Genomic DNA, 141,154 nt, shown 5'->3' on the forward strand with positions numbered 1-141,154 from the left:
TAAAAAAAATATATATGTGCATATATGTTTATATTAATACATTTAATGAATACATTTATATGTATGTAAAAAAAAAATATATATATGTGCATATATGTTTATATTAATACATTTAATGAATACATTTATATGTATGTAAAAAAAAAAAAATATATATATATATATATATATATATATATATATATATATATATATATATGTGTGCATATATGTTTATATTAATACATTTATATGTATGTAAAAAAAAAAAAATATATATATATATATATATATATATATATATATATATATGCATATATGTTTATATTAATACATTTAATGAATACATTTATATGTATGTAAAAAAAAAAAAAAATATATATATATATATATATATATATATATATATATATATATTATATATATATATATATATATATATATATATATATATATATATATATATATATATATATATATATATATATATATATATATGTATGTATGTATGTATGTATAAAACTAACTCACTTTAGTTCTAAACTCCACATTCTCCATTTTGGACACATGAAGTGAAGGATAGCCTCGTTTTCTCCCGTTCTGATTGTTTGATAGCATTCTTGTTCCAATCCATGCGTCCAAGGCAACGCATTTAGTTTGTCAAGCCGGTTTGGTAGCAAGCAGGCGTAGCCGCCATCTCCTCGCTCATTCAGCTCGGCCACCCACCACTCCAATGAAGATACGCAGCACCAAAAAAAAAAAAAACCAACAAAAAAAAAACAGGACGGCTGGATAGGGATAGTAAAATCCCCCAACAAACAAATAGTCTTTTAATAGACTTGGGTAATTGTCTGCGTAAATGTAAAAAGTCCTTTTAACGAGCGTGGCGTAAAGGTTCATTGCATCCTCCGCGCTAAACTAGAGAGCACTCTCAGGTTATTTCAAGCTATAAAACAGCGCTCGTTTCACCTTAACGTTGTCCCGTTAATCGGCTCTTGTCTGAATCTCCGGAATGGCCGAGCGCTAGAAATTAGCTTAACGGCCGGCTACGATCGTAAAAGCGCCGATTGTTTGCGTACTCTCTCCTTGTTTGGGAACAATGAAGCGCAAGCATCAACAATCCCGTCCTCCCCCGTTTCAGCTTGTTAAACGCACGGAACGCCGCCGCCGAGCTCTCTGCCACAAGCCCCCAATTAGGGCCCCGCCCACCGCGTCATAAAACAGTTAGCCCATTCATTCAGAGGCCGTTACATTCGACACTATTAAGAGTTCATTAGTCGCCGCGTTCGCAAGTGCCGCCGCTGCCCCGACAAGATCATTAACAAAGAGCCATTAAACGGGCGCCATTTTATTCAGGTGAATTACGGAGCCTTTGGCTAGCACCTGGAAAAGCGCGATGGGGATTGTTTTGTTTTACGCGCGCACATTTTAGCGCTAACGTGTGGTATTTGATGGACGATTAACACAGGTTTTAACTTTAACAGCGGTTCATATAAAAAGAGATTAAAAGTCTTAGACCAAGGGCTCTGTTTTCTTTCGCGACTGTGGCACAAAGATTCCGAAGCGGGCGGGAAATGTCGCCGATTTGCCCTATTTGCTGTACTTGCCGGACTTTTTTCTTTTTCTTCTTTTTTTTTCTTTTTTAATAAATCAAAACCGAAAGTCTCAAAAACTCCGGCCAAAATGGAGATTCGGCAAATCTTCCGGATCCGCGTTTGCCTGCAACTACTGCCGCCTAGTGGCTTGGCATGCATGTAAACGAACAAAACCGCACTGTGCAGATTTCTGTATCGTTTTCATTCATTTTTTCTCAATAATCACGCAAACGCAGATCCGTAAAATTTGGTAAATCTCCACGTTGGTTTTTGAGACGTTTGGTTTTAATTGAAAAAAAAAAAAAATCGACAACATGAATATAGCAAGCCTCCTCTTTGGTCTGAGTTTTTGAGACTTTATTTTTTTTTTTTTAAAAAGCTTTGATTCAGTCCAATCATAAAGAATTTTTGTCTCTTACCCTCACCCGCATTTGGGTCTTTGTCGGGAAATAGAATCGGTAAATCCTATCCTATCCTATCCTAATCCTAGAGTCGCTATATTAAAACATAAATCTTCAGTTTAAGATCGCTACACGCAAACGCGAATCCTGAGGATTTGGAAAATCTCCGCTTTGGTGGGAGCGTTTGAGACAAAAAAAGTTTCGACAAATTCTGTCCAATCAGAAAGAAGGTCCGCCTCTTAACGTCACCAGCGTTTGCGTCTTTTGCAGTAAATAAAGTAGAGTTGGTCAATCATATCCTAGATCCTATCCTGTCCTAATCCAAAAGTCGGTAAATAAAAACGTAATTCTCCGTTTTATTATTGCCACACGCAAACGCGGATCTGGAAAATTTAGCAAATCTCCACTTAGGCCGGAGTTGTTGAGACCTTCAGTTCGAATTAAAAAAAACAAAAAACGGCACATATAACAGAGAGGGAAAACCAGAGACATTTACCACTTGTTTGGAAGAATCCTGGCCACATGCCGCCCGAAAGAATAAAACATTAACAACAATAAAACACACGTCCACCAGAGTGGACAGAAATGAATATGCTCGATCTCAGTCTCCCTTCATCTTTCTTTTCTAACCAAAAAAAAACCAACAGTTAAAATCGCCTCTCTTTCCCCTGACCTTTGTTCAACTTTTTCTGTGTAATGGAGCGACCACAGGAAAGTATTTTCAGCCGTTTAGTCACGATCTCATTTTTACGCTTAATTTTCACTCAATTTCGCGCCGGTTGCCTCCGGGCGACCTACTTTCTCACCAACACGCCAAGATCTATAAGTTGTGTGGCGGAACAACAGCAACAGAGGGACATCTGAGGCTGAAAACAATCCGTTCCGGGCCCCCTTTAGATTTGTTCGGATTTTCCAAAACAATTTTCCCATAGAAAACTGTCCATGCACTTTGAATGTGGAACAAAGTAAATCTATTACCGCACTTTGTTTCCTGGGAACGCAGTCTGTTTGCCATTTTTCTCTGTTGCAGAAGTATGAAAAATAAGTTAGCCGTTAGCGGTTAGATGAAACGTTAAGAAAAAAAAACTGAAATCTTGAAATAGTCCTACAATAAATGAGAAATTTTTACTGTTTAAATATCAATATGTTGTTCATATAAATATTTTTTAGCAGATTAATGAGGGTGAAATGGCTGAAAAATCACAGATAATCAAAACTTCAGTTTGGGTGTGGCCAAAAATGTGGACGGAGAGGGACAACCATGTGGCTCCGCCCCTGGTTAAAAAAAATGTGTTCCAAAGAATTTTAATGGGTTTAAAGCATGAGCAAGGGACAAAATTATATATTTAAAAAATAGTGACCTAGTCTCTCCAAGTGTAAGCTTTAATGTGGGCATTGATCACTTCAAAACCATTTTGGGAAAATATAACACAAACGAGGTTAAAAGAGACAGACTCCCTATTTGGATCAATTAGCCACAACTATCTCAAATAAATTGTGTCAAAAAGACACAATTAAAGTAGAATATGGACCAATCCTCAAAAATTGGTTAATTTAAATAAAATGTTGGGTTATTTTGCTCAAGCTAGTTCAAAAAACTCAAAAAAATGAACCATTTTATAAAAAGCAACTCTGAAAATTTGGATGCTATTAACAAAAAATGTTTTTAGAGTTCCCACAACAACCTGAAATTGTACAAATAGAAAAAAAACGTGTTGTTTCTGGTTGTTTATTTTACCCAGCTTTTCAGGTTAAATAAACAACCAGAAAAAGCGTTTGGGGTTAAATAAATAACTGAGAAATTGAGTCCGGCTTTTTTTTTTTTTTTCTGGACCCAATTTGTGTTTATTTTTTTTAACTGTTTTTAGAGCGAATGACTGAATATTCCCCGAGCCAAACTAATGCATTTTAATAGACACACAGGCGGACTGTCTGTTTGCCTTGGCAAGAGGGGTCAAGAGGTCGTGACAGGGTGAAGGTTGGGGTTATGTTTGGAAAGACCCTCTAGGTCTTCTGCAAACAAGAGCAGCAGATCAAACAGCGCTAGGGTGCTGTGTTATATCCAGGCTTGGGGTTGGGGGTGGTGGGGGCAGGTCTGGTCCACAGATAAAAAAATGACCCCCCTCCCCACACGCTTCTTCTCTTCTGGTGTCGCGGCCCGAGATTAGCTTTGTGTGGCGGCGCTTAAGACCTAACCTCCGCGACACCGCGTTGTTCCTCGGACATGTTTGCCATCTGACCCCTCTCCGGTCACATGCTGCACTTTTCTATCTCGCCGTAATCCTCTCAGTCAAGTGACAATGGGTCAGCTGAGTCTCGAGAACCACTGAATGGACTTTCACAGTACAATTGTACTTTTTTATTCACTCAAATCAAGATTTTTTTAAAAATAAGTGTTGTTTGCCCATTCTATTCAAATACGCTAGCATACAGGCATCAGGGAAGAAATGCTAGTTTAGGTTTAAGCTAGCTAACGAGCATTATTTTAAAATGGTAAGAATTAGTCAATGAAGGCCATCGAGGCAGCGTATCAAGGTTTTTGCCGTTTGCTGGTCACGTCTTACGCAATACTAGCACGAGGGTGTTTGCAAACTTGGACTCTGAACCGAGGAAAACTTCCTGTGTTAGCTTAGCGCTGTTTAGCAAAGCACTACATGAGCATAGATTGGAAAGTTTACTAAAAACGAAAAACCAGCCTAGGTAAGTTATTTGAAATAAATAATAAAACCTTTGTAAAGGTTGATATGGCTACGTTAGCGCTCTGACCGGTGTTGCTACACTACGACTTTTTTATTTATTTATTTTTTGAATAGCCAGTTAGGCAGTGTATCAATGCCTTTGATGTTCGCTGTTGGCCTCTTACATACAGTACATCATGCTTGCACAAAGGGTTAACAAATTTAAACGCTGGACCAAAAAACCCATCGTTTATTAGAGCTAGCTAGCTAGCTAACGCTACATGAAACAAAGAACTAAAAAAACAAAAGATGGCTAGTGTGCAGCAAGTGGACCTGTAGGATTGAAGTTAGGAATTTAGCGCTTGTTTTTTGCAAATCCATGTTCATAAAATTGAAACTAATTGGCATAACATACCTCACCGTGCCTGAAATGTTGCGCTTGTTACATTCTAGACAACATTTCCCATGATTGTTTGACAGGAAATAGTTCTAGTTCCGACGAGCATAAATTCCTTTTTGGATTGTTTTTGTATGAATTGCTGACAACTGTGTGATTGACTTATAGTATACATAGCCCAAACAATTGGCTCTCTTAAACTAAAAATAAAAGAAAACAAAACGGCGTGTCGGCTTGCAATCGATGTAAAATTGAGAGAAAACTGGTGCTGGTGAAGTCCATCGGGACTTGGGACACAATGCTCTAAAAGGACGTCTGTTCACTTAAGTTTTGAGTGCTGCATTTGTGGAAAAAGCGTTATCACAAGCGGAAGACCATATTCTAAATTTGTATCCATTGTTTAATAGTATCGCTTGCTTCCTTGTAGAATAAAGTGAAATTCTCCTTATAGTTTTACTTCAAAACGTGCAGCCGTGGTGTAAAATATATAATTGACTAATATTGAACTGTGGTTTGTTTATTATAAACAAAATACATCATTAAGATGAGTTGATCCAACATTAATTGACCTTTGGTATTTTGTTAGTTTGTTGGCCATTGGAGAGAACGGAGCTGCTTTGTTTATTAGGTTCTAGCGCCTCTCACAGGAAATTTAAGTTACTACAACACGGCCTTTATAGAGCACAATAATATAAGGTTTTGGCCAAACTATATTGTAAATTGAAGTCACAATCACTGACCAAATGTTGAATTTAGTGTTCAGCGCAGGGAATTTGTATCTTTCATTATTTTTAAACGGTGCAAGCGAAATCGTAAAAGGCCTGTCATATCGAAAGGAAACAGTATCCCAAGGGAGGGGCTGTTGGTTACACATTTACTGGCCAATGGCGTAGAATTTGATATTTGATTGACATGTCTTTAGGCCACTGATGATACTGCGCAGGGAGCCAAGAGAGAAAGGAAGGGAGAGAGAGGAGTAAGGGGGTGAAGTATAGTTAGAAACTTATACCAGAGTGTGGGACACACAGTGTCATAGTTGAGAGGAGATATTAAAAGTTAAAGGCCACAGCAGTGACTGGCCGGTTTGCAGCCATGTCTGACTGTGAGGGGCTTCCATTGGGTAAGTTCTGGAAGTGTGTGACATGAAATGTTTAGACTTGTGCAAATGTGTGTTTTCAACTATTGTGGGTGTATGTTTGAAGGGGAGAAGGGAGGGAGGGGCTCGTCTGTTTTAGGCACACCGAAACATCGCACCCAGTAAGTATTCAGATGCTTTGGTTTGGGCCCTTATATGGACACTTGGAAGCATTTCTCCAATGGAGATGGGCTTTCTGGAAATGTTCATTACACGCTGTCAGTCTCGCTAAAATATGAGGGAGACTTGTGCATGTGACTTGGCAAGTATGCTATCTGATTAAGAGAGATGTGAGAAGAGATGACTTGCACTTGCAAGCCACTGTTTATGTATGAGCGAAAGGAAGCTTAAAGCAGCCAAGTTGAAAAGGAGAACAAAATCTCTTTGTGCCCTGCCTGACAGATTTACAGCGGCAATCATTTGGGAATAGAAATGTTCCCTTTTGCCTTATGCTTTCTTTCAGCCTCTCGCGCAGATTTTGACTCATGTTTCCCACTGTTATCGCAACTATCTATCTATCTATCTATCTATCTATCTATCTATCTATCTATCTATCTATCTATCTATCTATCTATCTATCTATCTATCTATCTATCTATCTATCTATCTATCTATCTATCTATCTATCTATCTATCTATCTATCGCAATGACGCAATTTGATTTAATTATTTTATTTACTCAAATGTAAAGCATGGATTCGAGTAGAGGTCCTTATTTGTAAACTAATTCGTATAATGTACCCGCAATCTATTTTGTGTTTGGGTTAAGTTTGAACCATTAAGGCGTTTGTTTGTTTTAAAGGTCTGTCTAAAATGTAAATGACCCCGTTGTTGGTTTTATTTCTTTGATGCAGATGTATGACATGGTGGTAACGCTTGAAAAAACGCGCTTCAAAGTGCTTGAAATGTTGTGTAAAAGTGAATAATAGATTTTAAAAAAACGTTTCGTGTGATCGGAATTATTTTGTCGAAAAAATACCGAATGTGGGTTTAATGTTGTTTTCTTGTTATCTAAAAATATTGGAAAATGATACAGGTAATCACGCCATGCAGCGGACGACACGCGTGTTTAAAATAAATGCGTTTGACGTCATTAAAAGCGCAGGTTACGTTACCCATTTTTGATGACATTTCAGCAGCAGTTCACAAGTTTACCTGCAGATGGCAGTGTAGGCCTGTCTTGAGTGTGATTGTGCGAGGAAGGCTTTATTATGTTTGCGACGGCATCCAGGTGAAAGAAACTTGACGCAAGACTTTGAGACAAGTCCTCCTAAATTGTTTGACGGGAAAAATAGATCGACTTGGCAGAAGGTAAGAAAAAAGACAAGATCCGGATAACAATCTGACGAATGCGCTTGTTTAATATGGAATAAATGGAGGCAGGCATATACGTGCGAGTTAAGGCTTATGGCAAGTGGATTTTAAAGTTTTCTTACCAATTATATGTTCTTTGCTGCTCTAAGTCCAAAACATGGCATTATGATAAATATTGTTGTGTTTATGAATTAATGAATTAAGCAACAAAATCTGTTTGCATCCATCTGAAGGGGCGGCAATTAGTGTCGCGTGAAAATGACATCACGGCTCACCTGTTTAATACATTTGGTCATGTGACATGTAAACTGAGCCGTGATTGGTTACTGCTTACGCTGAACAAATCCGATGTGTGAAAATAAATGCCTAAAAGTTTGACAAACTGAGCGTGCCGAATGTCACGTGACGCAAACAAAGGACGTTTGAAAGTGATGTCATGCGTACACAGGCCGCAGAGAAGATGAATGTTTTCCACAGTCGTTTATTTTAGCCTTTATTGATTTATTGTTCGACTTTCTCTGACTTCCAAAGGATCAAGGGGATGAGAAACAGGGCAGGGTGCATAAAATCAAACAAAAGCTTCCTATTTATAACATGAAAAGAAGTCATTGGAAAGCAATAAACAGCTAGCGCTGTGAGAGGACAGATTTGTCTCTGCTGTTGCAGAGGAGAAAAAAAAAAAAAAAAAGGTTGTTCAGGAAATAGGGGGAGGGTGAACATGGATGTTTCAGCAGCCAAGTCAGATGTGATTAATGTTGTCACTGCTTGAGAGAACACAGTCTTGTACTCGCCAACAGATATTGGGTTTGTGGGTCCGCACAGTAAAACACTACAGATCAAAATCTAGTTTCGCTATCAAACACTTCTGCATTGATTTATTTGCTTAGATGTCAACCAGAATCGTACCGATTTCCAGTGTTCACTTCTTTCGCTTTCTATGTCCTCCTGAAAGTGAGACAATTCATTTGCGTCCATCTGCTGTGTTCATTTTGTCTGGGCAAGACAGTAAAGTGAAATTGACGCGTAAGATATGATTGGAAACACCGGGATGTCCTCTACCGAGCACACGAGGACTTAGTAGGTACTTGGACGTGTCAAACCATGTAGACCCCAAAAAATGTCCACTTCAGTGGACACAAATGAATCGGCTGAGTTTCAGGAGGAAAGCAGCAGGGATGGTCCAAGTACGAATACCAAAGTTGAAATTTAGTGTTCGTATGAAGTTGGATTAATTCATGGTGCAAACCAGCCCAATAACCAGGACAGCACACAGATGGTGGCTGGATCATCCAGAGGATTGACCTTGTTCCCTCCTTCCTTTTGGATTTGGTTATATTTAATCCCAGCCCATTGGCAGACTGACTGATCATCTGCGGAATTGGGAAAAAAAAACGTCAGCAGTTTTCTATCAACTCGTTCACTGCCATTGACGGCTATAGACGTCCAGGATCCGTTTTTACTGGGCTGGCAGTAAATGAGTGAATTGAACTTGTCACTATACATCAGAGAATATTCATGGTTGAATACAAATCTAAAAAATACTGTCCCTCCGTGGTTTACCTTTTCTAATAACGCTTGGCACTGAAAGAGTTAAGTATGAAATGTGGGAGCGTCGTGGAGAAAAATGTTGTTACTAGTTTAGTTGCATATTTGTGTATGCACAAAATCAGCACGTAAACAAAAAATAAAATCATTACTAGTAGATTTTATTTTGAGGATGTAAATAGACGTAGGGCCGCAAAAAGGCCCACGGGCCATAGTTTGGACACCTCAGATTTAACGAGATCCACTTTTCTCCGCTTTAACTCACCATTGTTGTTCGTAGACATAACACAAAGTTGATGGGGGTTGTTCTGAGTCACGCGCAAGCGGCGATACAATATTTGATAACCCAAAAGTGTCCGCAAAAGTCCCCAATGGATCTTGTGTTGTATAATTAAAGATAAACGGATTGGTCGCTCTTGTTCTCATGCGTTTGTTACACGTGTGTGTGAGGCCCTTATTTGTTTCTAGAGGCGGGGTATCATTACACACATTGTTTATTTTCTGATCGTGGTGTATGTGTGTGAGGGAGATTGCCCGAGGGGAACCAGAAGGGGAGGGGGGGGGGGGGCTTTGGAGTGGAGGGCCAGGAGCAGCCGCGGTCCCGCCACCTGCCGCCCACCGTGTGTGTGCGTGTTGGGGGACAAGCAGGCTGGGGGGGGGCGGATCAGATGTTTATCCTGATCCCAAATGTGCACCAGAAAGAGATTTACAATAATCTGAGCCCCTTTAAACATAACAACAAAAGCCAATGGCATGTTTGCACCGTTTGACGCATTAAGTTCAGCCATTCAAATGCTTGAGGTTATTATCGGCGGAGACTGGAAATCATACTTTATCCCAGAGCGTTTTTGATAGTTTATGGAGAGGCTGCTTTTGTCTGCTGATGCACAAAAGTAACGGTCAAAGTTTAATCCCGTTCCTACCTGAATTCCCATAACGGAATCACAAAGGATACTTTGTTTTCCACCCATAATCCTCTCTGCCGCATAGCAGACTAGATCTGGATGACATTGTGTAATAAGAACATAATGAACCAGCGAGCTTTAGGACCATTTGTTCAAAAAAACTCAATACAAAAGTTGCACCAATTCTTGATTGGTACAATTTTATCGGTTATATTATACAGGCAACTTTGGTTTGTGTCCAACTTCTATGTAAAAAAGCCAAACTATTAAAAAACAAACATTGCAGTTTCAAGCGTATTGACCAGTTGGTATATGTTCTCGAAAAGATGTTTCGTTTTATTACCAATTTACCAGCACCCTCCGCAATAAGGCGTAATGAGGAATATATAGGCCACAGACGCCATCTCCTGGATTATTTTTCCAAGCAAGCTTGAATTCTAAATAATGCAGCGCCCCCCTCTTGTGTGCGCATTGAAAGCAAGCCCCAGTCAGAATTAGGAAGCACTCAGTTCAAACCCTTTTCCCCTCGATAAACTCCCTCCCTGCTCACTTTTTAATTTGCTCCTGCTCCCCCCAAGCCAGCCCTCTTTCTTCTATTTCTGCTCTCTGCCCCCCCCCCCCCTTCCCGTTCCGTTTATTCCTCTTTGGTCTATCCCTCGCTCTCCCTTTCACTCTTCCCTCCCACCACTCGTCCTTGTGTTAGATTCCTCAGTATTTGCGACGTCTGCAACAGCCGATAAGACGCGACGGCAGACAAGAGGATGGTAATCCGGTTGAGGCCGGGCGACGACCCCGGAAATGTAGCGCTTCAACGTTTGGCCGCTGAGCGTGACCGTGACGTGGAGGTTTGCGCTTATGTCCCCGTGTGACTCCGCATTGCTTCAGTGCGGACGATGCTACGCCTATGCGCGTCCGCTCGTGTTAAACACAACAGAAAAAAGACGTTGTACATATTTGTCAGCTCTCCGCCGCTTTAGCCAATCAGGAAACAGACTAGTTGCACATCCCGCCATTTGTTTAATCAGCGCTCCTCTGTTTATGTCCACTGCAGTGGACATTTGTTTTTGATCTATATTTTTTGACTCATTCAAACTACCTTTTGGCGTCCTATTGTGGTCACTAGAGGACATCCTGGCCTTTCCGATGACGTCCCAGGTGTTTGACACCTTGAGTGACATATTTTCATATTTTTCACTTTCATTGGAACAAAATAGCTCCGTAATCAAGGAAACACAAAATAAACACTATATCCTGATGAGACGCGGCCTAATTATTTGTGTCCCCTGTTGTGTTTATGTTGTCTCAGCAAGACAGCAATGAGAATTGTAACCCATTCAGCACATGAGACATCACCGGAAAAGCCAAGATGTTCTCTACTGAGTACACTTGGACTTAGTTGGGTTGCTCGAATGAGTCAAAAGATAAGAGACCAAAAACAAATGTCCACTGCAGTGGACGCAAATGAATGGGGTGGATCTTGGGAAGATGCGACTCAGACTATGTAGATTTATCATAAGCAAAATAATCTTTTGGGAAAAGTACAAAATCAATACAAACCAGAAGAGTGGTCAGCAAATTTACTGGGGTGGCCTTGCCCAGCCTTGGCCACCCCCTAGTGGCTCCCCTGAGATTGAAAAAGGCCCCACCCCTTTTACATTTTTTTTTAACCAACAGTATTTCATCCTCCCTCCACCATCCCTTCCTGCAGCATCAATTTCCGATTTCTAATCCAATTTCATTCCCCCCTCGGCCTCATCTGCTCTACCTTAGAAGAGCACGAGCCATCCCGTAAGCCCCGCCCACCCGAGCTCTGACTCGCCCGTGCTGTGACAGTGGGAAAGGCTGGGCTCTCCCAAGCATTATCTAAACACACACATAAGTGCGCAGCCACGAAGCAAACGCCTCTGCCCACTCCGACGCTCCGAAAGCTGTTATTTTTTCTGCTGGAGATCCACGAGAGGGAACAGCTGCTGAGGACAGACGAGAGGAACAGGAGGAGGAGGAGGAGGAAAAAAACAACAACCTCTTGAACTTCTAGTTTTCAGAGTGCCTTCTTGGAGGAATTTTCGCTCTTGTTTTTCTTTCTTTTATTCTTTTTTTCTGGTGGAGAAACAAGAAGAGGGAAGTGGAGTTCACGCAAGTGAAGGGGTTGCCATGGTTACTCACCCAGGGAGCCTGACCCGCGCAGAATGAATGGAGGGAGAGAAGAGTGAAAAGATAAACTAGGCGAAGGGAGTCCGCGGAGAAAAAGAGAGTGACGAGAGGAGACGAGAGGCGTCGGAAAAGCGGAGGGGAACGGAGCCCGGTCTGAGAATGGAGGACGGCTTTTCCAGTTACGGCAGCTTGTACGACACCTCGTCGCTGCTGCAGTTCTGCAATGGTAAACAATCGCACATTTTACGCATGATCTCCACACGTCAGAGCTGGGATTATTTTGAGGAAAAACAAAAACAAAAGGAAGTTTCTCCTGGGTTGAGCTAAACTGTAATCGACAAAAAAAAAGTGCGTGCGGGACAGCAATGGTGCGTCCACTGGGTGGAGGTCAGCATGACGCATCAATATGACATCATTTTAGGAAAAAAAAATAAAAAGATTGATTCCAGAGCGAGCTGCGAGTTGTGAAAAGTTGAGCCGACAGACGCAGTCAAGGATGTGCTGGTGCAGCACATGCACAAAGGGGATTATCCCCAACAAACTGAGGGACTTTTGCGACAGATGGAAGCAAATCTGCTGATGCGTCGTCGACTCACTTCCATCTTCATTTGTATTTCAAGGGGAACCCTTGCTCCGTTCCTTCAACACGGCTCATTTTATGTTTGCTCATTAGTTCCACTTACTACAAAATGTCAGCGCCCCCCTCCCATGGAATTAGATGAATGTTATGGATGGGTTGTTGCTATGGTAACGTGATGTTGTTGTGACTAATGGGAGAAATCAGTGTGGATAAGATTTTAACTGGGTTTCTCCGCTGTGTCAGAAAATCTAAGGCCGTGACAGGAACGACATGCTTTTCAAATTAAGAGCAAATTGACTAGAACATTAATGTTAAAAGTTTTTATTTTGTTTCATGCGGACGGCCGCTATCATAAGTGATGCAATTCTCCAGCAGATGGACCAGGGATGAAAACTTAATTTTCCTGATGCATTTTAAAGCAACACTACGTATGCTAGTGTTCGAGCGCCTCAGTCATTCGATATGTTTTTCTGACGCTCACTTGATATTTTTGCGCGTAATGGCTGACTGAAGAACAGTTTCAAGTGGAGCAACTTAAGCGCGTCGATTGACCAGAAAAACAGGTGGAGCTTCCAGGTTTAAGTCAACGACCGACTGAACTTTCCCGCACATGACACGGCGGGGACAGGAAGTACTTTGTTTGTAGCGACATAATTGGCTTAGAGACTTAGTGGTTTGGTGACAGGTGAAAAGTTTTTGGTGCCACTCTTGGGATGTTGTCTGAGGCCTTTTACGCAGTTTTTGCAGTAGTAACTTAGGAGAGTCGCCATTTGATATTGATATCGATATCGGTCTGATATCAGAGAAAAAAAAATCAAAAAGCAGTTTTGGATTATATCAATCTATATTCATAATCTCCCTTGTTAGGACTTTCATGTATTTTGCATTTATTTTATTCAAATGCATTAAATAAAAGCATATTTTACTCGGCAGCAATTAGAAGATGTCGCGTAACATGTTTTATTCCTCACTCATTTGCTGAAAAATTGTGTCCTTAATGGCAATGCATAAACAACTTTAAACAAAGAAAAGCATATACGGTTTGCGTATAACGTAACTGCAATTTAGCTAAAAGATACCACATGTTCCAATTCATTTGCTTTTAATTCGAAAAGAAAAAAAATGTGTTCCCGTCACGACATTAAAGTCATAAAATTAGATGCACTGATAACCCCTGTTAAAATATAAAATATAAAATATAAAATACACCCTTGAAGTCGTTCACGTACTGTATTTTGCGCACTATAAGGCAACGGTGCAAAAAAAAAAAAAAAACGCACGTTTTTGTGAAAGAAAGCGCAATTTTCTTAATTAAATCCAGAAATTGTTTTTGTTGACATTCCCTTTACCGCAGCTCCATCTAGTGGATGCGTAATGCAACGCCACCCACTACTGTAGCTTCTATTCTATGCGCCTTATAATGCAGTGCCCCCTATACATGAAAACAGTTTTAACGTAGGCCAATCATTGAAGGTGCGCCTCAGTGCACCTTATAGTGCGGAAAATACGGTACCCTCATTTGAGAACTGCAATATTGGCATCGTAAGTAAAAAAAGTTGCGTGGGGACACTTCGCTTTGTGAGTATGCATGAATTACAACATCTTAATTGCGCAATATTATTAAGTGACGGACAGATGAAGCTTCATGAAGCACTTGTGATATTTTTGGAATCCTCTAAATGGCAATCTTGAAGATTGGTGAAATTTTTTACATTTCCACTGCGCAATCATTTATTTTTCAACCAAAAGCACCATGTAGAGGAGATAAATAAAAAAACACAAAAACTGGCGCTTCACGAAGCTTCATTTTCCCATCACCGCCGAATTCCCCATTTTCAACTTGAGCACAAAGAGGAATAGCTCCTTATTCTGACTCGTTAATAAATTACAGGTCTGTCTGAGTAAGCCCGCGTGTCAGTGTTGGGCCTCCGGGCCAGAATGACATCATCGCCGAGCAAAATGCAACGATGTCATCCGCTCGCCTCTCTGCAGCGAGCGCCATGTGTTGAGGAGCATCCAACCACACTAATGTCGAGAGACTAGGTCAGCTAAACTGCAGGAACGCACGCAGGCGGCACGTTTTGTCCTCAGGAGGTCAGAGCTAGCTCGCTAGCGTACGCCTGGGCAAAATTAGCCTCGTTTTACATTCAGGCACACGTGGAATATTTTGCTCATTTAGCTATTTTCTTTCTACTTTTTTAACGTGTTCCGCTCGAGTGAGGATATTTGTTGTCGTTTTGCGGAAAGCGGTGTGTGTTCAATTCCGAGTTTACCGAGTACGATTCTTGTTTTTTATCATGGTATCCGTTACTGTTATCAGCTCTCTTGAGGCCGTTTTCATGAAGTTGAAATTACAAACTAGAGAAGAAGAAATTGTCACTAGTTTCATGAAATTTAAAGGAAAATTATTTCTTAGAATATGTAGATCTTTCTTGAAAATTCGTCTGGTTTTTGAGGGAAATTTTGCGTATCAAAAATATTCGAGGTATCAGTTATCTTGGTATTGGTATCGGTGACGGCTCGAGAATTGTGTGCTTAGACTGTTTTCGGTTTAGATAAAGGTGTCGAAAATTCTTAGGATGTGCAGCATTTGATTTGATTTCTGATCCGTCTCACTAAAAATTTTCCAAACACTGAACTCCCTTTTCAAAAATTATTAGATTTTTTTTTTTTTTTTTAATCAGGTGAAAGGGATACTTATTTAGCCATTTTTAGCCATATACTACTAATGATAATAATTATAACAGCTAAAATATGAAAATTATTGTATATATGAAGGTAAATATTATAATGAAGTAATAAATATTTTATTCATAATATATACAATACATTTAATGGCTAAATAATTTTTCACACACCATTAATAACTTTTAAAACCACATTTTCGTACTTTCTGTTCACGAAAAATGACCACATTTACTCAGGTCTCAGATTTTTGTATTTATAACTTTTTTTTATATCGGTGTGCCTTATTTACTGTTGTGATTGGTTTATTCCCAGATGATGGTCTTTACTTTGTTTTGCGTCGTATAAAGTGATGTCTGCCAGTATTTAAAATTGAAGTTTTTCTCAATGCCACCTTGTCAGAACTCTCGAGTCATCATGTCAAGCTGTTTGACTCGTTTCATGTAGTTTTCCAAGTTTAAAGTTTTCTCAGTATAGTTTCCGAGTCTAGTTGCCAAGGCTTCCCGTGGTTACGTCTGATTTTTCTCTCTAACTTTTCAATTTCTGTTGTTGTCTGCTTCTGAATCCAAATCCTCCATATCTAATTGGAACCCAAGTGCCGTTGGTAATACAATGCAGCATTTAAAGCAGCAAATCATCAGCGGTTTTCATGTTTACTCTCTGCACCTCCATTAGCCCTCACTTATCTCATTCAGGTTTTCGGCTCTTAATGTGCTCCTAAATGCGGATCAGACACTCCTTTATCTCCTCCTCGCTCCATGCAGTTCACCCGCAGGCACTTTTGCAACATGGCGATGGTTTGACACACTCCATCTTGCAACCTTCTTCGGCCTGAGTCCAAAAAGCATGTCTGATGATGGCACGTGTACATGGATTAGGATTAAATCCACCCCCGATTTACTCTTCTAAAGGCAGAAGCCAATTGAGCTCCGCAGGGAGGAGGAGGAGGCGGCGGAGGATTGAATATTATGCCAACAAAACACCCAGAGGTGATCAAGAGCCAAGTTTAGCATCCATTGTCTGATTTTTGCAATTTGGATCCAAAAGACACTCCCGAGTTGCAGTCGTCCTTTGTTGTTCATTATTGAGGTTGTTATATTATATCCATATTTTGAGTGCTTTTGATATGAACCCGTTTGCAGTATTGCGATCGCTTTTTGCGTCGTTTTGCTACACACCATTCTCGCGGTGTTTTAGCCAAGGGATGGCACACTCCTGGTTGTGTGATAACTAAGAGGTTGAGCCATATTGAATTTTGATATGTTGTCAGCATCTGGGAGAAATTTCAGCTTCCTAGTGTCTTCTTTCAGTGGTTTCCCTTTGATGCAAATTGGCTTTCATGTAAAGATAAAAATATATTTAAAAATATATATATGTTATGTAATTTTCACAAAACCAGGCTTATGTCACAAAGATTAGTTGCGAGTACCGTATTTTCCGCACTATAAGGCGCACCTAAAAGCCTTAATTTTTTTAAAAAGCTGACGGTGCGCCTTATAATCCGGTGCGCCTTATTTATGGATCAATATTGAGATTGGGATTTGTAGATGGGGAATGAAGCGGTAAAGTAAGCTTTACCTCTTTCTTTTGTGTGTTTACAGTTGAACAAGGTTGCTCATATTGATATTGAGTTATTAGAGTTATTGTTATTACTTTGAATATTCCTATATTGTGATTGAAAAAGTTTTGAAATGTCATTAATTGAGGGTGCGCCTTATAATTCGGTGCACCTTATATATGGAAAAGTTGTAAAATATGTCATTAATTGAGGGTGCGCCTTATAATCCAGTGCGCCTTATAGTGTGGAAAATACGGTAATTGCCGAAAATACAAATTTCCATGGTGTTAATTTTTGGATTTGTTCAAAAACAACCTCCTTATTGAAGCCCAACGGTTAAGATTGTCATGAACACTTATGCAAATAATCGGTTAGGCGAAGATTCGCACAAACGAAAGATAAACGTGCCAAAACTTTAAATGTGTTTTTGAAGATTTAGACTATATCAATGTCTCAATTTTCATTTTTGGATACATAAGCCTAATTTTGGGGAAAGCGCATCTCATATAATGAAAAAAAATAACCTAATTTGGGGTACATTCAGACATACTTTTAAAGAAAATAAAGTGTAGATGAAGAATATATAATAAAATAAGCAAATTTTTGGACCTGCGGCAGAAACTTCAACTGTTTCACAATAAGTAGTCTTTTTAATATTTTTTCAACGTACTTTACAACAGTGAATGTTATAGTCGTAGAGGTTTCACTTTGCATGAATGTTGCGCAAGCTCCGCTCTGACCAGCTGCACTTATGTTCTCAAGTATCCGCACAAATATACGGACAAATGAGATTTCTGCTTGTGCCTCTCCGCCGTGATTCATCTGTAAGATGCAGCGCAGCCTGATAAATCTTGACTTGATTCGGCGTATCTCCTCCTCAGCCGCTGCTGATTCATTCAATGTCCGACATGGATTTCCTGTAGTCCGGCGTCTGAGTGCTCACGCCGCTCTCCGTTTATTTTTAACCTCCCGCAGCTACACTCACAAATTTCCCAGGATTCCATCAAATGTTCATATTTCTTTCTTCGTTTGCTTTAGCTCCCAGGCATTTTTCTCCTCCTGATTTTTTTTTTTATGCTCATTCTTGCTTTCTTATGCGCTGTGTTTGATCTTGGAAAAATGCTCTAGTTTTTTTTTTTTTTTTTTAAACGTATGCACTTCCAGCCCTGTTAAATTATTGTTTGATTTCTTAACTTGTCAGTGAAGCCCAGTAAAAATAAGTCTTCAATGTCTATAGTTATTAATGGCGTCGTATGAGTTTCGACCCATTATTGGGTTATTTTCGAGCCACCTTTTTTGTTTTGCGGACAAATAGGCAGAAATAAATAAATGATGGGTCAAAAACGTTGACTCTGTATTTGGGTCGACTTGACCCAATTTTCCTTTTAATTTTTGATATTGTCTTGCATAAAATGATCAATCTTTGAGTTTTATTCAAGTTAACCCAGAAAGGTGGGTCAAGCGGACAGAAATATCGCGTCGGTCCTTTTTTGGCCCTCAGGCCCCACTTTGGTGACCCTCGCCTTAAGGCATTCAACTTGGAAAGATCTACTGTAGCTGTGCTGCAACTCCACCCACTTTCCTCTTATCTTGCTCGCTCCGTTTTTGCTCCTGATAAGAGTTCACTGTGCACTTTTACTTTCGTGCCAGATAGCCAAGATGTTAACACTTACACAGAGTGACAACGTGTGCTCGTTACGGGTGCACACTTTGCAGCGTGGGCTTAAAAATACAAAATGGAGCCGCCCTGTGTAACTGTCACATTGTTTGGTTCCGTACTGTAGCTCGGTGCTTCTCAATTCTGTTTAAAACTGAGAAAACAAGTGCATTTAATTACCTGAAATAAAACAAATAAATAAATAAAAGAATTGAGAAGGACTGCTGTAGATCTAAGGCACAGGTGTCAAACTCAAGGCCCGGGGGCCACAACCGGCCCGCTGCATCATTTTATGTGGCCCGCCAAATGCTGATTTGATTTCAAGCTTCTAGCTAAACTTGCAGATTGTCTTCAAAAATAACCATTTTCTGTTCCCCATCTATCTTTTGAACAGTTTTTAGAGAAATTAAAAGGGTACATTAAAATTGAAACTTTTTTAGACTATTTTTTGATTGATTCACTAAAGGTACAATGTGGCCCACGATAAAAATCAGTTTGACACCCTCGATCTAAGGCCCGGTCCACATACCCGCTTGAAATCCAGCTTTGTGTCCACTGCAGAGGACATTTGTTTTTGTTCGATATTTCTTAGTCATTAGCGCTACTCTACTACAGTCCGAAATACTGATGCTACTAAGTCTATCTTAGGCATTGTCATTAAAAGCAAAGATGTCAAAAACTCCGACCAAAGTAGAGATTTGCCCAATTCTCCGGATCTGTATTTGCATGTCGCAATCGTAAACAAGAGTTTTACATCATGATTCGACCCAATTTTCCACCGGTGATGTTAAGAGACAGAAGTTCTTTCTGATTGGACACAATTTGGCGACGCTACTGCCACCTAGTGGCTTGGCATGCTTGTAAATGTGTAAAACCACACTATGCGGATTTGTGTAGCAGCCATTTTCTTTTCCATAAACAAAGCCATGTGGATAGGATTTGTTTTTATTTTTACACACAAAAAGGCGTTGGGATTTGCGGGTTTACATAGACCTGGTTACGTGTAGACAAGGTCTTAGTGTAGCTCAAAATGGTGGCACTTGGTGTAAGAGGTTTGATGACTGATTTAAGGTAGTAATATTCATCTTCACTTCTGCCTCTTGCAAATTCTTCGGGTTTTCTATTGAAAGATTCTTGTTGAGGAGGTGCTTTGAGGTGGAAGCCATTTTTTTTCCTCCTCTGCTTTCATGGTTCTTTCCCTCTCACGCCGGCTTTTTCCCGCACTGACACACATTCATGCAGCCTCAACGTCTGACCCACTAAAACAATCATGCATGCAAAGTAGCTCCTGCGTTCAAATATAGCGACTGCGCCATTGTTTCTATGTACGCGTGCGAGACTCCTTTTAAGTCCGATGTGTGTTTGTAGGGCAACAATCTCCGGAATCCTTGAGCGCCATATCACGCATGCATATAAATATCAGAAAAGAAGCATGAAAAGAAAACAATCTGCATGGTAACACTTAGAAGTGTCATGTTGTACCTGCCGTGGGGGGAGGAGGCTGCGAGTAATAAATCACAAAGTTGACAGAAAGCCACAGATTCCCAAAGGAATTCACGTTAGCCACTGATTGCATCCAATTTTTCACTGCTCGAAAAGTCGACAAAGCAATTTTCCACCTTTGTAGTTGTAACGGAGGCAGCATGGAGATTGTGTGAAAGGTAGAAGAACGTGGTGTTGAATGGTCTGTTTTTTTTGTCTTGAGCTAGGTTAAATCGAGTAATTAAACTAACTTGGTTGAAATGTTTTTTGATCCTAAAATCAATTTTAGTTGCTAAATATGCTAACTGCACCTTATACGATTTATTGCCGGGGATTAGCGGTGGCTACAGTGCTAGTATCGCTAGCTGCAGCGAGCGGCACTGGGTGCTAGCGGTGTTAGCGGCTAGCAGCGCTCAACTTTCCCATAAAGGCTTGGAAAATTGCCTGATAAATTTTGGAAGGCAGTTTAAATGACATCTTACAGTTTGTGTTCTACTGATCACATTTAACAAAACAGGCCTACTCAAATTTGCTGTTTTAGCCAGCAATAAACCGCTACTGTGGTTTGATAACACTTTTTTGATTCTAAAAACAATTTTAGTTGCTAAATATGCTAACTGCACCTTATACGATTTATTGCTAGGGATTAGCGGTGGCTACAGTGCTAGTATCGCTAGCTGCGGCGAACGGCACTGGGTGCTAGCGGTGTTAGCAGTTAGCAGCGCTCAACTTTCCCATAAAGGCTTGCAAAATTGCCTGATAAATTTTGGAAGGCAGTTTAGATGACATCTTACAGTTTGTGTTCCTACTTTTCGACAAAACAGGCCTACTCAAATTTGCTGTTTTAGCCAGCAATAAACCGCAACTGTGGTCTGACATCACTTTTTTTTTTAATCGTATCATGAATATTCAAGAGTTGAGTATTTGTACTGGTATTGTTCTGAAAAAAACTAGTATTGAATATTCCTGGTAAATGGTTTGTTGATGACAAAAAATAATTATGGATTAATTTAATCAAGTATTTGTCAAATATTTGTTTATTTGCTGCACCTTTCTGTTATGTTCATATGTGGTTCATATATACTGTATAATTTAGCAGTTTTTTTATTCAAAATGTGTACAAGTCTGATTTGCTCTCTGCACCTTTTCAGGGTCTAGCATGAAGATCTTATCGGATACAAACAAGTGCAATTAACCCCCGTGCTCTCAGTCTTGCACCCCAATTACTCCTCCCCCGCCATAATTGCTCTCTTACATCAGGAAACTGGGAAACTGACCCAAGTGCGTGTCTTCAGCCTGTTTTTAACATATGGAGAGGGGGGAAGGGGTCGGTCCCATTTAGAAAGTCCATTAAAAATAGATGAATCAAGAACACAGGTGCGGAGATGCCAAGTGAAGAAGATATGCCTCATTGGGTCAAGATGTATCATCAAATTCTCAGTGAACAGTTGCAATGTTGCTCAGTTGGCTGGTTTTATTTCCATGCTGGACATCCAAGGGCTAAATTATGCAAAAGAGACTTTTCTTTTATTATGTAAATCATGCTAGTTGCCAACAATTGAAACTCCTAACCCTAACCCCAAACATCATCGCTATATGTTTGTCGTAGATCGACAACATCTGTAGCTTTTTATGTTTATGAGTTTTTTTTGGAACTGGAAAACCCTTATTTCTCATGGTTGCTTTTTTTGTTCTTTCAAATGAGTCAGCCTGTTTCTGGTAATTAAGTCCAGCTGAAAACAAGTGAATCATGAGTTTTGGGGATCAGCACACTGGGACACTCAATAGAAATTGCTCTAACTTGGATTCATTTTGTTCTAAGTATTGCTGTCTGGAGATTAAACAAATTGAGATGAATTATCTGTGATTAATCTCTTAATCTCATTTAAAAAGCATCAAAACTCTGCTACAGTTTTTTAAAAGATAAATTGTGTTTTCTAGATTCAAAAGTGGCTTCAGTCATTTATTTTCTTTAACAGATGCAATTGTAAACTAATACTTTACTTTCCGCTGTATGAAACTAGTTCATGTGCAAATACTACATTTAATCTTGACTATCACGAGGAATGGCGCTGTTTTGTTATTTGACCAATAATTATATAGTAATTCGATTTTTCTTAAAAAGTACAGCTTCTGTGTGCTTCGTATTGATGTGGTGAGCTAAAGTTGGGCTGCTTCTATTTCTTACAAAGAATGTATTCAACTCCGGCTTTATCAAAAGTGCATTCGGCATTTTCTTCGTTAAATTTCTCTCACATGGGTTTCCATTTTCACGTCTTCCTTTTGGGTGTGATTGATAGATAAAAAAAACATCTAATCAGTTTACCTTTAGAGACTAAAAATGAGATTAAAGACATTAAAAACCAGAACGATTTGATTTGCAATTAATCAGCTCAGCTAATCTCTTATTTTGATAGTTAAAACAAATACAATATACAGTTTATGTAGTACTTTTGCACAATATATTGGAATCGGATAAATTCCTAAACTCTCAGCTTTCAGTATGTTTGTAGGAAACTTCTTGATTTTGGACTAAGCTGGCAGTTTTACATGCCGTTGTGTAACAAGCGTGTCCTCGCTCAGCAGCACCACTGGATGTTCTGAACTCTCCAGATGGTGGAAGTACTGCTGGCCGATGTTCAGCTCGCTGACAGCGTCTGGCACCGAAAGCGTTTCCCATAACGACAGTTTAAGTGGACAGAACAAACACCGGTTCTGCACAAACGCTGGATGGAACAAATGTCTCGGATCCCGTTTTGGGTGTTTGTTACTCGGGGACAAAGGCTCGTTTCACGTCGGCGAAAGGGTGCGTTTGACAGAGGCGTTTGTGTCCGTGCTTGGAGCCGCCGCCGAGCTTGACTTCTGTGCTCTGAATCTTCTCTAAAATATTACTAAAGTACTAAAAGATTCATTTACTTTTGGAAATAAAGTAATCTCAGTAATTAAATACTTCAAGTACTAAAGTAATGAGTTACTTTTACTTTACTCCCTAAAGAATTATTTACTTTCGTACTTAATTCAGTCAGACATTTTTACACGTTTTTCATTTGTGCCCACTTTAGTCTCAGACAGACAGCAATGTTAACTCATTTAATCCCAGGCGTATTTTTTTTTCAAGAATCCAGACAATCAATCTGATGTACGTACTGATCATATCAATTCAGGGTACAGGGACACTCTGAATTTATATGATGAATTACTTTAAGTAGTTTAATACTAAATGAATCAATACTTAAGTTCTAAAAAATTCGATTACTTTGTAATCAATCCATTATTTTGGTAATCAATTACTTTAGTCCTAAAGTAGCATATCACTAAAGTACTAAAAGATTCATTTACTTTTGGAAATAAAGTAATCTCAGTAATTAAATACTTCAAGTACTAAAGTAATGAGTTACTTTTACTTTATTCCCTAAAGAATTATTTACTTTCGTACTTAATTCAGTCAGATATTTTTAAGCAGACGAGCCAAACACTTAACAATTTGGAAAGAATATAAAGTACCTGCGATTTAATATCTACACTCTTGAAACACGTAAAAATACTTTTTTTGGATTGAATGAGTTAATTGCATCCCAGCCAAACCTGAGACATCATTGAAAAGCCTAAGATGTTGAGTTAACTGTACATGAAAATAAATACGATTTAAAATTCTGTATGGATGTTATTTTTTGCTGAAAATTGGTTAGTAAGATTTGAAAGGAGGAATTTATTGATCATGTTTGCCATTCACGTGACATTATAAACATTCAGTCACTGTAATGCATCACGTATGTATCATCTTACACCAGCTAACAAACAGTTGACATAACCGCAATATTTCTCCGTCGCTACGGTATTTCTTTTCCACAGTTCCAACCTTGGTGGAGGTCTGCACTACTAAGTGGCATTCTAGTTATGAAAATGCAAAGATAAGCTTCGGTTTCACGCCGACGAGATGGTAGCCTTAGCTCATGGTCTGGAGATCGAAATTATGCGCGGCCTCCCAGTAGACAGGAAGCATTAATACTGGCCTGTCTTGTTCTCACACTCCTGTCAGTTTTTTTTTTTCTTGTACAACACACTTGAATATCAATTTCAAAGAACCAAGGACAAAGAACAAATAACCCCAACACTAAATATTTGAAACGTTTTTGTCTCTTTTATGAGGTAGCTTTTGCACTTAATCTCCTGATGAGTTGTTTTTACAAGAACGCACTGCGCATGTGTGACGGCCATATTGTTTTCGAACAAATATTCCAGCAGTAAAATCGATGTACTTTTACCAGCTAAAAGTAGTGGACATACTCAATGTTCATTAAAAATATGTTTAATAGACATATTGTGGAAAATATTCAAGTGTACTCGATGGCCCGATTACAGGATCAAAAACTGAGCCCAACTGCAGATTTTCAGATGATTTGAATTGAGGGTCGGGGGGACTTTTTTTCCCTCCATTTTTAAGGTCCAGAAAAGAACACGTATATTTCCAAAAGGAAAGAAAAAGTATGCAAATGTTTTAGCCTACAGTACTATGTCTACTGCTTTATTACCCATTTCCTGTACTTATTGCACAATAGTTTTAAATAATGAAAAAATACTTTTTAAAAATGAAAAGAGACAATTTGGGTAAAAGTCTTTTGCACTATGGTGCAAAATAATGTGCCCGTGATATCCCTACTTACTATCGCCATTGACTTCATGGACAAACGGCAAAAGCGTCGAAATCCGGATCCTGTTCCGTTGTCTCTGTCGGTTCTGTCTCTGACGTTTCTGCTAGTTTACCCTTTGTCTGACCCCAGGAAGGATGCAGTCGGTGGAAGGACCGGAGGCTTTAACAAGCTCATAGAAAGTCACGTGGGACTTATTTGGCCTCCCTTCATTTTTTACTCTCCTTATGACCTCTCCGTCCACTTGTCTGGGTCTGACATGAAAACAAGCTTCAGACGCCGGCATCTCCGTCGCTTGGCTCTTGGGGTCGCCACTCGAGGCTTTGCTTCCTGTTGGCCACCTCTTGTCTATAAATAGCTTCTAAGCCTCTGTCCAGCACAGTTAGCCCAGAAAAACACGCTTGATTTGGCTGATACGCCTCCATTGGGTCATCCTCACAGTGGAAAAAAATATCTTGATGAAAGCCTTCTATCTATCTATCTATCTATCTATCTATCTATCTATCTATCTATCTATCTATCTATCTAGATCGAGTATTAACAAGCTGTTAGATCTATGTCTGTCTGTCTGTCTGTCTATCTATCTATCTATCTAGATCGAGTATTAACAAGCTGTTAGATCTATCTATCTATCTATCTATCTATCTATCTATCTATCTATCTATCTATCTATCTATCTATCTATCTATCTATCTATCTATCTATCTATCTAGATCGAGTATTAACAAGCTGTTAGATCTATGTCTGTCTGTCTGTCTGTCTGTCTGTCTGTCTATCTATCTAGATCGAGTATTAACAAGCTGTTAGATCTATCTATCTATCTATATCGAGTATTAACAAGCTATATCTGTCTATCTATCTATCTATCTATCTATCTATCTATCTATCTATCTATCTATCTATCTATCTATCTATCTATCTATCTAGATCGAGTATTAACAAGCTGTTAGATCTGTCTATCTATCTATCTACATATCTATCTATCTATCTATCTAGATCGAGTATTAACAAGCTGTTAGATCTATCTATCTATCTATATCGAGTATTAACAAGCTATATCTGTCTATCTATCTATCTATCTATCTATCTATCTATCTATCTATCTATCTATCTATCTATCTATCTATCTATCTATCTATCTATATCGAGTATTAACAAGCTGTTAGATCTATCTATCTATCTATCTATCTATCTATCTATCTATCTATCTATCTATCTATCTATCTATCTATCTATCTATCTATCTATCTATCTATCTATCTATCTATCTATCTAGATCGAGTATTAACAAGCTGTTAGATCTATCTCTCTGTCTGTCTATCTGTCTCTCTCTCTCTCTCTCTCTATCTAGCGAAACGGCAAATGCTATTTTGGAATCACTGATCTTTTGTAATCAAATTTCAAACCTCCTGCAATGATACGGAAAAGGATTTCAGCGCCTTCCTTTTCCTCTAAAACAGGAAAGTCTGTCTTCACCTTGTCACAGGCTGTTTCCCATCGCCTCACTTTCCATTTGTCTTCCGAACGTTGTCGAAAGTTTTCCCAGGAGAGCTCAAGCCCGTGACAGCACGAGCGCCGACCAAAACGTAAAAGCGCCTCCTGGCGCCTTACCACATCACTTAGCTTTGAACACATCGTATTCCTTTGTTGTTGATACCGAGAGCGCCGAAAGGGGAAGTGGATCGGAACACATGTGCGCACACCGCAATTCAATTATTGATGAGAGTGAGGTCAGCGCCATGACTCAGGAAAGCGCCTCTTTTGTTTCTTTACCGACGGGAAGACGGACGTGCCGAGCGCATCGCATTTTCCTCCGCGGTTTTATCCAAAGGGATGATGCAAAGTATTACCACGTCTGCCGTACCAAATAACGATGCAAATAAAAGTCCGGGATGTGCGCCCTGTCCTCTCTTTGACCTGCAAAATGAGGCAAGAAAAAAATCGGGGGAGAGAAACGATGTCATTGAAGAAGCGCCGCCTGCGGTGAGCTTGGTTTAATAACGCGACTTCATCGGATTGAAAGAGAGATACCGGCTGTGATTGCTGATGGATTTTTTGTCGAATTGAGAGTGACACATCACCGATGGCGACTGGCCTGAACCAGTGGCGCCCCCAGAATGTTTTATTTGAGGTGGGGGGGTGTGGAGGTAGAGAACGATAGTCATACGGCTTTGATGTTCTTCCGATTTTTTTTTTTAAGATTGGCAGGTGTCGGGCGCCGATGCTCAGGGAACGAACGGCTTGCGTGACAATCCATCTTTGTTCCCCCACACACACACACACACACACACCACCACTGTAATGTTGTGTGTCTGCTGGGAGCGGATGGGGGCAAGAGAGTTGCCGCTTTTTCTAAGGATAAATATTCACAAATGAACATGAAGAAGCGCTGCTTCAAAGAAGGCGTCTCAGGTGAGCTTAGGTTATTTTTAGACAACATGGAGATCGAATTTCTGCAAGTCCTTTTGATTGAAAATTCTTCCTGGAATATGAGTTGATAGAGTGGCAGTGGGCTGTAATCTAGAATCACTTTTGGGTCTTTGGAAATCTGATATTTTGAGCGTTTTGTACTGTAAAATTTGCTATGCGGAAATGGATGGATAGATGGTATTGAATTGTCAAAAGCTAGCTTAATTCAACACGCTTTAACCCCTGCGTGTCAAAGGTCATATGGTCAATTGAATTTCATTTGCAAGCATTTAGGGAGCAACACATGGTGCTGTTTTGAAACTCTACCTGTTTTGGCAATCTATAGTCATTTTTAATTTTTTATTTCGATGTTTTTAGATCACTGGCCCGAATCGGGTCAAAATTGACACCGAGGGGTTAAAAAAAATCAATTTGTTGTTTTAGCGCATTGTGAAAATGATCAATAAATGTATTTAGTTGAATAAAATTGAGCGATTGAGGAGTCCCTGTCCAGGCTAAACTCAAAGATGTAAATTCAGTTGATTCATTTGGAAATAATTTATTGAGCTTTTCATATTCATGAAATTGATTATTCCTCTTCTAACTGCTGTAGTTTTTGGGCTATAGGCCACACGCCGTAATATTTTCTGGGATTTTTTATTGCCTGTTTACATCAACATCCTATCTTCAGCAGACTGAACATGCTTAGCACCAACATAATTAATTTCAAAACTGTTTTTTGAGCACAGCCATTGTTTCACATCTTTTCAGTTCTATTTCATCGTCGTTTCATGTTTTGACTCTTTACAGTTATACATATTTGGTTTGCCAGTGAATTGTCTCTTGGTGGCTCCCAAAAAAACAAACAAAAAAAAAACCCTACAAAGAAGCCACAGAGATCTATCAGCCGCAGGGCTCAAATCATGAGAAAAAAGTTGCAACTTATAGTCGGAAAAAGACATCCGAGCGCAATAACGTCTCATCCGCATAGTGTTTTTTTTTTTCGTACGTAAAGCAATCTTTTCTCGAAGTGTTTGACGACATTATTTACTTAAGTCGAGCGCTCCTTGGCGTTTCCATCATGTGAGCAGGAGGTCCGCTTAAAAGGCAAATCCTCAGAGAACGCACATGCCGCAGATGTCCAATGGATCCCATGCATTATTCATCGTATTCTTATTGCGAGTCTGCTGGGAAAACACGCCAGTGATTTACATGTATATTTGATCAAAGTCATCATCTCTGCATGTGTGTGTGTGTGTGTGTGTGTGTTGAGGAAGTGGGCTGTTTCTTACCACCGGCAATTTTGTGTAGTGTTAAACTATAATATAAACATCCTTTTTTTTTTTTTTCATTTTTTCATTTTTTTTTTTTTAAATTATCATGAGTGAAAAATACAAAAATGAACAGGTTAGGACCAGTCAAGTCCGTTTGCAAAACTCCTCCGAAAACTAGTGAGCCGTGATTGGTTACTTCATAATCAGTGGACAGCATCCAGGAAATGACCGGAACTGGAAGGTTTTCCTGGTTATTATATTCCACATATGCACTATTTCTCAATGACATGCTTAGACCACAGGGGGCGCAATGAGCATATTTTTGTAAGAAAAGAAAAACAGAAAAAAATGTGGTTGGCTCATATATATACAGTAATATATATATATATATATTTCCAACTGTTGTACTCTCAATGCGATTTGTTTCACTTGGTTTCAATGTTTAAATTATGTGGGTAAAACTAAAGAAAAAAAATAGTTGTTCCATAAATTGACACCTTGAACAGATATACACATTTGCTTGGTTTTCAAAATGCGGGGTGTGATCTCTAGGTGACCCCGCCTTCATGCCGGAAGGTCACACATTTTTCTTTTTTATTGCTAATTTCACTGACTGCAGTGTTTATTGTTGATTTGTTTTTGTTGATTCTCAATGAATTATGTTTACAATCCATATTAAAAGCATATTTAAAAAAAAAAAGTACTGCCCTATATTAGGATTTTCTCTAATCGCTTAAGGCATAGGTGTCGGACTCTAGTCCTCGAGGGCCGGTATCTTGCTTGTTTTCCGGTTTTCTCTGCCCGACACACCCGATTCAAATGATTAGCTTGTCGTTAGCTCTGCGGGAACTTGAAAAGTATTCTTCATCCGAATCTGGTGTGTTTGAAAGAGAAGCTTCAAAAACATGCGGGATACCGGCCCTCGAGGACTGGAGTTCCACACCTGTGGCTTAAGGAAGCCCCGCTACGAATACAGAGACTATATACTGTCGTGATAGCAGCTCAAATTTCTTTTCCCAGATGACAGCGCGTCAGCATCCAGCAGCATGGAGGTCACGGACCGCATCGCCTCCTTGGAGCAGAGGGTCCAAATGCAAGAAGACGAGATCCAGCTGCTCAAGTCGGCTCTGGCCGACGTGGTCCGCCGGCTCAACGTGTCCGAGGAGCAGCAGGCCATGAGCTCACGTCGGGGGCCCACCAAAGGTCGGCAATATTTTTTTGAAGGTCATATCGCCCAGCGCTGTCTTCCGGAGACGCGTTTGTGTCCACTGTGGTGGACAAAAGTCTCTGTCTTTTGACTGGAGCTAGCCTACTAAGTCCTAGCGTGCCCGTGAGAGGACATCCGATTTCCTATGAAGCGTTTGGCTCTGCGGAAATTCACGCGGCTGTCCCGCTGGGACAAAATGGACGCGACAGTGGACACAAATGAATAAACTGGGTTCTCGGTTTCTCACTTCCCTTCTACTGGACTGAGTCGTGTCGTATGTATTGTGCGTAGAACCCGCTTTGATGAGAAAGTCTCCCTCGGGGGACAGCCATGTTGGAAAGTCAGGTAGGCCGAGCCGGCCTTGGCGAGCACATTGCCTGCTAGAACAGCCCGAGTTCAAACCCACTTCCTGTCGTGTCACACTGTCTGATGCACCCTGACTTGAAGCGTCACGCTTTTATGCAATCCATAGACAAATTTCGTATTTTCGGCATTTCCAAGTGTCAGCATGTGTAGGATAGGCGACTGATGAGGAAAACAAAATATCCGGTCATCAGGACAGTTATGTACATTTGGATTCCAAGATATATTTAAAACGTCGATTCCATGCGAAAATTCTTGATTATGTTTCGTGAAAAAAAATCGTCAAGGTCACCAAATCCACAAGGTTAATTTTATCGGCAAATTATTCATCAAAAGGACGAGTTACTGTACTAAAATATGCATCCATTTTCTTAAGTGGATAATCAGCAATCCTTGTTGAATTGCCTTTACGACAATATCTCATTTGTGAAGATTGACAAAAATGTTCCAAGTTCATTGGGCCGTTGCTCCGTTTTTATTTTATATTTTTTGTGGGGGGGTTTGGCATAACATAGAATGAAAATGGCTAAATAACTCTAGACTACTGAAATATGTCCATCTAGTTAATTTCATTCAAATGTCAGAATAGAATATTATTTTTTGCAAAAACCCTCCTAGGAGTGAGAAAACCTTTCGCTACCCCACCCCCCCACCACCCCCCACCCCCACCATCACCACCACCACCCCCCACCCACTATTTGAAAAGGGCTGCATTAGCTACAGATAAGCTATTACAGGGAAAAAAAAAAAAAAAAGATACATGATCATTGATGACAAAAGCTGGATTTTCATTTTGGGCTCATTTTGGCCTAGAAGCTTACTGATGTCTGGATTTAGATCTGGTGGTGACTAAGGCCTTTTTTTTTCTTCTTCACACACATATCACCAGAAAGACTGCCTAAACACAAACAGAAGCTCACTTTTTGTAATGGAGCACAAAATCACATCTCCCTGTTTATCCCTTCTGCGTAATTACCGCATGAAGGATGGTAGCGGTTCAAGTGCAAATGTTGATTAAATATTCATCACTGCAGAAAAAAAAGCAGCTTGGCTTTGAATTTCTGGCCTTGAATTCTGGCACGTGTGTGTGTGTGTGTGTGTGTGTGTGTTTATGTGTGCATGGGCCTTTTCCTGTTGTTATTGCCATGGAAAAATTGTTTGTTTTGGCTGTCAAGTTTTTTTTTTTTTTTTTTCATGTTTTTGAAGCGAGAAGTCTGGACTGTCAACTTTGCAAGTTGGATCCTTTTTAATTTAGAGAGTGCTTTATTTTAAAAACACAGTAAAACAGTCAAAAGTTCATTTATTTATCTTTATATTTTGTCTTGACTATTTTTACATATTAGGGATTTTCGATACCATTGTTTTCTGACCGATACCAGCAAAAGTGGCAGAATGCTAAAAAAGACATGTTTACAATAGTTTCTAAGTACTTTAAATTGGTAATTGTGACACTTTTTGTGGCAATTTATGCACAAGCTATGAGGTTTTTGTCGGCCTCTGTTTTAAATTTACGATAGATTAACTTTGTCTAAATTTCCTCAGGATTTATTTCATTAAACGCAAGTTGGAATAAGTTTGATTCATTACTTCAGTTAAAATGAAATAACATTGTCATGTCCAGAATGGATGGCGAAAATCGAGATTTCGAAAAATATGTCTTAGGTCCATATTGCACCGCCCTAGTACCAATACCTTGAAATAAGGCCAGATATCGGCCCAGTTCCAATATTTGCTGTATTGGAACTCGCACCCTATTTAATTTCATAGCTAAATATTTTTTCATGTAGAAATAATACCTTTAAAAACATTTTTACACTTGCTGTTGACTGAAAATGACATCACGTGAATTCAGGGCTCAGGTAGCAACCAATCATGGCTCAGTTTGTTAATGTCACATGACCAAACCAGACAATCGGTGAGGCGTGATTGGCCTTGTCTGTCAACAGCAATTGGGAAGATGTCTTTTTTTTTTTTTTATTTAACTGTACAGGAAAAACAATTTAACAGAAGTGTGTGTGTGTTTTTTTAAAAAATATTCTTTCATTCTGATTTTTTCGCCAGCCCGGCCAATGATCGCCACTTTGCCGATAAGACCTTCGGTGAACAACGGAACCATCCTACCAAAGAAAAGCGGCGGCACTCTGCCCTCCCCGTCCGGATCGGGATCCCGGAAGGACACCGGCGCGGCATCCACCAGGAGGTGAGCGCTTGAAAAAAATACCGCAAAATTTGATTGGTCGTCCAAGGTCCGTTTTACCAGCTCGTAGGATGGCGTTTTACTTTTACTGGACATTTAAAGGTCTCGTCATGTCTGATAATTGCTACCATCAATTTTCCCATCTTCCGCGCTGACATTTAACACGGCCCGTAAACCTAGAGAGAAGAAATGTGTGTCGGGATGTGTGTGTTCGTGCATAATGGCGGTGCAAATGTTATCAGGGGAACAATAAGTGTCTCGCATCCCTGGCAGTCATTAGCATAATAAGATGAACCTGTGCACGCGGCGGTGTCCACTCCCAAAAGAGCCAAACCTTTCTATATTTATTCTCTTATTCAAATAGAGAATTTTTCAAACGTATTACCGCAATTCCCCAGATAAGACGGACTTTTTCTGTGTCCGTGTTATCTGAGATTGTTTATTTTCAAGAAAAGAAGTGAGCAGAACGAACCAACGTCCGAGTCCATCCTAGGAATAATACGCAAGTAAAAGTTATAATGTCGCTAGCTGGTTGAATTGAGGGTACACCCAAAAGTAATCCATTTCATTGGCTTATTAATTGTGGTGTTTTGGAAATACACACAATCATAAACTTAATGGAACATTTTCGGGCATTTATGTAAAAAGGAACTTGAGCTAAAAAAAAAAACAACTGCTTGGAACGCGCTCAAAGTGACACCGGTGAGGCGTTTACTGATATCAATTTTTCACGTGATTATTTTTTTTTGTTTATTTCAAGATTTTACTCAAAAATGCAGTTCATTGTGATCTTTTTTGAAAACCTTGTTGCTGAGGTTGTTACGGCATTATTTTCAATAAAAGAAGTGAGCAGAACGAACCAACGTCCGAGTCCATCCTAGGAATACTACTAAAACAAGTACTCAAAAAATGCAGTTCATTTGTGATCTTTTTAGAAAACCTTGTTGTTGATTTGCTTAAATATTTTAACCATTGGACAGCGCTGTCATTTCGCTCAACAGTAAAGGCAAAATGGCCGCCCCAGAGATGTATTTTAAAAAAAAAGGGGGGAATTTGATGCGTATTTTGTATTCCTTAAAAGCGGTACTAATCAGAATGCCCGCTTTATACTAGTGAGGTTGCATAGAACGTATTATCGTAAATAAATTATTTGGTTGGACTTCCCCTTTAAGACGCCGGTGCGAGTTTTTATTTCACCCGCCAATGGTGAACTGGGTGATGCTTAATTCAAATTTTCTTGTTCCAGCTCCACTCTCGGTTGTCCCTTGAGGGAAAAGGACTTACCAGACAAGATCATTAATTATAACAAATTCGTGGAATCTTAGGTTTAATTCTCAATGGTTTACTTGTCCTTTCCTGCCATTCGTCTTTGCAATTATTCCCTTCCAAATGCCATGCGGCCAATTTAGGCCTTATAATAAGTCGCGCAGTTTGTCTCCTTTGTCTGTGCCGTCTAGAATTCTTTCACCGCTGCTCAGGTGAGCGTCTCAACATGTTACCCCTCTCAGTCTAATATGAATTAACCCCTTTGATGACCAACCTCCAGTCGTGACAATAACGTACTTTTAACACTTTATTTTTTATTCACAATGCATGAATCTGACTTCTCCTGCAGTGTTTTACCATGTGGTCCAATTAGTGTGACTCCCAGCTTTTCTACATCTTTGTGTGTGTGTGTGTGTGTTCCATAGCAAACAAATGGCTCCTAAAAGGAATGACTGTTTTTGAATGTCAATAGTGTGGATTAGTTGAGCGACTGGACCGACTGGCGAGCGGACTGCTGATGAAGTCTTTTTTATTGTGTTGGACAGCCCGGCTGTCAAGCGGCCCGATTGATCGGGTTTAGCCGGTGCGAGGCCATCCGCACAAGAGCCAAAAGAGCAACTAACTAACATCTTTCACAGTCTGGCTTTTACTTCTTTCATGTTGGTTTACGCTTCATGTTGGTTTACTTGTTTAACCCAAAAATGCTTCGCACTGGTAATGGGGACTTGAGGGTCTATCACTGAAAAGGTTGAGAACCTTGAGGTCTAGATCAATGGACCGATTTGGTCAAAATGGACACCAAGGGGTTAATTCAAATGACGTATTCTGCCCTCGCTGACGTTTCAGCTAGCTAGGCAGATAGTCAACTCCTGTTGGTGATTCTTCCCCTTTTTAATCACTTTGGATGCTTTAAGTAGGTGTAAAACTGAAACAAGAAAAACACAAAAACTATTTACATGCTGCGGCAAATAAAATACAACAAAGTAACCAGCCCAGTTGAATGTCGCATGACATAGCACGAGGTTAGACAAGCATGCTAACAGTCGCGAGCTAATGTGCTATCCGCTAGCTCGATGCTAATCGCCAACTCGATGCTAATCCCCATAAGCGAACTGATTTCCCCCGTCTTTGTGACACAAACATTCAAACAATAACCCCAACAACGTGTACAACTCTAAATATAACAAACATATAAACATACAGGCTGTGCTTGGCTCAAGACTTGAGGACTAGTGAGTTGTCGCCATTCACGCATTCCCTTCTTGCTCGATGGGAAAACAGGAAGTGCACAATGCAACAGGATCCGGTCGTCCTTTCACATTCACGCAAACTTTTAAATGAATGAAACGAACAGTTTTGTAACAACAGAAACGGTACAATGGCTAATAAGGAGCCAGAACATGACGTGTTATTTTTTCTGGTCGGAGATTTTGTGTACGTCTGAAAAAAAACTCCCTAATAATCACCGAATAAAATCTAAGACGTCCATCCGTCCGTCCCCCTCCCGCCAGCTCGGTGAGGAGAGCCAATTCCAACGAGCACGTCGGGTCTCTCACTCGGAAAGATTCGGGCGACTCCAAGGGCAACCGAACACGCGCCGGGTCCACGGGCAGCAACTCCAGCGGCAAAAGAAGTGACAGGTAACAAACGTGTCTGACACCTGAGCCGTTTACTAAGACCTTCATCCCAATCAACAAGATGTCCATGCCGAACATGTGCAGGAACGACGCCGATTGACAGTTTGCTCGTTTACTTTGCAGCAAGCAGAGGGACCCGGTCTTCAATGCAGGTGAGAGATGGAGCCCCGTCGCTTTTGCTAGTTCATGTATACATTACGGAACAATCTGATGATAGCGTTACACACATTCCGTCATATATTTATGTTTATCCTCTCCCAATGCACACGTTCTGTTATTTAGCATATTTTTCAAATTATAAGCCGCACCGGCAAAACAAACAAATAAACAAACAAATTACAATTGTCATAGGTGAGCTGCACCATACTATAAGCCACGGGGCTCAAATCATGAGAAATAAGTCGCGGCTTACAGTCTGAAAAATATGATTGTCATTTCTCCTGATCATCCTTATATTTCATTTACATTTGCTCTGCTTTTCATTTGAAAGGATTTGCCATAGTTATCTACTGATATATTTAAGTTAAAAAAAAAAAAAAAAAAAACAATCACAAATACCGTATTTTCCGCACCATAAGGCACACCGGATTATAAGGCGCACCCTCAATTAATGACATATTTTAAAACCCATTCCATATATAAGGCGCACCGGATTATAAGGCGCACCCTCAATCAATGACATATTTTAAAACTTTTTCACTAGCGATATAGTAATACTCAAAGTAATAACAATAATAACTCTAAACTCGATATGAGCAACCTTGTTCAAGTGTAAACACACAAAAAAACAGGTAAAGCTTACTTTATCAGTTCACTCCCAATCGACGAATCCCAATCTCAATATTGATCCATATATAAGGCGCACCTGATTATAAGGCGCACCATCAGATTTTTTTTAAAAAAACAAGGCTTTTAGGTGCGCCTTATAGTGCGGAAAATACGGTAAGTGTATCGATCACACCTTGCAACTCCAATATGCTGGAAATGAACCACCCAACTAAGCACGTAGACCAAAAAAAACAATTTGCGTTTTTTTCCGCTAAATTTGTTTAATAAACACGAACCTATCTCAGTTAATAAAATCCGATAAGCGGTCCCAGTGCGCGTCGGTACCGACCGAGTGGGACTTCACCGCACTGAATTGCGAAGATGCACTCAGCCGTTATAACAGACCAGGAAGTGAGGCAGCCATGACACCCCTCACCTGGTGCTTGTGTCTCTCTCTGTGACCTTTACAAGGGATGCGACGTGTGACGCACTGCAAAGGTACGATCCTCCCCCTCTAATGGCCCCTCCCCCTCACCTCCCCTCGCTCCCCGCTTCACAGCTCTCCGATGATCACGCCATTCAAAAATCCAAATTCCCTTTGATCGGAGAGTTGTCAAGACAGGAGCGGGAATGTTTTGCTAACTGTGAGCGTGTTAGCTTGATTGTTTTGAGAGCGTATTAACAAAAGACACCCTAGCTAACCTGCGGCGGCCGCGTGCCAACGCCACAACACGCCTCACTTAAAACCACGCTGGAGCATTTGTCCGCCTTGTGTTTGCGCGGTCGCTATGGTGACCGCGCAAACATTTTACGCACTCAAGCGCCCTCACTGAGATTTGAGTTCTGTGATCAGATCTTGTAGATCCGCCACTGCTCTCGTCACCGCACAAGAAATATTTGCATTGCAATATTTATCTTTTTGTTTGCTTCTGCTTAGAACTGTGTTGTTGTTGTTGTTTTTTTTTTCCCCGTTAGATTCTGTTATCAAATATATTTTGTCAAATATATCATTTTGTGTTATTTTGTGTTACGGCTTTATTTTAAGTATCTTTTCCAAACTAAGGCCCGACCGATTAATTGGCTGGATCATAACCCTTCAAACGTCAGCCAAAAATAATCAGCCAAATGTCCAAAATTCTTTGCCGATTATTTTAACTCTTTCAATGGCAAACGTTGTCAGAAAAGGCTAATGCTATAGTTAGCATTTTCACTCATTTTTTCAGAATATTGTGTGCTGTCTATGTAAACATAAGTGGTATAATATGAAAAATTGATCTCCATTCTTTAGTCAGAGTTACATGTAATGTATGTGTAGTGTTTATGACAACACTGCCATCCAATGGTCACAATTATCACTACAGTGCTCAATTGGCTTAATTATTTGGTAAGCACTAGTCAAAGGTGTCAGCTACCTTCCATAAAAAAAAACGTATTTGACAAGAATTTGATTATTTATTATTTTCTTACTATTTTAAAAGATGACAATTCTCATCCATGGCACTAAAAGAGTTAATAGTTTACCTTTGTGCTCTTAACAATTTACAGCAGTTGAATTCAAGCAACGCCGGTGCCATTATTATTAATCTTAAACATTGAGCTATATCATAATGTTGGATCCTTCAATATATTTCATGCAATTTATTGATGAAAGAATAACTTTCGAAAGATTTGTGTTAATTTAAAGAAATATGGACTCTTTTAAAGGGATAGTGTGTAATATTTAGGCCGTTTTTCATTACGGACAGCAGGGGGTGCTGCAGAAGCTGCATTTACCATTGTCCACAGCCATAACAAACATGGTTCCCTCCGGAGAAGTGCTACCCCCCCCCCATGTAATATAGTTTCATGATAACTAGACCTATGAGAATTTTTAAAACGTACTGTTGGTCTTTCAGAACACATTCATTTGCAAGTTTTTGAAGCTCACAGTCATTAAATGTATTCTTTTTTTTAATAAAAATCTTACACACTGCCCCTTTAACTCATTCACTACCAATGACTTCTATATACGTCGAAGATCAATTTTTACTAGGCCCCGGATGAATATGTGAACTCATTCGCTGCCATTGACAGTTTTAAAAGTCAAAAATGTATTTGTAACTATGCCGGTAGCGAATCAGTTTATTACATGGCGGCCACTCGCGAGGCCTCAAACCTCAGGTTGGAAACCGTCAAAAGCTTCCCCAATAGAACTTTGGATGTCTTATTCAACGTGTGACGTCGAATGGCGGTGATGAAAATCTCATTTCAAATAGAACTCCACCCCTTTGCCTTTTTTTTTTTCTGTATTCACTTAAGCTAGAACGAAGCACGCGCTGAGAGGAGCTTTCTAACGTATTTCACTTGACTTCCTCCAAACCCTTCCTCGGCACCCTCTTGCCCCCTCCCCGCATTAGTTACGGTCCAGATCGACCTCAGCCGCTCCCCCGCACCCACAGGGACCGGCGGCGGAGCCGTAACGGCGCTCTCGGCTCCGAGTTTGTGCCCACCCCCTCACGGTGGCGCGGCCAGAAAAAGAAGCGCCGCCAGGCTCGCGCCAGTCAGAAAGACTCCCAGTGTTTCTTTCCCCTCGAGGAAGACCGGGAATCAGTCGTCTCACTTTGGCCTCCAAACCAGTTACCGGAGCCCCGTAAAATCTCCCAGCCAGTATTTCCAGATTTGTTATTAACTGCCCCCCCCCCAAAGAGTAAGCGGAACTCAGCGATAACGACCAACAAACAACTGTCCTCTCATTGCACTGATCCTAAAAATGTTGTTTTCTCTCAAATTGGTTTGTTTTGGTATTTGTTGCATGGATGATCTTGCAGTTTTTCACCCTTTTTTTTTTTTTGTCTCCGTAACATTTCCATCTGCTTTTGTCTGTGTTTTTATGTCGCTTTAAAGCACAGGTGTCAAACTCAAGGCCCGGGGGCCAAAATCGGCCCGCCACATCATTTTATGTGGCCCGCCAAATGCTGATTTGATTTCAAGTTTCAAGCTAAACTTGCAGATTGTCTTAAAAAAGAAGCATTTTCTGTTCTATCTTTTGAACAGTTTTTATCGGCCTCTGTTTTCAAAACTAGGTCAAGACGTAAACCAGCAAAAACGGCGTTTTTTAAACACATGTTTTTTTTTATTTTATTTTAGGATTTTGGAGAAATTAAAAGGGTACGTTAAAATTGAAGCTTTTTTTAGACTATTTTTAGATTGATTCCGGCCCTCTAACAGACACGATAAGTACAATGCGGCCCGCGATAAAAATCAGTTTGACACCCTTGCTTTAAAGGGATGGGCCACTTATTCAGCCATTTTCAGCCGTGGAAATTTGAATTGCGATTCTTTATCACAAAAGCAGGCTTATGTCACGAATATTAGTTTTGAGTTATTGACAAAAATATGTGCATTTTGGGATTTCGACAAAAAAAAATAAAACGACCTCCATAAGGTCATTTCATTTCCAAGCTGTCAAAAGGTTCACGTCGTAATTGAAGTGTATGAAAATAAGATTAGTAGACGATGTGCAACACTGAAAGTTGAATGTGCCAAAACTTAAAAAAAAAAAAAAAAAAATGTGTTCAAACTATCTCAGTGTATTATATAACATTTTTAAAAAGAATAAAGCGCAGGATTATAATATATCAATATTAATTTTCATGGTCATAAGCCTGGTTTTGTGAAAACGCATCGCGCATATTTTCTGTGATGCATTTCGTAACTTAATTATTTTTCATGTACTATGAATATTTAAAAAAAAACAAAAACGTTTTGCCACTTGTCAATTGACAATGAAGTCGCCTGCGCGCAAAGCTGGAGTAACGACCAATCGCGGCTCAGTCGTGATTTTTCCAAGCTGAGCTGCGGTTGGTCGATTTGGTACGCGGCGATTTTCAACTATATTGCCCAATCACTTGCCGCTGATTGAAAATGACATCATATGTGCTGTACGGTCGGGGAACAACCAATCAAGGGTTCACCTGTTGGTCATGTGACATTCACAAGCTGTGATTGGCTACAGAGCCTTCAGCACGTGTGATGTCATTTTCAAGGGACAGCAAATGGCAAAAATGTGTTTTTAAATGTTAACCCTACATGAAAAATAATTTAGTGATGACACGATATCAATTTAATTAGCCAATCATTTTTACTGCTCAAAATGGCCAAGCGAACTTTCGATTTAACCTCTGCTGTGCGCCAAATATTACCGCATTACAACCATTTTTTTTTTCTGTGTTGCTTCAAGAATGTATTTCAAGTGGCAAATAAAGATGTTTTCAAAACATTTGTCTGTTTTGTAGCCTGTCATTCATCCTCTTAATTTTTTGACATCTAATAGGAGACAAATAAATCACATTTTTTTCCACCCCATCAACTATTTTCATACATCACTGCAACCAAACCAAACTGCAGTCACACAAAAACTATCAATCATGAGCCAATTTCCATTTTGCGTCTATCAAACTGATCCTCTGTCTTTTTTTTTTTTTCTAGAGGAAGGTTATGTGAAAATGTATTTAAAGGGCCGTCCCATCACCATGTTCATGCCCAAGGACCAAGTGGATGGCTACTGTCTGGAAGCCAGATCCGACCTTCCGGCCAGCAAGCTCAAACTGGAATGGGTGTATCCTTTAAAAAAGATCATTAAAAAAAAACAAAAAAAAAAAAATCAACCCTGAAATGAATTTGGCGGTGCCGTTAGTAGCTTTTCAACATTTGTGGAGTTTTTATTGATGGAGTACCGCAATTCCCCAAACATAAGACACGTTGTTACGGCATTGTTTTGAATAAAAGAAGCGTGCAGGCTGAACCTACGTCCGAGTCCATCCTGTTCACACGCAGGAAATTTTATCCCTGTTTCTTCTTCTCCATCTACTCCATAATATGTTCATAATGTGGGTCTATTCCTTTATCAGTGCTTCGTTGTTACTGCCCTTATTGTCCTATTACTATTTTTTTATTGCCTACTTTATGATTTGCTCGATTGTGTAGAACGTAAGTCCGCTCAGGGAAATGAACAGAATCAAAGTGTCTTTGTGTAGTGTTACTATGCAAATTCATCCAAACTCTTGGATCTTGAATCTGATTGTGTTTTGCTTTAGTTCTTACATTGTTGCCAAAGTCTCGGCGTGTCCTACACACGCTAACACTGAAATGACCAGAATTTGACACCTAAAATGAAGATTTTGTCCTATATTTGGGAATGACGTTGTCTATGTTTCTTGACCTTAATTATGACCAGATACGGTTACCGCGGTCGGGACTGCCGCTCCAATCTTTACCTGCTGCCCACTGGAGAAACGGTGTACTTCATTGCTTCCGTGGTCGTCCTCTTTAACGTGGACGAGCAGCTGCAGAGACACTACACCGGACACACGGACGACATCAAATGGTACGTGTGATGGAGCTGTCATTGACTCGTTCACAAAATGGCCTTTTTTTTTCTTCAACAGTTTTCAAGTCTTTTTTTTTCTCATTAGCTTGGCAGTCCACCCCGATAAAATTACCATAGCGACGGGGCAGGTGGCTGGCACCTCTTTAGAGGGAAAAGTAAGTGAATTCCAATGTCATCTGCTTCAAGTAATATGATTAATTTAAAGGTTGTAGAAGCATTATTTTATTCTTTACATCGTATATTTTAAATTGTATGATTATTGTGCTCTTGTTTTTGACGTGTATACAAAACAATAACACGAGGAGGCTAAAATTTGCATAGCTTGTCAAAACATTTTGACATTCAATATGCCATCCGGCCATCCCCTCGAAATGCTTGCAAACGGATACACACTGCATATGTCAAAGTCAGCCCATGTCGGGCTCATTTACTGCCAATAAAATTGAAAATATTATCAATTTTGAACATTAGAAAACCCAATGTTTTATCATGCATTTCCCACAATTTTTGCATGAATCTTTTCACCGGCGACTCGCGTGCAATAGAAACTTTTGTGTTTAGACCCCAAAACCGCCGGTGGGCACTAGCGGGCAATTTATGATGTTTGCAATTCTTTCAATGACTTCATTGAGTGGCTTAGCCTGACTCCCATCATGCAAAGTTCTTGCGATGCATTGTGGGATTTGTAGTTAACAAACGACTTCGATCCAAGAACTAAATTACTTCCGCGGCAAATTAATTTTATAGGTGGAGGTAGCATTGTAATTTTCACCACTCCTTGTGTGTTTTCATCTTGAAGTTAGCGCCACATATCCGCGTGTGGGACTCGGTCAGCCTCAACACCCTCCACGTTTTGGGAGCGGCTTACTTCGAGCGAGCCCTTGTCTGCTTGGCTTTCTCCAAGTCGGTGAGGAATTTTCGCAAGGACGTTTTAGCATTTAAAGGCAACGTTTGACATTCTGATCCAAATGTCATGTTATTTCTTTTTTTTTTTTTTAAAGAATGGAGGAAACACACTGTGCGTTGTTGATGACTCAAACGATCACGTGCTGTCAGTTTGGGACTGGCAGCGTGAAGACAGACTGGCTGAGGTTAAAGTAGGTTTTGTGTGTGTGTGTGTGTGTGTGTGTGTGTGTGTGTGTGTGTCCATCCATATGTGGTCAAAAATGGCTACCGGGCAGCATATGGCCTGTTTTTTACATTATCAAGCATCCTGTCATCTTTGCTCCATTTTTACTGAAAAAAAATGGCTCTTGTTGCACAGTGGATATTTTTGATAGTCTTATTTTTCATATATCTTGTTACTCTCTCCCATCTTTGGTTTTCAGACATCCAACGACACGGTGTTTGCCGCAGACTTTCACCCGACCGACAGTAACGTCCTGGTGACCTGCGGCAAGTCTCATCTCCATTTTTGGAGTTTGGAAAAAGGCATGCTAGTCAAAAAGCAAGGACTTTTTGAGGTATGAATGTCACAACAACATACGTGTTTCTAGACCATTTTTAGGGGTGCTCAAGCACCCGCCCATAAATTGAATCCTAGCAACTTCCTAGCAAGTTTTTTTTTAATGTATACCCATTTAAAACAAGCTAGAAAACAAAATTTATATATCTACTTTTTATATCCCTCCCTTCACCTAAAACATGGTTTGTTCCACCCAACCCCTCCCACTTTTCCCTGACCAATTTTCACAGATGGAATGATGCCCTCCAATGAAACTATAATGTAATCTAATTATTATTTCGGTCAATATTGAAATCACGGTTATTTGTCAATTTTTTTAAACAAGCAGTATATGAGAATGTCTTAAGGCTTGATACTTTCAAATAATAGTAATTGACTAAAATGAAGAAATTAAAGAATAATTTTTAAAAATTCACCCACGACATGGCAAAATTTGGCACACAGGGCAACACAGCTAACTTACTTACTGGGTGCAAACCAATGGAAAAAAATGAAGCCCACTGAGAACCAAGCACATTATTTACTTTTATGCAAATTGCAATGTCATTTTCGGTCTTTTCATTCCGAATTTATTCTAATTTGGGGTCTCAATTGACAGCTAGCACTGTATGTGTTAGGAATCAGGTGAGAAACCCAACGCCATTTCATACTAGCAAATCAAATTTTTGGGTGAGAAAAGCGGAGGCTTTTGTCATGCAAAAATGTCGGAAACACTGCCCCCTGGTGGTAGGAGGACAAAGTGCTTGATTTGAGATGTACGGTAGCCGGCCGTTTAAATGTTAATATTGCCGAGGATCATCTTAATTAATCGTGATCGCGATTAAAATTCGATGAATTGTGCAGCCCTAGCAGGGATTAGCGCGGCTCAACCTTTGACCCTAGAATGACCACTGCAAAACACCCTCATTTATTCTTCAACTTTAACTATTGATTTGCCGATCTGCGCTGTCGATTAATCGTTGCTGCGCCGCTCGTATGTTTGTGATTTACAGAAACAAGAGAAGCCCAAATTCGTATTATGCGTGACCTTCGCGGAAAACGGAGATACCGTCACCGGGGATTCAAGCGGAAACATCTTGGTGTGGGGAAAAGGTATCTCGATGTTTATAGATTGAAACGCTGCAGCGCGGATGACGAGGAACGACCAGCTCATCAATATGTTCCGAATTCGTCATTCGCGCAAAGCTGCCTATTTGTAACGGAACAAAACCCGAAGAGGCGCACTTGCCGCTCTCCGTCCAAAATAATCTCTCACTGATCCACTCCATCGATCCATCTGTCCGACGTTTACGAGCGAGCCGACTTTCTCTGGGCCGAAAGCTTCCCGTCCGTCTTAGCCCGTCCGCCTGTGTCACGCAGGCGCTAATCGTATCAGCCACGTCATCCACGGAGCTCACGAAGGCAGCATCTTTGCGCTCTGCACGCTGAGGAACGGCACGCTGGTGTCCGGAGGCAAAGACTGCCGACTCATCTCCTGGGACGGCGCCTACCAGCAGATCCAAACTGTCCAGGTGACAGTAAAACGAAATTCTTATGTGTTGCTGGAAATGTACATAGAAATACATTCAAATGCTTTCAACTTCCACTAGCTTAAAAATCACTCCATATATGTGTATATACTGTATGCATGTGTATATACTGTATGTATACTCAAGTTTATTTATAAAGCACATTTAGAAAGACTGTAGTAGTGCTGGACAATATCATAAAGTGCAAATAGAAACAGAAAAACACGTGATAAAACACACAGGCTTGGGGAGAACATGCAAACTCCGCACAGGAACGCTGGAGCGAGGTGGATTTGGATTGGTCCCTTTAACTGTGTGTGTGTGTGTGTGTGTGTGTGTGTGTGTGTGTATGTATATATATATATATATATATATATATATATATATATATATATATATATATATATATATATATATATATATATATCCACCTCGCTCCGGCGTTCCTGTGCGGAGTTTGCATGTTCTCCCCAAGCCTGTGTGTTTTATATATATATATATATATATATATATATATATATATATATATATATATATATATATATATATATATATATATATATATACACACAAGATTATGGATTTTGTGCAATAATTAGTGTCACCAGTAATACAACCACAATACTGTAAAATTTTAGAGCGCATGAAAGTAAAACGTTTAACTCTGCAAACGTGTGAGCAGGATAATATTTCCAAATAAATCGAGTGTTTATACGATTTGTTTTGAATGGCTTGGTTGCAGGTGCCGGATTTGTTTGGTCCCATCAGGACCGTAGCAGAGGGCAGAGGGGAGACGGTTCTCATCGGAACCACCAAGAACTTCGTTTTGCAAGGCAGCTTGGATGGAGAGTTTGTGCCCATTACTCAGGTTATTCGCTTTTCCAATCGAGCATTTCTGCACATCGATAAACACTGAATTTAAAATCCAATCTATTTCATTCGCTTTCAGGGTCACACTGATGAGTTGTGGGGTCTGGCTGCGCATCCCAACAGGCCCCACTTTCTAACGTGCGGCTATGATAGGCAAGTGTGTATGTGGGATTCGAGTTCTCATCAGCTCGTCTGGAGTAAAAACATGGAAGTGAGTCGGTCTGCACTGCCCTCTAGCGGCTTTTAGTAGAATCACATCTGTCCAAATTGCACGTTTGGCTAAATACGCTGAGTCATTTCTACGGCTATACAGTCATTTGTTTCTGTTTTTTGTTGTTGTTTGCAAGATATACCCGCCTAAACTTTTGACAATCCCATCAGGACACGGCCCAATCAGCAGACTTCCACCCATCGGGAGCCGTTGTTGCCGTAGGAACGCAAATTGGCAGGTAGGCGCTTGGAAAGACTTCTCAAAGAGAAACGTATACAGTATATCATTTATACAGTATATACATCCATTTTTTGAAGCCGCTTATCCTCGCAAGAGCTTAAAGCAGTCGGTGGGGGACAGCCCCAACTCGTTGCCAGCCACTCGCAGGGCGGACAGAGACAAACGCAGCCAATCCCACCTAAGGACAACTTAGTATGCCCAATACAACCTGAAATGCATGTTTTTAGAGTGCGAAAGGAAGAGAAGCCACGCGGGCTTGGGGAGAACATGCAAACTTCACACAGGAAGGCCGGAGCGAGCGCATATGTGTATACTGTACATCTACATATAAAGTACATATAAAGTATACCTAAATGTGGTAGTTAAAAAATATTTTCAACCATTATTTTGAATATGTTGAGCAACAAGTTTCTTTTTTTGTCTCCTTGTCCTGCAGGTGGCTGGTACTGGACACCGACTCAAAGGATTTAGTCGCGGTGCACACAGATGGAAACGAACAGCTTTCTGCGATGAGATTTGGCCCAGGTTTGCACTTTTTACATACAAAAGATGTGCAATTTATCTTCAATTTGTTATATGTTTTTCCTCACTAGAGTGTATTCCTTTTTTTTTTTTTTTTTTTTTAGTTGTTGTCGTATTTAGTTTTGGAAGACTTAGACAACTCCTGGACCTGTTGCTGTACACTGGGCGTTTAATCAACTTGCGTTGCCCATGTCATGCTAGCTGGCACTAAGCTAACAATCAAAGGTTTCCCAGGTCCAGCTTCCCAAATTTGCAAACTCCCGTTGCACTAATGTGTCAAAGTAACAACAAAGGCGTTGATTCACTGCCCGGATGGCCTTCATTGGACTGATTTCACTTAACAGCTCAATATCACGCTTCATTGGCTAGCTAAAACACGCAAAAACATTTCCTCCCTGACAACAATACTGTATGCTATGACGCATTTGAGTTGACTGGGAAAATTCAGATTTGGCTTTTGTTTCATGTTTCATATTTAATCAATGGAATGTTTTTTGTGCAACTCACTAGTAAATTTTTATGAGGACGTGTACCGTGATATTTTCCCAACGTTTACCTGTTAAAAAAAAATATAGATGGCAACTTCCTGGCCATCGGCTCCCATGACAGCTACATCTATATCTATGCCGTGGCGGAAAATGGCAGGAAGTACAGCAGAGTGGGCAAGTGTTCAGTGAGTGTCTCTAAGTTATTACTTTGTATTCAAACTCGAAGTCTCACATAGCGCTGGACCTCGTTTTTACAATTTTGATATTTTGTATCCACATTTTTGTCCAGGGTCACTCCAGTTTCATCACCCATCTGGACTGGTCAGTGGAATCGCAGTACTTGGTTTCCAACTCGGGAGACTATGAAATATTGTACTGTAAGTGTCGACACGTGTTTACTAAAAACATGCTGTTAAAATGCATTTGGTTTTCATTTTTGGGCGGGTCTTATGTTAGAAGAATTACGGTAAGTAGCAAATCCCGCCTGTTTTCAGCTAGCTCTTTTGTCACGAGCTGTTGACTGAAAATAACATCGCAAGTTGCTCAGGTGATGAACTCGGACATTGGTTCAGGCCGCTCGCTTATTTTATTGAGAATAATGCCGTCACGACCTCAGATAACAACAAGCGTTGTTAATAAACTAGCCCATTCCATTACCCTAATCGCTGCCGTCGAAAAAAATTATGATATTTAAGTTAGCGTTTATAAGACGCACCCATACTTTTGGCTTTCATTTTTGCGTGTTATATTAGGCGGTAATCGGCAAATCCTACCTGATTCTAGAGATCTCGCAGGGCGGCCATTTTGTCTCTAGCCGTTGACTGAAAATGACCTCACAATTTGCTCAAGTAACGACCAATCGCGGCTCAGCTGTTTTCTAGGTTTGCTCATACATAGAACAAATTTGCGTGTGTGTGTGTGTGTGTGTGTGTGTGCGCGCGTGTGTGTGTGTCCTCATAGGGATCCCCTCCGTGTGCAAGCAGGTGGTCAGCATGGAGACCATCAGAGATATCGAATGGGCAACACATACCTGCACGCTAGGCTTTCAGGTTTTTGGTACGTTTCATCTGCTCTTCCTCGTTTCTCGACGTTAGCACGTCATTCGGGGTTACTAATATACGCGTGTATCGGATCAGGCATGTGGTCCGACGGCTCGGACGGCACCGACATCAATGCTGGCAGCAGATCCAACGATAAGAGCCTCCTCGCCACCGGGGATGACTTCGGGAAGGTCCACCTTTTCTCCTTCCCGTGTTCTCAGTTCAGGGTAAATCTTCGTCTTTTTTAAAACGTTGAAGACACATTTTCCTGTTTTCCTGCCATGGACGATCATTTTCGTTATGTAAAATACTTAAGTTGCGTGCCAGTGAAATTTTCCATATAAAATGAAGGGCTTTGGATTAATGTTTACACCTAAAAAAAATGGTAAAATTGTGTCGTTGTGATTGAATAAGTTCAAGATGGGAGGTATGCAATACAGAATACATATTTTAAACATACCCCTGAAAGGTCATTATAATTTTGTTATTACGTATATTGAGGATAAAATAGTCAAGTTTATTTGTGTAGCCCTGAATCAGCGCGGTCTCAAAGGGCTTCACAGGTGAAAAAGTTGTCATACAGAACATCATAAATACGCGACAGCATACTCGGAACAAAGCTCCCAGAAGAGGAAGGAAAAACTCAAAAAGCTCATCTGGGGAAAATAAAAAGCCTTCAGAAGGGACCGCAGGTGGGAGGAGCCCCCTTTTAGCAGGCTTTCTCCTGGTATTAGCAAATCTAATTTCATATTTGCTTCAGCCGTGGCGGGAACAGTATGTTTTTCAAATTAAGGGAAAATTAATTGGAACATGAAGCGACTTACCGTGTCATCGGGATGCTTTTGCAAAACGTATGCCTTTATTTCGTTGAAATTGTTCAATCGCTGTTTGGCAGATGAGCCGGAAAATCCAAAATCTGGCGGGGCTGCTGTCTTTCTGAGACAAAACGGACACGACGGCGGACACAAATTGAACGTTTTGGAACACATTAACATGAAAGCGCGTCGGCTGCGTTTCAGGCTCCCAGCCACGTTTACGGCGGGCACAGCAGTCACGTGACCAACGTGACCTTCCTGTATAACGACAGTTGCCTGGTGTCCACCGGAGGCAAGGACATGAGCGTGATGCAATGGAGGATAGTCTGAGCCAACAAAGTCGCGACGTGGACTTCCCTCCGCCGCCGCTCGCCCCGAGCGGAAGCCAAACCCGACTGCGCTGCCGAGGAAGCGATTGAAACGGCCAATAACGCGGATGTGAAGTGAGGTGAATTAACACGGGCTTTTGTTTGCGGGGCTGCTTTCACGTCCGTGCCCAGATCGCTTGCTCAAGTGTGATGCGTTGCTTCCCATTTTAAGTTTTTTTTCGTCTTTTTTCGACAAACTGGCGTCCGGTTGTCCCGACCCTAAAGTGACAATGTGTGCAATTTAGTATATATATATATATATATATATATATATATATATATATATATTTTAGGGCTGCACAATTATTTAAGATGATCCTCCACAATATCAACATTTAAAAAGCCAGCCACCGTACATCTCCAATCAAGCACTATGTCATCCTACCACTAGGGGGCAATGTTTCCTTCCCGCTTGTTTGCGTGACAAAAGCCTCTGCTTTTCTCACCCGAATATATTATTTACCAGTGTGAAATGGCGTTCAGTTTATCCCCTGATTCCTAATATATACAGTGCTAGCTGTCAATTGAGACCCATTTTGAAAAATCCGATTAATAAATTCGGACCGTAAATGACATTGACTGCTAATTGACTAAAATTTGCTTAGAAGTAAATAATGTGTATGGTTCTAAGTCGGCTTCTTTTTTTTTTTTTTTTAAGTAAGTTAGCTGTGTTGCCCTTTGTGCCAAGTTTTTGCCACGTCATGGGTGAATTTGTTTGAATTATTACTTACTTTATTGATTTATTTTAGTTTATTATTATTATTTGTAATATCAAGCCTTGAACCCTTGTAAATGGACCAATATTGACCAAAGTAATGGTGATTATTATTTTGGACACAATCATGCAGCCCTAATACACACATATATGTATATCGGTAAATCTCACACATTGTCCCTTTAGCTAATTCAATCCCAACGGCATATTTTTACATTTCATTTACATATGTTTCTGTTTTGTTTTTTGTTTGTTTTTGAAGGGTCCACATGGTCAAGCGCAGGCAGTTGTTTACATTTTTTTCAAGTGTTTGGCCAAAAGACGGTTTAAAAACAGCAGGTACTTGATGAATTAAGAACTAAAGTAATTGATTTTAGATTGATTACTCTTAAGTACCAATATAACCGCTTACTTTAGCGGATTAAGTCCTAAAGTGATACATTCCTTTAGGTATTTAATCACTAAAGTAATCAGTACTTTATAGTTAAGTACTGACGTAATCTATTATTATTGGTACTTAATTGTTATTGATCTTTGGTCGATTAAAATTCAGCGACACTGTAACCGATTTCAGGGGGGAATTAAATGTTAAAGTAATCAATGGCTTGAAATACTGAAGTACTCAAATGATCAATAATTTGGGGCGATTAAGTACTGAAATATACATTAATTTCTGTACTAAAGTAATTAAGAACTTAAACACTACAGTAATGGACTACTTTATTACGTACAAGGCGTACCTGGGATTGAATGTCTGGACTCTTAAGATTGTAAAAATACGTATTTGGGATTGAATGGGTAAATTGTAGCGTGAAACGTACCTTACACCCCTCCGCCCAAAATAGTGTACACAGAGGATAACGCTGCCCTCTAGTGGAGAAGCATTTAACTGCATCGCATGTCACTGGCTCGACTCGAGGAACAAAAATACACTTTTTGTAGAAAATATTATCTGGACCAATTAAGTGAAATTGAAAACAAAAAGTACAGTGGAACCTTTATTTACGAACATCTCTCGTTAGGGAAAAACTCAGGTTACAAAACGGCCTCTTCTGAAAAATATTGTCTTGAATGAAAGCGCGGGATACGAAAGGCGAAAAAACGATTTGCCCCGATGTTTACCGTGGTTTTGAGCCTTTCGTCCGTACACACTACGCCCACCCTTTCCAACGATCGTTCGGAACTAACAAACATCAACTCTGACGTTAGCTACCGCTAACATTGTACAGAATCGCCTAAAAACACACACACACCACTGTAAACAAAGCGCTTTACGCTTCCTCTTGAATCGCTAGTTAACTAGCGCGCTGTTGCGTCTGATGTTAGCTCAGTTAGCACGTTAGCAAAAAGGCTGAACAACTGACAGCAAGTACTTTGCATGACCTTAAATCCAAACTGAATTTAGATGCTCCAAATTCTCGCTCCTTGGACGCCTAAAAACGTACAAATAAAACGGTGTAAACACGCACCACCAATACACCAGCGCCATCTTAAGGCAAAGAAATAAACCGCATTCTAATGATCAACCGCTAGAATCAATAATATGGATTTAAAAGGTTTAGGAGCATTTTCGGGGAGCTTGGAACAGATTAGGATATTTACATGAAAAAAAAGCCCTTCAACTTACCAAAATTTCATGTTATGAAATGACTTTTGGAACTAAATTTGACATTAGCTATGGCTAATAATGTACATATTCGCATTAAAACACATACTTAGTTAGCACTTTGGGCTGCTGTAAACAAAGCGCTGAACACTTCCTCTTGAATCGCTAGATAACTAGCGCGCTGTCATGCCTGACATTAGCGTCGTTAGCATGTTAGCGAGAAGGCTGAGCAACACAACACACATGAAGTACTCTGCACGACCTTGAACCTAAACTTAACGCTCGAAATTAAACAAACATTATTGCTCTTGTGGACTTGTAAATGATGCCTTAATGAATGAATATGTAAATAAAAATGTCCAAATAAAACGACCTATAGAAAGTTGTCTGCACGCGCCATCAATACAACAGTGCCATAAATTGCATTTATATTATTATCTGCTACAATTAATATTATACATTTAAAGGGTTTAGGGGCGTTTTTTTTGGACTATTTACATGTAAAACGCACATCTACTAACGAAAAATTCCCATTGCGAGACATCTGGAATGAATTAATTTCGGAAGTAGAGGTACCGCTGTACTTTTTCTTCCTTTTTTTTTTTTTTAAACCAGAATAAAGGAAACTTTTTGTTGGATTGGAATCCATAATAGATAGAAGGATGGACTTATTTATTGCTCCTCGTAGACTAGTTCATTTTCACCGAAAGCTAAAATGCTCAGTTTTGTTGAGTTCAACTCTTTCTACCGTCGACTGCAGCCATGGAGTGAAATGAAATGACCGTAACACTGTAACTTGTCATCCAACTTTGTTTTTTTGTTTTTTTATGTATAATCGATGAAAAGACACATTCAAAGACATCAAGTAATATTCTTTTCCAACCCTCTGATTTGAGAATATTCTACTGCGCATTTACATTTCACGCTCAGAATATTGCTTCGATTTGGAGTCCAAAGAATGCGGCTAACCGCTGTGAACTGTTTTCCCATGATGCACCTGGATCCGCAATTAACACTGAACAATTAACATGTCTGACAGATAAAACCAAATAAAACTCATTGGATTATGTCCAAAAAACATGCTTGTGGCTCACATTTTTTTTATTGTTCTTATTCATTTTGGCGTGTGATTGAAAGCTACACGCTCATTTTTTTTTATGTGATGAAGAAGCAAACAAACATCAATGGATGTTTTTTAAAACTGTAATCTAAACATTCCGAGTGGTTTGATAATCCACCTCATAAGAGAAAAAATCCGGCATATTTAGAAAACGTCCTTAAAATTCAAAAGAAAATCAACAAAGGGATTACAACAGCATTTTAACTATTCATTGTTGTTTAATCCCTGGGGGAATTTTTGACCCAACTCGGGCTTTTTGATGTGTGATATCATAGGAAAAGCATATAAAAAAAAAACACAAGGAGGCTAAAATATTGCATGGATTGTGAAAACATGACAACTTTCAACATGCCACACCCCCAATCCCTTCGAAATGCTTGCAAACGGGAGGTTGAGAGGGACACCCTTAAAGGTGTCAAATTTAGCCCATGTTGGGCTCATTTACTGCCAATACTTTCAAAATTGGAAATACAGTGATCCCCCTACTTCACAGTTAATGGGGGGTGTCAACCCCCCCACGAAACCCGCGAAGTAGGGTATCAGTTCCTAGATTTCTATGTACGCGCCAATATAGCCGCAGTAACCAGAAACAATCCTTTTTTTTTGCGAATTTTATTTCCTTTCTCCTATTATTTAACATTACATTATCCTTATTAACATTATTCTATATTCATTAAATAACTAATATTACTTAGTTGGTTGAGAATTTGATCTCAGTACCGGTTATCTGCCCCAAGACTCCGGTGAAAGAGTACGCATCACGTCATCACGTTGAACTTCACATTTATTTTGGCTCATGTATGGTGTATCATGTAGTATCTGTTGAATAATGAATCAACAACAATCTTAAAGTCAGTCAACTAACATATAAACACTTGCCTAACTTTAATCTATGAATTTACTGTATTTTTAGCCGACATTAGCGGGTTAGCAACAACTAACAACAACTACTTAGCGGGTTAGCAACAACTACTACTAACTATAAAGTGCAACCTCTACACAAACGAAAACAAACAGAATAAACACTCATCGCTTACTAGACATAGGCAGTAGCGCGCGCGTTATCAACATAAATGATAATAAACTATAAATATGAGCTTACGTTGTCGTTCTCTACGTCACCGTAACGAGCCGAATGACGCACAGAGAACGTAATACAGGAAACGGAAATGCAACGCGACCCGACAAATTAAAAGTACAATTTTCAAAATAAGATAACACGTCACGAACTCTAACGCTTAAAGAATTCTTAACATAGTTATTAACTAATATTACTTAGTTATTTGATGAATACAGTACTGCATAATGTACTTTTTTGCTTTTTTTCACACACGCACACACACGTCCAGAAATGTTATTTTGAGTCCACAGGTTTTGTCAGGTGTACCCAAATGTAGCAAACGAAGGAACACGTTGTCCAGGAAGTGTCTGAGTCATGGATATCCATGTGATTCAATGTATCATTATAAGTTTTGCAAAAACATTTCTCTTCAAAGAACGCAAGCTTTGAAACAACCTTATGAAACGTTTGCTTTCCGCCATGTTTGACTGTAGCAGTATGAGCTATGTGACCTTGACGGTGCCTGACTAAAATTCAAACACAAAAAAAGTGATTTAAAGAAAATTTGCAATACATATATTTTAATATATATGACAATATGTCAACAACAAGCCATATTATAATGTGTTTATTGTGCGTCTATATTGATGTGGAATTGTGACGCTTCTCTGTATTGATCTTAAAGCAGTTGTTGGTCTTTTAGGCGTAAACGTGTCGGCGTTATCGTAGTTTTTTTTTTTTTTCAACCTTAATATACGTCATCATGAAAGACGCCATCGTCCTTGAGGGCGTGTCGTTTGGGGTTTATTAAGCGTCAGCGCTTCCAGTCCGACGCCCATTGGTTCCAGGGGAGGTGCAGGTCTTCTTTTGGATTCTACCGCAAGTTCGCAAGTCAAGCGTCTGTCCCAACTGCCTGTCCGTAAGTCGAATAGCCGGAGGCTTCAAGATGATCCATCAAGCCAAAGGTTGTCTCCTTCTTGTCTTCACTGTCCTTCTGAGCCGCGGTGAGATTGACATTCATTTCATTAAGATGATTTTTTTTTCTTTAAATTTCAGCTAACTCTTTGATTCATCGCTGTGAATTGAATTCTTATTTTCGACCGTAAAACGTGACCTTTAATTCTGAATACTGCCCTTGTGTTTTTATTTACGTTTTTCCGCGTCATATTTGATTTTACGCGAATATGTGACGTTAAATCAGGGATCGTTTTTTTTTCGAATTTAGTGCTTAAAAACGCTTGAATTTGGCCTGGTGATGGGTTCAAGTAATTCAACAAGAAATCTTTTTTTTCCCCTCCTCGCAAAATGAATTTCTTTCATATGCAGTCCCGCAAGTGAAGTTTAAAAAACAGCGTTCCTGTCTCGCAAACGAGAGAAAAATAGCATGCCTGTGTGACAATACTGACCTCTCGTGGACAAGAATATAACAGCAATCCCCTGATACGTGCACACGAAAGCGGCAACGTTGTCGGAACCAGCTTAGATCTTTGATTTGACAAAAAAGTCCCAGTATTTATTTCAACATGTAATTCTTTCAACATTTATTACATTTTGTCCATCTTGTCCCGCATTGTTTCACAAAATACTCATGTCATTCCTCCTGACTTGATAATTATATTAAATGTTTATCAGACATCCAACCGGAGGTTTTTCATTAAAGGGACAGTGTGTACAATTTTGAGCGTTTTTCATTAAAAAGGATACATCAAATGATTGTAAATGTAAAAACTTGCAAAGAAATGTGTTTTTAATGATCAACAGTATGTTTTAAATATAATCGTAGGTCTAGTTATCATTAAATTAGATTACATGATGGTGGCACTTCTCGGGTGGCGGCCATGTTTATCATAGCTACCGACAATGGTAACTGCAGCACCATCAGCGCCTCCTGCTGTCCGTAATGTAAAATGGTCTAAATCTTACGCGCTGTCCCTTAAAAAAAAAAAAAAAGTATGTTTTAAAAGGCAAGCTTTAAAAATGTCTGGTAATATATTAAAGTAATAAGTTGCTTCAGGTGGTTTAGTCTAAAGTAATTAAGTAAGCAGGTAATAAGTAATGGATTACTTCTGTACTTCCTTGATTCAAGTCTGTTGTTGATTTTCTTTCCAGGGCATTGTGCGTGTCCCACAGGCTGGCTGGACCACCAGGACAATTGTTACTACATCTCCGGGGACACCAAGACGTGGAGGGAGGCCAACGCCCACTGCCTGTCACGTGACAGCAACCTGACCAGTATTCTGGACGACGACGAGAAGGTCGCGTGAGCTCGCTTCCACTTCATCTAAGTCATGAGTACCAGATCCATATTGCGTGATGGCTTGCAGGAATGGTTGAGGACAACATTGGGACGGGGCAAGGCCTGGCTGGGCCTGACGGACGAGGACGCCGAGGGAGTGTGGAGGTGGACCGACGGAAGTCCCTTCCGACAAGCCGTGGCGTAAGTGAAGATCCCTCCTGGTCGTTTGTTGCTAGGAAGATTCTATTTGGCAGGATCTCTGTGTGAAATGTTTTTTTTTTTGGGCAGGAACTGGGGGAAAGGTCAACCCAACACCAACCGCAAGCGGGGCGCACACTGCGCCGCGGCGGCGGCCAACGAAGGGGGTCGCTGGTACGACTACGACTGCGACAGCACCAGGGAGAACTACGTCTGCAAACGAGCCAAACTGGTGACAATCGTGAGTCGCCATCGGCGGGAAAACGGGAGCGACGCTAAGCTAACGGCGCCGCGGCTCGCTCTCAGGTGGTGCCGCACGCCCCTGGACCGCTGGACGCAAACTTAGAGCTGGCAGTGGAGGTGGTCACCGAGATGGCCGTCGCTGGAAAGGTCGTGACCGTGAGTGGTCGCCCGGCAAAATGGGCGTGAGCTCACCGCGACGCCAACCGTCTTGTTTCGTTTCCCCCAAAGGTCGAAAAGAAGCCGGAGCCCATCGTCATGGAAACTGCCGGGGTGTGTGTCATTTTTTGTCGATTTATGAGCTAGTTCAATTCCAGCGACGTGTCTATACGGCTTTGCAGTCCAGCATTCATTGTAATATATTACTAAAGGTAATGGATTATGTTTTCTCCTTTAGCACTAAAGTTATCAATTCAGTACTAAAAGTCCTAACATAATCACATAGGTACTTACAGTAAACAATCAATTACTTTAGTACTTAATTCCCCCTACTAAATGACCCAAAGTAATTTATTAATCCATAAAGTAATGGAATACTTTGGCACTTAAAATACCTAAAAAAGGAGCAGTTCACCACTTAGTGATTCATTATTTAACAACATAAAGTCGTCAATTACTTTGCTACCTGCCATTTTTAGACAGAAAAAATATATATATATATATATATATATGTGTGTTATCATTTATTATACTAAATTCATAAATACATTATTATAATATAGTATATAAATTATCTATAAAAATACTACTGTAATTTATAATAAACTTATAAAGTACATATATATTTAGTATAAATAAAAAAATATATAGTACAAATAAAAAATCTATAAAAAATGTATATATTACTCTAATTATATACATATATATCGTGTGTGTCAAAGTAGTTTTAGCTTGGGGGCCGCATAGAGGAAAATCTAATCCCAAGAGGGCTAGCCCATTAAAATCACATATATTCATATAACTTTAAAAGCAACAACTTCAGATTTATTATTCTTTTTGAATACTGTCCAAACTAGTACAAGCACATCTCTATTAATAAGAAAAATGTCAAAAGTTTATTGATTATAATAATAACTGGCCCGCGGGCCGTATGTTTGACACCCTGGTTTAATAAAAAAAATGGACCTTTTCCTGTTTGTTTGGGTTTTTTTGGGTTTTTTTTTTGTTGTAAAGACAGTTTTTTTTTTGGCACACCTGTAGTTGGTACATGCTCATTTCTTGAGAATCGCCCCAATTTCTCCTGTAGCCCAACGCTCGAATCGGGGAGCTGCTCGGAGGTCTCCGTGTGGGTAACATCCTCATCGTCAGAGGGCGGGTCAAAAAGAACCCAAGAGAGTAGGTCAAGCACATCGTCCACAAAGAAGGCTGTCACCATGGCAACGTGTTTGGGCTTTTGTGTTGCAGGTTTGCCGTTGACCTCTACTATGGAAATAGCTTAAGGGACCACAGTGACCTGAACTGGGTCACGTATGTGATCTACCAAGGTTCCGACTGCATCGCGCTGCACCTGAACCCTCGCTTCAGGGACAGACCGCTTGCCAAGAAATTTGTGAGGATCTCCCGTTTGTGTAGCCTGGGCTGGACTCCAATGGAGACAGCGCAGGACTTTTTCCCTTTTGTACCCGCCCAGTTTTTTGAGGTAACTTCAACTATTGTCATCGCAAAGTTGTTTGCTATGGAAAACGTTGGTTTCCTGCTTCAAAGTTCTCAAGTGGCGTTTTGCTCCCCCTTGTGGTTCAGATGCGCATCCGCTGCGACAGGGACTCTTTCCACGTGAGCGTCGGCGCCAACTTCCACGTGGACTACAAGTACCGAGTGGGCCTGGATCAGATCAGACGTGTGACGGTGAGAGGTGACGTCACGCTGGAAAGCGTCGCGTTGGTTTGACGTCACTACAGCTACAAAAGCCACATTTCCTGTTGTCGTCACATTATGTATATTCATCATTTTATCCACATATATTAAGATGTTATTTGATCCTGATTTTTTTTTCTGTACACACTGATCTTTGCTGCCACCTACTGTATGACTCTGACATTGACCGTGTTTATCGATGCTGCAAGAGATCACACCGAATGTTGTTTGTTAGATTCATTTCCTGTGATTTTTTTTTCTCCATTTTTGCGCCATTGTAATGTAAACTCGTTTCTTCATTTTAATCAAATAAAACAACATTAAAAGTTTGTTTTTCTCCTTTTGTATTCTAAATCAGGGCTGATGTTGCATGTAGGAAATTCTATCACCATACATGCGCGGTTCTTGAAAATTTGACACCTGTGACAATTTTTCTTGCTCAGATGGAAGTCTTGATTGACAGATGAAAAAAACGTAATATACTTCCATTGCACCAGCCTTTTATCTTTGAAAAAAAACGCAATATACTTCCATTGCACCAGCCTTTTATCTTTAATCCAAGAGCCACGGTCATTAAAATACATAAAATACTAATAAATTCTACTCATTGATTTTCATCTTAGTCACGCAAAGATGAGTAAACTACAACAACTTGTGCAATTGTGCTTATATAATATATATAGTATATTTTAAGATAATATACTGAACTACCGTTTATTCTTTGTTCATCAATTGCTGTTTTTGTTTTTCAATTCCTGGGTTTTATTTGTAGTTTTATTTTAGCCAAGTCAGGCTTTTTACAGTTGTAGGAGAGCAGAAAGACAAAAAAAAAACTCAAAAAGGTTTCCCTAAGGGCGTATAAGCGCGAATAAGCGGGGGCTCGCTGTCAAATCCCCACTGCATGGCTCGAGCCCTCTGGGGGCGGTCTCAGTGCCTCGGCTGCAGTTGCGCCTCTTGGCCAGCGGCGGGCAGCATCGAGCTGACTCCTCCGCACGCCGCATTGTAACCTTGCCCAATCTCTCCGCCTCGCTCCTCCGACCAACCACTCCGAATGGGAAGAAAATATGGCGTGAAGAAGGCGGCGGTCGCCGACGACCACTCTATCCCGCTTTCAGACGAATAGAAGAGAATAAAAAAGACAAAGAAACATGGATGTAAGGACACGCCGCGGCGCGTGTTTGCGGCCGGGACGCCGGAGCACAAAGCGGATGGAACACACAGCCTGAGCCGAAGCACGCCTCATTACAGAGCCCCTTCCAACGCCTTTTTCACACGTCCGCGAGGCTTCTTCGAACTGTGATACTGTTTTTTTCTTTGTAAACATATCGGTGAAAGCACGTCCATTGGCTTCGTCGTCGTCGTGGGAAGAAAAGACGGCGACATGAGGTAAGCTAATCCCACGCGACCTATTTGACGAGTCATGACAGATGCACGTTGGCTCTACATCCGCATTATCGCTACCAACATGTAATATAGTGCCAGAAGAAGCCAGTGGCAAGGATGACAACAACATTGACGAAGCACAGCATCTCATTTTGTGGGGAGTCAAGGAAGGGGGGGGGGGGGGGGGGGGGTCTCCTCCCCAATCTATTTTGGCTATTTCCTCTAATTTGGTAGCCTATTGTCACGGTTGGACCCCGCCCGAATTGTTACAGATGCAGCTTAAAAAAAAAAAAACTATAGTAGTCATGGCAACGACAGCATCACTGGCTCAGTCGCTGTAAGGGAGTGAGAATCACGCATGCAGTGAACAAGATGAAGAAGGATGAGGAGGAGGTGTTTATTCTAGTCGTTGCTAGGCAGGTTAGGCAGCCCCCTAGCCAAATCCCCCCTTTTCCCCTTCCCCGAGTCACACATTTACCTAAGCTCGTCTCGTCACGCGCCGCCATCATTCCGCCTGCTAAATTTGAGTGGATGACTAGTACTCGGCATGCAGAGTGAAGCAAGGGGCCCCAAAACCACCAGCCCAACTCCCTGGAACTTCTATTTACAGTATACGAGCCTCCTGTGATGTGGGTACATCAGAGATCATAAAATACTCCCACTGGATACAGTTTCACGATTCTGGTGAAAGTAGAAGTACCGTAATTCCCCAAATATGAGAAACTGTGGCGAGGCGATGAAACCACACGTTGCTGTGCTAGTGTAGAGCTTTACTCTTCGCGTGCCATCAAAAAACTGATACAACAAAGTCCAAAACAGTCAAGACAAAGCCAACAGGTTCAAAGCATCAAAGGTTCAAAGCGACACGCCTACTGGGTGAGAGACATGGTCCTAGTGCCCCCCCTCCCAAATTAAGGCGCATCCTAAAGTATGGACGGTTACTAAGCTGCACCATTATGGCCGAAATAATAATCACAATTATTTTGGTCAATATTGAATTCACGATTTTTCCTCACATTTGCTCAAACTGGTCTATTTATTGCCCTTTTTTTTAAACATGCAGTTATAAACAAGGCTTCAAGGCTTGATACTTAGAAATAGTCATAGTAAACTAAATTGAATAAGAAAATAATTATTATGGCAAAAACACACAGGGCAACAAAGCTAACTTACTTGCTGAGTTCAAACCAATAAAAAAATGAAGTCTACTTAGAAGCAAGCACATGATTTACTTTTAAGCAGATTTTAATCAATTAGCAGGCAAAATGTTATTTTCGGTCATTTCAAACTGATCGGATTTTTCAAAATGGCTCTCAATTGACAGCTAGCACTCTAAATACGAGGAGTCAGGTGAGAAACCCAACGCCATTTCACACTGGTAAATAATATATTAGGGTGAGAAAAGCAGAGGCTTTTGTCATGCAAACATGTGGGAAACATTGCCCCTTGGTGGTAGTGCTTGATTTGACTTGTAATCAAAAAAGTACTTGACTTCTTAAAATGTTAGTATTGTTGTGGATCATCTTAATTAATCGTGGGACCCAACATCGTGATCGTGATTAAAACTCATTTGGTGGTGCGCCGCCATATGAAAGATTGACTTCCATTCCTCACTTTGAATTGCATGTCGATAACAGCTGTATAATAATTGCGGAAACACTGCCATCCAATGGTCACAGTTAGCACTACAGTGATCATTTGTCTTAGGTAAGCATTAGTCAAGGGTGTCAGCTACCCTCCATAAAAGAACGTATTTGCTGAGAATTTCATCATTTATTATTTTTGTCGCTATTCTGAAATTCTCGTCCGTGGCGCCGAAAGTTTCAAAAACTTCAGCTCACAAACAAACTCTCTCGGTCTGCAGAGAAGCGTCGGTCACGGATGTAGGCTCAGTAGCGTTCCGTGTTTCTGGCGTAAATGATTCCCCGGAGGTAGAAAGTTCCTCTCGAGCAAACGCAACGAGATGAGTGGCCTTTGCCGGTCACATGTTCCCTCCGTCGTTCTCTTCTTTTCCTCCCTCCCTCCCTCCCTCCCTCCCTCCCACTCTCTCTCTCGCTCGCTCGCGCACCCTTTCCCTTGTCGCCAGCGTCCTCGTTGCGGCGTCTCAGACTCGGAAGATGTGAAAAAAGGAAGGCGGCAATATGCGCGTCGCTCTCTGCTCTCAGATTAACACCTCGGCCTCTCCGCCATAATCTCCTCCTTTACACCTCCCTCCATTATTGGCCAGAAGGACCGGAGCGCCGGCAGCATGTATTCCTTGGATGACTTCGGGTAGGACGACCTCATCTTTGTCGGAGACTGCTTCGGAATGTGGCCGTCGTCTTTCTCCTAACTTGCGTGACCGCAAAACGTTCCGCGTTTCTCTCGCAGCCTTCGGACGGGAAAAAAAAAAAAATCCCGCTTGTTTTCCCCCCTCGGAAAAAAATGTGTTTTCTGCAGCCAAGCTCCATTTTGTTTTATTGGCCGGGTTAGAGGGAGTGACTTAGCTCCGTCAGCTGTTTGGAGAGGCCTGGCGGGATTTCTCCCATCCGACTTGCATGCGAGTGTGAGAAAGTCGGAACAGGAAGCGCCGGGGATGGAGAGCGCTTAATCGCCCAGCAGCGGAATGAGTTGGGACTATGGAGCCAGATGACGGCGTGATAACGAGGGGGGGGGGGGGGGGGGGTGATCAAGCCATGTGATGGCTTGATGCTCAAAACGCAGATGCGCTATGACATTTAGTCCCACTTTGCGCTTGACTACGTGAACTCTAGTGATCGCATTTCAAGTCAAATGACTTTGAATTAGCATGTTAGCTTGATGGAAGTAGCGAAGAAGTCTTTTCTTCCAGGGAGAAAGCGCCTATCTCTTTAAGGATCAGGATTAGTATGCCGAGCAAGGTGGAGCGCAGGAGATGAGATGGGGGAGGGTTACTTGAGTCCAAACGTTGCGTGTTTCCGTAACAATCGTTTAACTGGGATCCAACCGTTTAGGGAAAAAGTTCTTTTTTTTTACACATTGCAGTTTTGATTTTCAGCGCGATGATCGAAAATACTATGAAATAGGGCCGCAGGATCATGTCCAAAATAATAAACTCGATTATATTGCTCAATATTGAAATCTCGATTAATCGTCATGTTTGGTTAAACGTGCATATTTGTTGCCCTTTATTTAAACAAGGAATATATAAACAAGGCTTCAAGGCGTGATACTATAAATAATAATAATAAACTAAAATAGATAAATAATGTAAATCATAATGGCAAAAACTGAGCGCACGGGGCAACACAGCTAACTAACTTGCTAATGTAATTCTAATATCTATTTGTTACAATCTTTGGTTCATTTTGATCAGTTATTAATATTATTCAATTAAACGGTTTTGAAGCAATTTTTTGCGCTTGTAACATATTTGGCTATTTACATGTAAAAAGTTGCTCTACTTATTAAAAATTCACGTATGAATTAATTTCCTAAATAAAGGTACAACTGTACTCGTATTAGGGCTGGGCGAATAAAAATAAATAAAATAATAATATAAATATATTATATATAATATAAAATAAAATCTCCATTTCTTTTTTTTTGTCAGCATGGATGATTACCATTCCAATCAAAGGAAAAAAAACAAAACAAAACATTTTTTCGAAAGAGGAATTGATGTATTAAAAAATAGTTTTTAAATTGTTTGCAAAATGTTCAGACATTTGCTGAAAATCAGCGTTAAGCTAAACATATTAATTGACTGATTTTTGTTCCCAACAGAGACGTAAACGTAAATTCCTCTACCCAACTGAATCAACCATTTTTTTTTTCTTTAATTGGTTAAATCAGAATTAGCGACCAACTTGATGCCATCTGGTGCATTTTCCCGATTTGCTAAATATAGCTAAACATTGGTTTGCCGTGACCCCAAAGATGTCGATCTTATTCGATATTGTGGACAGTATCATGTGAAAGACAAGATAATGAGTCATGAGTGTGTCAAGTTTTTCCATTAACTGGGCATATTTTCGTCCGATGTCTTGAGGGCACACAAAACAAACGGCTTCTATTCACAGTTCTTATTGTTTCAAATGTACATGACTTGTTTTATTTTTTATTTTTTTACCCCCTTGTGCTATATTTTGACCATTTTGGGTCATTTTCTTCAATATCATTCTGGCAGGATTTTTGCTGAGAAATGGCACATTCCATTCCATGTTGAACTGGGTGAAATTTCAGCTCCTTTTCTATAGTTTCCCTATGACTTGAAATGCCTTGGACAATGATTGGACAAAATATTGCACAAGGGTTAAAAAAAAGAATATCTGAAGTTGTTATTTTATATTTATATAAGTATACACCGTGATTTTATTGGTCCGACCCACTTAGGAATAGATTTTGCTCTCTGCCGGCCGCAAGCTAAAACGAGTTTGACACCCGTGCTCGAGGGGACGTGTCCGCCCCAAGGCAAGATTGGCCGTGATCATTTTCCGAAAGTTAGCATGCGCTACGTGCCCCTTCCTCAGGGCGCAACCTAGTTGTAAAAAGCTGGAGCGTGTTAGCATTTAGCCACTCTGTCACACAAACGTCGCGCAGGCCAGCTGGAGCAAAAGTGTACATTAGCCATTGTTAGCTTGTCGCTGAAAACCGCATTTTCAACGTTTCCCATGCGGCACATCAAAGCAGTCAAGTTCCAGCGGCTAAAGTTAGCTTAATCGTTCGAGAGAAAATAACAACACGCTACATTTGAACCAATAAAATAAATCAGCGGCAGATTGTCGTTGCAAGACCCGCCTCCAGGTTTCAACGGGCCAATCGTTGCGCTGCGGGTGTAAGACTGGAATTGAGTCTGAGAGCTAATCAATTAGCACTGCGTGTTAATGGACGCTTAGCGTGCCGCCGCGCTTTTGCTGTGACTGACCTCTGATGTCCAGGCCATGCTAGTCAATAGCAGCGCATTTGGAATGAGTTTAATTGGGGGTTGCTATGACAATACCGGTTATTGATTACATGTAATCGATTGATCGTTAATTATGTCTTAAAGCAAGTGAGTCATTGTAAGTAACTGATTGCTTTAGTATTTGAATATGAAAAATTATTGATTAGCAGTGCTCTGATACCAAAAGTAATCAATTACTTTAGAACTTTTAGTACCTCGAGTAATCAATTATTTGAGTACTGTTAATACCTAGAGTAATCAATTATTTTTGTATCATAAGTAATTATTTTAGTGCTTTTAGTACCTCAACTAATCAATTAACTGTACCTAAAGTAGCGGATTACTTCAATAATTTTGTACTTAAGGTAATTGATTACTTATTTAATTCATTAAGTACTTAAACACATTTAAACACTTGGGAGCTGAAATTTCCAGCAGATGATGAAAACGCAACATTTCAAAATGCACCGATTCTGACATTTCTATATGATTGCAGCTGGACGTGCGAGATTTTATGTACAAAAACAATCGTTGTCCAAATTTTGGACCATATAACCATTATAATTACACTTTTTGAGATGCATTTTAATAGGATTTATGACATTGAATTTCCTGTAATTCTTGCAACATTCCGTTGAGCGGCGGTCAATTTATGTCAGCAAACAGAAACTTCTTTGTTGACTTGTGTTTCACCCCAAGACACTAGGTGGGGGTAGAGACCAGTTAATGGATATGTCTTAAAGTGTCATCGTCACTTTACAGGCTACAAAGACAGACCATATCATTTTTCGATTTTTTGTGGGTGTTTATAAAGCTAACCTACATATGTATGGATATAACTGGGGTGTGTGAAAAGTTTTCTCTTTCCTGGGGGGGCAACAGTAGTAAAATAGAACCTGAATTGATTGCTTTAGTACTTATTTCATCAAGTACTTTTTTAATTCACCGGCTGTTTATAGAGCATCCTTTAGCGGAACACTTAAAAATTTGGAAAAAAAAAACCCATACAAACAAAAAACGTGTAACTACCTGGGATTGAATGTCTTTAGTTAAAAACAAAATTAGAAACGAGTTTTTGGGATTGAATGAGTTAAAAATAAAATAGTGTAAAGAAATGCCCATACCTCGTGCGGATGTGACGGGGGGGCATTAGGATGTATTTGAAATGGACATGAGGTAATCTCCCCTGGGTTAACGCAATGACAATAACACGAGTTTCAATGACACACACATAACACACATCACACATACACACGCGCTCATCTGTTTTTAGAGCGACATCAGGCCAGTCAATGACTTCATCCGCGCCGCCTGTCCATCTTTCGTCTCTTTGTCTCCGGACGGGCGTTCATCACTCTCATTGTGGACTTATTTTGTCCTGTTTTTAAATTGACGTAGCGGAGGATTAGCATGATTTAAATGAGATTTTTAGTGGTGTAGAAGAAGGTTATATGGCACACATCTGTTGAGGAAAATGGACATCCAGCCGGTGCGGGTGCAGCGTTATGGTTTCCCTCAAAGCCTCAGTGACTCGGGACTCTTTTACAACCACGTCTCCAGCAGGTTGGTCCCAGTATTTTGTTTTTTTTTTCTCTGCGATTGACGTCCAAGGCAGAAACATGGAAATGGGCTTTGTTGCCATTCAGATTATGTGCGGTTTTGAGCTCCCTAAAAAAAAAAAAGCAAAAAAAAAACTGTTGTGTGCGAAGAGAAGTATTGTGATGGACCAACAGCGCAGAAGGCAAATCTTTCCTTGTTGAATTTAATCAGATCTGAAATACTAATCTGTAATCTTAATCTGTCAAACTGTTGTTCAGACAAAGAATTGAGGTTGTTTCGGATTAGCTATTGTATTCCTGGATCATTTTCTTACAAAATTGTATTTTTGTCCTCTGGGGCATGCAATTTTGTTCTTTTTTGCTTAGTGCAGGTGTCTGACATTCAAAGAGCCATTTTGACCTGGTTTCCAAGGATAAACAACATTGAGAGCCACAAACACTTTATTACATCTGAAATTAAGAATATACTGTATATGCTATATATCCGCTGTGTATATATATATATATATATATATATATATATATATACTGTATGTGTTTATCTATGTATCTATCTATGTATCTATCTATCTAGCTATCTAGCTATCTAGCTATCTAGCTAGCTAGCTAGATAGATAGATAGATAGATAGAATGTCAAAGTAGTATCTAAATCGATTCCTGTAGAATTTAAGCAGTTTAGATCGCTAACTAGCTAGCTAGCTAGCTTAAATTCTACATTCTAGCTAGCTAGATAGATAGATAGATAGATAGATAGATAGATAGATAGATAGATAGACTGCTTAAATTCTACAGGAATCGATTTAGATACTACTTTGTTTACTTTAGATACAGATTGATTATTTAAGTTCTTACTTACCTAAAATAATGAAAATACATCTCTGGGATTGAATGAGTAAATGAGTTGCGTATTTGCCGCTTGAGTTAAACTGACATTCAGCGCTCGTAGATGATTTGTTGATACCTGTAGAAACCCTGTTAAAGTCTCAGGTGTCAATTAAGTGTCACGTCTCCCTATTTGAGAACCTTTGACCTAGTCTAGTCTACACTTTATACATTTCGAGGTTTATACTGTGTTTTCTATCCTGCCACCATCTCAATTGTATCCTTTTTGTAAAACGCAGCTTGGGAAATGGAACCACTCCACCGAGCATCTTCTTTATCCCAAACACTAGGCTGGAGCGTTTCTTAATGGCAAGGTTCTTCCTACATGTTTAATTTAAATGCGTATTGAACTGCATGGCTTCTGGCTATCGCGCAGTGTTGGACTGCTGCTTTTTTTTTCTCATTCATTGTAGTCACCATACGCCAAATGGGGGATGCAATTGTAATATATGCAAATCACCTAGACATGGAAAATGTTATGTAGGTCACACGTTGACTGTAACTGTGCAGTGTGTGTTTTGTTTTTTTGTTTTTTTCCTGACTTTAGCAAACCCATACCGCTGAGCTTTTCCGCATACAGCAACACAACGGGACATTTAGCTAAGAACATAAGCACATTAATATTGGCATTAATGCCATTAAGGCATCACTACTCTACTCACACACACACACACACACGAGAGGGCTTAGTTGCAGGCCGGTTACACTGCACTTAATATGTATCAGCACTTAGATAAAAACACTATGTTGGAGCTCAGAGGTCATTTTTTGGTCATCACCAGGGACTTGAAAGGCTTTGGTGACAGAATCGAGATTACGGCGTGCTCGAATCTGTGCTCCTCGATATAACGCACTTTGAAATGGCGCATTAGTACAATATGCGTATGTTGCACCAGTGGATGGAAATCCTCAAACTGATCTAGTCACTTTAGCGCAGGCATCTGGTGGATCATGGGCTACGCTCGGAGTCACCCTCGTTTACTTTTTACGTGTGGCTTTCGATGGTCATATGGGTCCCTAATGTCATTTTTTTTTCAAGTAAAAGAAATCCTGTTTGTAAGCATTTAGGTATAAACACACGGTGATGTTTCGATCCTCTATTTGTTTTGACGCTATAGTTATTTTTAGCCTTTTATGTGACTAAATCAGTGGCCCAAATTGGGTCGAAATGACACCAAGGAGTTAAAAATAAATAATAAATAAATAATAATTGACTTATAATAATTGGCAGAAAATTACCGCCCATAATTATTCATTTCACTCTAGCCGTAATTTACAATTAATACAAATTCCATTTCCTGTCATTTTTGTCTTTTCTCAGTTTCATGTTTGCCATCAACTGGTACAAGTTCAATTTCCGGTTCTCCGGACGCCATGTTTTGAATTTTATTATTATCGGCATTACAAAACAGCTGTATGATGAAGTTTCACTGCTGTTTGTTTTCATCAACGCCTGGTTTGTTCTCCTGCAACGGTATGGACTTGATATCTCCGAAATAATGTTGGCTTGTGCTGTTTTTAGCTCTTGCGGGCGTCCTGAAGCACTACTTTCCCCCTTGAGCAGATTAGAGGTCTAGTATGAGAGTTAAGTCCGCGTTAATTTAGATTTAAGACTGCAGTGAGGTAATGATCGGCCTGCAGTGCGCCGTCTCTAATCCTGCCTGTCAGACAGCCCCCCCCCCAAAAAAAAAAAACAGTATAGCCATTTCTATTGAAACGCTGCACCGCTAAATCTGAATTGACTTTTGAAATCACACATAAAACGTAAAATCACGTTCTACCACTTAAATAAAATATTAGCATCACATTGCTATAATATCAGCAGACCCCCATGTCTTTGGAATAAGCGCTTTTGTTTCAGTGAGATGTCTGAATCCCAACAAATCCGTTTTTTATTTGTTACTTTGAATTCTTTCTAATTGTCTCCACTAACTGTAACATCTCTTACCATCTGAATCAGGCAGGATGCATTATAGTGCCTAATTACCTCCCGCGCTGACCAGGAAGTTTCCCCCGGATGCTCGTTGTTCCCAGCTGGCAATTGTAGCAGAGGTTATGATTTATTGAAGATTGCAAATTATAATTAATAATGTAGTAACGGTCTGCTGGAGTAATTAAATGTGAGGTCCCTGTTCTCCAATACGTTTGTTTGGGAATGATTATTTTTTTCCTTGGCTTGTTACGTTCGTTCTTTTGGACCCGATTTATTACAAAAGACTTTTTGTTTTTAAGAAGATGATTACTAGGATTTCTTTGCAGCTTCGGTGTTATTTAACCTCAAATTTGTAATGGACTCATCTGCGTTAACATGCTAATTGGGGTTCGCATGTAAGAAGGCGATTAATGATGATTTAGTTGGTTTTTTTTTTTTTTTCATGATCAAAACAAGATTAAATGAAGAATCTGCCAAACAATGCGATGTGAGTTTTCAAATTCGTATGTTTTAAAAACACCCTAAATGCATCCCTAGGTGTCAAGATCAAGGCCACGCCACATCATTTTATGAGGCCCACAAAATGCTGATTTGTCTTAGTTCCTGGTTAAAATCCTAAACTTGCAAGTTGTCTTTTATGTTTGACTTGATAACCAGACCACATAGCTAAAAACGGCTTATCAGTCTTCTGAGTTAGCACATGTGATGTTTGCAAGCTAAGCAGTGATTGGTTGTCATTTTCAGTCAGTTGATGTCATTTCCCACTTGACAGAAAGTGCTCTAATATTTGTCAATTTATTAATTGTGCATGAAAAGTACCATTATCAAAGTAAATCTAGACAGCGTTAGCTTTTTCTAAAAATGGCTTTAACCAAGGAGTCTCTGTGCGTAATCATACTTTTGCTCCCTCTTCCACTCATGACGAGCTAACAGCACACTTGTGAGACTTAGCGCCTTGTTGGCGCTGTCATGCGGGCCACTGGTGACTCATCCACAATCGCAATTAGCCGCGATGGCTAATCGTCACTTTAATAGACGTAGCGTAGCGGGGCGAAAGCCGGGCAAGGCCTCGTACCCTTTGGAAAAGCCTTAGCCCGACATGCAGAATTTGCCCGAGTCTTAATGTTGACGCGGAAGGAGACGCAATATGTCAAAGCATGTGCGCTAGCTTTGCTTTATTGAAAAGGCTGCCTGGCACGCTGGCCTCCTTTTCCCCACCCGAGGCCTGTTTGACACGAGGAAGCACTCAGTGTGGCAGAAGGCTTTGTGGCCTTGCTTTGTTGGCTTTGATCCCCTCCCCTCCTAGACATTTCTTTTCTCATCTTTGTCTTCCCGTGGCCTCCTCATCATCTCGCTCTCGCTTCATGTTTTTTAGCCATGTTCGTGAAGCCTCGTTCCTCTCATGCATTTAACTCTTTTCAACTCAAAAGCAATACTTCCATAGCATCCTCTTGTTTCCCTTTGTTTCATTGATTATTTATTGAACATTATATATATATATATATATATATATATATATATATATATATATATATATATATATATATATATATATATATATATATATATATACCGAAGCTAAGCCACACTTGACTATAAGACGCAGGGCTCAAATCATGAGAAAAAAGTTGTGGATTATAGTCCGAAAATTGCAGTAGTTGTCAGTCATAAATTTTTGTTTCATCCTATTAATTGAATGTCACTGCCTGGGATTTGAGTAGCGCGTGACCTTTTAGCGATGATGCAGCCCACCTCGCGGCTCAAATGTGACTAGCATCGAACATGTTAGCAAAAAAAAAAAAAAAAAATACATCCCACTGACTTCTGTCTTCATTAACGCCTTGAAAGTATCTGCATGTCTGTCACCCGCCGGAGACGTTTGCCGGTGAAATTAGACGCCTCGTCTAGAAAGGAACGCGTCTTTATTTGCGACTTGCTTAAAGTCCAAAAAGAGAAATGAATGCATCAGTCCATTCCTCTGCTAACTGCTCCAGAAATAGTTGCTGCTTTTGTAAGAAGAGCCATCACACTAGTAGGACTGTCACACCCCTTGAACTGCTGGACCATGTGTGAAGAGATTAGAGACCATGTCCAGCTTGTAAACATGCTAACGCTACTTACCAAAAAAAAAATCAGGTTACGAAACGCCTCTTTGGAAAATGATTGTCTCTTGTTATGAAAGAAAATTCTGGATTTGAATGGTGTTAGTGTACAGTATAATATGCACACTTCCCACCGACATACACGTCGTAGTGCCAACAAACATAAAACGGACTATAGTTACGGCTAACGTTCTACATATTTGCATAAAAACATATACATACCCCTTTTTCCGCTCTTGAATGGCTGGTTAAGTAGCTTGATGTCGCGTCTGACGTTAGCTATGTTAGCACGTTGTTAGCACGTTAGCATAACATACAAAAAGTTTTGCATGAGCTTAAACTAAATTTAAGTAACCTTATATCCTCAAAATTCTTCCAAAATGAATATTATTGCTCCTGTCTAAATGATGCCTAGATCACTGGAAGTGTAAAATAAAAACGTACAAATAAAACGACCCAAGCAAACTGCTCTGCACGCACAACCAATACTCCAGTGCCATCTCAAGGCAAGCAAAAGAACTGCATTCATATTATCAAATGCCACATATAATATAATGAATTTAAAGGATTTTTTTTTTAGGCTTGAAATAGATTAGGCTTTTTACATGTAAAAAGCGCCTCTACTGCGAAATAGTGTGTGTGTTTTGAAGGTTCCTGTGTGTTGCCTGTTGGCTAAGCGTTGTATTCTGAGAGGGCGTTGGCTCGGAGGAAACGTTCTGCTCCCTGTTGGTGTTGAGCGACCACAACCACATTCTGTGGTAGATTTCTTCTCCAAAATATTTCTGCCGGGAATCCCCCCCCCCCCTCGCTTGTGACCAATGACTAAAAATTTCCTACTCTTTCATCCTTTTTTCAAATCTATATTTGACTTATATTTTGTATTTGTATTGTTGTTTTTATACTTTCTAAATGTTAAAACAATATTCATCACATTTTATTTTATTTTTTTATGTGTTTTCTAAAGGAGTGTCTTAAAGTGTCTTATGCTAAATTATTGACTAAATACTAATCCATTACAAGTTATCAATTACAATTTCTTTAGGTAACTATTGTCATGATTTTTTTGCTTTGAATAATAAGTACCAAAGTATTGAATTCCTTTTAGTTTTTAAAACAATCAATATACAGTATATAATTTTAGGCCGACAATTAGGTACTCCGTTACTTTTTAACTTAAACAGTATAGATTACTTTAGGGGGACATTATTTCCTCATCTATTAGTACAGATTACTTTGGAGTGAAAATAAAGTACTCAAGATGACTTTAGGGGGACATTATTTCCTCATGTATTAGTACAAATTACTTTGGAGTGAAAATAAAGTACTCAAGATTACTTTAGGGGGACATTATTTCCTCATGCATTAGTATGGATTACTTTGGAGTGAAAATAAAGTACTCATGTAATCAACTTGTAAATCAAAGTAATCCATATTGATGACTTTATTACTTAAGTACTTTAGAAATGGATTACTTATACTTTAGTATGGAGTACTCATACTTTAGTATCAAGTATTAAAGTAATTGATACTTATATAATACTTAAAGTAACCGTTTTAGTAATTTATTAATGAATGACTTCATTCTTCTCATTTCAGCAGCTATTTTTCGACAATCTTTTAGCCAAACACCTGAACTTTTGTTTAATATGCAAGTATGCGGTATTTAATGTCTGGATGTAAAAATAAACGTGAAAATATGTCTTTGGCATTGGATGAGTTGATGAAAAAAATGAAGAAGGCCACCGACGCTATGTCAGCTTCTGTTGAAAATATCGATGTGTTCTCCGTGATTTTGGAACAAACCGTATCAATACCGCACTCCACTGACTGACGTGAACATGTCAAAGACCAAAAGGCTCATTTTCATTTTTAGAGTTAAGGTTTGGAGCTTTTTAAAGCAACAACCCACCCCCTTCTTGCTTTCTTCAATCTCAGACTTCACGTTTGTGATTTCATTGCCGACGGAACGTAAACGAACCACAAGCGGCGGATAAACGAAACTTCTGTTTCATTGGCTTTTTGCGCAATCGCACAAGCGGTTCTTCACGTTCTTCTGCTTCACCGATGAGTCTCGGCCGTTGTGTTCTCCGCTTGCAGCGAGCAGAGCATCTGCCAGGCTCGGGCCTCTGTGATGGTCTACGACGACGCCAGCAAAAAGTGGGTGCCCATCAAGCCGGGCCAGCAGGGCTTCAGTCGCATCAACATCTACCACAACACTGCCAACAACACCTTCAGGGTGGTGGGTGTGAAGCTGCAGGACCAGCAGGTGAGCCACCTTTCACGTTCCAAAGTTCTCGCTGAGGTTTGTCCGCAAACCGCGGTCGAGACACCGACGATAACGCGATCGCTTTGGCGCCATCCGGTGGCGTCTCGGTGGTATCGACATATTTATGGTCTGGAGATTGAAGTTCTTTCTCGCGCTCCAAGGTGGTGATCAACTACTCCATCGTGAAGGGCCTGAAGTACAATCAGGCCACGCCCACTTTCCATCAATGGCGCGACGCCCGCCAGGTCTACGGGCTCAACTTTGCCAGCAAAGAGGAGGCCACCACCTTCTCCAACGCCATGCTGTTCGCCCTCAATGTGCTCAGCTCACCTGACAGTGGAGGTAAAGTCAAATCTCATCACTTTTTTTTTTCTTTTTCCTCTTACTTGTTTTTAGAGGTCCACGTGTACGATACCAGGTACTTTTGCGTATAAAAATAAATAAATAAAATCAAAGGTTTGGCTGAAGAATGGTCTGAAAACAGTTTGGTGAATTAAGAAAAGTCAAGTAATTCATTAATCAAGGCTTAAAGTAATAAATTACTTTAGGTACTTTTCCCGCCAAAAAACGTCCAAGTCTTTTATTTATTTTTGTAAAAAAAATGACCATGTATTGTAAGGTTGTTTCTTGCAAACAAAAAGAAAAAGTAATACGTTAAAAAAGGATATTTATAGTTAGGCTTCTGTTTAATGCAATAACTATTAAAGTAATTAATTGTTTTGTTTATCTTTTTCTAAAGTATTCGATATTGATTACTGTAATGTACCTGTATAAAGTCATCGATTAGTACTTTTTAAAAAAAAAAAAAACATGTATAGGAATAGTAATGACATTTTTAAGTACAAAAAATAAAAGTAATCAATTACACAAAGTACCAAAGTAATTAGTTGTTTTATGTATCCAGTTCTAAAGTATTCGATATTGAATACGTTCGTGTATAAAGTCGTTGATTAGTACTTCATTACCTAAATTAATTGATCACTTTAGTATTTTTAGCACCAGCCTGTCACGCTTTTGATCAAACACTTGCATTTTTTTGTTTTGTTTTTTTGAAAAAGATATAAATAAGTAAAACGTAAAAATACGTCTTTGGGATTGAACGAGTTCAAATGAATACTCGTCATTCCACAAAGGCTTTGACCTGCTGGCTGTGTGACAGAATATTTTAAAAGTTTGTTGAATGTTACGCTGACATTTGATTGGTCCTCTTCAAGGAGAAACGGGAAATTTTTGTGTATTTTTTGTGTCTTTTGTTAATGTTGGAAATGCGTTGTTGTGGAACTCCAAATGGAATTCGGGCTCAGGTTGCTTTGATCAACTCGCACGAATGTCAGTTCAGCACCATTAAGTTGCTCTTGAACGCCTCTCAGTATATCATTCAAAAACGCTCTTTTCATCAGAAAATAGACTTTCAATTATTACGGGCTGTCTAGATTAGATAGAAAGTTCATTTCTCATCGCTTCAAAATATTTGCGAAAGAGATAAGCACCCCAAATAATTTGATACTTAAAAATGCCTTTTTTTCTACATTTATCATCAAAGTAACGGCGATAAATTACTTATTGGTAGATGTTAAACACTCATGCAAAAAAATATGTACAATATCGAACTACCGCTTTGTCTATAATTATTTTGTTGACTTTATTACTTTTCAAGTGCAATTAATATATTTTAAATACATTTTGCCACTAAACAATAAGTAATAATACTCAAAATTGTAAAATGAAATGTCTTATTTTGATTCAACAAAAGATACACAACTTTGACATAGGACTACAGAAATAGGAATAATGACTGCGACTGGAGGATTTCGATCATTTCATTTTAAAAAATTGCTTTAAACTATTACTCGAATTTTAAAGTAATTCCAGAGTCATTTAATAAATAATTGGTGACCAAATGATTCATTTTGACAGCTTTAGTGAGTACAACATCATACAATATTGTTTATTTCGTTGTTGTCTGTTTTTAATCACTAAATAAACTTTCGATGAAAAACGAAAACTGTCTCACAGACCCGAACAACAAATAATTATTACGCAACTGACCCTGTTTTATATTTTTCCAATTGAACGCTCACGTCCACAGATTTCGAACGTTTATCTGAACTCTACTACCCTCTAGTGGTGAATCAGTTTAACGACTTTTTTTTTTTTCCATAGACGGGCCTTGACTGGAGATGTATTTTTATTTCTGAGGCTCACTGCGAAACACTTTATGCTCTACGTGGTTTTATATCGTTAATATATTTAGTTGGGTGTACTTTTGGAATGACCGGCTGGATTTAACAGCCTCAGAGAGGCTCTGGTTACAACTTATTTTAACTGCCCTTGTGACTCCAATGATGGGTGAAATATCACTTATGGCAACATCAGGTCCCGGACTTTTTTTTTTTTTTTTTTATTGAGAGCTTCGCGGTGTGAAATGGTCTCAATTTATTTATCCATCTATTTGCTTGCTGCTTGTTTATCAGCTGTAATCAGGAGATTCATATATAATTATATCACATCAATTTCTTTCTGAAAACATGGTTAAAAAATACAATTAATTATCCAGCTGTTTATTGTAAACAATCCTTTCGTTTTGATTTCATATGGCGGAAAAGTCAGTATGATATGAAATACCTTTGATGGAAAAATCAAGCAAAATGGAAAAAAATACCGCACAAGGGTCAATAATGGAGTAGTTGTTTCGAACCGCCGATTAGCAGAAAACATAATGACAATTTTTGCTTGACTATTGAAATGAAATGGAATATGAATCTCGATTCCCGCCATTCTAAAGCAGCATTAAAAATCAACTCCCCCGATAAACGTGCCGAGCGAGCCGCAGTCTGTTTTGCTTCCCGCCGAAAGGTCATTTTTATTTTTCCTCCGCGCGCGTTATCCCCCGAGTTCATCCGAAACGAGCCCGATCAAGCCCTCCCGGGCTCCCTTCGGGCCCTTCTGCTCGTCTTTGACCTTCGCCGTGGCAACAGTCCCGCCACCTTTTGCCGCCGGCGGTACAAACGCGCCGGTGCGCCGGGCGGGGAGCGCCGGGCGATAATTGGCTTCATTAGCACACGCGTCCGCCTCCGTGCTTCCAATGACTTCGACTTCTCTGCAGTAGACTGCTGACATCAACAAAGTGTCGCTGGGGGGCTCAAACACAAGTCAGGTGTTATTAACCAAACGTTTTTACGTTTGTTTTTCGAAGAGACATTCAGTCCCAGGTTCTAATAATGGCTTGTTTTGTTTTGTTTTGCTTTACTATAAGAGCCTCTGAAAACACCCGCTGAATTAAATATTAAGTACCGTATTTTCCGCACTATATGGCGCACCGGATTATAAGGCGCACCCTCAATTGATGACATATTGTAAAGCTTTTTCCATTTATAAGACGCACCGGATTATAAGGCGCACCCTCAACTAATGACACATCTGAAAAATGTTTCCATATATAAGCCGCACCCTCAATTAATGATACATTTTAAAGTCTTTTCCACTTATAAGGCGCAGCGGATTATAAGGCGCACCCTCAATTAATGACACATTTTCAAACTTTTTCCAGATATAAGGTGCACCCTCAATTAATGACATATCTGAAAACTTTTTCAATCACAATATAGTAATACTCAAAGTAATAACAATAATAAGTCAAATTATAACTCTAAACTCTCAATAGCATAAAAACGCAATGTCAATATGAGCAACCTTGTTCAATTGTAAACACAGAAAAGAAACAGGTAAAGCTTACTTTATCACTTCATTCCCCGTCTATGGATCCCAATCTCAATATTGATCCATATATAAGGCGCACCTGATTATAAGGCGCACCCTCATCTTTAAAAAAAACAATAAAAATACGGCTTTTAAGTGCACCTTATAGTGCGGAAAATTGGGTTAGTTATTTATTTATTTGATTTTAGATACTAAACGTACCAAGGTAATTGATTACTTACTTTAGGTATTAGAATGAATCAATAAAATGGATTATCTTAGGTACTAAAAGTACTAAAGTAATTGATTAGGAACTAAAAGTACTGAAGTAACTGATTACCTTAGGTAATAATCCATTGTTATATTTTTGAAATTTGTACCTAATAAATAAAACGTTGCTGTTTACTTGGCTGACTTGGTGCAAAATCTCTCCTCCTCAAGCCCGGAATCAAAACAAAACTAAAAGACGTGGAGAAAGTTGGCGTGTATTTACTCTTGCACGGGCAGTACGGGGTCGTGGTGCGAATTTTTTACGTCGTCATAAGTTTTTCTTAAATTCTCGCAATTTTCAAACCATTTCTTCTATCAGGTCCAGTTGTCCAGCGCCAAAATGGACCCTCATCAGAGGAGAGTGAGGCCCAGAGGAGGTACAGTCGCTAGTTACGCGCCGCACTCACTGGCCACTTCATTAGGGATCCCTTCAGATCCGATGCAAAAATCAAATAAGCTGGAGACTAAAACAGGCGACCGCTTTTGACATTTTTTGCTTTGTTTTTAATGTTTCATCCATTTATTTGTTTGACGTTTACATTCGGTGTGTATAGGACACACCCTTTATTTTGGTGTCAAATTCTGGTATGTTCTATGTTAGTGCGCCGACAGTTTGGCGACAATGTAAAAACTATAGCAAAACCAACATTAAGTACCGTATTTTCCGCACTATATGGCGCACCGGATTATAAGGCGCACCCTCAATTAATGACATATTAATTGAGTATATCACATACGTGAACAGATGGACTTGAATGTTGGTTCGGTCCGCTCGCTTCTGCACACCTGTGCGTCAAAACAAGGCTCGTGTGGCCGACGGATTGGGAAAAATCGGGATCTTTAAGTTACCATTTATAGATCGCACCCATATTTTGGGGGGAAAAAAGTGCGTCTTACATTGGGGGAACTACGGTAATTAGAATTTTGCGGAGCATATGAAATGAGGCGACGGGCCGCGTCCGGCCCCCGGGCCTCGACTTTGACACCTGCGCCTCAAATGCTGATTGCTGACGTGATACTGAAGCGGCGTGGTTGCTCTTGAAAGGATGATGGAGCAGCATCAGATGCAGGCGCACAAGGAGAGGGAGCGGCGGACGTCGGGATCAGGTGAGGCAAACGCGCGCGCGGCGGGCGGGCGGTCGCCGCGGCGACCCACGTCCCGTTAGCGTTCGGAATCCCGCGGGAGCCGGAAAAGAGCAAGCGTCTTTTTGCTACGGGCGCCACGTACGACAGTAAACTTTTGACGAGCCCGTGATTAGAGCGCTACGGACTTCCCGATCCTTCCGACGACTAACCCGCATTCCCGCCATGCCCTTTTTCTCCACGTGCACACACGCACTCTCAAGTCGGACTTGAGCACCCCCCCGGGCGACCCGCTCCCCGACCCCCTTAACCCTTAACCCCGCCCCCTCCTTCCCCCCCACCAAGCTTCTGCAACATGCTCTGCTGCCATCTCTTTCTTCCAGCTGCTGTTGGGGGGGGAAATGTCATATGCTTTTCTGGTCATGTTGCATTCTGCTGCTTGATATTTTGAGTCTTTCTTATTTGCGGTTCTCTGTTTTTTGAATTATGCTCCTGATTTTTTATCTTTTCATCTGGGCTTGGTTGCTTTTCATTCTTCTCACGTTTTTTCTCTTTTCTGTTTTCCTTTGTTTGTCGCCCTCCTTCGTCCGCATCTCCTCCCGTCTCTCCTTTCCTCCCCCCGCCCCCCTCCCTCCCCCCACAGTCGTTTCCACTCTCCAATACAAAGTGTGCGCACCCCCCGCCCACCCCGACACCCCGCCCGAGTACAGACAGTACCGAGCTAGCACGCTGCCCCCGTCCTACGTCCGCGTGGCCTCCTCCTCGTCCCCGCCCTCCGCCTCCTCCTCTCCCTCCCAAGAGAAAGAGGCGGGGGCGGCCAGGGACAAGGCCCAGCTCTCCTCCCAGCTCTCCACCTCGCTGGCCTCGGCCTTCTCGCCCGTCCAGGCGGGGGTGACCACCGTGGGCCGGCAGGTCCGTCAGATCCCCCTGTCTCCTCCCGCCGCCGCCCGCCACGCCCACCAGCACCAGCAAGACGTCGCGCTCCCCCCCAAACACGGCACCTGGTCCGCTTCTCAATTGCAGCAAATGTACGCCCAGTGCCCGCCCGCCGCCTCCCCCCCGGTCATGATGGCCGCGCCCGCCAGGCAGGGCTTGGCGCCGCCGCAGCCCGTGCTCCCCGTGGCGCACCCCCTCCCGGGCGCCAGGATGAAGCCGCCGCCGCCGCCGCTCGACCCCGGCGGCCAGTACCCCCAGCACCCTCACGCCAACGGCCAGTCGGACGACTCCTACTCCCCCCACTCCCACCGGCTGCCGCTCACCCCGCAGTACTGCGAGGCCGTGCCCCTTCCGCCCCTGGCCGGCCCCGCCCCCGCCCCCAACCACCAGTACCCGTCCACCTTCCACCCTCAGCAGCAGGCGCACCACCAGCAGGGCCAGCCCCCCGGCAACGCCAACTCGCCCCCCTGTTACAATGACGGGGGCTCGCCCAAGGAGACCCCCTCCCCCGTCCCCCAGCAGGTCCCCGTGACCAACAGTAAGTATAGGAGAGAGCGCCGAGTCGCGCACGCCGGCGTCTGGGGGTAGAAACCGACTTTGCGAGCCGCTCGCCCGCGGCGGGCCTTGCTTTTTTTTTTTTTTTTTCACAATTTAAGACTTGTCCCATCAATGGCAAATTCACCAATTTAATCCAACCTCGACGTGATCTGTTGTAATTAAAAAAAAAAATGGCGGCCGTGAGGAACCTAGCCAGGAAAAACAAAATTTTCAGCGTGCGTGTCGAGCCCGCATGTTGGTGACCCACATGATGCAACAAAATAAGTGACTTCTGCAAAGTAGAGGTTATTTTTTTATACGTAACTTGTTTATTTTTTCTTATTTTTCTTGTATTTTATTATGTTTTATTATATTGTATTATTATATATTTTTATTATATTTTTTATTATATTTTAAATATATTTTTATTATATTTATTTTTATTTTTATTGTCATTTTTTTCGTAGTTTTTACCTTTACCTTCAATCATTCAAATAAAAATAAGACTTAATACAATAACAATACTGCATATTAATTTGTATTACTTTTTTTTTTTACTATTGAGAACCTATGAATTATTTAAGATTTCTTCTTTAACTTCTAGTTAAATATTAAAGCTTAGACAGTCGTGAAAAATAGAATAAAGAAATATTATTATTTATATTAAAGATTAAAGCACTGTACTCTATACCAGTGGTTCTTTTTTTTTTATATGATAGAACTCAAGAAATTTTTGGTCAGCCAATTACCCCGCAACCAATGCAAAGCATTTTAGGATGAAAAGGAATTATAGCAGAGTGCTGTGTCCGATTTATTAAACTTCATAACTACATTCGTATTGGTCGCTTTAAGCGTAGTGCCCAAAATCGCGTGACTCGTCAGTGACAACGCACATTTGATTAAAAAAGTATCCGATGTCATGCAAATGAACCACTGGAACACAATCAGGAATGAGTTGCTTCCTGTTCCAATGAATTTGCTCTTAATTTGAAAAGAAAACCGCATCGTTCCTGCCCACGGCGTTTCATTCCACTCGGTGAGCTCCCGTTTTAGCGCCCGGGACCCTCGGGTCAACCTTCCAGGGGGTCGGCGCCGTTAACCGAGCTCTAACTGTGCCCCTCGCAGGCGCCCCTGTTTCCGCAGGTCACCCCGCTATGCTGTCGGTAGCCCCGCCCCCGGCAGGGGTCCCGGCGCCTTTGGGCGGCCCCCCGGCTCCCCCGCCGCCGCCGGGCCCGCCGCCCCCGATGGCGGCGCCCCCGCCCATGCCCCCTCCGCTGCCCACCGGCGGGGGGCCTCCCGGCGGGCCCCCCGGGATGCAGCAGCAGCAGCAGCCCTCGGGGTTGGCGGCCGCGCTGGCCGGGGCCAAGCTTCGCAAGGTTCAAAGGGTGAGCGCCATAAAAATGGCACAATGAATTAAGTACCAAAGTAATCAACTACTTTCATTTTTAAGTACTAGAGTAATCAATTATATTATACATTATTGTAATCAATTACAGATACAATTTCAGATACTTTACGGCGCTTTTGTAGTTCAGTAAGTATCAAAGTACCGTAATTGTATTAAAAAATTACTTTGGTAGTTACCTAAAGTATTTGAAAGAAATCAATAAAGTACTCGATTATTATTAGTATTAAAGATGACTTCAGAACTTTTGTGTAAGTACTAGCTTAACATTTTTAGACCTTCCTTTAGCCAAACGCTTGAAAAATATACAAATAAATGTCTGAACTGAAAACAACAACCGAAAAACGTACAAATACGTCTTTGGGATTGAATGAGTTGAAATCCCATTGACATGTTGAAAGAAAACTTGCATTGACTTCCTGGAGAAATATTTCTTTCAGTAATCTACCCAAATGCTATGACCACCCAGCCCTAATTGAAACCCAATCGATTAACTTTTTTTGAATTCCTTGCTTTTTATTGAATATATATTCATATCTTCAAACAAGCTGAGTAAGTCTTAATCCAACAAAGCCCGAGGGTTCAAACCTCTCGGTGAGTCTTTACGGAGTGTAATAAAAGGAAAGTCAACAAAACATCAACTATTTTTATTTTTTTCTAATATTTTTCAGGATGAGAGCAGTCCGCCAGGATCAAGCGGCAAAAGTGACTCCAACCGATCTAGCGGCGGCAGTGGAGGTGGTGGAGAGGGTCTCATGCAGGAGATGAATGCCTTATTAGCTCGCAGGTAATACCCTTTTTCTAGCGATGGATCGCTCTAGCTAGCTAGCAAGCTATTTAGCGAGCTAGGTCTATCTATTGCTTGATAGATGCAAAGATCTATCTCGCTCAATAGCTGGCTAGCAAGATAAAGCTAGCTAGGGAGCAAGGTAAAGCTATCTAAGTATAATTATCGAGACGGCAAGCTAACTAGGTCTAACTCTCTAGCCGACCTGCTAGCTAGCAAGATAAAGCTAGCTAGGTCCATCTATTGATCTATTGCTCAGTCGGGCTTGATAGCTAGCAAGATAAAGCTGGCTAGGTCTATCTATCTAGCTAACCTGCTAGCTATCATTATATATAGAGAGCCAGCTATCGCTCTAGCTAGCTAGCTAGCTTGCTTGCTAGGTCTATTGACCTATCTAGCTAGCAATCAAGATAAATCTACCTAGGTTTATCTATTTATCGAGAGCTAGCAAGATATTGCTAGCTAGGTCTATCAGTTTGTCGTGAGCAGCCAAGCTAAAGCTAGTTATGTCTATCTAGCTAGCTAGATAAAGCTAGCTAGGTCTATGTTTAGCCTACCTTTTTACAAGTAATGTCTTTTTTTTTTAACCTACAGGCGGAAAGCTTCTGAGAAACCCGATGAAGTAAGTTTTTGGTTTCCTCACATTTGTAACGGCACTTTTGGGTGAACTGTTAAGGGTTAAGGCAACATTTGCAGGGAAACGGGCGATACGATGAGGTGAACATTTGTTTCTCTGTCCTGCAGGACGACTCTGGTAGTCGCGGGCTTGGTCAGAACTCAACAGGTATGTTTTTTTTTTGTTTTTTTTTTTGTGGTGAGCACATTCGGAACGCATCTGAGAGCTTCTGGCTTTGGAGATGATTTTCAAGTCTACCTTTAACATCAGCATTTTGCTTTGCTAGCTAGCGTTATGAGCAGCATGCTAAACCTTTGTGAAATAAGCCGAGCGACGCTAATTCACGCTAATCAAAGGGTTAGGGTTAAGGTTAGGGTTTCTGCCATCAAATGATAACGCTATACTCCTCATTAGATGGCGTGAAGAAGCCATGGGAGAGGTCCAACTCTGCCGAGAAGTCCTCACTGGTGTCAAGGTGTGAAGAAAAAACTGCGGAGCCGCGTCGTCCACCTCACCTTGATTTGTTTCGGCTTTTGTGTTTGTAGAGTGAGACCCATCGGCAGCTCTGGCGAATCCGACACGGAATTCGACAGAATGAAGCAGGTTGGTTTGACGCTTCTTAGTGGATCTTTTAAGTTTGGGCTCCCTCTAGTGGTGCAGAATAGAATCACTCAATTCAATGTGTGTAATTCATTTATTTATTCGTTTATTCAGGTTGATATTTTTCCCTACGTTTCCTTTTTTGTGGCAAATATTAATGTCTTTTTTAATATGATTTTTATTGTTTTTTTTTCATGATTTATTTAGTATTTATTTATTCCCAGATACACTTCAAGAGGCATCAATTACCTGTGGCCTTTACTCACAAGTAATGGAATTTTCCTTTTTTTATTGACTCCAAATTTGTCTTTTGTTTTTTTATTTTTTTTTGTAGGAGATTTTGGATGAAGTCGTTCGCGAGTTGCATAAAGTGAAAGATGAAATCATTCATGGTAAGCTGCTTTCAGCATCTGCATTACATCCTTATGTAGCATGTAATGTATTAGCGCATGTGCATGTTTAGCTTTTGTTTGTGTGTTTATGATTGAAAAAAAATAATGACCGTCCTATTGTAACGTAAACTTCATTTATAGCTTGTGCTTACCTTGTTTAAAGGGATAGTCCAATTATTATTTGCCGTTTTTAGCGGCAAAAAAAAATTCTCTAACTTTTTTCAGCAGAAATTTTTAGACACTCCCTTATCTTAACACCTGAAAATATTTAGAAAAAAACACATAAATTCATCATGAAATTACATCACTGGGATTGAATGAGTTAATTTAATAACCATTTATTTTTTTTCGCACACTTAATACTGTCAAGAAAAGCTCACATCATGACCAATCACATTTCTTGAATGTCACATGACTTAACAGGCAAGTCATGATTGGTTGTTACCCAAGCATTTAGTAAAATGTTTTTTTGTAATGTAACAATTGCACATGCACAATAATTTATTCATATAATTTATTAGACAAAATATTAACGTCACAGCGAAAAATTGATAAATAAATGGACAATCCTGTGAAGCCAGTTAAGCAGATTTTAATGTTCTGTTAAAACTGATTTCACCTCATTTAAATTATTTATAAAAGATTTCTTCATTAAATGAATGGACAAAATAAAAATGATTCAAATCTAAACATTTAATTAAATTTTAAAAATATTTTATTCATTGTTGTTATCTAAATATTTTCCACAAAATAAATCAAACCTTGAAATACATTTTTGGTGTTGCTCAAATAAAAATTTTATTTTTTTTTGCCCATATCGCTCAATGGATGAAAAGGAACGGCTTAACTTTTCACTGACTTACTGTAAAAAGAAAAAGAAAAAAAAAACAAATCTTCCCCCGTCGTTTTTGTCAGCCATCAGACAAGAAATGGGTCGGATCAGCACGTCCTAATCCTCGTCCGGTTTGGGATGAGAGCGGGAAAGACGACAAGGAGGACGCCGGATGGACGCGGGCGGACCCGCTTGGAGAACCCCCACCCCCCCTCCCCCCACAACGTTGTCTCAATGTTTCTGTGAAGTGGCGTCGCAGAGACATTGCGCCAACATCCGAGTCTGCCGGACAGCAAAAAAAATGGACGCAAAAAGAGCGAGACCAACCGTTGGACAGGACGGGAAAGCCCAGACCGGGCGTCGCGTCGGGTGTTGCCGCGTTTTCTTCTGTTCCGTCTTTACGGGAAAATATTTTTTGGTTTTCTAAGTTTGTACTGTTGTATTATTTAAAAAGAAAAAAAAAAAACGCGCGCTGCCGTTGTTGACGACGAGTATTTCGGAAGGACGGACGCAAAACTTGCACGCCGTCTCGTGTCGGCGTTTTACAATTTGCTTCCCGGACGATTTGTTCAAAACAAGCACAAAGTTGGCAAAATGGTGCCGGAAAAAAAAAATCTTGATCGCCATGTTCATTCTGGTGTTGTGCGTTATTTTATTTTTTTTTTTCTCCCTGCAGACGAGTAGCCACAGATAATACACCACCACGGCCACACCACTGAGCATTTTTGCTGAAAAAAAAGGAAATATATATATATATATGTATATATATATATATATATATATATATATATGACCTAAAAGTATTCATGGCTAACATAAATAAAGATGGTGGATTCTGCTTAATTGTCTATTCTGGTTTAGCAAAACACATTATGACCTGCTGCATTCGAGGAAACTGGGAAATCAGAGTTCTCCCGCTCGGAATTGTCCCAGTTTCGACCTTAGAGTGTTGGAGTTTAAAATGTCAATAAAAATGGTGGATTCTATCAAATCGGTGGTGTTTAAAAAAAAAATAAAAGTGTTAGTTTTCCCCTTCTGTTTTTGTGGCCCTCCCAGTTATGCATGAACCTCAATCAATCAATTTATTTGATTAAATGAAAAAAAGGTGGTGCATTTATAACAGTGATTTTATGATGAATCCCATTCTGTGTATGAGATGATGCTGACAATGATAGCAAAGTGGGAAGTGAAGAATTTGAGTAATCCAATCCCAAAGATGTATTTTCCTTTTTTTTTTTCATTTACATGTACTTGCATAACTTGCATAATAACTTGCATAATTTTTTCCCCGCGTGATTGGCTAAAGAAGGCTCTAAACATGGCTGATGAATTAGGACTGATGTAAATGAAATTAGGTACTATGTACCTGATTACTTGAGGTACAAAATGTACCAAAGTAATTCATGACTTTAGACATTTAAGTACTAAAGTAATGAAATACTTTATGGCACTTGAATACTAAAGTTCTTATTTGTTCAAATCATACAGAAGGAATTACATTTTAAGCATTCAAGTTTGAATATAATTGATTACTATAATACTTAATTACTTCATAAAGTACCTAAACTTTAGGTCCTAAAGGAATTAAAAAGCCCAAAATGGTCACCTCCGATTGTTGTTGGGGGTTTATGCAAGATACACATGCCTCCCCAAGTGAGTGTTAATTATTGCTGCATTCAAGGAAGCTGGGAAATCGGAATTATCCCACTCGAATGGTCCCAGTTCCGACCCCAAATTGTTCAAAGCTAACATAGACAGTAAAGGTGGTGGATTCTGATCAATTGTTCTGATTTAACAGAACACATTTTCACCTTCAGTACCGTTTATGCTGCGTTTGAGGAAGCTGGGAAATCGGATTTATCCCAGTTCCGACCTCAAGCTGTTCAAGGCAAACGTAAGCAATAAAGATGGCGCGTTCTATTAAATTGTTCTGGTTTCGCTAAACAAATTTTGACCTCCGGCAAAAGTCATGCTGCATTCGAGTAAGCTGGGAGATCGCATATACCACACATACTTTATAAATACAAAAGTATTCTAATTTTGGGGGGTTTATACTGAAGTAATTCCTTTTTAAGCATTCAAGTACTAAAGTAATCCTTTACGTTTGTACTTCAAAGTAGTGAATTACTTTCATACTCAATTTAGTGGCAGCCATTTTTACACATTCCTTTAGCAAAACATGGAAACGGATCAAAATAAGTATTTGGGACTCAACGTGCGGGTTACTTCAACTTCAAAAATACGTCTTTGGGATTGAATGAGTATAAAGAGAAAGCTTGAAGGGAGTTTCTATGGAGGGATGCGAAGTTAGGAGGATGCGCAAGAGGAACGGTCGTCGCTCGACGTGACGGTAGCTCAAGATGTCTTTGCAGGAGTTGGGAGTTGCTCTCAGCGACGTTCTCATCAAATCATTCAATAAAGGCTGGATGTCAAAAATCCATTCAGACAAACCGTAACCGTGTCTCATGTTTCTGACAACACTTGAACGTAACGTGTCGGCATTTTGAAAGGGATGTTTCCCGAAGAAAAAAAAAAAAAAAATTACAACCTCGCGGTTTTGGCATGTGGTTTTCTCTGTATAACCGACAAAAAAACACAAAAATCAAAGATTTTGCCGAGAATTTTTATTTTTTTTTATTTATATGCCTTACTTTACATTGTCATTAAAAAAAAAAAATCTGTCAGGCTCAGAGATCTATAACATTTAATAAACAACAAACCAGAAGGAAGACAACAAACTTTTACTCACGAGGAGAGCTGACCAAGGCGTGCACCTTTAGAGATTTCCAACCTCGGGTTTCGGCATATTGTTTTCTCTGTTATAACCAACAACAAAAAAGCACAAAAATCGAAAATTTCGCCAAGCATGGACATATTTTTTTTATATGCCTTACTGTACACTGTCATTAAAAAAAAAGATCTGTCAGGCTCTTTCCTGAAAAAAAAAAATTCCAACCTCGGGGTTTTGGCATGTGGTTTTCTCTGTATAACTGACAAAAAAAAAGCACAAAAATCAAAGATTTTGCCAATAATTTTTATTTGTTTTTATTTATATGCCTTACTTTACATTGTCATTAAAAAAAAAAAAATCTGTCAGGCTCAGAGATCTATAACATTTAATAAACAACAAACCAGAAGGAAGACAACAAACTTTTACTCACGAGGAGGGCTGACCAAGGCGTGCACCTTTATAGATTTCCAACCTCGGGTTTCGGCATATTGTTTTCTCTGTTATAACCAACAACAAAAAAGCACAAAAATCGAAAATTTCGCCAAGCATGGACATATTTTTTTAATATGCCTTACTGTACATTAACATTAAAAAAAAGATCTGTCAGGCTCAGAGACCTGTAACATTTACTAAACAACAAACCAGAAGGAAGACAAAAAAAACTTTACTCGTGAGGAGAGCTAACAAAGATGTGCACCTTTATAGATCTTCTACCGTTGTGGATACACTTTCTGTCCGCCCCTCTTTTAAGGGAGACATTATGGCAGCAAGATAACAGTTTCTGATAGTGGGGAATGTAGGTACAAGTCCATACACTATCAGTCCATGCAATCACTGCTATCTTCGTCATCCCATATATGGTCACAAAGTCATGAGTGAACAAATTAAGAATTATGCAGGAGAAAAAAAAAAAAAGACATTTTCTGATCTTTTGAAGATGGTTATTTTATTGATTTTAAATAGAAACGGCCAAAAAAAAACAAAAAAAACAAGTAGGTAAACATAAAAAAAAAAAAAAAAGTATACAGCAGGCCCACAGTAGCGTCTGGTCAAGCCAAAGTGTTTCCATCGCTAGCACAAGTCATTTACGCTAACGCGTTAGCCATCATGTGAAACATAGGGACTCAGAAGTCAGCTGGTCAATCTTCTGCTTTCACTGCAACCGCTAAGCTCTCTCAAATTTTACATGAGCTACGATAAAGTCAGTCGCCATGGAAACAGTAATTGACGAGCATTAAAAAAAAGAAAAGAAAAAAGACAAGAGTGCGCTATTGAGTTTCAGTGCTATTTTTTTGTTTTGTTTACGATGCTCTTGAACGCATCGTTTGACCTTTTTGCCGTGACGTCATCACACGTACGTACTTCCGGGTGGGAGTAACTCAGATGGCAACTTTACGAAGCAAACCAAGGCAGAACATTTTTGTATTATGGTATTTCTTTTTAAAACGCTGAAATGGCTAGACATTGTTTTGTTAAATTACTCCAAATTTTTCTCACAGGTTTCATCAAATGTTTCTGGTTTTTAAGTCTGGTTGCAATTACACGATTTTCTTAGGTTATTCTTGTTTTGTTTTGTTTTTTGAAACGCAAAAAAGGCTGGCTATAATTTTGCTAAATTATGCCAAGACAAACCAAGAAAGTTTTTCAGGCGACTACAACAAATTTTTCTAGGTTAGGTTTGTGTTGCTTTGTTTTTTTTTTCAAGCTATCTGTGAGAAAATGTCCAAGTATCAGACATTCCTAAGTTAGCATAAAAAAAAAGCCTAATAAGGCTAATCATTGTGCTAAATTACGTCACGACGAACCAAGGAAAATGTTCAGGTATGTTAGCAAACCACACAAAAAATTCTTAAGTTTTGTGTTTTAACGCTAAAATGGCTACTCATTATTTTGCTAAATTATGCAACACAAACGAAGGAAACATTTTCTACATACCTATGAGAAAATGTCGACATACCAGATATTCCTCTGTTAGTTTTGTTTTTTTTAACGCTAAAAAGGCTAGCCGTTGTTTTTGCTAAATTACGTCAAGCCAAACCAAGGAAAATTTTCAGGTAAGGTGGCAACTACACTAAATATTACTAGCGGTGAGGCATGTTTTTTTTCTTTAGCCGTTATTTTGCTAAATTACGTCAAAGACAAACCAAGAAAACATTTTGTACATACCTGTGAGAAAATATCCAAGTATCAGACATTCCTAAGTTGTTTTTTTTTTAATGCTAAAAAGGCTAGCCATTATTTTGCTAAATTACATTGAGACAAAACAAGGAAACATTTTCTACATTCCTGTAAGAAAATGTCACAGTACCAGACATTCCTAAGTTTATTTATTTATTTTTTTGTTAAACGCTGAAAAGGCTAGCTGTTGTTTAGCTAAATTACGCCAAGCCGAACCAAGGAAAATTTTCAGGTATTGCGGCAACTACACCAATAATTCTTGAGTTTTTTTTTTTACTTTAAAATGGCTAGCCATTACTTTGCTAAATTACGTCAAAGACAAAACAAGGAACCATAGCGCCAGCATTTGATTTTACGCTAAAAAGGCTAGTCATCATTTAGCTAAATTATGCCAAGACAAACAGAGGAAAATTTTCCGGCATGATGGCAACTAAACCAAACGTTCCGACGTTAGTTTCAACTGCAACGCTGTTTTTTTGTTGTTGTTTTTTTTTCACTTTTAGTAGGTTAGCGGAAGCCACTGTCTCTCTACCACCTGGAAATACCCTAGCGCTTCTCGTTGCCAAGAACGAAAAGCTCCATGAAGTCGAAAGGCCCGACTTCAAACCGAGTCAACGAAAAGAACGACAACGATGGACGAAAATATGAAAATGCAGACCTTACAAAAAATAATGTTCGCCGTTGAATACTATTAATTGTAGTCTCTATTGTAACGAGTGAAAGAAGGAAATGTATGCGTTCTTTTTCTAACGATATCGGACTTCTACGGAATAGACGGAAGAAGGGGAAAAATCCGGTAAAGTTCCCGGCCGGGCGCTTGGCGGGAAGACTCTAGTCCAGCTTGCCGGGCTTGTACTCGCGCTTGACCCGGGCGTACGGGCCGATGCTGTCGTCGAACACAAAGTCCCACAGAACCCGGATCCACGACGTGTGCTGAGGCAGGGAGTCGTAATACTCGGCCGCTATCTGCTTCACCTGGACACGGTTGGAAGCAAACACGTTTGGGTCAAGGTGGAGACTGCTGTTAGCTTGTTGCACAGACTCTGATGTTGGCTGAAAAATAATTACCCCTTAAGTAGTGTTTTGACCGTTTTGGGTTGTCATCTTCCACATCGTTCTGGCAGTATTTTAACCAAGGGTTGGCGCGCTTCTGTTAGTGTGATAACTAAATGGTCGTGCCAGGTGGAACTTTGACATGTTGTCTCCATCTGGGTGAAATTTCAGCTCCATACTGTCTTTTTTTAAAGCTTTTCTTTAGATGTAACGATCAAAACACCACACAAGGGTTAAATGTAGATGTAAAATACGGGGATACCTTGTAACCATCCATGCTGCCTTGACAATGAATTTGTTCAATGCTCGTAACTCAAGGCACGCATATCTCAAGTCATATTGAAAAGATTGTTGTTAATATTTCAAAAGACGAGAATTCTCATCCTTGGCAACGAATGAGTTAAGCTTATTGAGAACTGTAGTAATTAAGAGTGACCATTTGATGAGAGCGTTGCTCTTGATAGCTACGAAAGATGAGATCAGCGGGTTCTTTTCCGATAGCTCGGCGCTGAACATCTTAACTCATTCGGTGCCATGGATGAAAATTCTCGTCTTTTTAAATAGTAATGACAATAATAAATCATAAAATTCCGGTCAAATACGTTTTTTACGCAGAGGAGCTGACACCCTTGACTAATGCATACCTAATTAAAGCACTGTAGTGCTAACTGTGACCAGTGGATGGCACTGTTTCCGCAATTACAACACAGCTATTACCTACATGCAAGTCCAACTGAAGAATGGAAGTCAATCTTTCATATGATAGCAGCCATATTTGCGTATCACACAATATTCTGTTGGCCTTGAAAGGTGTGTGAAAACACTAAATATATTAACCCTCTAGAGCTTTCCTTTTTCAATAACACTCGGCCCTGAAAGACTTAAAAAATATAAGACTGGACGGATCAAACCTCAGAATCCGTCCCGCATGTTCGGCACTCCTGGTCTAGCCCGTAAAGACAAATAAATGCGTTTTTTTGCTTGAAACCCCATCAAAATAATTAAGCCAAAACAGGAACTTTTTACTTTTTACTGCTTTTTAAATCATTTTATACTTTACACGGGAACTTTTTTTTAAAATACATATTTCAATAATGTTTGTTGGGTATATTTCTTCCGTTAAAACCGTAATGGAGGCGAATGTTTAAAGAAAATCCTGATTTTATTGTTCGCGGCAAGCTAATGGAAATGGAAATTTCAGCGAGTCTCAGCATCGAATTTTCCAGTGATACCCGATGACATGCAAATGAGTATGAAAACGCACGCCAGCTCTTTGTTCTAGAGGAGGATGTGGCTTGAGGGTAGGTTCACTTCCGCTCACATTGTTCCAACTATGACTTTGGTGGTTCTTTAGAGAAGGGAAAAAAAAAAAGTCCAAAAACGTCTGTGGACTAACAGGTTTGGTGCAAGACAATTAGTTTCTTTGTGGGAGCGAGCTGTTGACGTGCGTCCGTCAACCCAGCCGAGGCGTTCCTGCGGTTAATCAGTTACCCCGCGTGACGTCTCATCTGATAAACAGACGTTTTGTTTGGTTTAGTCCGAGACGGGCCACACCTGAGTCCCGGTGCGGCCCAACCCGCAAAGTCCAGCGGGCCCAAAATCGGATTTTTCCTCGTTTAGCTAGCGAACAAAATTTGGAACGTTAGCAAAGTTGTCAGAATGATGAGGCACCATGTTTTTTTTTTTTTTTAAATTGGAGGAAGGGTTCTAGAGCAGGGGCGTCCAACATTTTGAAAAAAAAAAAAAAATGAAGGATGCAAGGGCCACTTTTACATTTTTTAACGTAATTTTTCAAACGCTCGAAAATCAGTCAATGAAGCAATTGGGTTTATTGTTTGTGTGATTTGCGTTGAACTCATTCATGTATTTTAAAAGTCCCGACAAGTATTAAATCGATTATTAAGTACATTAATTTCCAGATACTTAAGTATTAAATCGATACTTAAGTATCTGGGAGTGAATGACTGGACTCTTAAAAAAAAAAAAAAAAAAAACGTGAAAAAACGTCCCTGGCATTGAATGAGTTAAGAATCCAGACATTCAATCGGAGCTACTCAGACATTTATATCTTTATTTTAGATCAGGTAAGTCCCTGACGTAATCAATTACTTCAGTACTTTTGGTACCTAAAGCAGGCAATTAATTAGTTCACTACTTTTGGTACGTAAGCGATTAATTTAGTAAATAATTCAGCAAACACTTAATTATTTATTTTCTTCAAATTTTAGAGCCTGTTTTAGCAAAACATTTGAAAAGTTTTGAAAAAAATACATATGTAAAGTATAACTATTTGGGAGTGAATGACTGGACTCTTAAAAAAAAAAAACGTAAAAAATACATCCCTGGCATTGAATGAGTTAAGGCCCACCATTTTGTCTGAGGTTGCCCGCAGCTTAGATAACAACCAATCGCAGCTCAGCTTGCAAACATCACACGACCTCACTCAAAACAGGCGAGCCGCGATTGGCCGTTGAGCAACCACAACATCATTTCAAGTCGACGGGAAGTTACAAAATGGCCGCCGGGCGAGGATTTCGCTACTCCGTTTACTACTCATCAGAACGGCGCGTTTGGACCACTCGTTCGCGCGTACTCGTCGTTGGAGAATCCCGCAAAGACGGCGGCCATCTCGTCCCGAGGGAAAAAAAAAAAAAGCGGGCGCGAGCTCACCTGCGGTAGCTTACTGCCGGGTATGCTGGGAAAGTCGTGGTGCTCCATGTGATAGCCGACGTTGAAGGTGATCAAGTTGAGCGAACCGTAATAAGAGTACGTCTCGTGTCCCTTCATGAACATGTAATGCTCGGCGATGAAATGTCCGGAAATGGGGTGCAGTCCCATGCACAGGACGGAGCCGGCGATGAGGTACACCAGCGGCTTGATCCCCCACAGGTAGTAGATGAGGGCGTCCGCCAGCAGCTGGACGGCAAAGTTCTGGACCTCCAGCTTGCAAACGGGTTTAGGGTTGACCAGCAGGGGGCGCAGGGTGTAGAAGAGCGGCTGCAGGAAGAGCCACACCAACTTCCTGGCCGGGGTGCAGAAGAACCAGCCCTCGAAGTCGGTGGGGATGTCCACGTCCAGCTTGTCCCCGCCCAGGTAGCGGTGGTGGTCGATGTGGTACTTCTTGAAGGAGGCCGAGTAGGGCACGCCGATGGGGAGGTTGGCCCACATGGCGAACCAGCGGTTCCACTTGGCCAGCTTGTTGCCGAAGGCCACGTTGTGAGAGATGTCGTGGATGGCCAGCGTCAGCGAGTGGTTGACGCAGCCGCCCAGGGCGTAGGCCCAGAAAAAGATCCACTTCCAGGGAAGGTCGTGGACCAGGTAGCAGGCCAGGAGCTGGGACAGGACCATGCCCGATACCACCCACTTCAGCTGGGGGTCGGGACCCATCAGGGACTTGATCTCGGGGTACTTGGCTGCGGGGGAGCACGGTCAGATGAAAAAAACTGCACCCTCAACCGCTTTTACTGTCATTTCTCCGCTTGAGAGCCGGCCTAGTCGTTCGTGTCCACTGTTGTGTCCGTTTTGTCTCGGCGAGACAGCAAAGTGAATTGCATCCCGGCCAAACATCATTGGAAAGCTCCAATGAGCGCACTAGGACTTAGCGGGATAGCTTCTATGAGTCAAGAGATACAGACAACAACAACAAAAATTGTCCACAACAGTGGACACAAAATAGGCTGGGTGTCAGGACCACAAATATAAACTTGCAAGAAATTAAGACTGGATTATTTTAGTCTGAGATTCTGCCTCTTTTATTTGATGCGGTCCAAATCCAAATTATGAGCATAGCTCTCTATATTTTTCGTTTGTGTCCACTGATGTCCATTTTTGTCTCAACAAGTCAGCAAAGTTGATTGCATCACAACCCGAGACGCGAGGCCTCGTCGGAAAGGCCTGGACATCCTCTACTGAACACGCTAGGACTTACTAGGGTAACTTGAATGGGTCAAAAAATAAGGACAAAAAACAAACGTCCACTGCAGTGGACGCAAAACAGGCTGGGTATTAGGTCCACAATAATAAACTTACAAGAAATAAAGCTTGGAATATCTTACTCTGAGGTTTCGATAATTTGTGTGCAGCCCTAGAATCTCTTGTATCCTCCTGAGATTACGCCTATTCATTTGTGTCCCCTGTCGTGTCCATTTTGTCTCAGCAAGACACCAAAGTTGATTGCATCACAACCAACAGACATGACACATCATCGGAAAGGCCTGGACATCCTCTATTGAACGCACTAGGACTTAGTATGGTAGCTTGAATGAGTCAAAAGAGAAAGACCAAAAACAGATGTCCACTACAGTGGACATCAATGAATAAACCGAGTCTCCGGAAAATATGAGCTAGACCTTCTGAAAAATAGTCATAATAATTGAAATTTTACATGACATACAGTATTTTATAACAGAATATCCTCTTGCAATCAAAAACCTGAATGGCAGTGTAATAAACTGAGCAAAAAGATGAAAGACGCGTCGCGTGATTTATTAGCATTTTTGCGGCATACAGTATTCCCTTCCCTTACACTTGACCGATACCTCTTTCCAATGTTAATATTTACCTTCCAATTGCTCATTTTAAAGGAACGATGGCTCAACAAAGAATAGCGACATTAGCCCTAGCTAAAAAAAGCGCTAACGGGTTTGTTAGTTCTGTTAAACGTTCTTCTTATTTGCTCTGCGTGTTTTTTCCCACCCATAAAGGGCACGACGTTCAATGAATAACCAAGGCATCGTAAAAGCGGGGCTTCGACTTGTACGATTTGAGCGAGCCTCCGCTTTCATCTGATAATCAGTAACGTTACATGTATGCACGCAAGCATTGTTGTGTTGAAATCGACGCGCGTCGCAAGTCACGTGATCGCGGGGGGTGACCTAACGATCGACGCGGGCAGAGAATAATTCAAATAATGGCTCATTAAAATTTAATGGCTTGGAGGTGTCAAGCGACCCATTGTGTTGTTTCACACCCGTGGAAACAAGAATACAAAAGGGACGCTTGTTGATGGGTTTCTGGCCCCCGAGGTTTAGAAAAAAAAAAAAGTCCTCACGAGTCAAAAGTCGGGCATTTGTTTCTTCCCAATGCATTTCTATAAGCGTCGATTATTTGCAGGGTTGTCGTTTTTCTATTCTTATTTTTCTAACGTCAATTATTCGGTTAGTGGTTCGGTCATCGTTTTCCAAAGTAAAAGCATAGGTCTGCAAATGACAAATTTTGATTAAAAGGTTTGTTTCCACAAAGGAAGACAAACATCGGATAATATTTAGTTGAGACCTTGAAAATAGAACATATGGGCCATTTTAAGTTCAACAATTACTGTAAATGATTGATGAATCCATTAGTTGATGAAGCGATTAGTTGTCGATTAATTAATTTTGACAGCTCTCAGTATTGATGGGCTATATATATACACACACATATATATATATATATACACACACACATATATATATATATATATATAAACATATATATATATATATATATATATATATATATATATATATACACACACACACATATATACATATATGCACACATTTATATATATATATATATATATATATATATATATATATATACACATATGTGTATATATATGTGTGCATATATACATATATGCACATATATACAGTATATATGTACAGTGTATATATATGTACAGTGTATATATATATATATATATATATATATATATATATATATATATATATATATATATACACATACACACACACACACACATATATATATATGTATATATATACATATACATATATATATATATATATATATATATATATATATATATATATATATATTTGACAGTGGGCACTGCTGGGAGCTGCGCTTATTTGACTGCCATATAAGCCACGGTCTCACGCACTACATTGTGTTTGTACAAACACTCGCGTGCGCTTTTGTTTGTGGAGGACAGACTTAAAGGGATAAAATCGAGTATGTACTTTGTTACCAAGCTACCCCGGAGGCATTATCGCCGCTCCAGCTGCAATTTGCTGCCATTGTGCAATTAGGCTGAACAGACAGGTCAAGCTCATTGAGTTTTTTTTTTTTTTTTTTTGACAAAGCAAATGGACACCTGATATGGACACCTGCAGACTCTGCTTGTTGAAAAGTTGGCAGTGGCGCTGATTATTACTATTTTTTTTCCTAGATCACATTAAAGTTGAATGTGCTTTAGAATAAAAAAAAGCCCGCACAATGTTTGTAAAGTCTATAGGTGCTTGAAATGGACAATTATCATTTTTCATTTTATATTTTTTTTCAGCATTAAATGTCCAATTGGTGACAAAATGTTTTTAGCTTAAATAAGTAATGACTTTTTTACTTCAGACACTTTGATGCGCTTCGTGCTATTTTTTTCAATTTCAGACTAAACTATACACTGTATAAACCCTGTAAAAATGTAAACTAACATTTTTTGAAACATGATTTTGGCAATAAGGATACAATCTTAGGGCTACTATTTTTTTTTAGCAAGAAACGCCCCTGAGAGTATTCAAACGTCAAATATGTACCTCGGTTCAATTCGGTTATGGGGGTAAAAAAAACGACTTCAGGTACATTCCTACCGGCGTTCACTTTCTCTGTATTGAGCAGTGATGTCTGGTTGAGTAAGAGCTAGTAAACTGGTTGGACCGGATCAGAGCACTTGTTATAAACTTAGAGAGGAGAAAAAAAAAAAACAAAACAACAGGGCCAAAGCAAAGGTACGAGCGCGTGCTTATTTTTTGCGTCTCTCACCCAGAATCTCTTTCCTCCTTGCCGTGTGCGGCTGGTCGTTGTAGACCCACTCGAAGTCGCCTCTTCCACCTGTCTTGTCCATGGCGTCCTCTCGCCGGCCGTGAACGCAGCAGGGTGGAGGAAAGAAGACTTGAGAGAGGCGAAGCGGTGTGCTCGGCCGGCCGGCACCGTTCCAATTAGTAGTGGAAGTGAGGAACACCCCCCCTCATAGCGTCCAACAAGGACACGCCCAATCGAGCAGGTTGCGCGCCTGCAGGTGAGTCACGTGCTTTCGAGTTCCCCGCCTCTCCCTCGTTTTCACTATCGATGCACCTGCTCCAATGTGCGTGTAGCATTGCGCTCGTTTTATGTAAAATAAAAATCGAGTTTAAAAAAAATGACTTTTCTACACCAGTCCACTTCACAAGCTATTTGAAATTAAATAACAGAAGAATTACTAAATAAATTAAATGAGAAATTTGTCTTATTTTTAATGTTCATGGTTACTTCCACTTGATTTCGTTTTAGGTAACTGAAAGCCACGCGGATGAGGGACCGATTATTTAATCATTTTCAGCGGTAAAATTATTTTTCTAAAATTAATGAAACAACTAAATTATTTTCCATGTACACTTAATACTTTAAAACATTTTCCTACCGCTGCCAATTGAAATTTACATCACGGAAGGCTCACAGGTTACCTGTTGGTCATGTGACTCACAAGCTGAGCTGTGATTGGTCATTATCTGTCCCCAAGTGGAAAATGTGTTTTTGAAAGTATGAATTGTACATGAAAAAGTAATTTGTCCAAATGAATTACAGACAATATAATACGTGTTTGTTGAAAAGTGCAAAATAAACAGACTATCCTTTAAGATAATAGAAAATAAATAATGCATTGAAAAAAATGTTGGATTCATATTTAGCTCTCAATAAACGAAGGTAAATTACATAAGAAATAAATTCGTTTTTTTGCTTTTTTATTTACTCAATTATGTTTTATTTCTTAGTTTATTTAATTGTATGTAATTACACTGTGAGAAAAACATAATTTACTCAATTAAAACGAGACAACAGATTCCAAGTATTATCAATTCAATATTAATTAAACAATACCCTTAATAATTATCAATGCCATGTAATTAGCTACGAATAGAAAACAAATTGAATGAATTAGACAAAAATATTGAGTTTATGAAAAATATAAACACGTGCAAATAGTACTAATAAAATTAATATATTAAGCATAGCTGATGAATTTGAAATATATCAAACATTTGTATTTGTTTTCTATTCAAAGCCACTCATATCAAAGGGTATCTTTTAATTAATATTTAATCAATGCTAAGCAGTGAAATTAAAATAATAATATTGCTTGTAAAACCCTGTCTCATTTTGATTGTGTAAATATGTTTTTTACAGTGTATGCAATACAAACAGGTTTTTATTAATTAAGGGTCAAATTTAATTATTAATTATTAATCGACGCTACGCAGTAAAATTTAATTAATGCCTCATCTTAAATTTTTTTTAACTTTTTTTTTTTTTCCAAAAGCAGCCTGTTTTGTCGTATTTTCCCAGGCCGTATTAGCGATGTCGATTCAAATCACGCGAGACTTGGTAAGTGGAGCGGAGCGTCGACGAGAGTACACGTTGTTGCTGAGTTGTCTGAGAGGGAGGGGGGGGGACGCAGAGTAAACACAGAAAAGAAGACCCGCCGGACTAAATAAAGCAATCGAAAGTGGAGGCGGGAGGGGGGGGGGGACGCGCTAAAAGAACGGAATAACAAATCATGGCTTCGGGGGAAACCTTGTACATCGAGGCGGACGGCTCGGATATGCCCACCGAAATCGTGGAGCTGCACGAAATCGAAGTGGAAACCATCGAAACAACCGTCGTCGGGGACGACGGCGAGCACCAGCCGGTGATCGCTTTACAAACGCTCGACGCCGACGACCCGCACTCGATCCTCCCGCACCAAGAGGTGATTCTGGTGCAGACCCGGGAGGAGGTCGTGGGCGAGGACGACTCGGAGCTGCACGCGGATGACGGCTACCAAAACCAAATCCTCATCCCGGTGCCCGCCGTGGAGGAGGACTACATCGAGCAGACTCTGGTCACGGTGGCGGGGAGAAGCTCCGCGGCGGGCCGGATGAAGAGGGCAGGAAGCGGCAAGAAAGCGGGGAAAAAGAGCTACTTGAGCGGCGTGGACATGGGGAGGAAATGGGAGCAGAAGCAAGTGCAGATCAAGACGTTGGAAGGGGAGTTCTCCGTTACGATGTGGGCTTCGGGTGAGTTTGGGCTCAATTGGCGTCAACGGCTTTGTTCTCGCCGTATGTGCGTGCTCGTTACGAGGCCTCCGCCGAGGCCTCGTCCCCCTTCGAATATTAACTCGAACTTTACGATCGGATAAAGCCGCGCTGGCTCGGAAGTTGTGTTTTTGTTTTTATGGGAAGCCATGTTTTCTGGGCCGATGGGCGCCGCCATATTTCCCCGGTCGAGAAAGTATGGCGGCCCGAAAAAATGGCGTTTATTTGGCCCACGAAACATGGCGGCTGGATCCGCTAGCTTAGGCCTCTATGGCGCACTTCGCAACGGCGGAGGCGGCGCTTTCAAGGACCCTCGGTTTTTACGGCTTTGTAACCCTTAGCGTTTGTGACGTCAACCGCCGGTAGATGTCCAAGATACGCTTTGTATGACGAAAATAAACGTTAGAGCGATTTTTTTTTTTTTTTTTAAAGATTAATCCTGAAATTCCACTATAAAGCATAATATCCACCAGGACGTGCAAACCGACAGATCGTCTCATTTGTACACGCCCACTAAATACACAATTTTCTTTAATTTGTCTTTATCGGCATTTTATTGAATTTAGATGACAAGAGGGACATTGACCATGAAGAGCAAATCTCGGGTGAAAACTCTCCCCCTGACTATTCAGAGTACATGACGGGGAAGAAGTTGCCTCCAGGGGGCATCCCGGGCATCGATCTTTCGGACCCCAAACAACTGGCGGAGTTTGCAAGGTACACATTCGTTTTTTTTTTTTTTTTCTTTCAAAACACACCGGAAGGATTGTGCACACTAAACTCAAATAATGTTACCAAGTCACATTTTTAATGTCCAGAATGAAGCCAAAGAAAGTAAAAGAAGACGACGCGCCCCGGACGATAGCCTGTCCGCACAAAGTGAGTATAATAACCCTGTTATCATTTATGTCACTTTTATCAAATATTGTTAGAAACATATATCATGTCTTTGATTTACTTTTATTACAATAAAGAAACGTGAAAAGAATTCCGCTTGCGTAATCTGTTTGTTGCTTTATTTGAAAATTAAACACTGCAAGGTAAACTAAGGGTAAACTCTGTACACCTTATGTACTGAGATGCTTTGAAATGCAGATGATGCAAAAAAATGATCTAATTATTCATCTAATACAGTAGTGTCCAAACTACGCATATGCGGCTCGCCATTTATAGAAAAAATACAATTGGATATGGCCCGCTATTATTAAATAAAGTAGGAAAAGCATTTGATGCTAGTGTTGGAAATGTGGGGTAAAAAAAATCCTCAGCACCCTTAACCCTAGATTCTTGATAGTTATTTTTTTTTTTTTTTGCAATAACTGCTTTATATAGACAGTGTGAACTAGCTTGCTTGATTTATTTTTTACCATGTTTAATAAGTAAATAAAACAATGTTGTTTACATTTTTCTGGTTATCTTTGGTCCTCAGTTAAACTAGTTTGGACACTGCTGATCTACTAGCTTCAGTATATCTTAACCAAAATGTTAAGCTTGAGTTTGCATTTTTATTTTTTTCATGCCAAAACCCGATTTTCGTTGTCTATTTCAAGCAATATAAAAAAAAGTCAACATTTATATATTTATATCCATTGATGTTACTTTCGCCATACGCAGAAACATTTGCAGACACCTAAATTGCACAGGAAGTTACCAATAATACATAAATACTTGAGAGAAACCTACACAATGCTCCACATGCTGAAATGATGTAGCTTATTTATTGGATACTTATGGAGAATATTTGGAATTGACAATTTCAATGTTTTTAAAGTGTCAGGAAAAAGATCGGTCTTTAAAAATATCTAATGTAAAATGTCAGCCATTACAGTAATTTGAATATATTTTGTCCTCAGGGCTGCACCAAGATGTTCAGGGACAATTCCGCAATGAGGAAGCACTTGCACACCCACGGTCCTCGCGTGCACGTCTGCGCCGAGTGCGGCAAAGCTTTCGTGGAAAGCTCCAAACTGAAAAGACATCAACTCGTGCACACGGGGGAGAAACCTTTCCAGGTAAGCTTTTCTATTTTATGGCCTTGAAATAATGTACACCTCGTATATACAGTGATCCCTCCTACTTCGCGGGTTTTTCCAGGAAAAATGAAAAATTTCAAAATCAAAAACAAGGTAAAAATGCGCAAAAATGGAAAAAAAAAGTACATTGTACAGTACTGTATTCATCAAAAAAGTAATATTAGTGAATAATTATGGTAAGAATTCTTCAAGCGTCAGTTCGTGACGTTTATCTTATTTTGAAATGCATGCTTTTAATTTGTCGGGTTGCGTTTCCGTTTCCTGTATTAAGTTCTCTGCGTCATTCGGCTCGTTACGGTGACGTAGTGAACGACAAAGTAAGCTCATATTTATAGTTTATTATCGTTTGTTGATAACGCACGCTACTGCCTATGTTTAGTAAGCCATGAGTGTTTACGTGTTCGTTTGTGTAGAGGTTGCACTTTATGGTTAGTTGTTGCTAACCAGCTAACGTCGGCTAAAAATACAGTAAATTCATAGATTAAAGTTCGGCAAGTGTTTATATGTTAGTTGACTGACTTTAAGATTGTTGTTGATTTATTATTCAACAGATACTACGTGATACACCATACATGAGCCAAAATAAATGTGAAGTTCAACGTGATGACTTGCGTACTCTTTCACCGGAGTCTTGGGACAGATAACCGGTCCTGAGAACAAATTCTCAACAAACTAAGTAATATTAGTTATTTAATGAACATACAATAATGTTAATAAGGATAATGTAATGTTAAATAATAGGAGAAAGGGAATAAAATAGGGAAAAAAGATTGTTTATGGTTACTGCGGCTATATTGGGGCGTACATAGAAATCTAGGAACTGACACCCTACTTCGCGGGTTTCAGACTTGGCGGAGGGGTGGGTACCCCCGTTAACCGCGAAGTAGGGTGATCGCTGTATTACAATTTCATCCTAAGCCGGTGGAGTGCCCCCTGGTGGCGAGTAAAAAAACAAAACCAGTCACACTGGATTAAAAACCGCAGGGGCTCAAACGTGGAGAAAAAAAATTGCGATTTTATATAATGCGCAAAATGAAAAATTTCTCATTTCCAGTGCACGTTCGAGGGCTGCGGCAAGAGGTTCTCCCTGGACTTTAACCTGCGCACGCACGTGCGTATCCACACGGGGGACCGCCCGTACGTGTGCCCCTTTGACGGCTGCAACAAGAAATTCGCCCAGTCCACCAACCTCAAGTCTCACATCCTCACGCACGCCAAAGCAAAGAACAATCAGTGAACGGCTTACCGCCCGGACACGTTCGGCGCCCCCCTGATCGAGCGCGGCTCGTTTTCGCCCGAGATAACGAGCTCGCCCTTTGTGTCGTTCTTCAGCGCAGACCTTTAAGAGACTTTGTCCGGGACACGTGTGGAGACGGCAACGATGATGCTCAAAAGGCCTTGAACTCTTTTTACTTGATTCTCTTATTTATACCCGGACAGTCAGAAAGCGGTGACTTTTTTTCAATTTTCTACTCCTCCCGAGTGTGCATATTGTACACTGATTGATATTAGCGCCGCCCCGATGGAGAGGATCGCGCTCTTTCAGTTTTACTTTCTCTCGTGCGAGTGTTTAAAGGAGGGAAATGATTATTTTCAATTTGCACAATGTAATATCGAGTCACGTCGGTAGATCAGTGGTCCACGATTACGTACCGGTGTGACACGCGTTTGGGACCGGGTCACGCAACGAGACTGACCCCGCCCCAATTTATTTTCCCCTTGGAGAATATATGGGCCAATAGGAAGGGACCGCTTGGAGAATAGACACATTTTTACATGGGAGAGAGAAGTGGATGGAAAACCGAGAAGTAATGTCGAAGGCAGTGAAGCGTGGTGGTGGGTTATTTTTCACGCTATTTTCTAAGAAATTCACTGTTTTTTGAGAAGAAGAAAAAAACTGCATTATGCTGCAAAATGTTGTTTTGCATTTTTCACAATAAGTATAAGAATACAAATCAGGGAAAAAAAATTAGAATTCCACTTTGGCATGTTGTTTCTCTATGTACAACAATCAAAAAAAGCTCCAAAACATAATTGAAAGCTTTACTTAGTAGTCCAATTCTATTGGTCCATAACCATATATTCAAGAGTTCAGAATTTGAGGTACTTTCTAATTTTTTCCCCCAAAATTTTCAAGCATTTGGCTCAGTGAATTAAGCAATCCATTTCGATTGGTTCAGGTAATTAAGCACCAAAGTACTCACGTACACAAACCAATTCCTTTAGTTCAAAAGTCCCTTAGTATTAAATAACTAAATGGATTCATTACTTTTGGTATATAGTTACCTAAAATAGATTACTTTTGCACTTAATTACCCAAAGTTATCAATCAAGGACTAAAGTGATTACTTTAGGGCTAAAGTACTTTAATACTACGTGTGTGTGTGTGTGTGTGGGGGGGGGGGGTCTCTGTCAGAAACTAACTTCAGTGTGGCCCTCGATTAAACATTTAAAATTAAATAACACCCCCCCCCCCCCCCCCCCCCAGCAAAGAAAAGCATGAACATGTTCCAACTGGTCAGTGACACACACAAGATTGGGGACCACTGTTGTAGATCATGTGATTACAGATTGTTAAATAAATTTTTTTCCCCCTCAACTTTGTCTCCTAGTCCCGCGATCCTTTCACTGGCGTTTGCACAAATTCAAAGTCGTTGGAAAATGAATCCAGTCCAACAACAATTACTGTTTATTCGTCACAGCATTGAACAAAAAAATGACTGCACAGCAGCTCTTTCATTTGCATTTCCTTCAGCACTGCAAGCATTTGGCACAAATTCCACTAACCTATGGCATCGCACCGCAAGAGCGCAGCACTTGATTTTCAGATTTAGGATTGGCACTTAATATGCATATATATAAAAACACATTTTAAAATAGTTATTCCAGTGCATTAGCTAAGTTTAATGGCTTTAAACCACCACAGCATACTTAAAACCCAGTCGTAACAGGACTGAGGTTTTGAATTAAAAATACACATGCAAATGTGTTCAAATACATCCAGATTGTATCATAATGTAACGCTAATGATTATTTAACCTTATCGTAAGCATATTTGTGGGCTCGCTTGAAATCAAGCGAGCAGTTTCAGACAACCACCCAGGTTGTTTGGATTTAGTGCAAATGAAAGAAAACTAACATGCATATTCTGTTGAGTCAGAAAAATGAGTACATTTTAAATTATTGGGCTATTCTTTTATCATTTATTCTAAACTTAGAATTTTAAACTTTCATTTAGCATGGGAAATGTTGGAAAAGTAGGGCAGTAAAAATACAGTCATTTTCCTGAACATTACAAAAAAAAAAACAAAACCCAAACGATTAAATTGTATACAATACTGATCAAAATAATAGTGCAGTCTTACTCCCCATTGCTGATTATTAGTTTGCTCATGCACTCATAAAATGCGAGTCTGTTAAAAACCAAAAGGTAGACAACAGGAACAAACTGAATCCCTGTATAATTTCTTGTTTGAATTTTGAAACGCTAAATGAGCTGTGTTAGATTTCAAATACACGCGGGAAAATATTCAGTGACTCTAATCTTTTGGGACTTTTAATGGACAAAAAGTACGACTCGTTTATCGGATCGAATGAGCGCACGCTCAATTTCTTATGCGTTCCACCTTCAAACCTCCCTGCAGACTTGAGTGAATCAACGATACGACCTTTAAAAAAATAACTAAAACTCCAGAGTGCTGCCAGTCAGCCACAATGGCTACACCGTGTGTCGAATTTTTGGTACCTGTCCTGCAGAATGGCGCCCGGGCGACTTTACTGAGCTGTAAGGGCGGCCAGAAGTGCAGGGAAGTTTGGTGTCCCCCAACCGGTCACCGGGTCCCATGAGGGTGCAGCACAGAATCCTCGACCTTGGACTTTCTCATCAAGGCAGGCCAGGTGACAGCCTTCCGTCACCTGCGGACACAAAATGTGGACATGATTTTACACTGAAATCTAGCTGAAAATAGAAAACGTACAAACACGAACAAGCTATATACGTATATTAGAGTTGAGAAGAGTGGAATATTGACTGACATCAAACAGAGCTTGTCCCTTGAGCTTATAGAGACGAGGGTTGAGGAAACCCAGGACGGGAAGGCCCTTCGTCAGACGTTTGTCATTGATCAGAGAAAGGATCCCGCCAACCACTGGGGTTGACGCCTGGAATGGGAAAAAATTAAAAAATATCCAGTACAAATGCAGCCGACGTTTAAGCCTCAAATCAATGAATGAGAAGAAAGTCCATAATCCACCATATGTGACTTTTAGTTCATCCTACTGTCAAATTCAAAGCTTTGTGAACCACCGTCTAATGAACTCATTCCATGACAATCTTCTATCCAATAAATAAATAAATCCGAGGGATTTTACCGATGTCCCCGACACCCAAGGCATGGGTAGTCTGTTGATGACCACCCAGTAATTATCCGACAGCGCCGCCATGTCGGGATAGGCCCTCCCGCTGACGTTGAAGTAGGACTTTGGAGGGAGGGTTGCGGCTACGTTTTTCAGATAAGCGGCAACGGCGCTGGCCTGCGGAAGCGAACGCGCCGCATTTCACTTTGAACGCTTCCACTTGATTGTTGCGCTCGGCGCGACAAAACAAAACGTTCCCGTGGTATTCCTACCTGGTAGTCGGGCATTTTGAAGACGTTACTGAAGCCTCCTCCGCTGATGTAATCTGTGACTTCATAAGTCACCTTGAAAGGGTTCTTGAAGGAGGTTCCACCGACTGTGGTCACGTAAGGGCTGGAAACGAGTTTTTTTTTTTTAATTTTTGGGACCGTAATGAGTTTGGTTGCACTTTTCTGCTGTTACCTTGAGGCGGGAAAACTGGGCCTGAAGGAGTTTTGTCCTTTCGCCATGTGCCAGCAGCCGGCCCCACTGTCACCTGAACACCAGATCGCTTGAATTAGAACTCATTCAATCCCAAATACATTTTTTTTTATTTATTTTGAACTCATTCAACGCCAGGGTTCTATTTTCAAGTTTTTTTTAAGAGTCCGGACTTTAAATTCCAGATACTTTCGGATTAAATCAATACTTAAGGACATTCATTTCCAGATACTTAAGTATTAAATCGATACTTAAGTATCTGGGAGTGAATGTCTGGAATCTTAAAAAAAAAACGTGAAAATACGTCCCTGGTATTGAATGAGTTAAGAATCCACGCATTCAATCCCAGCTACTCAGACATTTATATCTTTATTTTAGATCAGGTAAAAAGTACACAAAGTAATCAATTACTTCAGTACTTTTGGTACCTAAAGCAGGCAATCAATTAGTTCACTACTTTTGGTACGTAATCAATTACTTTAGTAAATAATTCAGCAAGCACTTAATTATTTATTTATTTCAAATTTTAGAGCCTGTTTTAGCAAAACATTTTAAAAGTTTTGAAAAAAATACACATGTATAACTACCTGAGATTGAATGACTGGATTCCTACTTTAAAAAAAAAAATAAATAAAAGGTAAAAACACGTTTTTGGTACTGAAAGAGCTAAAAAAAAAAAAGAAAAAGAAAAAAACACTTGACAAGAAATGTTCACTAATCCCAGAAATTAAAAAAAAAAAATCCCCCTTTAAAAAACAATGACAATAACAGATATGAGGAGGTAAAATAAATAAATATTTTAGCACGGCGTAATCAGTTTGCGATATAAAGGCTCTCCAAACCTCTTTGGCGGATGTAAACATACAAACGATCCTTCCATATTACTGACCCGAAGCAAAAAGCAAGGACAAGCCCCTGACGCCGGCCTTCATGAACTCATTGTTGATGCGCCGCATGTAGGCCGTGGACAGACTGTCCTCGTCGTCCCCGTAGCTGACGGTGTGCACCCAGGGCAGGTCGGACATGTTGCTGAGCAGGACCATCCACTGGAGGAACGGCTCCTGGGACTCGTGGCGACCTGCAACGCGACGAGGACGATCCCGCGCGAGAAACGTCGGAGTGCGGAAATCCGAAACTCTGACTCCGCGCGGGCTTTGGTTCCGGACCTGGATTAGTGAAGACCCACGTGGGGATGTTGGCCCCCGTGCTCATGATGTACTCCACGTCAAGACTGGCCTCTATACCGGCCTTCCCGGTGCCCTGCGTTCCCACCACGTGGTCCACCTCGGACAGATGCTGGAAGCTTCTACCGTAAAGGCTCATGAACTCCGCCAGATCCGCAGGACTATAGTACTGCTCCAAGAACTACAACAGAAACAACTGCATAGCAAAGAAATGCTTGACGGTATGCTCGAAAAACAGGAGCGGAATCTGCAACGGACCGCTTGTATGTGAGCGCTAATATCCGACAGTTTGAATGCATGTAGGTCAATATAATCCGATTCGATTTGTTTTCGGCTGGTATCAATATCAGACTGATATCAAAATCGGACCAATAACCATAGCGCCCTAATATCTGATACCGATATAAGATTGATATCGCTACTGGATTCAATATTGAATCGGACAACCTGTACTAATAATGCTGAATATTGATAGCTCAAGTTCACTGCATCAAAGTCATTTTTAAAATGAGTGATAACGGTGCACTAAGTACAGTGGCTAAGTATAGTAAGCTTATTAAATATTTACTGGTACAATGAATAACGGCAAATCATTTGAGAGGAGAATTTTAAAGCCCCGTTGTAGCGGTGCCAAAGGAAAGAAGAAAATAAGTCTCAAAGAGGGTCGCAAATTAAAAAGCAGATCTGAGGGAAGGAGCGAGAAATATGAAGGAAGTACGAAAGAAAAGATACCAGGAAATGAGCACTGAATAAAAATATTGTGAATGTATTCCTCATTTCGTCCTACTCTGCATACTGTGACATTTTCAGAGCGAGGTTCCCACCTGAGCTACAGCCTGGCTGTTGTTCTTCGCTGATCCCACATCAGTCGCGGACATATTGTAACGGGTCCTCAGAACCGCGGGAGTCACTCCCAAGTGAAACGCTTTGCTCCGCGCCATTTCCTCGGAGTTAAGCTTGTGACCTCTAGGAGGGAAGCGGTGAAGCCCTCCCACTGTTAAAGAAGATCAAAATCCATCTTCGGCGATGCGTAACGAGCGAGGGCCGTTTTACAAACGGGGCTCACCGAAGTCGAGGTGTTGCGCAACATCTTCGGGAACAGAATACGGAGCCGAGGACCTCGCGACGGAGTGGCCGTCTCGGACGTAACGCTGGAACCTACTGCCAGGGAGCAGAGCCTCTGCAACCCTTCAGAGACAAATCGAGGACCCGATCGTGAGTTACGTTACAAAATTTTATTAGCCTAATTGCATAGTTAACAAAACCTTTTTTTAAGTTTTATATTCAATAAACAAAAGTCCATTGTGCTGCTCCAATTGGTTCATATTAAATACAACATCGTTTCACAGAATGCATGTTATTTTCAGGATGTTCTCGCTTCTGATATTAACAGTTGGTACTCTCGTGAGCTATGTTTTGCATGGCTTGAACTCACCGTATTTTCTGCACTATAAGGCGCACCTAAAAGCCTTAATTTTTTTCAAAAGCTGACGGTGCGCCTTATAATCAGGTGCGCCATATATGTGGATCAATATTGAGATTGGGATTCATAGATGGGGAATGAAGTGATAAAGCTTTACCTGTTTCTTTTGTGTGTTTACACTTGAACAAGGTTGCTCATATTGACATTGAGTTATTCTGCTGTTTAGAGTTATTATTTGAGTTATTGTTATTAGTTTTGAGTATTACTATATTGTGATTGAAAACGTTTTAAAATGTCATTAATTGAGGGTGCGCCTTATAATCCGCTGCGCCTTATATGCGGAAAATACGGTGCTTTTTACTGCATCTTTTACGCTTACATCAATCCAAGAATAATGAGTAGGATGTTCAATTTTATGGTACCATTTTACGTCTTCAAATACTGGGACTGATATTTGATTTCTTTTTTTCTGAAGATGCATAAGGGGCATGCGATTACAGCAACAGAAAGAAGAACTGAAAAAAATCCTGTCAGCAGAAAATGGACCGCAGCGCCGTTTTGCTTCAGCTGTTGAAAATAAGGATCTGAAAAACGACATTGGAGAAAAAACGTGCTTACTCAGTAGTCAGGGTGCACTGTAAGAAGTCTTGGGTGTGGACCGTTAAGCAGTTTGTGACGCCATGACTCCGCAGCCAGCTGAGCACCGCCTTTTGGGACTCATCGGACGGATGCACGAGGGAGGCCACTTCGTTAAGTTGGAGATATTTACCTATGGAGGAAGATTCGCATCAGCACGGTGGATCTAGTGATTAGGCTGAAAGACACCTGGGATAGCGTCCCAGCGCACCTGACGTCCTAATGAGGACTACATCGATCCACCTGAGACTCAGGCTATTCAATTGTGCCAATTTTAGTGGATATTTGTCTTTAAGTCTCCATCTTTTCAGATCATTGGAGCTACCTCCCTAAGTGTGCTCAGTAAAGGACATCCTGGCCTTTCCGACGATGTCCCATGGGATTTTTTTTTTGTCTTGCTGAGACAAAACGGACACATGAAAGGAATCAAATAAATAGGCTGGCTCTCAAGAGGATATAGAAAAAAAAATGGACAGAGTAAGTGCCATGCTAATACTGTATTTACTGAAAGGAATTGAAAAAGCAAGGGAATCTCCTTAACAAGTTAAAGTTGTTTTCAAACTTTGCAAAAAGGAAGCGGTTCACACAGCAAATACTGGTAATACTGGACAAATATGATTGGCATTTTATCAGGGCAAGTATGCCAAAAATGTGAGCTTTGTTGTCTTACCGTACTGAGGCGAGTCAGGGTTCGACACCACTTTGAGCGTCTCCTCCAGCACGTCCACATTCTGCTGGGTGAGTGCAAAGGTCAGCTGCAGCTCTTCGGTGGGCCTTAGCCGACCGACAGGAGTCCAGTCCCTGGGCACCCTGAAAGGAAAAACGAAATAGTGAGAGATGTTTTATTTTTTTAGGGCAGATACAAATATTAATAGAATTCCAATACAGTTCCTTAGAAACGTGATGGTGTGTTTTGCATGAGCGACCGGTTTTCGACAGTATTTCTTTCGATACTTTGTTTTGATCTAAAACGCACACACACAAGGTGCAGAAAGTTCCCAAGCTCTCTCTCGTATAGTTAGCCAAACAACTAAATAAAGTGCCCTGATGATCACATAGTTTTGAACTGGTATATCAGCTAGCATCAGCAAATTAAAAAAAAAAAGGGCTGATATCGATAGCCGTCAAAATTCTAAATAATGGCACTGATATTATGTCCGATGCCTCGAAGACAATTACAATAAAGCAAAGCCGAGAGGAGCTAAAAAATCTGTGCATCTAACCCTGAATCAAAACCAAAACAAAACATCTAACAGGAAAGTAATAACTTATATTTTTACAGGTTGCTAAATGGGGTCATCCCAAGCAATTACAAAGCATTCTTTTTAGTTAATCATTTTTAGAGATGTCAAAAAAACACATATATTGAAACTATGACATGTTCAAAGAATCAAAGAGATTTGAATTCACAAATTATAGCTATACAAATGTTTGGAAAGATTAAATGTGAAGGGAAAAAAGAAAGTAGGCACACCAAAATTTGATAATGTGGTGATGTGGATGACTCACAGGACATTTTGGTCATATTCCAGGTATCCACTCCACACTAATGGGCAGAATAACACGGAGATGACCACAGCCAACCTGGTGGAAGTCATGGGAAAAAAAAAAAAAAAAAAGAGTTTAAAGGACGCCTCGTCCTGGACCGAGGACTCTTGAAATCTCATCCCGTAATATTGCATATTTAATATCGTTGCTATTTCAGCTCAATATCGAAATATCGACATTTACTGCAGTGAACTTGCTAGCTTAGCCTAAGCGAACGGAGGTCATGTCCCGGAACCCAAATATACTTCAAAACAACGTGTGCTTCCTATAACTTCATTGACGTCACAGCCAAGTTCGACATTTGAGTTTTAAAACGTACGAATAGAGTTGAAAGAAAGTAATGAACTTACGGCGTGTCCATTGCGTCCTCTGCGGTTTGTGAAAGTGACGAAGTGATAACTAGAAAGCACAGCCTGCTCCTGAGGAGGTGCAGTGATCACGTGATAACGCTCACGTGACTAGCAAGTCGGCCATTTCAATAGGTACACGAAAAAGATTACAAGTGATTTGCGCCGAGTAGAATTTTGGTCGACTTTTAACTGGGGCACCCTCTATGCAACATTAGTTTTTTCTTTCTCCAGGAGGTGGCCGTTCAAAACGCTACTCTAAAACCACATCTTAAAAAATCAATTTAAAACACTAACACTTACACCACTGCGCGTGGGGCAATGTTATTATGCAATACTAACTCCTGACCAGAAGAGGGAACCAAATACTCTTCAATTCCACATGCAAGTAACACACGCATACAGTAGTAATCGTTTTTTTTTTTAAAACTAAGGCCTAATACGATTAGGATGAATTATGGTAATACCTTACGACGTCATGCCGCATTTTTATCATAAAGAAGGCGGAAAAGTATATTAAAAACATAATATTACAATATTACAGTGTTGTGCTGTGCAGAAATCGTCATTATTTTGATACTTAATCAACTTTTTTCCCTTAGCGATTCAGATGCCATTGATATTTGCACTATTGATATCGACACGCATAATTGAATGAAAGGAAATTCATTTTCATTGGTGTTGTTTTAGGAAACATAACTCTTTATTTCTAGAAGTCAACAAGATTTTACACTTTAAAATGATCATTTCTAAGAAATTCCTCGAAAAGCACTGCGCTTCAGTTTCCAGAACCGGCCTGCTGGATACACATGGTCATTTATTTAAAGTCTTCAATGATCTTAGACTCGATTTGATCCAAAAGAAAAAAAAAAAAAGTTCAAGTGGAATACTGTACAGGGGACACAGCTGCTATTCTTTTCCTTTGGCAACGTAAAAAATAAAACATGTGGACGTAGGTTTTTCTTCCTCAAGAACGTTCAGTCACTGTCGGTGAAATAAAAATCCTTTTCTTCCTCACTGTCGGAACTAGGGGGATCTTTTTCTGGAAATACTTGCCAGGAATTCACAAAGGAATAGTTTCCTGTGAGGGAGAAAAAAATGGTTTGAAATGGATGTATAATTTACATACACTGTATAGCATTGCAATTTTTGCATTCCAATTTTTATTATTTGCTATGTAAATAAAGTTAAATTAGATTGGAAGTAGCTACGGGGAGCCACAAATAAAACTTACCTGGCTTTTCAATTGGTTTCATTGTTTGTTTGACTGAAGGTGTGGGAATATTTTTCTGGGAGGGATGATAAAGGAAAGTAGTAAGTAACCTGATTGTTAAAAATCGATTGACTGGGGTGTAAGTAGTACTGTACCTTTGCTGGGACTTTTTTGCAGCCGTTGAGCTTATTTTGTTTCCTGGCGTTCTGGAGCTGAAAGACATACTTGTCGTTGTTCTTCCTTGATATAGAGATGATGGGGGAGTCATTGTTATTGGGCAGCAGAAAAAACAACAACATTACATTACATGACAATGTTTGATTCTTTTTATTTAAGTGGACATGGAATATTGACTTTTAAATGTTTCTGTGCAAGTAGCTGAGTCTTTTTCCAAAAACAAAGTGGATATCTTCGTATATATATCATTTGAACTGTAAAAAACAACCTAAAATATTCTCTTAAATTCATCCATTTGTTTGGCAATCTATCGTGAATTCTGCGGACAGAACTGCGGCAAAGCGGTCACCTGTTTGGTGTGTACGGCACTCCTGGAGTAGCGAACGCACACCGAGGAGTCTTCGCTTGAGGGAAATGCAGTGAAACGGGTGTCACAGGCTCCAGGTCGCTCAGATGGAAGTCCTTATCTTCATCGGAACACATAGATGGCATCTACTTGTCAAAATGAGAACGAAGGGTGTTAGCTCATCTCCTTTTGATGGCAGACACACACACGTGGGTGCCTGGGGTCAATTATGACTGAGAACAGACTCACGTCAAAAACAGCAGAAGCAAGAGCAAGCTCAAAGCGCTTATTATCTGCTGCGCTGAAGGCGTCGTCTGTGTTCTCTTTGGGCATTGTCTCCAGGAACTGACGCACCTGCTGTTTTCTCTTCAAGGTTTTCACGCCAGCAGATATGACGGGAATATCTGGAAATGGTTTGAACTCAGTTGACATGAGCTTTATGTCGCTAATACTGCTTTGCACGCTGCGCGCCATTTTTTTTCCCTCCCTCCCATCCATGATGTCTCACGTAATGTCTTTTTGTCACCTGTGGCTTTTGGTGCGTCCGCCTTCTTCTTTTGCTTCCTCTGGGTGGTCTTCAGAGGGGTGCGGCCATCTTGCAAGCCCAGGGTCTTGTTGCGGCACTCCTCTACAGAGCGCGTGCCAACCATCATGGCCACCTTTTCCCAGTAGAATGGTATATGCAAGGGATAGTTGGACAAAGCCCTGCAAAAGAGCAGTCCATGGGCATAAATTTGAGTTTCTGCCAGAGAGAACATTTATCATGTGGGCCAGTGATTCCTAACCGCTTTGATCAGAGAAATTCACTTCAATGGCCCACAATCATCTGTTGTCCATCCTTTATGCTCCCTGTTGTAAACTCCTCACAATTGGGTCTATCCTAAGTAAAACCTAAGTGAAACGAACACGTCTGTTATACTATTTAGCAAAATTGTATTTACTGCCGAAAACTCCAGGGAGCTAATAATTGCTCTAAATTTTGGCTCAAAATAACGATTGTCTACAGAACGAAATGACTGTTACTAATTGGAGCAAATCAAGTCGAATTTAATGGTGCATTTTAGGATTATCTTTAACTTTCTTCTACGTTCTACGAGCAGTATACGAAGTGTGTCAGAAATTTTCCTGGCGTCCCCTAAATATATCAAATCCAAATGACATCATTTCTCTTTTGAAGACCCTGGAGCGGCTCAGAAATGAGAACAAAACAACAACATGCTTTTATGATCAATTACGTTGCCATGGTGACACAACCAAAGGTTGTCCCGCCACATTGTGTGTAGCTTGTCTTAAAAAATGAGGTGGAAGACACCACTGTGAAGTCTTACTGCTGTAATTTCGCCAGCTCCTCCTGCGTCCACTCGTTGGCATCTGGGCCTTGATGAGACTCGGTGCGCCCTCTGCTGGACACCTTTTTAAATTGCGGCGATTTGTTGAACGCCTTGGCGGGCGACACTGATTTGAGGATGTTTTTGCCTTGCTTGCTGGGGCTCTTTTTGCCTCGTTTCTTCCTCCTCGTAGAAAGCACCCCCACCTTCTCCTCTTCCTCAGTAGACGGACAGTATAACTCGTCATCATAAAACTGAGTAGCAGCGTGATTTCTCTTTGACTTCCTCAATAGAGAAGAGTCGGGCTCTTTTGTTTTGGAAACATGTCTGGGAAGCTTTTTGGAATTCTTTTGAGTTGGTAGTGTATTCTCTAAATCTGATTGATTGGAATCTTGCACGGGGAGCTGTTTGCGTTTACTTTGAGATGTGATTTTAGAGCAAACCGCATCTTCAGAGCTAGACGCGTGATTGGTTCGTCTTTTGTCCTGATGCTGCCATTCTTCGGATTCAGATAATTTGGGATGATCAGCGGAGAAATGAGAGGGAGCCTGTTTTTTTCCTGACCTCCCTTTGGCCTTGGGTCGCTGTCGGGGTTTACCTTGAGATGGCACCGTGTTTTTATTGGACACCTTTCCTTCAGAGCTAGCAGTGCGATTGGTTCGTCTTCCGTCCTCCTCCTGTCGCTCTTCGGATTCCGTTAATTTGTTATTAAGAGCAGAAAACTGAGAGTCGGTGCGGTTTGTCTTTGACCTCACGTTTGCCTTGGATCGCTGTTGGGGTTTTCTTTGAGATTTTATCGGGTGTTTATTTGACACCTCTCCTTCGGATGGAGCGGAGCGATTGGCTCGTTTTTGATCCTGTTGCTCTTCAGATTCCGATGATCTGTCATGAACATCAGAAAAGAGTTTTGACCACACTTGCGCTTCGGTTTGCCGTCGAGGGAGCCTTTGGGATCGACGAGACGCTAGCGTGTTCGTCTTCCTCGACTTTTCGTCAGAGCCGGTGATGTGATGGCTTCGCCTCTTCACAGGACCGGAAGCGTCCTCTTCAATTTGAATCCCAGCGGGATTTTGTTTATGGCGCGTTGTCTTGTTTATTGTTGGTGGCTGAACGTTATCTTTGGTGGACTTACGTTGTTTCTGATCTAGAAGCATAGGGCAATGGATGGGAAATAGTGTCAAGTGATTATTAGGATTATTTTCTATATTTTGTTACTACTACGAGTACTCAACTCTTAAACAATCACCGATACCACGAGTAAATAGGTGTCTAACTCCAATCCTCGAGGGTCGGTATCCTGCATGCTTTTCGGTTTTCTTTTCCTGACACACCCGATTCAAATGGTTATCTCATTAGCAAGTTCTGCAGGAGCATGAAAATTTCAAACAATAAAGATGATAAATGAAATGATAAAGGTTTGGAAACATGCAGGATACCGCCTCTCAAGGACTGGAGTAAAAAAAACAAGACAAATATGTTGGGCATCTAGTCCGATGAATTCAACTATTTTTTGGTTAATTTGTATTATACTCCACCCTAGTTACTAGTACTCACTAGTAACCCCCCCCCCCCCCCCCCCCCCACACACACACACACACACACAATGACAGCTTGTTTTAAGAAAGGTCTACCTTTTCCAATCGAGCATTTTTCTACAAATTTAATCAAAAGGCAATTTTCTATTATTCTAATTTGGAACTATCGAGTACAGATACTGTACAGATCAATATCGATACTCGCCCATCCTTAGCAATTACCTTGATTGCTGGGAAGAAAAGCTTGGGCATGTTTTTTAGACTTCTCCGCAGACATTACTTGAGAGACATCCTGCAGAAAGTAAAACATGAAAAAAAAAATCCTTCATCATTAATTAATGAATACATTTTGAAAATTGCTCAATAATATCCCAAAGAAGACATGACATTAAAATATAAGATGCTTACAGGTTTGAAGAGAGTGGTGTTGTAACCATCAAAAACGATGACGTTCATATCTGGGTCTAGAAGAACCCTGCCTCCTCTCCAGTAGTCCAGAGGCGGCTTTACTATTCGACCGCTCCGAGTCGTTTGCGCCAAGAAAGTCCCGGTGTCTGCTGCAGAACATCGCCAAACGTATGGATGAAGAGAGTAAAAAAAAAAACAAAAAAAAGAGTCTTCAGTGCTGCTGATTGATCAAACGTCATTTACCTTGAGGGACATTTGGAATCATCTCCTTGGGTGTCTTGACAGCCTTTTTCTTGGGGCGAGGTTTGACAAAAGTTGCTTCTGTTGTCGTCTTGGTGATTTTGTTCCTCTTTTCAGTGTTCGCATTTTCCCTGCTTATCCAGATGGCACCAACATGAAACACTTTGCAAGAAGCCATACGCAGCGTGCACGGTCATTACGTCATCGGGCGCCGTTACCATTATACTTTAAGGCTCGGAATCTATATTTGTTTGTTTTGCAGAGCAGTTTTGTCAATCAGTCACTAATTTGAGAAAAGTTCAAACATTTTTCGGTTAATCCCAGCAACATGAAGCAGCAGCTTTTATGAGAACATTATGAGATTATTAAAACATTCGTATTATAGTTATTCATGTTTAAAGTGGCCCTCTCACGAAAAGTCAAATTTTTGGAGATTTTGCACCGAGTTGGGCAACAACAAGGTTTCATTTATTAGCGATAACGATTTACAGTCAAAAATGCCAACGTGGCTGCTTCTCACTATGCATGTAATATCAACAACGGCCAGAAGCGGCGCCAAAAACAAAGATGAAGCACACACGTATGACTGAATAATTTCCAAAACATCTTACGGGTGCAGCCCATTCTGATCGACTTTGAAAACTCCGACTGCATTTGAATGCGCAATTTGTCTGTCAAACTAATGAGAATACAATCAGTGCTCCGAGACAAAACTTCAAAATAAAAGCTATTGCATATTATGCTTGTGTTTAAATGAGGCATAAAGCCAAAAAAAACAAACAAAAAAAATGCAAACAGCGATGCCAAGCTGCTTATTTTGAGCCTTGCGTGGTTATGGGAACTTCAAAATATTTGGCGTGTCGCCATCATAAATTAAAAAATCCCTTCACCGTTCCCGATAAAGTATCATCAGAAGAATATGTACGTCTGAAAAATGGCAGAAAATCCTTACTCTTTTAATTCCGATAAACACTTCTCATAAAGCTTCTTCCATTTTTGAGGGAATCCGTTTGCAAATGTCTTCAAAAACCAGGGAGGAAAACCTAACGGCAAAACGCGAGACACGGGTCAGTGAATTGATCATGTACGTAGACCCGTCACAATATTAGGCACGCCTTCACGAATGAACGCGGGATCCAGCTTACCAAAATTCATCGTTAGATTCAGCTTGCCCACCAAAATGTAAACATTACCAGACACCGTCTTCAGCACAGTGCTGGAAACTCGCTCCGCAATAATGTTACTGTTCCACCGCGTCTTCATATCCCTGAGCAAACGCCAAAACAAAGCAGCCATCAAAATCTACACACATATTTTTCCATTTTTTTTAAGACTCCAGACATTCAATCCCATGTGCTTATTTATGTATTTTTAGACAGGCTGAAAAAGGAGGGCCTAAAAGTTTTATAAATAAGAAAAAAAATATATATAAATAAGAAAAAACAAAGAAACAAGAAAAACAGGAAACCCCCCCTTCCTTATAATTTTTTTTTAAACTTACATGCGCATTCCTTCAACATATAGGCCCTTTTCATTCCTCCTGGGGTACCACTTTTGAAGATAAATAGTACTCTCCTGCCAAAAAAGACAATAAAAAAGTCAAAACATGATGCGCCTGTAAACAGACATCAACATCAATAAATGAGGGTGTACAGTACTAAAAAGATAGGAGAATAAAATGCTTGTGATTTTACATTTAGCATTGCAATGTTAGCCTTTCTGTAAAAAAAAAAAAAAAAAAGATTGGTCGATACCCAAGCCATGAGTACAGGTGTCCTTTTTAAATCGACAGTGGAAAATATGTTTCTTAAGCGGATCAATTATACATTTAAAAACATTCTCATTATTAAATTAAATATAGACAAAATTTTAAGTTTTAAATGAAAATGGCTAGATAACTAGATTATCCCTAGAAAGAAAAAACACTTTTCCAAGAATTAAATAGCAATATTTGAAAAAAAATTATTATACAACAAAAAGTAGTAATATTACCTGAGAATGTACTAATTTCACACAAAAGTAACATTCAAATTTGCAAATGGTCTACTGTTCTTCAGTATTGTATTTGTTAATAATAATAATAATAATAATAATAACAATAATAATACCAGGTATAGAAATTGGATGAAGGGAACACTGACATTAATTTCTAGTGGTTTTAAAGGGTCAATGTGTGAGATTTAGACTGTGTTTCATTAAAAAGGAATAAATTAAATGATTATAAATTTTTAAAAACTTGCAAAAAAATGTGTTCTTAACGACCAACAGTATGTTTTAAATATAATGCTAGGTCTAGTCAGCAATTATATAACTTAAGGGGTGGCACTTCTCAGGAGGCGGCCATGTTTGTTATAGCTAATGCAGCACCTCTTGCTGCCCGTAATGAAAAACGGTCTAAATCTTACACAGTGTCCCTTTAAGAAAAAAAAAAAATGCGACATTTAGGTCTGTCTTAAAACTATTGTTGTAAGTGGGGAGGTGCTAGTGACATCAGTACCTGGTGCCAGTATTGGGAACAACTTAAGAAATGGGTCAAAATCGTACAGTGGCATCAAACATCCCTTATAATAATAATACTAAGATTGTACTTACAAAATGTACTTTTGCCAAGTTTAGGCTTTGCTTATTCTTAAACAGTGAGTTGTTTTTCTTAGGAATGGAGAAGGAGGGCTGATCGAGGAAGACGGGATCAGACAAGAGACTCTCGAACTCCGCGGCGGACGAAAGGTCCTTTTTGGGATGAGTTGTGTCTGACCGGCTGCCGTCAAGCTTCTGGGTGAGCGGACCCGGAGATTCTGGCCCACTTTGTAATGCGCTGTATTTCCTCGACTTGTCCACGTCGAAACGACGTCCAATGTGGACAACTAAAATACAGTTACAACTAAGGTTTTCAGACACAGGTGTAGGTTTTTTATTTGTTTGTTTTTTTTGAGCAGGCATACTTTGCGTTTATATTTACCTCCATTATGGGGATGTTCACTATGTTTCTGGTAGGCTTCATTGCATTGGTCTTGCTCTCTCCTGTGCACTCTCTCCTTCATGCTAGCAAACATCTTAGCGGGGGACATGAGCTTTTCCAAAGAGACAGAGCACCCTGTTCAGAGCAATGCATTAGAATGGCTTACTAAAAACAACGTGTGTGCGAATAATAATGAGCGCAGTAGGTCCATTTCCAAAATGATACAAGTGACGCGTGAAAAGCTTTACGCAAAAGAAGAAGTCAATTCTTTGAAAACTGGGTGACAACTGTGGTGACAGGTGCTAAGTAGTAAAATAAATGTCCAAAACTTTTGATCACTTTTCATTTTTTCTGATGCTTAAGACTTTTCATACAACCATCGAATGTCGGTGAATATTGTTATTTGATTACATGCTAATGAAACACCCACAAAAAAGTGACGTCGGCTCATTTTTCATATTTTTCTCAACTGAAATGTACTGTTTTGATGTGTCAAATACGGAAAAAAAAAGAACATTATGCTGGGAAAGCTTGTTTTGCATTTTTCCCTAAATGGGACTTCCTGGCTTCATCCCTGGGGGGGGGCAAGATTTCAAGTTTTTGGCACATTGTTTCTCTGTGTACAACGGACTAAAAAAAGGGGGAAAATAAACAGTTGTCTCATTCTACTGGCATGTACAATGTTGTCTGTCTACATGTGTTGTTACACCTTTTGTGTAACAATCTGTTGCTTAAAGTTTTACACCAGGCGTGTGGTCCTTGAGGGCCACTTATCCTGCATGTTTTTGATGTTTCCGTCAGCTGCTGGTTCAAATGATCAGGATCGTTATCGGGCTTGCTGATGACCCGATCATTTGAATCAGGTGTGATTGGTGGAAAGAAACCATAAAAACATCCAAGAGAGGCAGCCCTCGAGAATCGGGTTTGGACGTGTCTGTTCTACGTCATAGATCTTTAGTAAAACTTCACCTGGAAATGACAATAATCAACTTGATCGATCGACTTTTGTGATTGAAAGAATTTTCCACTGTCTGCCAAGCAGCTGCTTGTTTTGAAGTGAGTAGAATTGATTGCAATCTGCGCTACAAAGTGAAGGCAAAAATAATAACCTGACCGTAAAAAAACAAGGTAAACCTGCATTTGGTAAAAAAAAAAAAAACGTCTTACTTTTCATCCTGTGTTTCTTTGGGGTGTAGGAATAATCGACTGTATTCTCAATGTTGTCGTGTACGTTTTCTGATCCCTGCTCCTCCTCGTCACTTCGTCTCAGTTTCTTCCTCGCTGGGGATGAAAAAGATCCTGGAGGCATGATGGAGTCCATGGGAGCGAACTGTTTCTCGAGCATGGCGACCCGTTTGTCAACAATCTTTCGAGGACGTGAGTCTGTATTGATGGGTGATGGAAACGCCACCGTTGACTCCATGAGAGGTCTCAATGGGGTTCTAGATCCATGTACCGCGTTGTTTTTTGGTGGAAGTTCCGCTGCATGTCCAATAAAATCCGAGCATGAATAACCAAAGCTTTTTTGGGGACTCTTTATGGGCGAAATGGTCAAAGCCTTCACCTCACCGAACCCCTCAAGTTCATTTGGAGTTCCGAAGAAAGCTTGTTTCATTTGCGCTGTGTTTTCTTCTCTATTTCCGCGCCTTGTTTGTCCCACAGCTCTCGATTTAAGTATGGCAAACAACTTAGCCGGAGATTGGAAGTGACTGTCTGAGCGTTGATTTAACGCCATGATTGTTTGTTTTTTTTTAAATTAGCCTGCTAAGCTAACAACCACATCGGGTTGCTCACGACGAGCTTGCAGGTACAAAAAAAAACAATTCAAAACAGCCTCGTTTGGGCGTAAACGCTTGTCATTGGTAGAAATGTGGATTGCGTCACTTGACTTCATCGTGAACCGGAATCAGTTCTTAGAACCTACTGGGATGACAGTTGACCTCTCGTGGTTGAAGAGGACGCCATCTTGCGTTGCCTCTTATTGACGTTTTCCGATTTCGTGAATGGTCTAACAAGAGCAAACCAGTCAAACCTCCTGAGTGGCAATGTAAGATGGCCGCCAGTGGCGTCACTTCTTGTAACAGTGGTTAACCCTGCGTTAGCATTTAAGATTATGGACATTCGTTATAATACGTCATATTTTTAGTTAATGCTTATTTAATCTAATATATATGCATATATTTATGAATCATTTTGTTTTTATATCATTTTGTAATATATAGTTCTGAGTTATTTGGTTTGATAAATGGATAAAATGTTCAGTTTTATTAATTAATAAATACAATATTAAAACAGAAAAACGCATTTTTGGATTTAAACGATCATTGACTTGGTTACTCATTTATAAACTAATTTCAGATCGAACTTTTAAAAGGATCACAGACTAATATACTGAGTGCCTCTTGTCAATCGCCTTAAACCCATTGACAAATTCCATCGACAATGGATGGATTTATATGCAGCATTGGAAGTATTTTAATAGTGCGACTCTGATGCATATCAAAGAAGACAAACACAAATGATGATGCTTAAGAGATTGGCATTTTAATCAAAGTGATACCTGATTTCATGAGACAAGAAAGCATTTAGCGTAACATCGGTAATTTTAGAGAAATGTCACATCTATATGTAGGTCCTATATCAGATTTGGGTTAGAGCTAAAGGGGGTTCGACTGTTGCCTTTGCTGTATGGTTAAACCACAGATGATAGTTAACAAAGTAACCGTTATTGTACATGTACAGCTTCTGATCAGTTGGATTGTAGTCCAGATTGGAGTACTTATCCTGGAAGCGCTCAAAAGTTATACTGATGCGCTTCTCTTCTTTGGTTTTAGTGTCAAACATTAAAAATATCTCCTCGTTCTTGATGTCAACTGTCCTGACTGCATAAAGAACACCACAGACCATAAAAATGTTGTTAATGCCTGGTTTATAGACGCTGGTCTCCCATACTTCCTCGATCCCAAAAGACTCCTCGTTTATTTTCGCGACGACCATCTTGCCGTTTGACTGAACCGTGGCATACGCCACCCAAAGGCCGTTCTCGTCGGCGGCAAAGTCAAAGATCTGATAAGCGTAGTTGGCGTAAGAAAAGGTCGAACTTGCCCCAGGAATCACTCTGGATTCATATTTCATGCTGGTAAAATTATATTTAGCCAACCCAAACGGACTGTAATTCTGATAATATAGCGTGTTGCCTCGAACGATGTAATTGCTGCCGAGACCGTTCCACCCACTTGATAGGATTTGATGCAGAAAAGGGTTTCTTAAAACCAGATTTTTGTAATCTGTGTAGAAATAAATATCATCGATGTACACCGAGGAGTCTCCAGAGAACCAGTACATCGACTTCCTGTCGGGAATTGGCTTCGAATCTTTCCCCCAGCCTCCGTATATGTACGAGGGGCCTAGATGAGCATTGAGTTGACTCACGAGGGGTTTGCTGACCTTGATGATACCGGTATGATCGCAGGAACCTTCACCAAAAAAAAAGGAACATAGTCAAATTCATTCACGCGGATGCACGGTTAGGAATTTATGAAATATATACGGTGGAGTTTACCAATGTTGGGGTTGAAGATTTCTTGGTGGCGTCTCTCGCACTCTTCTAGCTCCGTCAGGATCTTGATGTAGTCTCGGCGTGTCTGGAGAATTGAATTCTTGTCGTGGGTCTTCTCCAGCTGGTCAAGCGTCTTCGCCATCTCTGTGATCTAAGCATTCCAAAAAACAACACTCTTAAAACTGCTCGGGAAAAACTTGGCGAAAATTGAACACAAATTGTTAGATACGCACTAGTCAAGGGTGTCAGCTACCCTTCATTAAAAAAAAAAATAAATCTTAAGAATTGTATTATTTATGTTACTATTTTAAGAGATGAGGAATTCTCATCCATGGCACTGAAAGAGTTAAAACCCAACAAATCGGATTGAGGATTGGAGTTGCAATGATTGACAACTAATAAAGAATCAAATTATTTTTGATAAGTTGCTGAGAAAAATACGATGATCCAAATGCTCAGAATTTAAAAAAGGTTTCATTTATCCTCTGAAAGGCAACCAATGATCATTGTTTGGAATCAAATCAAATATTTACAAACAAGCTTTTATTTTGAAAAGCACTGATTAATGTTCGCTATTTTTTATGCTATTGACCAAATTTTCAATTACTCATACTCATAATTAATTACTCAACTACTCATGATTACTCATACCTGGGTTAAAAGTAACTATCTGCCCAATGCAAGTGGGATGGGAAAACTTTATACAACATCTAGTTTTCAGATATTGTTTCAGTGTGTGGAGGAAAAAAAAAAGTGTTCTGTCCAGGTTGACCCGCATTTTGAGGACTTACTGTACCTCCTTGTGAATAGACTGGAATACAGTGGTGGAGCTTTGGAATGAAAGCTTCAGTTCTTCAATCAGAGCCTCCACTTGTTTAATCTTCACCACCATGTCTTCCAAAGTGGCATCACTGTTTGCATGGGGTTTCTTTTCCATGAGCTCAATTTCCTTTGTCAGCTCGATGATCTTTTCCGCGTACTGCGTCATCTTACTCTCATATTCGTCAATCTGAAATAACGTAGAAGACTTGTCACTTATTTTCGTACAGTATACTGTACACAAACTTGGGGACTTCCGTTTTTTTTCTATGCATCAGAAAAAAAGAAGTCAATTGCAACAAGTATTAATGGTGTGTGACAATAAAAAATGCCGGAAACGTGGTGAGAAAATCACCTTCAAAATAAATGTTTTTTAACTGACCACAATATTGTCTTTTTTTTAATTTTATTGCCTACTTTATTATTGGCTCGATTATGGAATGTAGTCTGCTTGAGGGATTGAACAGGAAAAGATTTTCATTGTGTAGTATTACTATGAATATGACAATAAAAACTCTTGAATACATTATTATTAATACTTACTGTATTTATATACAGTAAGTATACTGTATATAAAAACACATGCCACAAACTATTATACAAGATCTTTTTCATTCATACATCACTTTTATCTTATTAATATTATACTTTTCAACCTTTTTTTTTTTCCTAATACAGTCATTGATTCACATATTTTCAGCTCTTTTTCATAGTTGCTCCACAAACTGACAGATGCATACACACATTGTTTTAAAGGTGGACTGCCTCCTAGTGGCTAGCAAAATAAACTGCACTTTAGTCACACTGGGCTCAAATAATGAGAAAAAAGTTGCAGCTTATAGTCCGAAAAATATGGTATATAATTTTTATTTATTTCGAAATACTCAAGATTCAAATTTTCTGTGGTCTATCTGAATTCCAAAATTACTTTAAACCTGCAGCCCTAATACAAAGTAAAATACACCAAAACGTACCCCAAACAATGACTTAAACACATGCAAACGCTTCTAAAATGACTCTGCACACACAAAAATGTTGTAAGCAATGACAATGCCTTTAAAATCTACGATATGATAAACAATTGATTACCTTGCCCATCTCCAGCGCTATCTTGTGGGAGATTTGCTCAGCTGCCTGCTCCACCACCACTAGATCTTTCACGGGGAACGTAGAACTCGGCAAGAAGGCGTCACAAGTACAGGAGTCCGCACCTCCACTTCCAGCCTCGCCATTTGCATTTGATTCATGCCACTGGCTCAAACCCTGAAACGTAGAGATAATATGTTGATTTCTGCACAAATATCACCAAAAATCATTGAAGTCTTATACTTACACCCCAGGCCAGTGTGGACCCAAGTAGGGCAAATGCATACAGAGGGACAATCATTCTGCAGCAGCCCGATGGGTGACGATAACCTGACCCAAGACTTCTATTCTTATATAGTCCATTAAAACGTCTTTGAGGATGTTACACCTGCCTGCGTTCACATCTTTGTTTAAATAAAAGAATGTTATCTTCAGCAAACAGGAACTAATTTATGGAATAAGTTGGAAGTGACTCACAGGTGTCAGAATTCAGAGTAGGTGTGTCCAACATCTGACAGAATTCCCAAGCAAATGTTTTGTCTCTGCATGTGATGTGTCTTTGAACAACTCTTAACTGTTTACGAAAGTCATATCTGGAGAAATTGCGTGTAAGGGACGAAAATACATTAAGGCACATGGAATGATGTGGATACAGTTGGAATAATATGAATCATTCGCATAATTTTGAGGAAGTGATGAAGAATATTTTCTAGAGGCAAAAATGGCATTTTTTTTGGTTTATGCAAAGTTCTGGCATGTTGAAAAATGTTCCCAATGTGAAGTGGAACAACTGAATGTTTTGAAATTTCAGATTGGGAATGATGGAAATGTGCCATTGAAATGAATGGAAAATAACCAACAAGGAAAACTCGGCCTCATTATGCATGAATGGAAAAAAAAAATGGGGGACGAGTGGGAAACAGAATTGGAGATAACAAACAAACAAATAAATACATAAATAAATAGTGCTGAATCATCCGAAAACAGTGAGACTTAAATGTTCAATTCAATTTTTGCAGAGGTTTTGGATGATTTGAGTCCTTCTCCACAACTCTTTTTGCTTTCGATTTCTTCACTTTCTTGGCTTTAAGCCCTTGCTGAGGGGTGTCAAGAGCAGGTCTGGACCTGGTCAGGTGCTCAACAGTCGGTTGCTTAAGATCGCTGCGGCTCATCTCCGGATTGGAGCGCACAGCCCGTGCGGTGATGGACCGGCCTCGGGCGGATTGAGGGGAGATGGTTAGGAAGCTGGGCTGGGAACGTGAATGTAAATTTTCAGATTCGGTGAAAGGGTGTGCCGTGGCGCCTGCCAACATGGGCAGGTGGACTTGGTCACTGCTTGGGTTGGAGACCGTGCCGCTGTTGGACATCACCATGCGGTGCCAAGAGTTGAGAGGGGTGGCCGAGAAGCGATTTGGCCCCGTGGGATCTTCTCTGTTGTCTCCTGGAGATATGACCACAGAGCCGTGCGGCGTCACCGCTTCCACGGCGCTCTGGAAGGTCTTGAGGATGCGGTCGCTCTTATGCTTTTCTTTCTTCTGACGGGATGCGACCTTGCGCAGTTGTCGACGGTGATTCTGCACCATCTGCTTCCTGGTATCTACCAGACATCTGAAGAGGAGCATCAGCACTGTTTTACGATGCATTACGGCAATTTTAACGCTTTCTGTTTGTATTGCTGTCTTTCAAAATTGGAGATTTTTATTGCGTAACCGTGGAGACTGATAAATAATAGACTGATATGTTTTTTTCAGGACTAATGCAGATAAAGGCCAAAAAAGGTAATATAAACAAACATTATGGGACATCTTGGTCACCTGTAGTCCACCATTCCTGTCCCTTCGCGATCGAGCCTCCGTGCAAGCTCCTCAATTTGGAATCGATCCAAGGGAATGCTGGATTGCTGTTTGGATTTCAAAGGAAAGAGTGAATATATTGAGTGTTTTGTTATACTTTTTACAACTTTATTTTCTTTGTTATCTCATCGCAAGAACCCATTACATGTTTTTGAGAACAACTCATCTAGACCAGTGGTTCTCAATTCTAACTACAACTATAACACAGTTTAGTAATGACTTGATTCAAGTTAGAATTAATTTGCTCTTAATTTGAAAGGAAAAACCTACTCGTCATGTCAAGCCATTACAAAGTAATACGTTATCGCTTGTGATCGCTTTTGATCATTTTTGGGTCATTTTCTTCTGTTTTAACCAAGGGATGGAACACTCCTGGTAAAGCGATAACCAAGTTCTCATGCTATTGAAAAACCATCATTAAAAATGGGCGATCATTGTTCCCACCTGTATCCCGTTCCTGAACTCAACCACAGGGACTCGCATCGTGGCGTCTTTGTCAATATTTCGGAAGAAATCCCACAGGCGTAGCTTGCGTTGATCCAGATAGTCCTTCAAAAATGCGCAATCATATATTTAAGCCAGATGGATACATTACAGGTTGTCTCAAAAGTCACTACACACTTGTTTTTTATTTTTCTTTCATTTCAGGTGTCATTCGAGTAGACTTGAGTATTTGGCAGCTTATGCTTTACAGTTTTTGTAAATGATGAGTGACAAATATAGACTGTACACGTTTCCATCGGGTAATATCTTTCTGAGACCCGGCTCATTTATTTGTGTCCACTCTAGTGGACATTTTGTCTTAGCGAGACAGTAAAGTGAATTGCATCACACCCAGCTTGAATCAGTCACAACATCTAGACCAAAAACAAATGTCCACCACAGAGAACTTGAATGAAAATTCTGGCTCTTAGGAGGACATAACCAACCTGGATGACTTTCATCGGGTCGATTCGTTTTACAGGTTTCTTGGCGATAAATCCTCCAACCCCCCCGTACTGTACATCCAGACCGGGATGCTCTTCGCACGTCACCTCCAGCAGGTGTAAAAAGTTTTCGTTGACCAACACATTCTGTCCGGTTAAAAAAAATGAAAAAGGTCAAATGACTGATCAGATGGAAAGTATCGAAAAAAATACAAATCATTGATGAGTCTTATTGGTATATTTATGTTGGATAGATGAGAAAAAAATGCACTTACACATATATTTATCTCCTCCAAGGCAGTCTTCTGTCTTTTCTTCACCATATTGACCAGGGACAATGCTCCCTCTACTGTTAGTGAATTGTAAGCTAGCTAAGGAGCAAATTAAAAACATAATTTTATATACAGTATCCTCTGAGACCCAGTCTATTCGTTTGTGTCCATTACAGTGGACATTATTATTTGGTCTATATTGTTGGACTCGTTTGATCTACACTACTAAGTCCTAGTGACCCCAGTAGAGGACATCCTGGCCTTTCTAATTATGTCTATATGTTTGGGTGAGATGCAAGTAATTTTGCTGTCTCGATGAGACAAGAGGGACACAACAGTGGACGCAAATGTATGAATTGGGTCTAGAGTACATGACAGCAGAAACTATAGGCTGGTTGTGAATTGTTTACTCACCATCAGCACTCGCAGAGTGTCGTTATACTCAAGACCCCTGCAGAGCATGCTGATACCCTCATTGGTGATGCGGTTGTTGTTGAGATTGAGGTGCACCAGGGTGTTGTTGAATTTCAAAGCTTCACCCATTGCGAGGGCCCCCTCGTTTCCAAAACCGTTCCAAGATAGGTCAAGGTGCTTTAACGTGGTATTCACCTAAATGTGGAGAAAGGTCTTATTCCATGGATTTGTCTTTTGAAATCAGGGGCGGAGCTGCACATTGTACCATCCACAAAATTTTCCCCAAGGTATAAAAGGGATCAGGGGGATCAATGCCACCCCCACAACATAGCTCCGCCTCTGCTTGCGTATAAAGACTACTCATGTACCTTGAGTCCAGCACAAAGCGCAACAGCTCCTTTCATTCTGAGTTGATTCCAACAAAGGTTCAGCACCTCCAGATGCTCGTTGTTTGCTGTAAATACGCAAGAAAAATGACTTCGTGTTTAGCTACATACAAGACCGTTATTGTTTTTAGTCACGCCATAAAGTTCACAATGAAGCAAAGGAGCTGAGTGAATGTTTGCATACCTAACAACAGACCTAGATGCTCCCCTCCTCGTCCACAGAACTTATTATAGCTGAGGTCCAATTCTTTAATGCTTAAATTGATCTGAATGAAAGACAATATTTGCAGAGTAAGAAAAGAATACAAAGAAATTCGTTCGTCAGATGTGGAAGGATCAACAACTCACACATAAGGCTTCCGCAAAATACTTGGCGTCATCGTCAGTGAATCCGTTTCCTGTCGAATGAAAAAGAAAACTGAACAATGACTAACTCTAGATAGATAGAGCCCACCCAAAAAACTTGAAAAAATAATAATCAAACCTCCTTTTCATCCTATAACAAAAGCCAAGGCTTAACCACATAGTGTTCCTTTCACTCAATTATCTTAATAAAGTAGACGATCTTATAACAAAAAAAAAACACTAAGCACACAGGCCAATGCCTCGTGTGCAAGCAACAATTTGTATGCTATACATTAGTTTAATGTGTCCCCCTGGCACTAGACAGCAATAAGTAATCACCTCGCCTAGATTCACATCATTGTATTTCAGACAGCATTCAACCTCTGAAGTCATTCTTTAAAAAGCAATTTACAGAAAGAGTTAAACAAAAAAATTGCATTTGAACACTTAGCTAAGCTTAGCTAAGCTTAATTTACTAGATGTGCATTTTTTATGGTGTGTGGGTGTGTGTGTATGTGTGTGTGAAAAACTTCTATCTTGCATTTCCTGGCATTTCCAGTCATGTTCAGCTATATCAATGAGAAGAAAGTATTGCTCTGTGCAATATATTAAAGACATTCTCACAAATTCTCTCCTAATAGTAGTTGCTGCATACTAATGTCCTAGGGCTCAGCTATTAAGTGTGTGTATATACTTCCATGTGGTTGTTTCAACAATTCACAGAAATTTGGAACATTTTACCAGGCGATAACTCGCAAGCAATGATCACCGGTAAACATTAGCATCCTTTTGTTTTACATTACCTGAAAGTTTGATAGATTTTAGTGAAAGGCTGTCCAGCAACATTTTGGACACATACTCAGCTCCAGTAGAATGAAGATGGTTGTTGGACAAATCCTGTGATATGTACACAGTACAATGCATGTATGAAAGCACGCTTAGTATGATACACATTTATGATGATTACATTATTCAAAATGTTTTCATACCAAATGCTGGATGGTGAAATTAGCTTTCAGCATCTCTGCCAGATCTTTGGCTCCTTCTGCCTGGATGTCATTGTAAGCCAGTTCCAGGGTGTTTAGATGCATGTCACTCTGAGTGCAAGACGAGTCAAACCCTGAGTCTCAGAACTTCGAGGCCTTTTGTATTTTATTTGATTTTTTTCATTTTGGGACTCACCACCAAAGCAATAGCAATAGCCTTACACCCCAACGGTCCAAGGCCATGGTGGCTAAGATTCATGGTGGTAGACTCGAGGTTCTGGATGAAGTACGAGACTGGGACAACGCCTAACAGCTTGCAGGCTTGGAGGTAGACATCTGTTACAGATGTCTTATTGCTATTGTCTTCTATGTCTGCTTTATTGTGAGCATGTATCAAACAGAAGGGAACAGTGTGAAAAAGAAAGCAAAAGTTCTGCTTTGTAAAAATAGTAGTCCTCAAATTGGGATCCGTAGACCTCCAGGTCTCAAAGCTGTAAATTGGATGGCCACAAATAATTTAGCAATACTTTCAAAACTTTAGCTAAACATTTTTTTTTAAATCCCACGGCATTTAGGGATTCACATGGTAATAATGCTTGGTTGTAATTTCAAGATTTTTAAGATTTTAAGATTCCCTGAAAAATCCACTTACCATCTAAGTCTGCATCTAAATCCTCTTCCAGGCCTCGCCTCGATGCTGAGGATGAATCATCATCCTCTAAACAGAGGGATTCGAAAGACAGTGTTGACATTTGCATTAGCTGTGAAACTAAAAACATACGATCAAGAAACAAGGACGTTCTTGTCTAATCCGGGCCATATTTTTCAGTGAGTGTGTGAGGTAAAATAAAACGCCTGTGTAACACTATCGGTCATGTGATGTACTGCAATAAATAATGCACGTGCATCCTTGACTTTCCCACCCTGCATAACAAGGATAGAACTACAGTACAGTGTATGACATTATATCGTCATAGATAGATAGATAGATAGATAGATAGATAGATAGATAGATAGATAGATAGATAGATAGATAGATAGATAGATAGATAGATAGATAGATAGATAGATATTCAGTAAATATGTAGGTGTGTTACATTTAGTGTTTCTGTTCTCACATACACAGTGTTCACTGGAATTTAAAACGACATTTGGCAATAAATGGCAAAAAACTGTTGCGTTGATGCTCTATATATAGATGACCTAGGCTCCAAAAATAGATCGTAGTTAATTAAAAAATCCATTCATAGGAATTATCATTTTTAATTGAATTTTTTTGTTTCCTCTCACATTTTCAGCTTCTCAATCATAAATGACCATGACCAATATCAGATATCTTACATGGAAATGGACTGATCATCTTTGTGTGCAATCAATGATCATTTTTGCCTCATGTCGTGCGAACATAAACTGTATTTAGACAATTTAAATTCGTAACTTCGTAAATCTGCAGTTGAGCTCAACTGTGTACTCAGGACCCAGAGGCCTCCAAGTGAGCAATGATCGCGCATGCGCAGACGAGTGAAAAAGCAGCATGATCGGCTGCCTGTTATTTTACGCTTTGTATCCGCTATCCCGGTACTTGCTCAGACGACCCTTGGGTAAGAAAAAAAACAAAAAAACATGCGTCTGCAGACAATTCAATGACACTGTGTCCTTTGTCAAATGCACGGCGACGATAACACGGATACGTCGCTAGAGCTAAGTTTTGAATGCATTTTGCTTGCTGGAACGGTCGCTTTTATTCCCACGTTAGCGAGTTAAAGTTGTTGTTTTGGACACGACTTTAGCTCTCATAAATCCACCCGCACAGTCCGCTGCTGTGAAGCACAAAAGTGTGGCGAAAATAATATTTTACTTGCAGGACTTAACTGTCGAGCTTTGGAGGGGAACATGCTAACGTTTAGCTTGCACCTGTTAGCAGAGCTCTTGTGACGTCACGACGACTGCGCATGGCAATGTTTTGAGGCGAGAGGATCGACCAACAATTAAATTAAAGTGAAACTTCTATCACTAAAAGTGTTCGGTAGGCTTCTCATTAGATAACAAAATTTGTCCAAACACTTTTCTGAATATAAATATTTTTTTCTCTGTCGAAAGTGTTGTTTAAATTTAGGCAACTAAGTCAAACACTGTTTTGAGTAGATTATTTTATTGAAACATTTGTAATTCATTCAAACTCACTCAGAAAACGGAGCTTTTTAGGTGTTCGTTAGTGTATAAAGTCGACAAAAGTGGAGGTCAAAAAGTTCTTGACTTGTGTCCTTCTAAGACCCATCCTGGACATTTGTTTTTGTTCTATATCCTTTGACTCATTTGAGCTACCCTGTGAAGTCCTAGTGACCTCAATCGAGGACATCCTAACCTTTCCATTTATGTCTTATTTGATTGGGTGGGATGCAATTAATTTTATTGGCTTTCTGAGACAAAATGGACACAATAGTGGACACGTGAAGAGGCTCAGGAAGATACAAACACAAATTTAGCAAGTACGTTTTTAAAAAATATACGGTGCAGTTATGCGTTACTATTCATCTTCAAGTATACAGAAATGTACATATGATTTTGAGGCATTTTCTATCGTCGCGCCCCTTCAGTTCAATTTGATGCAAATTACATACTGTAGCTCTTCTTTTTGTAATATGTAGCTGTTGAGTACAATTTATCCAAATATGAACTTTAGTAAATGTAATGTGTGTAGATGTAATGCAGGATCTTGTATTTTGTCATTCTGGCAGATGTCAATGACACGATGGCGAGTGAGAGTGCTGCTGCCACAATTCAAATGGCCATTAAGTCTCCAAAAATTCCAGCGGATGAAAGCAGTTTGTCAACAGGGCGAAAGGAGGAAATGATGAGCAAACGATCATCTGACGAGGACAGCAAGTCGCCACATGAAAGGCGGCTGGTTTGCGTCAATCACGAAGGAAAAAATGAGGCCCAATCTGCTGCGACGGGGAATGACTCAAAGGGAGAAGATAAACAGGAGGGACCCAAAGAAGAAATCGGGCAATTTAAGCAAAAACACTCCGAAGAAACTGCAGCTGAGGACAATGATCGATATATCATCTCCCTTATGGCAGCCAAAATGAAAAGCTTAGAAGACCCGCCAAATGCAGCGGTGTGCATCAAAGGGGAAACCGAATGCTGGGATGAATATGCCACGGTAACCGATTCGAAACAGTGGCAGACGTTACGTCCCTCCGGTGCTGGAAATCATCACGGTACGCAAAGGGGATGGCACTTCCCTGCGGGACTCGGAGGTACGGAGGAAATCTTTTGCCCACTCTGGCGGTTTCCTAGTCTGAGCTATTATCCTTCACCGGAGCAAACGACGCCCTTTGAAGGTGTGGATATGACATCTCCCTGTATTATTACAGATGAATGTGATATTCTTTCATGGTTTATGTAAGAAATGATCTATTCCAACAGTAATCTGGCGGTTATGGCAAGACTGTGAAACAGAGCACTCGGACACTCCGGAGGTCCCTTTCAAAAAGAGCGTCATGGAATTTACTGTCATGTCCTATAACATATTGGCCCAGGACCTGCTGGAGGCCAACGTGGAGCTGTATAAGCATTGCCCGCCAGAGGTACTGGACTGGAGCAACCGCTACAGCCTTCTTTTGGACGAACTGCAGAAATGGGCGCCAGATGTGAGTCACGTAAAAGTTAAATGGGAAATCAACCCAAATATTTTCCTTAATATGTTCAGTGTGCCCCCACTACTCCTAACATGGCATTCTGATTACTATTGCTTTTGCAGGATTAAGAATTAAGCAGCATCCAAGAAGATTTTTTAAATAGGGTTGCATTTGGCAAAGAGTATTGAGATAAAAAACATGTCTTCACGAACGTGAATCCATAAGTCACTTTTTCATTGCTATTCAGATTCTTTGTCTCCAAGAAGTTCAGGAGAACCACTATCAAACTCAACTGTATCCTTTCCTGACTCAGATGGGTGAGTTTTCTTTCAATGCACACTTTATTTTCAATGTCTGGAACACTTTTTAAATATGAGAGCTATCATGTTACACAGGCAAAATGCGACAAAATGTGCGCGCCTCGTTGATCTTTGCTATGTTGTCATAATCTGGGTGAAATTTCAGCTCCTCTTCTTTCAATGCTTTCCCTTTGATGTGAGTTGTCTGATGTATAGATCAAAAGAATAGACGAAATAACCCTCAAGGGTTAAAGAGGAAGTCAATTGAAGAAAGAATGATTGAAATGGTACTCTGGTTAATCTTGTGTTTATAGAATATGAATTAAACCGCAAAATCCATCTTTTTTTTAATTTTTTATTTATTGAATTCCTTTTGCCACTTGCTGTCGATTTGAAAATGACATTACAGTTGCTCAGGTAATACACGACCAATCACAGCTCAGCTGTTTGTTCATTCGATGTTTGCAAACTGAGCCCCGATTGTTTGTTACCTAAGCCCTGAGCAACCGTCATTTTCAGGTGGCTAGAGGCAAAATGGATGAAAACGGGTGGATTTTTCCGCTTAATTCATTATCCACGAATGAAATATTAATCAGGCCCTTCAAAACAACCTGTGGACTACAAATTTCACTCTAATTTTTCCCTGCTTCTTGTCCAGGCTACAACTGCGTCTACAAGCGCCGCACGGGGAACAAGACCGATGGCTGTGCTACTTGCTATCGCCGCAGTCGCTTTTCTGAGCTGTCAGTCAAGACCATAGAGTTCTACAAACCCCAAATCAAGTTCCTGGACCGACACAACGTGGGCATAATTGTGGTGCTACAGCCCGTTGTCTCTCAGGGGTCCGAGGTGGAAGCGAAGGCTTCGCTGCTATGTGTGGCCAACACACACCTGCTATTCAATCCCAGGAGGGGCGACGTCAAACTGGCTCAGTTGGCCATCATGCTGGCGGAAATCGACAGCGTGGTCCAGTCGCGGAAGGCTAAAGGTGAACGCTGTGATGTGGTCTTGTGCGGGGACTTCAACTCTGTGCCATGTAGGCCTCTTTACCAGTTCATCACCACCGGGGAACTCTACTTCCAGGGTCTGCTGGCGTGGATGGTGAGACTCGACTGCTTTATCGTTTTGCTCATTTACGATGTCCACTTAATGGATACCTATGAGGTGCATTGCAATTTGGAACTTTACCTTAAACCGTAGAACTGTGAGGCAGACGTGCTCACCACGTTTCCCAAAATTCTTTCATCCATCCATTTTCTGTAGCCCAGTGCTTCTCAATTATGTTTTGTCAATGGCTAGGAAGAGAAAACGTTTCGCGCCCTACTAGGTGCGTTGGCTTGCTTTTTGTGCAAAAATTATAGTAATACTCACTTTTCTATAGCGGTGCAAACTGATTTAAAAAAAGAAAACCCTCATGGTTCAGATCAGATTGTTTTTGGGGTCATGTGACTAATCAACAAACACTGTGTGGTCAAAGATAGTCCATTAGATTAGAAAATTAGATTTTTAACTGAGTTCTTTGTCCTCCTCTTCTTCGTCTTCTTATCATTATTATTTTTTTTTCATCTAAAAAAATATGACTTTTAAGGGAGTTCTCAGGTTAATTATTATTCTATTATTATCATCATTGTTTTCCATATTTCTGCTGAATTTAAGTCCTCACTTTTCCCTTTTTCTGTATACAACAGGTTTCAGGTCAGAAGGATCTTTCACACAAAGCCACTTGCGATGTACTGTGTGCTCCTTTATGGCCCGACTGTCTGGGAATTTCCGACAGCTGCCAGTATGTCGCTTCCAATGAGCTGGACGCAAGCCACAATCCAATCACAGGTCAGTGTTTGAACCTGCGTGATATTCTGTATGAGCAGAAACAATAAATCGGACCCACTGTTTGACTGCAATTGCTTCAAGCTTCTCCTAAAGGGAAAATTCAATACAGCCACAAATTCCTCTTGGAACGGTGTTCCTGTCCGCTTACTTTTGTCCGTCCATGTGGTTTACCGTTAATTCCTGGCGTCACTGACAAGCACCCAGGTAAAGCCATACACTTATGAAATACATCCTAGCAGCCAGTTTTACAACACATTTGATTATTATTATTATTTTTTTTAATATTCAAGATGTGTCAAGCAGAAGTCAACCACATATTAGGTCAGTTTGACTGTATTACTCTTCAGCTGTTTATTTTGCAAATCAAATTTTCCGGCTATGTCCATACGTATAAGTTTCTGAAATAAATCGTTAGGTTTTGTAGAAAAGTCACGGAACAAGCAATGGGAAATTGAGGAAAAAAGGTTTCTCAACTCATTCAGTGCCAGATATTTTCCGGTCCTTCTTTAATATTTGGGGAAAAACATGTAAATAAGGACATAGGATTGAATTTCTGGACTATAAAGACTTACAAATACATTTTTGAGTTTGAATGGGTTCAATGTGGATCAATCGTGAAATCGCACTTGAATGTTAAACTGAATTTATTTAGTGTCTTCAACAGTAAAAAAAAAAAAAGTTAATATTTCATTAGATTTCATTGCCTTAAATAACATTTTGCCCCTCCCCTTCAATCTCAAAATGATAAACTGCTCAAGGCTCAGAAAATAACCAATCACAGCTAAGTTTTTGAATGTCACATGACTAAACTGGATTGATCGTGTACTTCATAAAGGGAAATGGGACAAAATCAAGCACTTGTAACACTCTGCGCGAAGACATCAGCGACTTGTTTGTGTAGACATAGCCTTCAAGTTACATAAAGCATCTTAACAGTGATTCGCAAAATAATTTGCACATTTTCATTTCTATGCCTGACAGTTTTCAACGCATAATCAGACACAAATTAGACCTGGAGTCCGCCTATAAACACATCCTCCCTGACTCCGGCGACCCCGAAGTCACAACCTTGCACTCTGAAGGCGGAGCTACTGTGGACTACATCTTCTATTCCCCTCAACGTGCCTCAGATCGACCAGGCATCGGTAGGATTCCTTATTGTCGTACGTCGTATTCAAAAGTCCGTATTTATGGTAATAATTCTTTGGATGCTTCTATTGTTTCGCTTACCAGGCCAATTTGGCTGCGGGGGTCTGAAGTTGCTTGGTTATCTCTCACTGCTATCCGAGGAAACCTTATGGTCCATTCAAGGCCTTCCCAGTTACATATTTCCATCGGATCATCTCAGCCTTGTGGCTAAATTCCAGGTGGACTTGAACGCAGCACCGTGTTAAAAAAATGTGCTTTTATGGTTCTTCGGAGAGATTTTGAGGTGTTTGCGAAATTGCGCTCCAAAAACAGATTAAAATAAAACAAAAAATCTAATTTGGGTCAAAAAGGGGCTGACCCGGAAGGTTGCCTCCAATCGACTCACCGTTGAGCCAAATTCTTGTTTTTATTTTTTTGACCGAAGTTTTTTTTTTTTAATAGAATTTATCAAAATCCTCCTCATACCCAGCCTCATCGTTTGTGTCCATTTTTGTCTAACGCACGAGACATTGGAAAGACCGACATGTCCTCCGTTGAGCACAATACGACGGGTAAATCGAAGGAGGTCAAAGATTTAGACCAAAAACACATGTACACTACAGTGGACACAAATAAATAGGCTGAGTCTCAGGAGGATATACTGTAGATGATTGTTGCTGTTAACAATTTGCACATATTTATTTTTTTTCTATTTTAAGTATTTCAAATTATTGTTTTGAATAAATCCTTTGGTTATTATTATTTTTTTTATAATAGTGTTCAATCAAGCAAGAATAAAGCTTTGCAGACAAACTAGTGACAATCTAAAACACTATTCTTGGTGGATGTCCAAAGAATTAACCTCTAAATGTATAGTGATAAAGAATGAGGAAAAAAAAAAAGAGGCGATAAACGCTTATTCTGTGGCAATTTATTGATCATTTTAAATGTGCAGTATTTTACATATGGTGATCTTAAAAACAGCACAACTCAGTTCCTAAAAGTACAAAAGATAAAAAGTGCTGTGAACCTTGACGGTCTCTTTATAAGGCAATCGAAAATGTAAATTGCTACAAAGAAAACACGTTGACGTATATAAGCGAAGAACAGTTCCAATACAAGTGAAAACGCTTTGCAGCCACAGTATGCGAAATGCAGCCTAGTTCTTGATTTACTCAACAAATGACATCCTTGTATTTATAGCAATGACGCATTCATGATAATGTGTCACTAAGGTCCATAGAGCTCGAAGCACGCCGCCTTGAAGGTGCTGATATTTGAAATTTCATAGAGTAAATTTCATCAGTAAAATTGTCTATCTTGTGCTCCATTTGGAAAAGAATTGGGGCCAGTGAAAGGGGGAGGGGGAGTTAGGATTCTCACTTTCAGCCTGGAAATCTGACATCTGAGGATTCTGACTTTGTTTTCTCAGAAAACGGAATCCCAAGTGAGAATTTAGACAGTCAAATTTCTTGACTTTGAGGCCAGAACCGTCTTTTATTTCTCAGGATTCCGACTCGAGAAGAATTCAGACTTTAACGTGAGAAATTGTATGCTATTGACTAATATTGGTGAAAATTTCTGATTAAAGTAAGAAAGTTCTCAAAATTCTGACTGCAACAATCAAATATTGACTTAAAAGTCAGACTGTATTCTAAGACTTAAGAATTTAAAGTCTGAAGTCTGACTTTATTCCAAGATTTCTGACCATAAAGTCGCAAGCATAGGTGTCGGATTCTAGTCCTCGAGGGCCGGAATCCTGCTTGTTTTCCGCTTTTTTTTTGCCCAACACATCTAACTCAAAAAGTTAGGTCCTCAAAAGTTCGAAAACATGCAGGATACCGCCCCTCGAGGACTGGAGTTCCACACCTGCGGTCTAAAGTCAGAAAATGAGATTCCCGCCTTTCACTGGCCCCAATCCTCTTCCGCGAAGAAATGACTAGGATTTTATTTTATTTATTTATTTATTTTTCATGTTTAATCTTTGATTGAATCTGGTCACAAGGCACAAGGGTAGTTTTTTTCATCACCACGCAAAGTAGTCCTTGATTGAATTTGGATGTAAATTGACAACATACCGACTCACTTACAGTACGACACATATTGATATGTCAAGTAGCACATTTACGCTGATTGATACTCTATTCCTAATTCTCTAATGTAACCTACAGTACATAGAAAGTTAGTAAAAATGTTTACACACAACAGCACCGGTTATGCACGTACAATGCTCAACAAGTATTAAAAAAAATATATGATAACTGAACAGTGAATGAGGCTTTTTTGTGTATGTGTATGAAAGAGAAGGGTGATAGTTCCCTATTGAACGCTGCATTCCAAGAATAGGCCACGGAATCAGTGGCTTTATCCGAAAACGAATCTTCACACTCGAATCTGATAAACGTTCATGTCTCCAGATGCTTTTTGTTCCAAAACCTTCTTCTCCCCAGAGGGCCTGAAACCAAAACACAAAGTTAGCCTAGGTTCACACTGCGGCCTTAGGTGACACAATTGCAATTCTTTTCATCTCTATCCGACCTGCGTACGATCTTTTGATGGTTGTGTGAACGACACAAAACTGATTTTTTTCAAATACGGAAACGATACGTATCTGATCTTTTGACTCCGAACGGCCAGGCCGCATTTATCGCAATTCTGTGCTCAAAAAGGTGGAAGCAGCTTGGAAAAAAAACTAAACAACAATAGCGGAATGTAAATATTCTAAATAAATGGAGAACAAAGTGTATTTTCTCTGCGTGCGTGGCTCCACGACAGCGAGGGAGACGTTGCTGCCACGGCTCAAAACGCCATGACCAAATACCGCACCTTTCCCCGGGTCGCATACAGCTCGCGTTTATTCGGAAATGCGAAGGACGTTACGAAAACATGTCATCAAAAAATTGAGCATTAAACCCCGCAGTGTGAAGCTAGCCTTAGTGGCGCCGATAGTTCTAAAAACAAAAGTATTCAATGGATAAGCGTACCGTCTTTCAACACGGCTGACCCTGCGAATGGGGCTTCCTTGTCCTTTGAGGGGTGAGCCCATGCTATTTCTCCTGTCTTTGGTGGGAGAAGGCGGCGCAGGCTTCCCTATCTGGAGACAGAAAAAGCACTGTAACCATGATTCAGGAGAGCTAATGTGATTGCGCTGAGCGCTGGCCGTAAAAAGGAAATGGCGATCGATGGGATTGGGCGGCCAAGCGAGAAAGCGTCTCGAGACGTCTCATCAGTCTTATTACAAGCAGGGCTCAGCGTCCAGGCTGCCGTCGTTTGTTTAGATGGGAGAGCAGGTCAACTCGGGTTCACTAAACATTTGTCTTCAGGATTGTAACATGGAACTCAGTCAAAATACAGTGAAGAGGTTTTTCTTTTTCAGTATTTGGTACGGGCCAATAGAATGGGACCAGTTGGTCACTTCCTGCCCTATTAACTCCAAAATTATAATATAATGCAATAACACTTTGCGGAATTCACTTGAGGGGGTTTTCTGGTCCCCATTAACTCGTTCAATCCTCCCCCCACTACTACAGTCAAGATAATCAAATCCAGGTACTACTATGCTAAAATAAATTTTAAAAATTATTTTCAAGTGTTTGGCTAAAGTAGGGTCTATAAAATGGCTAAAACTAACATAATACTAAAGTACCTGAAGTTACCAATTACTTTATTAGTATCTAAAGTAAACAATAGTACTTTATCTAAAGTAATCAATTACTTTAGTACCTTTATAGATTACTTTAGTCCTTTATTATCTAAAGTACATTACTTTAGTCCCCTAAGTAATAGAATACTTTATTTTTTATTATCTATTATTAAAGTACTTTATTTAATCAATTACTTTTGTCCTATATTATCTAAAGTAGAGGTATCAAACCCATTGTTATCATGAGCCACATTTTAGTTTGACACATGTGATGTGAAGTAATTAGTACTTATTTAATTTAGTCGCCATTTTTAGACCCTCCTTTAACTAAATACTTGGGGGGAAAAGGGTGAGAACAAAAGTATAAAGAAGTACCTGGGATTGAATGTTAAGAAGCTTAAAAATATGTCTTTGGGATTGAATGAGTTAGCTGCAACAAAACAAAACAGGAAACACTGTACAGTATTGCTAATCAAGATGAACGAAAGCCAACCTTGAGCCTCATGTCCCGAGTGTGCCTCTCAAGCTCCTTGCGGAGCTCCTCCTTGCTCAGCTGGTCCAAATCCAGGACGGAGTGCTTCCACTCGATCTGCTCCACGCTGTGAGGGTCGTGCGACACGTATTGGCCGATCTTGACCTTCCGCAGGCTGTGCCAGTAGCCGCTGTAGGCCCCCTGGAAGTCCTGCACCAAGTCCATCAGCGTGCGGTGCTCCAGGGGCTTGAACATCAAATCCTCCCGTCGACTCATCCCCAGCGCGCCGAAGCGTCCGCCGCTGTGGACTCCCAGCACG

General features: G+C 40.2%; 11 protein-coding genes across 20 annotated transcripts in view; 5 read left to right on the top strand and 6 right to left on the bottom strand.

The window, feature by feature from the left end:
* The first annotated feature begins 6,039 nt into the window (after positions 1-6,039).
* eml1 (EMAP like 1) lies at positions 6,040-52,133 on the top strand. 5 transcript variants are annotated; one of them, XM_088432859.1, is made up of 24 exons: positions 6,040-6,170; positions 29,418-29,600; positions 29,896-29,949; positions 32,029-32,167; positions 34,942-35,070; positions 35,191-35,219; positions 36,307-36,333; positions 40,303-40,432; positions 41,051-41,200; positions 41,289-41,358; positions 42,003-42,110; positions 42,205-42,300; positions 42,532-42,666; positions 43,661-43,760; positions 44,028-44,179; positions 44,919-45,044; positions 45,126-45,257; positions 45,428-45,495; positions 45,934-46,022; positions 46,595-46,692; positions 46,797-46,884; positions 47,468-47,563; positions 47,644-47,774; positions 48,567-52,133. In XM_088432859.1, the coding sequence occupies exons 1-24, from the start codon at positions 6,143-6,145 to the stop codon at positions 48,690-48,692; spliced, it is 2,484 nt and encodes an 827-aa protein (XP_088288985.1). In that variant the 5' UTR covers positions 6,040-6,142; the 3' UTR covers positions 48,693-52,133. The 5 variants fall into 5 exon arrangements, with proteins under 5 accessions (XP_088288985.1, XP_088288983.1, XP_088288984.1 ...); XM_088432857.1 differs by lacking the exon at positions 6,040-6,170 and adding an exon at positions 11,830-12,329; XM_088432858.1 differs by lacking the exons at positions 6,040-6,170; positions 36,307-36,333 and adding an exon at positions 11,830-12,329.
* A 1,920-nt stretch (positions 52,134-54,053) lies between these two features.
* Positions 54,054-58,088, top strand: LOC148412590 (uncharacterized). Its single transcript, XM_088434061.1, has 9 exons — positions 54,054-54,235; positions 55,341-55,486; positions 55,556-55,668; positions 55,756-55,906; positions 55,972-56,064; positions 56,137-56,178; positions 57,152-57,240; positions 57,310-57,544; positions 57,646-58,088. The coding sequence occupies exons 1-9, from the start codon at positions 54,178-54,180 to the stop codon at positions 57,790-57,792; spliced, it is 1,074 nt and encodes a 357-aa protein (XP_088290187.1). The 5' UTR covers positions 54,054-54,177; the 3' UTR covers positions 57,793-58,088.
* Positions 58,089-58,736: 648 nt separating this feature from the next.
* Positions 58,737-86,401, top strand: evla (Enah/Vasp-like a). 4 transcript variants are annotated; one of them, XM_088432538.1, is made up of 14 exons: positions 58,737-59,145; positions 72,620-72,788; positions 72,950-73,130; positions 77,077-77,134; positions 77,803-77,864; positions 78,484-79,314; positions 80,439-80,698; positions 81,390-81,505; positions 82,100-82,127; positions 82,250-82,289; positions 82,536-82,596; positions 82,667-82,724; positions 83,056-83,113; positions 84,029-86,401. In XM_088432538.1, exons 1-14 carry the CDS (start codon positions 59,141-59,143, stop codon positions 84,064-84,066), a joined length of 1,965 nt encoding a protein of 654 aa, XP_088288664.1. In that variant the 5' UTR covers positions 58,737-59,140; the 3' UTR covers positions 84,067-86,401. The 4 variants fall into 4 exon arrangements, with proteins under 4 accessions (XP_088288664.1, XP_088288663.1, XP_088288665.1 ...); XM_088432537.1 differs by lacking the exon at positions 58,737-59,145 and adding an exon at positions 61,207-61,413; XM_088432540.1 differs by lacking the exon at positions 58,737-59,145 and adding an exon at positions 65,131-65,608.
* A 1,953-nt stretch (positions 86,402-88,354) lies between these two features.
* degs2 (delta(4)-desaturase, sphingolipid 2) lies at positions 88,355-96,836 on the bottom strand. The gene is made up of 3 exons (XM_088432541.1): positions 96,673-96,836; positions 92,578-93,320; positions 88,355-89,829 (listed from the first exon to the last, which is right to left on the bottom strand). The coding sequence occupies exons 1-3, from the start codon at positions 96,752-96,754 to the stop codon at positions 89,686-89,688; spliced, it is 969 nt and encodes a 322-aa protein (XP_088288667.1). The 5' UTR covers positions 96,755-96,836; the 3' UTR covers positions 88,355-89,685.
* Positions 96,837-98,381: 1,545 nt separating this feature from the next.
* yy1a (YY1 transcription factor a) lies at positions 98,382-103,592 on the top strand. Its single transcript, XM_088432921.1, has 5 exons — positions 98,382-98,942; positions 99,527-99,677; positions 99,779-99,839; positions 100,814-100,972; positions 102,048-103,592. Exons 1-5 carry the CDS (start codon positions 98,444-98,446, stop codon positions 102,228-102,230), a joined length of 1,053 nt encoding a protein of 350 aa, XP_088289047.1. The 5' UTR covers positions 98,382-98,443; the 3' UTR covers positions 102,231-103,592.
* A 67-nt stretch (positions 103,593-103,659) lies between these two features.
* On the bottom strand, positions 103,660-111,070 carry tpp1 (tripeptidyl peptidase I). Its single transcript, XM_088432920.1, has 13 exons — positions 110,971-111,070; positions 110,582-110,656; positions 109,743-109,882; positions 109,055-109,205; positions 108,080-108,201; positions 107,838-108,007; positions 106,996-107,194; positions 106,719-106,907; positions 105,812-105,884; positions 105,622-105,742; positions 105,365-105,526; positions 105,029-105,154; positions 103,660-104,908 (listed from the first exon to the last, which is right to left on the bottom strand). Exons 1-13 carry the CDS (start codon positions 110,979-110,981, stop codon positions 104,768-104,770), a joined length of 1,680 nt encoding a protein of 559 aa, XP_088289046.1. The 5' UTR covers positions 110,982-111,070; the 3' UTR covers positions 103,660-104,767.
* A 578-nt stretch (positions 111,071-111,648) lies between these two features.
* Positions 111,649-120,969, bottom strand: mis18bp1 (MIS18 binding protein 1). Of its 2 annotated transcripts, none has more exons than XM_088433359.1 (16): positions 120,341-120,969; positions 119,174-119,308; positions 118,807-119,078; positions 117,716-117,789; positions 117,360-117,481; positions 117,167-117,257; positions 116,218-116,345; positions 115,975-116,123; positions 115,789-115,858; positions 114,032-115,175; positions 113,230-113,408; positions 112,953-113,107; positions 112,707-112,849; positions 112,336-112,420; positions 112,202-112,256; positions 111,649-112,048 (listed from the first exon to the last, which is right to left on the bottom strand). In XM_088433359.1, the coding sequence occupies exons 1-16, from the start codon at positions 120,906-120,908 to the stop codon at positions 111,945-111,947; spliced, it is 3,474 nt and encodes a 1,157-aa protein (XP_088289485.1). In that variant the 5' UTR covers positions 120,909-120,969; the 3' UTR covers positions 111,649-111,944. The 2 variants fall into 2 exon arrangements, with proteins under 2 accessions (XP_088289485.1, XP_088289484.1); XM_088433358.1 differs by having other exon boundaries at positions 116,218-116,348.
* Positions 120,970-121,813: 844 nt separating this feature from the next.
* LOC148412596 (olfactomedin-4-like) lies at positions 121,814-124,971 on the bottom strand. The gene is made up of 5 exons (XM_088433735.1): positions 124,885-124,971; positions 124,641-124,814; positions 123,529-123,741; positions 122,736-122,883; positions 121,814-122,649 (listed from the first exon to the last, which is right to left on the bottom strand). Exons 1-5 carry the CDS (start codon positions 124,936-124,938, stop codon positions 121,814-121,816), a joined length of 1,425 nt encoding a protein of 474 aa, XP_088289861.1. The 5' UTR covers positions 124,939-124,971.
* A 667-nt stretch (positions 124,972-125,638) lies between these two features.
* On the bottom strand, positions 125,639-130,571 carry lrrc74a (leucine rich repeat containing 74A). The gene is made up of 13 exons (XM_088433614.1): positions 130,472-130,571; positions 130,016-130,191; positions 129,823-129,930; positions 129,637-129,730; positions 128,837-128,886; positions 128,673-128,754; positions 128,471-128,556; positions 128,103-128,297; positions 127,692-127,787; positions 127,420-127,563; positions 126,935-127,039; positions 126,452-126,537; positions 125,639-126,245 (listed from the first exon to the last, which is right to left on the bottom strand). Exons 1-13 carry the CDS (start codon positions 130,569-130,571, stop codon positions 125,639-125,641), a joined length of 1,929 nt encoding a protein of 642 aa, XP_088289740.1.
* A 775-nt stretch (positions 130,572-131,346) lies between these two features.
* Positions 131,347-138,986, top strand: angel1 (angel homolog 1 (Drosophila)). Of its 2 annotated transcripts, none has more exons than XM_088433589.1 (10): positions 131,347-131,420; positions 132,558-133,166; positions 133,252-133,475; positions 133,711-133,780; positions 134,421-134,863; positions 135,451-135,592; positions 135,674-135,796; positions 135,883-135,913; positions 136,574-136,737; positions 136,826-138,986. In XM_088433589.1, the coding sequence occupies exons 1-10, from the start codon at positions 131,354-131,356 to the stop codon at positions 136,984-136,986; spliced, it is 2,034 nt and encodes a 677-aa protein (XP_088289715.1). In that variant the 5' UTR covers positions 131,347-131,353; the 3' UTR covers positions 136,987-138,986. The 2 variants fall into 2 exon arrangements, with proteins under 2 accessions (XP_088289715.1, XP_088289716.1); XM_088433590.1 differs by having other exon boundaries at positions 135,686-135,796.
* vash1 (vasohibin 1) overlaps positions 137,632-141,154 on the bottom strand; it is a 6,638-nt gene continuing 3,115 nt past the window's right edge. Inside the window, exons 5-7 of the mRNA XM_088433591.1 lie at positions 140,857-141,154; positions 139,705-139,814; positions 137,632-139,175 (exon numbers count right to left, since the gene is read on the bottom strand). The exon at positions 140,857-141,154 is cut by the window's right edge and continues 84 nt beyond it. Coding sequence (XP_088289717.1) covers positions 139,103-139,175; positions 139,705-139,814; positions 140,857-141,154 — 481 coding nt within the window. The 3' untranslated portion in view covers positions 137,632-139,102. The remainder of the gene's footprint in view (positions 139,176-139,704; positions 139,815-140,856) is intronic.

This window comes from Hippichthys cyanospilos, chromosome 14 (assembly GCF_059441005.1).
Source record: "Hippichthys cyanospilos isolate Australia breed blue-spotted pipefish chromosome 14, RoL_Hcya_1.0, whole genome shotgun sequence".
In the NCBI taxonomy this organism is placed as follows: Eukaryota; Metazoa; Chordata; class Actinopteri; order Syngnathiformes; family Syngnathidae; genus Hippichthys; species Hippichthys cyanospilos.

Bases quoted from the DNA above. Each gene is read 5' to 3' on its own strand.
- eml1 (XM_088432857.1), top strand. From the start codon at position 12,263: ATGGAGGACGGCTTTTCCAGTTACGGCAGCTTGTACGACACCTCGTCG. The intron at 12,330-29,417 runs GTAAACAATCGC...TTCTTTTCCCAG, and splicing joins GCTGCTGCAGTTCTGCAATG to ATGACAGCGCGTCAGCATCC. The intron at 46,023-46,594 runs GTTTGCACTTTT...AAAAAAATATAG, and splicing joins TGCGATGAGATTTGGCCCAG to ATGGCAACTTCCTGGCCATC.
- LOC148412590 (XM_088434061.1), top strand. From the start codon at position 54,178: ATGATCCATCAAGCCAAAGGTTGTCTCCTTCTTGTCTTCACTGTCCTT. The intron at 55,669-55,755 runs GTAAGTGAAGAT...TTTTTTGGGCAG, and splicing joins CCCTTCCGACAAGCCGTGGC to GAACTGGGGGAAAGGTCAAC. The intron at 55,907-55,971 runs GTGAGTCGCCAT...GCTCGCTCTCAG, and splicing joins GAGCCAAACTGGTGACAATC to GTGGTGCCGCACGCCCCTGG.
- evla (XM_088432540.1), top strand. From the start codon at position 65,520: ATGGACATCCAGCCGGTGCGGGTGCAGCGTTATGGTTTCCCTCAAAGC. The intron at 82,128-82,249 runs GTAAGTTTTTGG...TCTGTCCTGCAG, and splicing joins CTTCTGAGAAACCCGATGAA to GACGACTCTGGTAGTCGCGG. The intron at 82,290-82,535 runs GTATGTTTTTTT...ACTCCTCATTAG, and splicing joins GCTTGGTCAGAACTCAACAG to ATGGCGTGAAGAAGCCATGG.
- degs2 (XM_088432541.1), bottom strand. From the start codon at position 96,754: ATGGACAAGACAGGTGGAAGAGGCGACTTCGAGTGGGTCTACAACGAC. The intron at 93,321-96,672 runs GTGAGAGACGCA...GCTCCCCCGCAG, and splicing joins AAGGAGGAAAGAGATTCTGG to CCAAGTACCCCGAGATCAAG. The intron at 89,830-92,577 runs GTGAGCTCGCGC...AACCGTGTCCAG, and splicing joins CCGGCAGTAAGCTACCGCAG to GTGAAGCAGATAGCGGCCGA.
- yy1a (XM_088432921.1), top strand. From the start codon at position 98,444: ATGGCTTCGGGGGAAACCTTGTACATCGAGGCGGACGGCTCGGATATG. The intron at 98,943-99,526 runs GTGAGTTTGGGC...TATTGAATTTAG, and splicing joins CGTTACGATGTGGGCTTCGG to ATGACAAGAGGGACATTGAC. The intron at 100,973-102,047 runs GTAAGCTTTTCT...TCTCATTTCCAG, and splicing joins CGGGGGAGAAACCTTTCCAG to TGCACGTTCGAGGGCTGCGG.
- tpp1 (XM_088432920.1), bottom strand. The intron at 109,883-110,581 runs GTGAGTCATCCA...TTTTCCTTTCAG, and splicing joins GAATATGACCAAAATGTCCT to GGTGCCCAGGGACTGGACTC. The intron at 105,743-105,811 runs GTAACAGCAGAA...ACTCGTTTCCAG, and splicing joins CCCAGTTTTCCCGCCTCAAG to CCCTTACGTGACCACAGTCG.
- mis18bp1 (XM_088433358.1), bottom strand. From the start codon at position 120,908: ATGGCGTTAAATCAACGCTCAGACAGTCACTTCCAATCTCCGGCTAAG. The intron at 119,309-120,340 runs GTAAGACGTTTT...TGCTCTGAACAG, and splicing joins AAAGAAACACAGGATGAAAA to GGTGCTCTGTCTCTTTGGAA. The intron at 116,124-116,217 runs GTAAATGACGTT...GATGTTCTGCAG, and splicing joins GATTCCAAATGTCCCTCAAG to CAGACACCGGGACTTTCTTG.
- LOC148412596 (XM_088433735.1), bottom strand. From the start codon at position 124,938: ATGATTGTCCCTCTGTATGCATTTGCCCTACTTGGGTCCACACTGGCC. The intron at 124,815-124,884 runs GTAAGTATAAGA...TCTACGTTTCAG, and splicing joins GGTCCACACTGGCCTGGGGT to GGTTTGAGCCAGTGGCATGA. The intron at 122,650-122,735 runs GTAAACTCCACC...TTTTTGGTGAAG, and splicing joins AATCTTCAACCCCAACATTG to GTTCCTGCGATCATACCGGT.
- lrrc74a (XM_088433614.1), bottom strand. From the start codon at position 130,571: ATGTCAACACTGTCTTTCGAATCCCTCTGTTTAGAGGATGATGATTCA. The intron at 128,557-128,672 runs GTATGCAAACAT...GCGTATTTACAG, and splicing joins GCATCTAGGTCTGTTGTTAG to CAAACAACGAGCATCTGGAG. The intron at 126,246-126,451 runs GTGACCAAGATG...GCTCCTCTTCAG, and splicing joins ACAGGAATGGTGGACTACAG to ATGTCTGGTAGATACCAGGA.
- angel1 (XM_088433589.1), top strand. From the start codon at position 131,354: ATGATCGGCTGCCTGTTATTTTACGCTTTGTATCCGCTATCCCGGTAC. The intron at 131,421-132,557 runs GTAAGAAAAAAA...TCATTCTGGCAG, and splicing joins CTTGCTCAGACGACCCTTGG to ATGTCAATGACACGATGGCG. The intron at 134,864-135,450 runs GTGAGACTCGAC...TGTATACAACAG, and splicing joins AGGGTCTGCTGGCGTGGATG to GTTTCAGGTCAGAAGGATCT.